Genomic DNA, 111020 nt, shown 5'->3' with positions numbered 1-111020 from the left:
AAAAAAATTTTTTTTAAAAAGAGAGAGATGAGGGGCGCCTGGGTGGCGCAGTCGGTTGAGCGTCCGACTTCAGCCAGGTCACGATCTCGCGGTCCGTGAGTTCGAGCCCCGCATCAGGCTCTGGGCTGATGGCTCGGAGCCTGGAGCCTGTTTCCGATTCTGTGTCTCCCTCTCTCTCTGCCCCTCCCCCGTTCATGCTCTGTCTCTCTCTGTCCCAAAAATAAATAAACGTTGAAAAAAAAATTTTTTTTTAAAAAAACAAAAGCAGGGGCGCCTGGGTGGCTCAGTCAGTTAAGCGGCCGACTTCAGCTCAGGTCATGATCTCACGACTCGTGGGTTCGAGCCCCACATCGGGCTCTGTGCCGACAGCTCGGAGCCCGGAGCCTGCTTCAGATTCTGCGTCTCCCTCTCTCTCTGCCCCTCCCCTGCTTGTGCTCTGTGTCTGCCTCTCAAAATAAATAAACGTTAAAAAAAATTTTTTTAAAAAGAGAGAGATGAAAATAAGAAAGCAGAACAGACAGGCAAAAGGCTTTTCAGTGTTTGCCTCGGTTCTTTGTCGGGGGTGGGGGTGGGTAGGGCACAGACTTATTTTTCACCATGAGCCTTGTGGTGCTTTTCGGCTTTTTAAAATATGTCAAATATTATTCTGGAAAGGCAAGAAATTAAATTTCAAGTTTCAAGAGTGGGAGGAAATGCCTCGAATGTTTGATAGCAAGCGTCTCTTTATCTTTTGAATGCACAGCCCCACATGTCGCCCTCCTAGGACAGAAAGGGAGGAAGGCAGTGAGATGCCATATTGGTGCCGTTGCCCCTCGACCCCGGGTGCTCAGCCCTGGAACAAATCCTGGGTCTGTTTCCATTTTCACAAGCAGCCAATAAGCACCATTTAAGAGCAAAGCAAACTAAAGAACTCAATCACCCCCAAAGGAAGGATAATTTGCAGACTTTTCTGCTTCCAGCAACCATGTCTAATCCGGCGCTAACCCCTTGGAAGCACCACAGCGTTTCTAAGAGACAGGAATCCAGAGAATTCTACAACAACACGCTCCCCTTTTAAAAATGCAAATCAGTGGACACATTTGCCGGCTCAGCCACGGAATGCGCTCCAGAGGTTTGTCAAGAAGCTTCTGCGATGCTTCCAAATTCTTGGGATTGCTTCGTGCCTCCCTGAAATTAATAAGAGATCCCCTATTTTTTTTTTCTACCTGATAGTCATTTTCCAAGCATATGCTCGCTTGAAGAACGTGGGGGGCAGGAGCTGTTTGGAAGGCCAGCATGGCCCTGTCCCCCTGCAGGCTTCTGGAAGGGCAGCCAACCCCCCTGTGACTGAGACTGTTAAACTCTTTTCATTGACTCGCATGGATGTAAATAATGACAAGAGTCGGGCGTCTTCTCACCAGATGCCCCGCATTGTCCTGACTTCCTTCTGTCATCTGTGATGAAGGTGATGGCGGGGGGCAGAATACTCAAGGTAAGGGAATAAAGAATTTGTGATTCCACCCCAAGACAATATCCCACTTCTCAAGGCTAACCTCTTGCTGCCTAATCCTGTTAAGCACGTTGGAAACTTGAGAATTACCTCTGCCCTCCTGCAGGATTCTCCTCTCGGCTCCCTCCTCCCAGCCCAGGCAGATGGAGACCCTGGGCCAACAAGGGAGAAGGTCATGTTCTCAAAGAGGCAAAAACAAAGTCATGAATAATTTCCCAAACGTTGCCCTGCGTCGATGCAGTCGTTTGGATGTTTGCCAAGTGCCGAGGACCGTGGTGAACACTCGTCCCACAGCCAGCCCCTGGGGAATACTGACCCGATCCGTTCTGGGCACACAAGATGGCGGGACCCAGACTGTAGGGCCAATGGCAGAGTTTATCGTGTTGTCACGCCGCCTTCCACACTTTTCATGGCCCTACGGGCGATAAAGAGTCTCCCCTAGGGACACCACCGGAGGGCTGGGCAATCTACTGCTAGAGGCAGAGCCTGGTAGGTAAAGGCTCAACAGGAATCATCGGGACTTTCTCCTTCCTTGGACTAAAATCTCCTTCCTGGCCTTCTTCATGGCCAAGCACCTGCTCTACCAGACTCGGCTCAGGCCCCAGCTGCCCGCACGGTTCCCTGCGGCTCACTCTTGCGCCTCTGTCTGCCCCCACAGGCCCTCCAGTGAGTCCCCAGGACTCCCTCTGGTAGCACGCCGTTCACATCAGGTGAGGGTTGGAGTTCTCTCGTCCGTCTCCTCATTAGAGTGTGAGTCCTTTGAAGGAAGAGTGGCGTCATTTATTTTAAATAATTTAACAAGTGATGGTTGATGAACGAGTGAGTGCAAAAATGAATGAATGAATGAACGAATGAATGCATGAGTTCCGGTGAGGAAATCAGTTTCCTGACCTGCCCCACTCCACATAAGCAGCGATGCCAGAACGGATCTGAATGTTGTGCCTCCTAACTTCCGATCCGGGGTTTTTCCCACCACCGCCTACCAAACCTGGAAGGTTTTCCCTCTTTATGAGCCCCCTCTGCAACTCCGCTAACACTGGGCGAGCACTTCACTTCAGTACTTGTAAGGGAACAGAGCACAGATGAAGGAACTCCGAGGGAAAAGAATTACACATCAGGAGAAGAGAACAGAGAACCCACAGAAACAAGAGCAAGGAAGAGAGATGGTCAGCAAAACCAGCGCCTCCTTCAGGTGATCACGTAGCCGCCATCCGGGGCTGAGGTTTGTCTCGTGGAAGCAATGTACAGGGCCCGGGACTCACGCTTCCTTTCTTCACGTCTCGACACCACAGTTCAAGGAACGTACGGAAGGAGTAAAGTATAGTGACTTTAATTAACGTCAGGAACTCCGAAAGGTCTGAGATGTCGCCCAACCAGGGACGGGCATGGAAGCTGGGAGAAGGTCCACCCTCCTGCGCCGGAGACGAAGGACAGCTTATTCCTGACGGCAGCAGCTGGAATATCCGCATGCCTTGCGTCGGTTACCTGAGCCGAGCCAGATTAGCAGGAGACGAGCCAGATTACGCCTGCTCCTCAAAGATCCCCGCTCCTGGCGACCCCGAATCTTCCCTGGCACACAGTAGGGCTCCCGACCCTTCTCTCCAGAGGAGAACGTTACCTTCATAGCAGAAAGTTGGCACGCCTGTGCTTGGTTTTGAAGGGAGACACTATCTCTACCTTCCAAGGCTGTTCATCGTATAACAATCTTAAGGGGCACCAGGGCGGCTCAGGAGGTAGAGTGTCCAACTCTCGATTTCGGCTCCGGGTCATGATCTCATGGTTCAGTTCGTGAGATCGAGCCCCGCGTCAGGCTCTGCAGTGACAGTGTGCAGTCAGCTTGGGAGTCTCTCTCTCTCTCTCTCTCTCTCTCTCTGTCCCTTCCCCCCCCCCATCAAAACCAAGTAAATAACTAAAACGTGAACAAGAGAGAGAATCATGGAATAGTCAGAAACAAAGGCAGATGTGCAGAAAAACCGATGGATGATCGCCCCCCCCCCCCCCCGCCCCAGGGAGCATCTGACTTCCGCATTCACTCAGCTATTGAACACTATCGAGCAGTCACATGCCAGGCACCGTGCTGCTTCCTGGACGTACACAGGGAACAGACCTGACGTAGCTCCTGACTTCGGGGAGCTTGCACTTCGGCGGGGATAAAAAGCATTCATCCAAGATCCCGTAAGTGCATGCAAAACACAGTGACAAGGAACGTCAGCGGAGGCTCCGGGCACCGCGGAAGTCTATCGTGGGATGCTGCGAAAATGTGTCACCTCTGAGTCGGGCACACAGCTTCCCCAAGACAGTCCTGTCTCGTGCCTGTTGTCCCAGACTGACTGTTCACAGCATCCCTTCCCCTCTGCACGGTGCCCTGTGAGGAACTGGGGGGGGAGGAGGGGGGCCAGGGCTCAGGGAGGGAGAGCGTGTCAGATGAGGCTACAAAGGTGAATAGGACAGGAGCACACGGAGCCTCGCAGTCTCTATTAATACCCCTGGTCATTATCTGCAGAGCATCAAGAAGCTATTTAAGGGTTTTAAATAAGACGGTCACATGATTAGAGGCTCCTGGGTGGCTCAGTCGGTTGAGCGACCGACTTTGGCTCAGGTCGTGATCTCGCGGCCCGTGAGTTCGAGTCCTTCATCAGGCTCTGGGCTGACGGCTCAGAGCCTGGAGCCTGCTTCGGATTCTGTGTCCCCCTCTCTCTCTGCCCCTCCCCTGCTCATGCTCTGTCTCTCTCTGTCTCAAAAATAGATAAAAGATTAAAATCAAGAGACAGAGTGTGTCACATGATCAGATTTTCGTATTGAAGAGGGCACTTGGGCCCAGATGGGGAGTTCAGAGGAAGTGAAGAGTGAACGAGGAGGGTCAGGGTCCATCGCTGCCTCTGGGAGGAGACCAATAGTGGTCGAGGAGAGAATGGTTAGATTTAAGAGACACTCGGGGGTACGCCTACCGGGGTAATGACGTGAGAGGAGAGAGGCCACCAAGGAGGACCCAAGGATTCCCATCTGGCACGGCGGGTGGAAACACTGGACAGTGTAGTCAGAGAGGCAGCGAGGAAGCGAGGCCAGCGGCTGAACGGGCATGGAGGTCAGGGGGCGGATCCGGGCTGGACTTATTCACCAGAAAGTCAACATCACAGGGATAGTAGCTGCAGCTGTGAGCGTGAACGGGAGGCCCCAGAGCGGCACAAAGAGGGAGCCCAGGCCAGAGCCCTCAGAAAGCCAACGTGAATAGACACGTAGGGTAGAATGGGTTCCAAAGGCAACCGGGAAGGTGCCATCAGGGGTACGAGGCAAACCAGGAGACTGTGGCTTCCTGAAAGCGAAGCACAGCAAAGAGGAGAAGGAGACGGGAACTATCAACCGTGTCGAATCTGCTGGGTCATGAGGGAGGAGGAGGATTGAAAAACTCCGCTAGATGTAAAGACATTGGACTCGCTGGTGACCTCAGGAAGGCGTGTTCTGGGCAGGAGTGAGGGCTGAAGCAGCCTTGGGGAGGACTCGGCCATGAGCCGGAGGGACAGAAACGGAGGCCGCGAACACAGGGACCTCTGTGAGAATCCAGACGACGAAAAGGGGGGGACAGAAAGGCCAATGGAGAGACGGAGGGCAGAGGCTTTGCATTTTGTGGCTAGGAAAGGTTAGAGCAGGTGGAAGTCTTCTAGTGGGAACCAGTCGGTGGAGACGGGACGAGGTCAAATAAGGGTGGGGAGAGAGTTCACCCCAGGGTCCTGAGACGCACAGAGCTGAGCGGGTGGCGCCCAGTGCGCAAGAGGAAGAACTGACTTGGAGCAGAGGGGGGCCGGGCCCGGGTGGTGGTGGGGAAGAAGGAGGAAACCCCGGGTCCAGGTGTAGGGCAGTCTCCAAATCTGGAGGAGGGAGGTTGAGTGAGCGCTCATGGGAATGGGGAGGTAGGAGGCCAGGCTATTTGCCAAGGAGATGGGGGAGGCGGGGCCAGAGCTTGGGAGGATGGGGGAGGCCTGGTGTGGCCACCGGAGTTGGGGGGCGGGGGGAAGGGGCAGAGGAAAGCGAGGAGGGTCGGACAGAGTTTATGTGTGCCTGCACGCGTGCCCAAGCACACACACTCGGGACACGATCCAGTCTCCACCGGCCTTAAATTGTCTCTCAAATCCAGCCGGCCGGGCCTCCTTCCTCCCGCCCGGTGTCCGTTCCCGAACCATCCCTCACCAGGATCAGCTCCCGATGAAGCCAAGCAAGAGTGTCTGCCCCTCAGAGGGCTGGGGGAGCCCGCAAGGGGGTGGAAAACTGCTCACACTCACCACTTCACATCCGTCCTTCATCCCCACTTCATCTACAGAAATGAATTCAGAGCAACCCAAATGGCCAAGAGAAAGCCCAGGGAACCTGTGTCACCTACTCACAGAAGGATCTGAAGGGGAGAGCTGACAAAGAAGGGACTTAAATCCAGGATTGGGGAGCCGGAAAGCAAAGTGCCATCAGGAGTGGGAGGAAATTGTTCTCCTGACCTGGAAACGACCCTCACTTGGAACGAGTCTCCTGCTTCCTGACACGCCAAGGACAGGGGGCGCTCAGAGCCTGGGGCTTTGAAGGGCTGGTGGGGTGGTGGGGAGGGAGGTGGGAGGCCTGCAGGGAGCAGACAGCAGCCCCCCAGCGTTCCCAGGGAGGGGGCTGGCAGGGGCACCTGCAGGGGCTGCCGAAGCCCGAGGCAGGAAGCCCGGGGTGTCTTCAGTTCGGGGTCACTGAAGGCCCACGACTCAGAGTGAAGCATCCACACACCGCCTAATCCGCCTGAAGGCAACTGACAGCGGGGCTTGAAAGGAAAGCATTTCTGGAATAATCCCAGAGCGCTGCAGTTTCTGATGAGCAGATTCTAGGAAAAGCAGAAAGCCTGGGGGCCGGGGGGGGGGGGGGGGGGGGCTTCGTGTTGCGGCGGGAGGTTTCTCCAGAAGCCCTCCCCACCAGCCCGGGAGAGCGGATTCTCTCTCATCTGTCACTCATCTCCGAAAGAATTAACCAGATGTCGTCGGGCCATTTGCCAGCGCTGAGATGGAAAAGGACAGAGGAAGCTTCGGGGGCGGGGCAAGGACAGCAGGGGGCGGCAGGAACCGGGAGGCAGTGCCCAGCCCCTCACAGTGGGTCAGGCTGGAGTCGAGAGGGTGCTGGAGAGTCTGGGCTCGCTCGGACACACTGCTTTCTTCCGCATTTACTTCCAAGCAGGACGGCAGAATGGGCCCGTGCAATTTCCCTTTCATCCACGCGAAATTATTGCAAACCCTATTTCCCCCACCTCACAGCTCAAAAAAAAAAAAAAAAAAAGAAAAACAAAAAAAACCAAAAGGCTACTAAAACTCTTAATTTGGGAGCTATGTCTGGCACCTGGGTGGCCCCGTCGGGTAAGTGTCCGACTTCGGCTCAGGTCATGATCTCACAGTTCGTGAGTTCGAGCCCCGTGTCGGGCTCTGTGCTGACCGCTCGGAGCCTGGAGCCTGCTTTGGATTCTGTGTCTCCCTCCCTCTCTCTCTGCCCCTCCCCAGCTCACGCTCTGTCTCTCAAAAATAGAAACAATAAATAAATAAATACAAACAAGTCTCTGCGCTCTGGGAAGAGCCACACGCTGGGGTTGAGGTGGGAAGGAGCCGTCAAAGACGCACATCAATGCCACCATCCGTCCACAAGGGTCCCCTGTGACCCTGCAGGGAGCCCCGTCCTCTCTATTTACACAGGTAGAGTTGCCTGGAGGCGTTTGGTTTGTTTGCAGTTTCTTGGCAAAATCTCTCCCAAGGGTGAATTTCACAGGCTAGCCACAGGGTGACACGTTGTGCCCAGAACACCGAAGTTAAACCAAGTTAATAAGTGACAGGCAGATACAGTAACTAACGTGGTGGGCGGGGCGGGTGGGTGCTGGGTGAAAGATACAATAACTAACTTCTTGGGAAGATACAATAACTAACGTCGTGTGGGTTTGGACTGCCTGCGGGGCACTGGGCTCTGCAAGGTTCAGAACCGGGATTTGAACCCAGGCGAGCTGGTTCAAGTTTGTTCTCTTCACCACTGGCCCGTGTGTCTTTCCCCTACCTCAAACACTCTTCCCTGGTGGAACCCTCTTCGAGAGCCCTCAGCTGGTTCCAGAAAATGCTTCCGTGCTCTCTTCCCCAGAGCTCCGTTGGAAGCCCTTTCTGTATGTTCCCCTGCAGCCCAGTGCTGAAGTGCCCGCCAGAGGGCAAGACTCAGGACTGAAACACTGGTGGATTTGCCTCTTCCTGTAGACGGTGAGGTCTCTGAGGACAGGGTGGGCATGATATCTGGCACTGCAAGGCACCCCATTGACGCGTCTCAGCGCGCGTATTAATGAAACGGTGAGAAAGACCAGGTCTTGGTCCCGCGAGAGCCGCGAATCCGGGGGGGAACAGATCAGTGTACGAGGACCCTGACCCCTCACAGACGGGCTGCAAGGGTTGTGGCCAAGTTGACAAGTCAGGTGCCAAACCCACGGGGGGAAGGGCTGGTGACCTCCGCCCAGGGAAACAAGGAAAGAAGCGATGGTGTTTAATTAGGGCTGAGTAATAGCTTAGCCAGGCGAGAAGGGAGAAGAAACAACGCGAGTGAAGACAGCTCAGGACATGCTGGAGAGCGGCGAAGAGTATTCCACTTCCGTCATATGCACACCTAACCGAGCTCCTGGGAGAGACCAGCATTGTCTAGCTACGGTGACTAAAACAAACCAGTAGGAATGTCTCTTCGCTCGGGAACTCCACGCAGAGGGAGCGGGGAGACCACGGTAGGAGCTGTTAGCCACAACTTCCCCGGCCAGGATTCTGGACCAGGAATGGATTACCGCTGTGCTGAGTGCTGACCGCCGCCCCCCACCCCCACCCCAGTCTGGGCCTCTGGGTAGGGGCCTGGCCAGGGCTTGTGGCCCCCAGAAGCCTTCATCTAGCACGCCGGTGACCCCCAGATATCAGGAAGCTAGGGAGTGGAGGATCCAGGCAGGCTTTCTGGAGGAGGCGATTTTTGAGTTGGGCCCTGACAGTAGAGTAGGAGCTCACCAGGACAACAGGTGGAAGAGACTTTGGACAAAGGAACAGTGGAAAGTGGTGACCATAGAGATGCTGAATCCACGGAGCAGTTACCCAGGCCAGCTGGACCTGAGATTCCCCTAAGCTATCTTGTTTAATCCTCTTAACCCTCCGAGTTAAGGACGAGGGTGGGTTTGAGGTCCTTTTGCAGATGAGCGGATCAGAGCACAGTTTGTGTAACCTCTGCAAAGGCACACAGCCAGCCAGCCAGTAGTGAAGCTGGGATTCACGGCCAGCGCCCTTGTCCCGCAGTTCCGACCTGGGGGCACCACACTGCCACCTGTTCAAGAATCCACTGAGGCATGAAACCAAAGAACGGAGGCAGGCCACGGGGAAGGGAGGGCCAGGTAAGTCATGTGGTTTCCCTGCGCCGTGGAGCACTGGGCAGTAGGAGGTAAGAAACGGGCTGGGAGGAGGACACAGCATTCGGCCCAGGCCTGGAGGGCCACACGGGCAGCGGCCTAGGGTCTGTGTGAGACGGCTGTTTCTGGAGTTTGGGGACTAGACGGAGAGGTCGGACCAAGTGTCCATGGAGGTGGGTAAGGGCCAGGCTGCTGATGGTGCAAAGCTCCATTTTGGGAGCTGGGCAAGAATTAACGGAGAGCCATTGAAGACTCAGGAGCAGGGCCCAATAGGCTCCGGGGTGATGTCAGGAAGACAGTCTCAGAGTCGAGAGGGGAGGTGAGACTTTGGCGGAAACATGCCTTGGAAGGATGCTGCTGTAATCCGGCCTTGCGGGAGGCCACGGGGGCTCACGATCTAGATTACCTGTGATCTGCCACGATCGCTTCGCGGTTTATATGTTCCTTTTCTGAAGATGTGCACCGTCGCAGGGAGGAGGGTCCCAAACACAGCGTCCGGCTCCCCCCAAACGCCCCCCACCGAATGCTCCCTGACGTCTCCCGCCAACCCCACACACCTGGCTCCCGCCTGTGCACAGCAAGCAGTGCCCATCTGTAGCCACTCAGACTTCGCTCTGCACCCCAAGGAGCTCCGCCACGCGTCTGTGCAAACACCAGAGTGGTCTCGTGAGCAGAACTGGGGGGCGGCAGATTTCCTCCATCGATTGCGGAGCAGGTGCTGCTCGGATCCTTCACGGGATCGCTCCCTGCTTAGTGTGCGTCCCACCGCTCCTGCACCCGTCCCCGCACTCGGCAGACTGCGTCGTGGTGTTAGTTCCATTTCGTAAATCCATCCCGTCTCCTCTGGGCGATGGTAAGACGGTGGAGGGCAGGGGCCTCCCATCGCTACGTCTACCCTGAACCGATCTTATTACCCAGGAAGGGCTCACAGCGGACAGTTAATGGAAACGCATTGTACGTGTAAGGGAGTGAAGGCGGCTTCTCCTGGTCAAACAAGACTCCCGTAGCGGGAAGAGACTGATTTTTGCAAACTGATGCGATAAAACGTGCTGATCAGAGCAGAGCGCACGTTTCTGAACGGCTCTTCTGAATTCTGAACACAAGTCTGAACAGGGTCGAGCTGGGAGGGCTTTGGGGCGCTCTGGTCTGATCGATGAATGGGGCAGGCCGCCGAAGGTTGATTTTCCCCTAGAGATTTCCATCTTCAGGAGAATAAAGGCCCAGGTGGGAAGGGAAGGAGGCCGCTGGAGCGTTTGTGTCTGAATCAGCTCCAGCTCAGCCGAGGGCCGGACTTTGGAGCCTTTTATTTTTGAGACAGAGGCTGCGGGCAGAGGCTGTCTCCATGGCAACCAACAGCTCAGTCCCTACTTGACCCAGAAGAAGCTGAGAGGGGTAGGGGGACACACACTCCCTCAATTCTCCCTGGAAAAATGTGCTGGCTTTGGAGCAAGAGGATCCTGCCTTCATCCAGGAAAGCACGTCCCAGGCGGGGCTGAGGCTCCATGATCACGTGGGGTTGTGGACAATGGACATCCCTTTGGCCCCCAAGATAAACCTTCAGAACCTGTTGTGAGCCCACAGGGGATGTCCCTAACCTCAGAACTAACTAGGCATGTCTGAGGGGTGGTGATATATGGGGGACTTCTTAGAGAAGTCGGCTCAGGTAACCCTGGGAACGAAATCCCCGTAGAAACAAATCTGACTAAACTAAGGGATTTGAGGGGCGCCTGGGTGGCTCAGTCGGTTGAGCTGCTGACTTCGGCTCAGGTCATGATCTCACAGTTCGTGGGTTTGAGCCCCACGTCGGGCTCTGTGCTCTCTCAGAGCCTGGATGTCTCTGGGATTCTGTCTCTCCCTCTCTCTCTGCCCCTCCCCTGCTCATGCTCTGTCTGTCTCTCTCTCTCTCTCAAAAATAAACATTAAAAAAATTTTTTAATAATAAAAAAATAAACTAAGGGATTTGAAGCCTTCTCCAATGCAACTGACCTATGTCCAGACCACCCACGTGGCCAGAGATCCAGACACCATCAAGCCCCCAAGATGGACATCCCAGTGACCGAAGGGAAGAAACCACCACCACGGACCCATAATCTCAAACCCTGTGACTTGAATGCGTCACACTCACTGGCATCTAGAGCTCTTTGTACTCCAGAGGCTCTGGATAGAGGGTGTCTCGTGCCAAGCTCCCCTTTTGCCTTGGCTCCGACATGGAAAGGTTGTTCTTTTTTTTTTTTTAAACTTCTTAAACCAAGGCTAGGGCTGGAGACATAATTGGTTTTCGAGAAGCATCAGTACAAAGCTTGTCCTTCGGTGGAAGAAGCCATCTTGTACTGTTTCATTTACAGTTAACCTACATAATCCTAGCAGTGATATATGGGGACCTCATTACCCATTTTTGTCTTATTTACCGTAGGCAAGAACTTCCCCCACTAGGTAAGCGATGTTTGTGTTGTTCCAGAACTGGGGCTTCTCCGTTTCCTTACCTCTATCAACAGGGGCACGGACAAGTCCTGGAGTAGAGGAGTTCACGGACCAGTTTAGACTTCGGCTGACTTGACCAGGATCTTCTGCGTGCTCCAGCCCTGCCGGTTGGGGGACCTGAGATCCGTTTGAGACCTGGGTACAGTCAACAGCCAGACTTGGCAGGGACCCCTCTTCCTGTGCTGAATCTGGAGTGTCCTTGCATTTCGGGAGGCCTAATGGGTCACTTCACCCCACAGCCCCTTCCGACTGGAGCACCTCTTCGGCCACTGCTATCGGAGGGATGTTTCCATTTAGGTGTCACAGAACAGACATTTGTCTTGAATATCCTTTTTTTTGCCCTCTTAAAGCGAGACTAATTTAACTCCAGTTTGGCTGAAAACTTCCTAGGGGAGAAAATTCGGTCTACTGGTTTGGTATAAATGGACATGAAACTTTTTTTTTTTTCAACGTTTATTTATTTTTGGGACAGAGAGAGACAGAGCACGAACGGGGGAGGGGCAGAGAGAGAGGGAGACACAGAATCGGAAACAGGCTCCAGGCTCCGAGCCATCAGCCCAGAGCCCGACGCGGGGCTCGAACTCACGGACCACGAGATCGTGACCTGGCTGAAGTCGGACGCTTAACCGACTGCGCCACCCAGGCGCCCCGACATGAAACTTTTTAAAAGTAAAGATCATTGTCGAATTTCGTGTGAAGCTAGTGTCACCCTATTTTGACTTTGTTGTTCAGGCCAGGCATAAAACTTTTTTTCCCAGGAGGTGGAAGGATTTTAAAATTTTCTATACAAAATCATCCCCCCACATGCAAAGGGCCGTGTGTTTTTATAAATACAGTAAAACCTTGGATGGCGAGCAGCTTGTTCTGTGAGTGTTCCACAAGACGAGCAAACATTTCTAATAAATCTTAACCTGATAAACAAGTGAATTGTCTTCGATGCGAGTAGTATGTGACACCGAACGTCACATGATCATGACTGAGCCAATGGTTCTTGAAATTCGCTTTGATATACAAGCGCTTTGGATGACGAGCATGTTTCCAGCATGAACTATGCTTGCAAACCAAGGTTTTACTGTCTATAACTCAATAAGGAAAGAATTAGAGAAGCCACCGTTTTATTTCTCTTCTCGCCATGTGCATGTTTGGTCATTGTCTTACGCACTGTCTCAAATTCCCCTGGTGTTTTGTTTTGTTTTGCTTTGTTCTGCATAGTGTTGTGTCTACCTAAGGAGCTGAGCTGACCTTTCCACAGAGAGGCCCTGGAGTCTAAAATGATCAGGATCATTCACTTATTTGTGTCTTCTGTTACACTCGTGTCTCTTCTTTGTGTCGACAATAAAAATCCTTACTGCTTTCTCAAAAAAAAAAAAAAAAAAAACACAACTAAGTAATTTCATTTTATTCTCACCGTCGATAAAATGACCAAAGCAACACATGACAGTTCTTCCTTGTTATTTAATTCATTTACACACTCATTTAAGCCAAGTTGCACGTTACCAGCAGTGGGGCACAGGACAGCAGCTCAGATTAGACGCACGTTCCGTACCTGTGCTATTTCCTACACCTTAACGTGTTAGAGCTACACCTAACGTAACGACTTTGAATACGCAAAACTCACGTAGAGTGGCGGTGCAAAACCAGCTAACAGACAAGCCGAGCTGAAAACACTCAGCCAGTCCTTCTCTAACACCGGTGGATTTTGAGTATCTGTCCAGGTTCTCTGTCACGAGCGCCAATCGGAGACGTTCTTGTGCTGCTGATACTGATGGGCATGTAGACGTCTCTCTCAAACTAATAAAAACATGGGCAACGGACATAGGAATCTGTGGGCAAATGCATTTTAGCGGGTCCACTGATAGTTATGCTAAATTTGGTCTTATGAGAGGTTTGCAGTGCGATTTCCTGATTTTATTCAAATTCACTACTCGAATGAGGGTAAGAGGCCAAGACTGTTTCTCCCCGCACAGTGGTATTTATCCAACGTGCCACACACTTTATTTTTTCCCGCCAGCACAGAGAGGACATAAATCTCTTCTTGGTGGCTTCAGAAAAGGCAGATATTCCAGTTGCCATAGTGAAACAAAAGTAACGTTCTCCCACTAACAGAGAAATGTTTGAAAATTCCACTCATTGGCAGTTTTCGCCACTTAAATTTTCCATCTACTTTTAGCATCCAAAACCATGAACCCATCAACCCTTTTGAAGGGGATTCCCCTTTAAGCCATCAATAAAGTTTAAGTAAAAAATAAAAGTATATAATAAATAAAAATAAAAAATAATACAGTCATTCCCATATATTCGTTCCTTGCCAGCATTCTGAATGTTGTGAGTAATCATTTCAACTAACGCCCAGACAAAATGATAAAACACTTTTGGGGGGGTTCGTGCTTTTGTAGTTTTTCTAATTAGATGATCTTTTAATAGCTTCCTTCTACGATTTCCTTCTGCAGCCATTGAGTTTATAGTGTATTCAAAGCGGGGAAAACTAATTCTGGACATTTAAAGTGCCTTATGTCCTTTGAGCACATCTTTTGGGCAAAGACACCACCCCTTGCAGAGAAAGCCGGAATGAGAAGTGTCTGATAAGATCATCTCCCCAATTCTATACTGATAACTCCACTACCTGCGATATTCATAGAAGTATGTGGGTTTCTGCCTAAACTAAGGGTTAAATATAATGTCTTATGTTAAAGAGTTCTAAGTTCATGGATCTTGCAACTTAGACGAAAGTTAATAACTCCTATTTGCTATACAATTATGAAAAAAGCCCCGTAAATGGTTTGATCATAAATACGCACTCCTGGGGATCCAGCCACGGGAAAATTTCCCAAGTGCAGGAAAAGATTCACACGCCAAGATGCCTGTCCCACTGACCAGTTGGAAACAGCCTTCAACGACCGGCGTTACGGAAATCACCGGAGGTTGTATATTATGCCATTATTCACATAATGTTTTAGAAGACCAGGAACGTAACAAAACATCCTTGATAAAATACTCGGTGAAACAGCTTATACAGAATCGTGTATGTAGTATGATGACATCATGTGCAATTTTAAAAGATAGATAAAACATGCATAGAGGAAAACAGATTTGGAAACGCCTCCTAAAATGTTAGCAGCGATTATCTTGAACCACTAACAGGAGTATTTATAGTCTCTCTACTTGTCTGTGTAGTCTGAATTTTCTACAACATCCATGAATTATCTTTACCGGGAAAAGAAGAAAGAGGAGAAAGAGCCTCCACTGAAAACAGAATCAGGGGTACCTCTTAAGGTCCCATTTTTGGGTGATTATTCACACCGTTAAGAATGGGGGGCTCCTGGTGAGGGTAAGAGGGCAAGACGTTGCTACATCACCTCCGCTGAGAGAGAAAAAGCATAATGAGAAGTGAGAACAGTCTTTCCTGAGCAGAGGGGGCCCCTCTTGTCCTGGCAGGTTTTAGAATCTGCCCTGACGGGGGAGACTTTTTAACGACACGCCGACTAATTAGTCACATATTCCCAAAAGGAAAATAGCCGGGGATCAGTTGAGTTAAACAAACCAACCGTCCAGGAGGGAACGCACGACTGGGTTCTTCTTCCCGGGAGAGATATTCTGCAACACGCAGGGGTCAGAAGTAGGGAAAGCGAAGGAAGATGGGGGGGTTCAGGATCATACTCCGATCACACAGCAAGTCCGCGGGACCGAGACTCAGGAAGTAACTGGGCAGCCTTGAGGGGAAGCTCTTCCTTAGTGCCCGTCTTCCTGTGTGAGCCCAACCACACGTCCGTTTCTCAGATTTGAGCACACTGGGGTGATTAAAGCCATCTACTCGGTACCCCGGGCCTGAACAGTTCTTACTGAGTCCTCAGTAACAAAACTGTTCATCAGCACTTGACTTTTTCCCACGTAGATTTCTGAGATCACCTGTGAAACAGAGAAGGAGCACCGTTTTAGGAATGGATTTCTGACTTCTGTTCTCAGGAGACGATGTGCTTCTAAATTCACTGGTAACGTACTGGTCATGGGTCCAAATACACTTCCAAACATGGATTTTCTTTTGGTACTGAATTGGCTACCAGACCACTTTCTTTTTTTTCTCTTAAACGTGTGAGTTCTGACCAGTTTGCCATGAGGACACAATGACCACAGGTGAGTGACAGAGGTTCAGCTCAGCCCAGGTTAAGACCCAGAATGGTTCTGAGTGCTTTATTCGCTGAGTGGTTTTCCACTAATAAAAGGATGAATTGAAGGAGCATCTAGGTGGCTCAAGTCGGTTGAGCGTCTGACTCTTGATTTGGGCTCAGGTCGGGATCCCAGAGTCACGGGATTGAGCCCCGCGTCGAGCTCCACACTGGGCGTGAAGCCTGCTTAAGATTCTCTCACTCTGGGGCCCCGAGTGGCTCGGTTGGTTAAGCGTCCGACTTCAGCTCAGGTCACGGTCTTGCATTAGTAAGTTCGAGCCCCCGCGTCGGGCTCTGTGCTGACAGCATGGAGCCTGCTTCGGATTCTGTGTCTCCTTCTCTCTCTTCCCCTCCCCTGCTCACACTCTGTCTCTCAAAAGTAAACATTTAAAAAAAAATTCTCTCATGTTCTCGCTAATAATAAATAATTTTTAAAAATAAAAGGGTGAGTGGAAAATAAAGTTAAAAACTGCAACAACTTATTGAAATAAAGTTTTGTCGTGATCCCCAAGGGAACGTCACATTCTTTCACTGACCTAGAATTTCGATGTAGCAAGGGCAAGGATCAATGGATTATTGTGTAGGGATCAAACCACTTCCAGTGACTGCCTTTCCCCCACAACCCTCGGGTCCTCAGGTCCACTCTAAGTGTAAAGGTCTGAGAAAACGAATGGCTTTGCGCTGTCCCCAGTTCTCAATTCCTTTCAACCTTAGTGTGTGACAAAGGAAAATAGCTGTACAGCCATCTGTTGATTCTGTTCCAAGTTACTGGATCAACTTGGGGATGGAGAGCCTAGACGGTCCAGTTGGTGAAGACCTGTCCCTACCAAACCCAGTTCACTCCCACCTGCAGCTGCATTCTCTTTCCTTGCCCTTCCCCCCAAAAAGATTACCGCCACCCCCCCCCAGAGAGAGAAGTATAGAGAGACACTACAAGAATAATGCTTTAGGGGTACCTAGGTGGCTCAGTCGATTGAGCGTCTGACTTCGGCTCAGGTCATCATCTCACAGTTCGTGAGTTCAAGCCCCGCGTCGGGCTCTGTGCTGACAGCTCAGAGCCTGGAGCCTGCTCCTGCTTCTGCTTCTGTGTCTCCCTCTCTCTCTGCCCCTAACCCACTCACATTCTGTCTCTGTCTCTATCAAAAATAAATAAACATTAAAAAAAATTTAAAAAAAAAGAATAATGCTTTAGCAGCATGTAGATGGTTGCCTATAAAATTACATTTTCAGTGAACTTCAAAAGGATATGCCAGATAGACAACAGAAAAGAAAAGAAAAAAGAAACGAAAGAAAAGAAAACGGGTCTTATATTGAGAAGAAAAAAATAGGGGCGCCTGGGTGGCGCAGTCGGTTAAGCGTCCGACTTCAGCCAGGTCACGATCTCGCGGTCTGTGAGTTCGAGCCCCGCGTCGGGCTCTGGGCTGATGGCTCAGAGCCTGGAGCCTGTTTCCGATTCTGTGTCTCCCTCTCTCTCTGCCCCTCCCCCGTTCATGCTCTGTCTCTCTCTGTCCCAAAAATAAATAAACGTTGAAAAAAAAAATTAAAAAAAAAAAAAGAAAAAAAAAGAAAAAAAAAAGAAAAGAAAAAAATATACAAAAAAATTGGGCACGCCAAATTCATTGTTTCTAAAGATATCAGTGGTGATGAATTTATAGGATTTCTGTTTTCTCATATATTCCTCTTCTTCTTTCTTCCTTCTTTTAATGTTTATTTATTTTGAGAGAGAGAGAGAGAGAGAGAGAGAATGAGCAGGGGAGGACAGAGAGAGAGGCAGAGAGAGAAGCAGGCTTCATGCTGCTAAGGCTCTATGCCTTTCCGATTGTACGCGACATGCCGTCTTGCTCTAACAAAGTCCTCCATATACGATCCATAATTGTCAGAACCCAAGGGAAAGTATGGAGTGACCAGAATTATTGAAAGGAGCCTAACGCAACACAATTTCCCCTGTAACACAATCCGCAATGGGAAATTTTACAGTGGAAGTGTTTAATGCACAGCCTGTAATCAGTGTCCGAGCCTCAGCACAGATCCTGACACAGGACCTCTCTGAGAAGTTCATGGGCACTCAGTAAACAGTAAGGGAAGGGAGGGAAGGGAAAGGAAGGAAGGAAGGGAGGATGGAAGGAGGAAGAGGGAGAGGGAGTCAGGAAACCTTAACTGCGTTTCCATTCCTCGCAATACACTTTCTCAACAAATTCTAGTCAAATGGAATCCCCACTGCTGTTTTTTCCTATATCTACACGTTAACATTTTAACACTTAGGTTCAGAAGGTGGACAGGTCATGGAAACACAATATTAAAGCAAACGGTAAGATCACGGAGCAAAGCCTTGGGTTCAACTGCCAGTTCCCTGAATTACATGTTTACCGTGCAACTGAGCTATGGCTGAAAAGCCTTGGATGGCTCACTAAAACATTTGTTGGTAGGAAAAACATGACCAGCACACATTTGTCTATCCCACAGCAATACACATGTATAGTGTATAGTGTATCATGAGAATAAGGTACACATTTTAGGCACTGATCCATAAAAATATCCATAAAAGAGAATTAAGTAGCAAGGAAAAATGCCAAGTCTTGAACGGGGGGGCCTTGATTTGATGAATGCCAAAAGAGCTACACGGTTTGTAAGTAACTTTTGGAGATTCAAAAGGACATTTGCACCCTATCGCTGCCAGCGCTAACCTCTGTGGCAGAGCATCACTGATGGAAAAGTAATGTGAATCCAGGCTTCGCTTCTTCCTTCCTATATCCCTACGTTGTTTGAATTTTGGTAACAGTGCATCATTTTCAAATCTGATGACACAGGAAAATAAAAGAACCGAAAAAAAATATCATGATTTTATTTTATTTATTTATTTCTTAAGAATAATTTATTATCAAATTGGCTAACATACAGCGTGTAAAGTGTGTTCTTGGCGCCCGGAGTAGACTCTCATGATTCATCACTTCCATACAACACCCAGGGCTCATCCCAACAAGTGCTCTCCTCAATGCCCATCCCCCGTTTCCCCCTCTGCCCCACCCTCCCCCCCATCCACCCTCAGTTTGCTCTGTGTATTTAAGAATCTCATGGTTTGGGGGCGCCTGGATGGCTCGGTCGGTCAACCGTCCGACTCCGGCTCAGCTCATGATCTCACGGTTCGTGGGATCGAGCCCCACGTCGGGCTCTGTGATGACAGCTCGGAGCCTGGAGCCTGCCTCGGATTCTGTGTCACTCTCTGTCTCTCTCCCCCTCCCCTGCTCACGCTCTGTCTCTGTCTCTCAAAAATAAATTAATGTAAAAAAAAAAAAAAAAAAAGAATCTCATGGTTTGCCTCCTTCTCTGTCTGAAACTATTTTCCCCCTTCCCTTTCCCCATGGTCTTCTGTTAAGTTTCTCAAAACCCACATATGAGCAAAAACATATGATATCTGTCTTTTCTGACTTATTTCACTTAGCATAAAAAAAATCACGATTTTAAATTAGCCTTAAAATATGTAAATTTTCAGAACAAAAATATAACCCATTAAAATGACTTACCTTGCTGTAATTAGATTTTTCTCCATTAGAGTCCATGAAGTTCTATTTGATTTTATTAGCAATCTCTTTCAGAAGACCCTTGAGATCATTAATCTTGAAAGGGGAGGGAAAAAAAAGTAGAACGGTCTTAAGATGAATTTTCCAACTTTCAATTTTAAATTGTGACTTTTCCATGAAACAGATGCATATACCAAATAGAAAGTATGACACATCTTAGCACAGAGTGAGTAGCGTGTGATATGGACCCTGTCCACTGCTTACTTTCCAAAATCGTGTCACTAGCCAATACTCATTAGCACCAATTAGTGGGAGCTTTTCTCAAAGGTAAATCAGAAATGGTTCCCACGTTGAAATGATAGGTTTTAACAACACAGGGAAATAATGTGTAGAGATAATAATGTCATGTGCGATGAACACTAATAAAATTATAAGATACTAACAAAGTTTCACTCTGACAGAAGCATAATACTAATAAAAATAATGTGATATAATACTAACGAATCAAGTTTTTGCAAAAAAAAAGTGTCCACTCCCACCAAAAAAGTATAGATTGTAAAACAATTTAAGTAAAAGGCAAAATAAAATTACTTTCAATACATGCATCTTTCGCAAACTTACCGCACAAGACAAAGGAAGCTTGTTCTTTTTTTTAAAATATTTTTTAAAATATTTATTTTTGAGAGAGAGACAGAGACAGAGCACGAGCAGGGGAGGGGCAGAGAGAAAGGGAGACACAGAATCTGAAACAGGCTCCAGGGGCCGAGCCGTCAGCGCAGAGCCCGACGCGGGGCTCCAACTCCTGAACTGTGAGATCATGACCTGACCCGACTGAGCCACCCGGGCTCCCCGAATGAAGCTTGTTCTAAATTACATGCCACATCAGCGCACTCGATAAAAGCTTGCGTACTGGGGGATAGTAGAAGGGCTTTAATAAGCTGTTCAAAGCGGAGGCCAGATTCCCAGAGCTTGCTCGAGGAATAAGTGATGATCCCTAAAGTTCTCCGTGGTTGGAAAGGAGAAGATTTTTTGGTTGCTCAGAAGAGGAAGGCACAGGATCCAAGAGGGAAGAGAAAGGGGAGGGGAGAGGGGAGCAGGAAGAGAAGGGTGGAGAGAGGTAGTGGAATCCTGTGTAGTTTGAGGGCTCCCTGGGACCCACCCAAATTCTCCCCAAACCTACAAAACTCATGGTGTCGGTGGGCTTCTGGTAGGAGCCGGCAAAGGGGCTGAGCTCCCCGGCCAGGGGCGTGAAGTGGACGGAACCCGCAAGCTCTTCTCTGAGGCCTGCCCGAGGGGGCGGACGGCCTTCAGCTATGCATTCAGTTCCAAGAGACTTCCCCAGCCCCCACCTCGCACAACCCCGCGGCTCAGGCCCACCGTCCCCACCGACAGTGTCACCGCCAGGCCCTCGGTCGTCAGGAGGCCTCGGTCCCCAAGCAGCCTGGGCCGCGGGAGACAGGTCAGCCTGTCCGGTCCCCTGGCTCTCCCGATGACCTCTGACCCAGGCCTGGTGGTGACCAGGAGACCCGAGGCTCTGCCCCTGCCCCTCTCTCCCTCCAAAGCCACCCCAGGGGAAGCCACGAGGGAAACAACACGACAACCAAGAACAGCCTGCCTTCTCCACACACACAACACCCAGACAAGGCCCAGCCGCCTCTATTCCCAAACCAGACCGTCCAAGCTGCTCTCTGTGGCCACCCCGAGGGCTCGGATTGGTCTTTGAAAGCATCCGCCAGGCACGTCCTTCTCACACTGAGGCTTCCGCTGCCCAGGAAGAAAATCCAGCTCGAAAGAGGCAGGTTCCCACACAGGGCGGCCCGGCCACCCCCGCTTCCTCCCACTCAGAGCCGTGCCTCGTTAGCTGCCCGGAACCCTCCGTGCTTCTCTGAACTTGGGACCTTCACAGCTGCTGACCCGGCCCCCTGCTGACGCAGACACGGGCGGCCTGTGGGACGCGTGCCGGATACTGCATGCAAATCATTGTCGCCGTCGCATCCCGCACACCTCGGCTCCTACGACCAGCCCACCCCACAAAGGATCCAGTCGTGACATTTGGGGGCCACATCTGCTTTGATGGCACTTAGCCCCGAGCCTGGCACGTAGCAGGGGCTCCTTCAATATTATGTGCTATGTGACCTAGGCACAGAAGCAGCAGACGACATATTTAAACATAAAAATACATGAGGTAGGAAAGCGAATATATCATTTACGGATACGTATGCTATTTATTACACATTGTATGTCTAATATAAATCCTCAATCTTAGAATACTATCCCCTAGTGCTCCTTTCATGTATTCTCTTAAAATTCCCTAAATTGTCTGTAGTCTTTAAAAAATATCCAGCAGGGCACCTGGGTGGCTCAGTTGGTTAAGCATCCGACTCCCGGTTTCGGCTCAGGTCACGATCTCGTGGTGCGTGAGTCCGAGCCCAGCGTCTGGCTCCACGCTAACAGTGTGGAAGCTGCTGGGGATTCTCTCGCTCCCCTTCTCTCTCTGCCCCTCCCCTGCTGACGATGTCTCTCTCTCTCAAAATAAACTTTAAAAAAATGTCCAGCACTTTTCTCTTCCCTCCCCATTGATTATAATCCTGATACACGTCTTCGCACGATCACCCATGCACAGCCCTCAAGTCCAAGAAAACAGGAATCTTCCCAGCCCCTCAATTAGCAACAAACAACACAACTTCAGAAGGAGAGCAGCTGTAACAAAATACACCATCGTGTGATAGCGTGTCCCCAAAGATGGCGGCCACCACCAGTTCCTTTTGGCCCGCACGCAAGTGCCGCTCTCACCTCAAGAGGTGGGTCACGGAATCCGGGCCAGCCTTGACCGCTTTGATCAATAGACTCTGGTGGAAATGACATCATGCCAGGTGGAGGCCTAACCTTCCGGAGCACTGCCAGTCTTTGCTTCCTCGCTCTTGGAAGCCAGCAACTGTGGACCAAGGGGGACAGCCCCAAGACCACCGTGCGGCGACAAGCCCAAGCCACAGGGATCAGATGTCACACGTGGGAGAGAAGCCACATGGAGGAGCATAGGGGTGCCAAATCCTGGCCTCGCCACCCACTGAATCCAGCCCGATAAATCCAGCCGCGCCCACAGGAAGCGGAACCGCCCGGCTGATGAGCCCCCAGACTCTTGACCCACAAAAAAACACGAGCCAAACAAAATGGCTGCTGGGAGCCACTGAAGGGTGGGGGGGTGTTTGTTACGCAGCAGTAGGTAGCTAAAGCAAATTGTGACGGAAGCATTTGATTGTCCGCACAAAACAGGCCATCATCCGGAGCAGTCGACTCCAATGTTCACAGCTGGCAGTTCCAGAGAAAGGGAAGACGAAGATTCCGGAGGAAGACAAGAGCTACTCTGGGGGACCAGACACAGACACACCGTCCAGTCAGGACCTGTCAGGCAGGTGACCTGCCTCGCATCAGGGGCGCCCCGGTGGCCCAGTCAGTTAAGCACCTGACTCTTGATTTCGGCTCAGGTCATGATCTCACGGTTCGTGAGATTGAGCCCCGTGCTGGGTTCTGCGCTGACAGCATGGAGCCTGCTTGGGATTCTCTCTCTCCCTCTCTCTCTACCCCTCCCCTGCTCAGGTGCTCTCTGTCTCTCTCTTTCTCTCAAATTTAATAAACTTTAAAAAAAAAAAAGAATTCTGGTGGTAAATAACACATAAGTAACCCCCAAAATTTGAATTGGATAACTTCTCATGTAAGAGCTCTATGAGGGGGTAGCTTTTGGTCATTTCTTCACTCAATAAACATTCATTGAGACCCTAGCGGTCCAGGCAGGGTGCTGGAGAGTCTGCCTTACTCGATGGGGTACCGTCTAGCCACCACACGGCATGGCCCTGGGGCAGAATGTGACTGCCGTCATCCAGGATGCCGTTCTCAAAATACCGTGATAAAACACCAGGTGTCATTTCCCCCACAGAGCCTACCAGGGATCCGGTACTTATGAATCAGTGGTAATGTCTGCTAATCCTAAGTCACAATCTCCGGCCACCCAGCTCAGGGCGGATGTGGGCACACTCTCCCCACGCCTAATGCTCACGTGTGTCTTCTTGCATTCGCGATGCCCTTCCAATTAAATAGCTAACAAATTAGAGCAGCATCGAGGACGAGCACAGAGGCTCACAGCCTCCCAAATCACTCTTCTGAGCCTCGCTGGTGTTTCTGTAACTGCCGGCATCTTACACCTGCTTTCGCAGCTGAGAGAAAGTGCAGAGGGGACCCTGGGTCAGACAGACACAGGAGACAGTTCAAAGGTCGGGAAATAGGACTTGAGCACACAGGGGGCTATCTGAGAAGTCACTCCGTTCCAGCCCCCAGACCTTGCACGCTGAACGAACACGGAACAGGGTCACTTCTATCTTTTTCTCTTTTTTTTAATAATTGACTTCTTTTGTTTTCAGACCACAACCACTGGCCTCCCGCTGAAAGATCAAAGACAACACAGATTTTAAAAAAAATAATGTTTCCCAAACTATCATCAGAACTATACCTTTGTATCCAGCTGTCTAAACCGATGCCTCATTCTTCAAAGACGTTAAAAGAGAGAGAGAGAGAGAGAGAGAGAGAGAGAGAGAGAACAAGAGAAGGGTGGGGGGGAGAGAAAAGGCTATTAGACTCCGTTTTACAGTCTTTTAAAGAACAAAACACCAATTGTTTTCATTTTCAGCTAACTCCGTGTCAGTTACGTCCTCTTGCCGACACCCACACGAAGCGGGATCCCACACTCACCCCCGTCAGAGGTACAGCATACACATGCTATCGCCACTGGCGGAGTGGTGGAATCTGACCTGTAAGGTCCCCCCCCACCCCACCCCCGTTCCAGAATCAAGATCTCGGAGACCAGGAGCCGAGAAGACCTTAGGGCATCTGCCTTGTCACTCAGAGAAAGAGCATGCCATCCATCCCACGTAACAGCTGGGTTGAACTCGGCAAAGGGATTGGTTGTGCTTCTATTTACTCTTTCTTCGTTAGAGTGAATTTTGAGCCATGTTTGGAGCTCTCAGGAAGAGTGACATCATCGGACCGTTAGCCACGTTAACCCGCATAATGAGAAGGGCACCGCTCCTAGAGGCCCTGCATGCCCTTTACTTGGGGACCGTCTACGGATTTAGCTGTGACGTATCTCATTCTATGGCATGTTTACAATGACTCCATGCAACTCATAACTGAGCTCCAGGACTTCTCAAGGACAGCCCGTAACGGACCCACCAAACGGTCTCCCGTTCTAGTTCTTCATCACAGAGACAGGTGTGCGTCACCTGTGAGATGATGCCAATTGCCCGCGATGGGTGGGTGGGTCTTCCCAGAATCCACCTCTGCAACCATGGCAGAGCGGCCGGCACTCTTGTCACCTGGTTCCCAGGCCCCGCCCTGCAGCCTCCAAGTACCTCTTCCCTCCCCGGGGCCTCGGAGGGCAATCGGGGTGGCAAGTGGGTGGTCCTGCCCTTCTGGAAAGGCTGATACACACTCGAGTGTTTCTCATCTTCAATTGCCCAGGTAATACCTTTTTGGTGCTTTTTCTTTCTGCCGTAAATTCTCTTCGCAGAGCTTACTCTGCGAAGCTACTTATGTTCTGCAAACTTAATGTGCGCAAGCGGGGGGGGGCATGCAAAGCAGAAGCGAACGACTGACATACTCCTCTGAGGTGTCATTGGCTTTGGTGTTGATCTTGACGAGGTAATTTTCTTTCATGACACCCTCCCAGGCCAGAGTCTCGTTGTCTTCGTTTTTGAAACCTTGAATAATGAGACCAAAAAAAACAAAAAAAAAATCACACTGTTTCTTCTGCCCCTTACCTCCTAAATCAACACCTGCTCGTCATTTGGTGATACCCTGGACCCGGAAGATTTAGATTCGTCCTGCACAGGCTGATGTGAGTAACGTTACTTGCTAGTAACAGCCGCAAAGCGATGGAATGCTAATGAATTTCTTGGTAACAATGAAGAATTGGAGCTGTCTGAGTGAAATAGGAATGCAATCTTTATTCTAAACAGAAATCAATCAAAAGCCTGTCTGGGTGTTTTTGTGACTTAGAAAAATCATTTCACCAATGAATTCTGTCCTCACGTTTTATGTGTGCTCCTCTCTCATTTTGATGACATAAAAAGGCTATGTCAACCACTCGGTTGGATAATTACGGACGGATCGCTACTCTCTCAACCTAAAAGGGGAGTAGGGACTTTGGAAGAGAGGACAATAAAGCCCGGACATCATTCCTACCCTTGTGAAATAATACGCAGTCTGGGTGTGGACCTCAAGGAAAATTCTTCCACTCAGTCCTTTTCCTTTCATCTAAGGCAGGGCCTGCTGTAAAACTGGCCTGGGGCATGTTCCAGCAAGATTGTCAGTTCAATTTCTTACAGTACCTGGGCCTCTCAGAAGGCAAGCAAACAAAATCAAAGATCAACAAGGCGCCTGCGTTTCAGGTAATGGCACAACGGACAGCAATCCTCCGTATGAACTCATGGGGGGAAAAAAGCACCTAGGTTCAGGAAGGCGTCCACTTGCGGAAAAAAAAAATCTAGTTTTATTTTTAAATTGCCTTTAAAGTGTAAGATCTTCCTGGATTTAAAAAGAATTAATCGGGAATCAAAAGCAGAGCCAATAGGCAAGTCACGGATTTCAGCAAATCCTGTATAGCAAATGCCGGTTTATAGAAAATAATTCCTAACTGGATTTTTTTCCATTGGATTTTTCCTAGCAAAGTGGTTGCCAATGTCTTCTGCTCAAACCGCGATGCATGTAGAAACCCAGTGAGAGCACTGAACAACCAACACGGAAAGGAACAACACACACTCCTGGACACAGATGGCCAAAGAGTGACAGTGACAAATGAGCAACGGTCACGAACGACAGCGACCAAGACAAAATGGCAAGTTGTTTAGCAGTCGAAATAATGCCGTTGAGATGATGGCATGGCACTTTCACCACCCAACGTGGAAAATTAGCAAGGTCTACAGTAATAACTATGGCCTGTGTTGGCAAAGATGTGGATGAGCAGGTGTCCCGTACATTGGGGAAAAAGATCTGTAAATTGTTACAGCTGCAGCGCGTGATGGAGAAGGTGGAGGAGGGTGGCAGACAATATCAAAAGATTTAAATCTGTAAGTACCCTTTATCTAGAAATTTCTCTCCTATAAATAACTCCAAGGGGAAAAAAACAGCGGTGCGCTAAAAAATGAAGGCATATAGCTATTTATCGTCATGCCGTAGGACACAGAAAGCACCGAAACCCTCTACGTGTGTAACAGCGAGGGATTGGTGACGTTGAATGTGGCGCATCCGTAGCCCGGGAGAGTCTACAGTTCAAAACTGTCATACAGGTTGATATTTACGTGTATGGAAAATGTGCATGATGTATTATTAACTAAATGAACAAATAAGGTTATGAATGTGTCTGTACAGAACAACCTAATTATCATCCACCCACACGAAACTAATAGAATAGATACCATTATGTTAACGGTATCTGAGTGGTGGCTTACGTGTGTCCTTGGTCTTTCTTATTTACGTTTTTCTGTATTTTTCAAATGTTCCATAATGAATACGGATTGGTTTTTTCTCACGGAAAGCAATATATTTTCTAACAGTGCAATTACTGGGAAGGGGTGGCATACTTTGTCATTGTTACTTTATGATGTCACCAAAAAGGAGCAAAAATGGAAGCCTGGGGGACGCCTGGGGGGCTCAGTCGGCTGAGCGGCCGACTTCGGCTCGGGTCACGATCTCGCGGTCCATGAGTTCGAGCCCCGCGTCGGGCTCTGTGCTGACAGCTCAGAGCCTGGAGCCCACTTCGGATTCTGTGTCTCCCTCTCTCTCTACCCCTCCCCCACTTGTTCTCTCTCTCTCTCTCTCTCTCTCTCTCTCTCTAAAAATAAACATTAAAAAATTTTTTTAACGGAAGGTTGGATTCTACCTTATCTGAAAAGGTGTTTGAAAAATCTTGGCATTTTTCTCCAAAGGACAGATGTGAGCTTAAATCCCATGACGTCCCGGTGACTTGGAGGCAAGTGCAAAGTGAATTTGGGAAACGAATTAACACGAGAGGCTCTGGCAACCACCGAGTGCTGCGGTTTCTGGAATCCGTGATCTCCAAGCAGCGACAAATGATTGAATGGCGAGCAGGGTGTCCAGAAGTCTCCAGCGAGTAAACGGGGCTCTTGGCTCGCCCTCTCCCGCCATCACTGTGCCCGGCATGGAGAAGGACCTGTCCCGCTGTGCCCCCCTATTCCCTCTATTTCTTTATTCCTCCCTGAGACTAAGAACTATATGCGGAGAGAGAATGTCATCTTTTTCTCAAATGGTTGTAAGAGCATCATTCTCCCAAGGAAACCGGTGCGGATTCACATAGCTCATTTCTGACCTGTTTGCCTCCTGAGGCTGAAGTCCTGCCCATTTGATGGCCAAATTGGGGGATTTGCTCCAATTTTTATGTTCTTAGCGTGCTTACTTGTTGACTAAGTTTTGGGGGAATAGAATGCATTGTGTCATCGAACCCATCCAAATTCAGAAGACTGATTTGTCCTTAGTGATACACTGGATTTTCTGGTTCCACTGATCTTGGACAGAGCACAGGGTACGTGTGGAGAGTGGATCTTCATTCCAAATCCACCTACCCAGCCCCAGCCGGAATCCAACCGGTGATGAGGATTCACGACCTCACACAGCTATTCATTTCATTTCCTGATAATGTGATTTGTTGGACACCGTCTTAAACTTTTACCAACTCAAAATCTTCCTCCCTGAAATTTTTATCCACGGTTCTTTCTCTGGAACCATGTAGGTAAAACTATGGGCCAAGCGGCCCAGCCCTCGCATGCCTCTGTTCGCAACTGGTACCCCCAGAACAGAGTTAGTATTTGTGAAGGAAGGCAGGTTTTGAGCAATATGGCTGTTTTTACACTGTTTCTTCTCTGTGCGCCATAGGGTGTATCCCTTTTTATGCTTTGCTTTCCTTGACCTAAAGTTTGTGACCGAAAAGTTCATGCTTTTCCTGATGATTTTTAAAAGAAATTTATGGGATGCCTGGGTGGCCCAGTCGGTTAAGTGTCTGACTCTTGATTTCAGCTCCAGTCGGGATCTCACGGTTTGTGAGTTCGAGTCCCACGTCAGGCTCTGCGTCGACAGCGTGGAGCCTGCTTGGGATTCTCTCTCTCTCCTCGTCTCTCTGCCTTCCCCTGCCTGTGCTCTCTCAAAATAAATAAATAAACTTAAAAACATAAATAAAAGAAATATAAAGCCTCTCACAGCCCCGAAACACACGGGCCCTGGTGCCGTGCGTGATGAAGAGGTCAGCCTGCAGGCCTCCCCCAGAGCCAGATCCCCTGGCTTAAATCTGAGGTCAGAAGGCAAAATGAATGGGCTGGTGGTACCCTTTTATCTTTTTCTCTGAGCCCAAACACCCAAATGAATAAAAATAAGCCTCTCCCTCCTTTCCTGCTTAATTTGGTCGAAACGTGTCTGCAAGCTAGGAAGATCTGTCTGGGTCCGTGGCCCCAGGATCCAGTGTTAAGAAAACCTAGCCTAGTGCAGGGAAGAGAGCTGTACCGGGGGAGGGTGTCCCCCAGGGTGACTGAGAATTCCCTGATGATAGATTCTGGCTCCCACAGCAGTGGGGGAAGGAGAGGGAGCCCAGTGGGGACCCTCCTGCTCCTTACCCCTTATCGGGGCTAAGGAGGTGGGTAGCCATGGGAAAAGGAGAGCTGTGGGCGTCCCTGCCTTCCGGAAGGAAATGGGTCTCCATCAGGGAGAGTCTGCGTGGTGTGGACTAGAGGTTAAGGGGAAGCAGCACTGGAGAAAGTACCGGCAAGCCCTGGGAGTCGAGGGGCCAGCCAGGGAACAGCTGAAGGACCCACCAGGTGCCTACACAATAAAGGATCAGTTGTGCACACACGCCAGGTCAGAGAGCACAGAGCCGGCCTAGAACAGCACCACTGTTTCCAGAAAAGACTTTCTGCTTCTTTCCCCTCCTCCCTCCCGGTGCTCCAACCCACAGAGGGTCCGTGACGGCAGCTGGCGGGTGGGAGAGAAGGGGCGAAGAGAGAGGCAGAAGCCAGCGGCCCACACTTCCTTCCAGCTCTACCCGCTGAGAGGGGCCACAGCAAAAAGGGGAGCCTCCCGCCCGCGTGGCCATCAATGGGCTGGTGAACAGACCAGACCGTACATGCGGTCAAGTAATGATAAGATTTTCGATTTCGCTCAGAGCGACCAGGAAAGTCAGGAGCTCTGCTGGGGCGGGGCTAACGTCTACCAGAGTCGACATCTCACGGAGGCAAAACCGAAGTCGCGTCTTGACACTGTCCTGCGCGTCACACTCGTTCAACCTACTATTTGCACGATTATGATGCTCACCCGAGTGTTATCCCCCCCAGAATGAGACCAGCCCACAGATCTGCGACGCTCCCTTAACCTACTCTCTCCCTCGGGTAATTCCCTGTCTTCACGGACATACGCATGGGGGCGAGGCCGCGACTATGACGAAGCCCCTTCCCTCTGCCCTGCGCGGACATGGCGCGTCCCCCACAACTGATCACTGCTCCTGTTCCCGGGCACGGAATGGACAATGACTCACAGCAAGGAGAAGTCTCCATGTTTCTCCTCTTACAGCAGCACTGGAAACACTTCTTCACCACCATGTAGAAGTAGGCAAAGACCACGAAGGGGAAGGGGATGTTCAGACGGTTGCAGTACTCTTGCACCAGGAAGTATCTCTGGAACTTCCAGACCTGGTCGTTGTTCTCCTGGACGGTGCCCACGGTGTAGCTGGTAGGAGGAGAGACAAGGTCAAGCCTCAGCCTGCCACGCGCCTCCTCGTTGGATTGCCAAACACGCTGGCATTGATAACGAGGCATGACTGTGATATTGCTTAAATGATAGCTTAAGTCCAGGCAGGGGAGGAGAATCCGTGCCGAGACCGGGGCCAGGACAGCTCAGCATCGGGCACTCTTCAGTTGGGGCTGGGCCAGAATTGTGTCTACGGCTTTGGGGTCTGGGGCTTGGGGTTTTAGCGCACAAAAAAATACTGTCCAGGGAACTTTTAAAAAGCTTTTTATTTCAAGACCTTTCAAGGATCCCCTTCTGTCGTTGGTCTGTTATTGTGTTAGTCACAAAGAGGCGAAGGTATCGACTCTCTTAGGAACAATTTGCTCCTCATATGTTGCTAACGGGAGTTTAATTGTAAACAGTCTGGGAAGGAAGTTTGTTCATATTCATCAAGGGCCTTAGAAATGTTCATCCCTTAGGGGATGCTCTATCTCCAAAGGATTTGGTTGGACAACTTAATTAAAGAAAATGATGAAGCATTTTACCAATTGGGAAGTTCAACCATCCCTTAGGGGCACCTAAGTGGCTCAGTCGGTTAAGCTGCCAACTTTGGCTCGGGTCATGATCTCACGGTCCATGAGTTCAAGTCCCACGTTGGGCTTTGTGTTGACAGCTCAGAGCCTGGAGCCCGCTTCGGATTCTGTGTCTCCCTCTCTCTCTGCCCCTCCCCTGCTCACGCTCTGTCTCCCTCTCTCTCAAAAATAAAATAAACATTAAAAAAGAAATGTTCATCCCTTTGATCCAATGACTTGACTTCTGGAAATTTAACCTAAGACTATGGAGGTACTGAGAAAAGAAAATATATCAAAGGATATCCACGCATGGCTGTTTGCCACAACCCTGAAAAAACCACTTCCCCAACCTCCCACCTCAACAGAATGGGACCACAGAAATGCTCAACACTAAGAAAACGAATCACCCATCATGGTTAATCAATAGGACTGCATTACGTGGCCTTTCAAACTAATGATTACTAATAATTTTTATACTTTGGGGAAAGGCTTATAACACATGAAATAATTAGGCTCAAACTCACACTTACCACATCATCTTACTACGTGAATCACAACTCACAGGGAGAAATAAATCCGTCATTCACAGTGGTGATCTCCAGCCCACATCATGAATGTTCTCTATTCTCTTTTGTTCCCTTCCTAAGCATTACGCCATGGGCATGAATTATTCACGTAATTAGAAAAAACATCCACTGGTCAGAAGAATGTCTCATTGTGCCACTGATTTATCAGCTACAGATCAAACCAACCATAACACAGCTAACGCTGTGCACCAGACGCTGCTCAAAGCAGCCTACTTCTACTAACGACGTAATCTGCAAACAACTCTCCATGGGATAAAAGTCCTACTTTCGTCTACGACGGACGGATCAGAGAACTGAGGTATAGCAGGCATAGGAATATTGTCTGAATTTCCCAACTAGGAAATGATAAGGCCAGGCCTTGGGCCCTGCGGTCCTGCCCAGCGTCTGTCTGCCTCATTACCACATAATACCACCTCCCAGAGTAAAGCAGGAAAGGTTCTGAGCTATGCTGTGTCTCCAAAGGATTTGGTTGGACTACTTAATGAAAGAAAAGGATGAGGGGCGCCTGGGTGGCGCAGTCGGTTGGGTGTCCGACTTCAGCCAGGTCACGATCTCGCGGTCCGTGAGTTCGAGCCCCGCGTCAGGCTCTGGGCTGATGGCTCGGAGCCTGGAGCCTGTTTCCGATTCTGTGTCTCCCTCTCTCTCTGCCCCTCCCCCGTTCATGCTCTCTCTCTGTCCCAAAAATAAATAAAAAACATTGAAAAAAAAATAAAGAAAGAAAACGATGAAGCGTTTTACCATTTGGGAAGTTCAACCATCACAGATACTTGTATTGCTGATATCAAATAACCACCACCACCACCCCCCCCCCGCCGCTGCCCCGAGAGCCAAAGAAGAAGCAATCAATCAGTCTTTGAAATCTATAAGCAAATTCTGACTGGGGTTGCGTTCAAGTCTTCCAATTCTGGGTAAACGCTTCGCAGGCCAGACCTGGATGAGGTGACCAGGCAGGGGACCCGGGTCTGTCTGCTGTGAGACCTCATTCTTGCCCCGTGGCACGCTACGATCTAAGGCTTAAATACCTTTAGCCAAGAAACGATCACACACACGGGCAAAACACTAACCTACGCGGCTACGGCTTTGGTTACAAAAGCTTGGCTTTGCTCGTGCTGGAGCCTGCTGATGAACGGGACACCCCGGGTCCTGGATTCCGTGCAGGACCGGTGTCGGCGGCAGGTGCCCCTTCAGCACCTGTAAGCCCAGCCCCAGGGAGCCAGCCGTCTTTGCAGGAAGGGAATTCGTGCTTCTTGAACATCTATAACACACAAACTCCTACACGAGGCACGGAAGATGGCTGTTTGGCTGATTCTCATGTCAATTCTGTCCATTTTACACAGATTTTTTTTTTTTAGGTGGAAAACAGTACTGTGCTGTACGAGAGTGGAGCGGAGTGAACTCGGCAGCTAGCTTGCAGTTTCTTCCAGATGCAGGTCAGGCTGCTCTGAGGCCACCGCCAACATCTTTACCTGTCCTCGCGGGTCCCCGCTGGCTCTTCAAACGGCACCGTAGGCCCCTGCACTGAAAGAGGGGAGGGTGGCGGGCACACCCCGGATTCACGAAGTCCAGGCTGAGAACTTGCCAGAGGTCCGTCTGTTACGTGGTGACAGAACTAATGCCACCATCCAAATCACTGTCACTGGAGGATCTCAAAATGCTGACGTAACTAGTCAAACGGGCAAAAGCCACAGCATCCGTTTCAACGCATCAAATGTTGTTCTCTGAGGTTCCGCCCGGAAGGAATCAACCACTCCTGTTGAAGGGAGGGACATGTCGGATGCTTTCGAGCAGGGGGAGCCGGCCTCTCCGGCAGGTGGACCTCTCTCCCTTCCTCGGGAGCTCAGCACCGCACTCGGGCCAAGAAGAGTCCCAGTGGGAAACAATTTGCATCTTGGCTTCCTCACTAGCCGCTCAGAAGCTGCGAGAACACCCCATGTCTTCCGGGTCATCTAGAGAAGGGATTGGCCAACTGTGCCCGGGGGGCCAAATCCACCCCCCACCCCCACTGTTCTGCAGGGATCGCCACATTAGGATGGTCTTTGCCAAGCAGAAAGGTGGGGGTGGGTGCTTGGCACTGGGCCGAAGCCAAGACCCTAGCTGGCCCTCACAGGAAAAGTCGCCAGGCCCTGGTCTAGAATGCATTTGGGCCCATGCCCAGAAACTAAGGTCTTCATCGGTATCCTCCTGGGCAAACAGTACAAACCCTTATCCGCATTCCAGGGGGCGACAGCGAGCCAGCTGATTACTGGACTTGAATACCCAAAAGCCACTTTGCATAAATAACACATTTCTGGGGTTGGCCATGCTGGGGCTTATTTATACTGAGGCCCACCTTCCCCACACGGCAGGAGCTTCTAAACTTCTCCACCCCTCCCCCCGCAGATGAGTTCCAGACTCAGCCAAAGAGAGAGACAGGAGCGTTCCCCAGGGAAGGCCGATCGATAATTGAGCACGGCTTCCAACTGCTTTGTTAAAATAATTTTTATATTCTTTAGGCACTGCGTTCCATCTCTGTGAAAGGAAGGGCAGGATCCTGGTGCCAATACGTGAGCCCCACCCCCCTCAGCAAATGTCCAGAGCAACTCAGACACCATCTCTCCCACCCAGGTTCTGGGCCTCTCCCTGTCGGCCGCTGACCATCCAGAGCCTTCCTGGAGAGGAAGTCCACGATGTTCCCTTTGACCCTACGACTCCACGGATATCATGTGCCCTCCGCTACCCAGCTGGTGGGAGATCTGCAGTGATGACTGAGTTCGGTCCCCTAAGACCACCCAAGTGCCTTCTGTGGAGCAGGACTGAGGAGGCAGGAGCCTCACAGGGACACAAAGTTCCAGAGGTTTGCCGACACTGAAAATGTTACCAAGAGATAACAAATGTTTAGGATTCAGATAGCCTTGAACGTAAATGAGATCCCGCAGCACGTTAAGAGGATAATATGCCATGACCAAAGAACAGAGGACGACTAAGTATTAAGATCATTTATATAATATATCATTTTCCTAATACATCACAGATCAAAAGGAAACATGCCATTTCCCTAGCTGCTAGAAAGCCTTCTGGCAAACTCAACATCCATTTCCGATTAGAAAAACTAAAAAAGAAGTAGGAAGGAAAGAAAGGAGTTTAATAAATAAGAAACAGGAGGAACCTTCCATGGCACAATTTTAAAAAGGAGAGAGAGAATAAAAGAATTCGGTAAGGAGACTCATTCCAAAATAAATAAGCAAATCTTTAATAGCCTTCCTACATGTCAAAAATTACTTACTGAAAAAAAAAATTATAGGAAACAGTATCTTGTTCGCAATCACAAATGGCTAGGAGAAAAGGTAGCCAAAAATCTTCCAGATCCATAGAATAAAACTGTTAATCGTCACCAGGAAACCACGTGTCTTTGAAAAAGTGGAGAATCACACCATTTTTTCTGGATGGTAGGATACCATTTTTTTTTTCAGCCTCCCCTGAATGATTCTGTCAAGTTCACATCATCACAATAAAATTCACAAGGGTCTTTTTTTTTTTTTGAAGGGGAAAGAATAAAGGGTTTTGGAAGATGAGCCTTAGGCGCCTCCCTGTTATTAAATGTACGAGAAAATCCAGGAAAAGTTCTGAATGAGAATAAGGAAGGGGACTTGCACAACAGATGCTAAAATCATTTTTTTGAGTCAGTAATTAAAGCCATTTGGTAGTAAAAACCAAAATAGACTGATCAACAGACCAGAACAGCAAGTCTGCCAAAAAAAATCACGAAGAAAAAGAAGACGCTAAAACAATGGCAGAATTTTAGAATGAACTGAAAGACGAGAAACTTGCCAGCTAGATCTCAATCAGGAAACACCTCCTCTGAGCTTTTCGCAGATTTCACACGCTTTCCATCTGTTACTTCTTCCCAGACACGCCAGCAATATCCGGCCAGACCTGCCCGGTGGCCTTGGTGACCCCGACTTCTGCTGCCTCCCCCCAGACCCCTCCTGCACATCTCTGTTTCCCTCTCACTCCACAAGATCAAAAAAACAGGTTCAAAGTCAACAGTAAGAGACAGCCAACTATTGCACTACGCTGATTTTTTTTTTTTTCAGAGAGAGAGAGAGAATGAGCAGGGGATATGAGCAGAGGGAGAGAGAGGGAAAGAGAATCCCAAGCAATCTCCACGCTCAGTACAGAGCCCAACACGGGGCTCGATCCCACAACCTTGGGACCAGGACCTGAGCCGACATCAAGAGTCAGACGCTCAACCAACTGAGCCACCCAGGCGCCCCTCACTACACTGATTTTGGAAGTGCGAACTCGGTTTAGTGTTTTGCTCTCAGCATCACACGACTAAGACTGCGCCCTGTGCCCGGCATCAAGACCCAGCAGATGCTCCTTCATCTGCGAGAAAATGTCCTACTTCTTTAACGTGGCATAAAAGACACCCCACAACCTGGCCCCTGCCTCCCTTTCCACCCCCTTCAGTGGCTGATTCTCCCCAGACTAGCTTTATCTCCCCTGCTTCGCCCCCCACCCACCGCCTTGAGTCAGGCTATGGGCTCCCCCCAGTAAGGGGTCCTCTGAGTGAATGTTACCTCTGCTCAGTGCCACTGACCCTGGCCCCACCTCCAATGTTCTGTCACACCTAATAACGCTGCCCTGATCTCCACAGTCTCTGAAAACAGCCTTTTTAGTACTTGTTATATAATATTCTATTATAATATGTTATATTACGTAATATCGTTATACTACGTTATGTTATGTATTGCATTATATCGCACATTGTATCACATCATACTATATGAATATGTCTATGTGCCCCTCAGCTCCTCTAACAGCACAGACTTAACTTCTCTCTGCCTCCAGCTCCTCATCTGCAAAGCGATAAGAAAGCCACACCTCCACCAAAATGGTCAATAATTGAGGTGGCCCATGACAGGCACCTGCATGGCCGCACCAGAAGAGAATCAGTAAACACGAGCTATTCTTACGACCACATTATCTGTTCTTTTCTTCTTCTCTCCCCTTTCAACAGTGCCCCCTAGCCAGTCGAAGTGTCACCCAAACCTCTAGCTGGTCCTGGTGATTATTTTCTTTTTTCTACTTTTCTGCATATTGTAATGGACGCATATTCCTCCTATTTTGGTTACAGAAATTCTCCTAGATGAGGACATGTTTGACGGATCCCCTTTGGGAAAAAAAGGCAAAGGGTGGAATATCTCCAGGACGGTGCCCGTGAGCATCACAGCTGCGTGTCAAGATGACCCAGAGTCATCTACTGACTGTAAGTTCACTTCATGCTCTGATGAGCTGCACAGGGCCCGTGATCGATAATTTTAATGCAGAATAATCACAGAGGTTTACATCCATTACCTCTCCCCGTTGAACGCCATCTAGAGAGCACTCGAATACTGCTTTAAAATTCCCAAGTGCTCCTTTACATTACAGTTCATAAGGTCGCCGTTGTGTATGGTTAAGCTTTCACATGAATGCTTGGATGTGATGCGAGACAGGGGTCACTGCCTGGCGGCCACTGGCCCACAGAGCCCAGAACAACTCCCACAGCCGTCAGAAACAGTGTTCCGAAGATTCCGCCCAAGGGTGGCGAGAGGGTGGCTGCAGTTACTCACAAGTTCCCAGACAGGCATCAACAAAGAAAAGGTCTCTGGTTTAACCCGGGACTATTCTCTTTTCTTTTTTCTTTTTTAATTTTTTACATTTGTTTATTTAATTTGAGAGAGAGAGAGAGAGCGAGTAAGGGGGAAGGGGCAGAGAGAGAGACAGAGAGAGACAGAGAGAGAGAGAGAGAGAGAGACAGAGAGAGAGACAGAGAGAGAGAGAATTCCAAGAAGGCTCCGTGCTGACAGAGGCGGGGCTCAAACTCACGAACCATGAGATCGTGACCCGAGCCTAGGTCAAGAGTCGGACGCTCAACCAACTGAGCCATCCAGGCACCCCTCACCAAGGACTATTCTAGGAGACCCCCCCAAGGGGAGGGATGCCCCTAAGTTGTCACACCTAAGCGCTGAATAGGGCAACAGTAGGGTACCACGCCATGGTTGGGTGTCTTGGGGAGGGGAATTGCATTCAAGACCTGAATGGACACAGGTAAGCTGGACGGCCGTGTGGCCAGACCCATGGCCAGGCACTCACTTCCTCAACCTGAAAATGACACGCTGGGCTCCAGTCCCTCTAGGCTCCAGATTCTATCAGTTCATCATTATAATGCGGATAATGGATTAGAAATGTGGGAAGGTCCTCCCTTCACAGCACACAGACCCAGGACAGATCTAAGTCGTATTCTACTCTGTGCCTCTCTGAGATTTACCGAATTAGTGCAACTCAGATGTCACGGCTTTGGGAGCTATCAGCCCCTTTGGTTAATTTCTGGGGAAACTGCATAGTGGCCAGTTTTCACACGGCCTGTCCCGTGATCGGTGTAAAGGTTGTAAGGGCGTGTCCTCCCTCCCTGGCTTTCATGTGGACACATAATCACCCAGCAGCTGCCACTCTCTCTGCAGCTCAGACTGGGACCTCAGGCAGCATGACCCTGTGTAGCCTCTTGACTCCCGAGTCCTTCCCTGCCTGGCCACCCGTTGGGGTGGTGACAGAGAGGGTTGCACATTCTCTCCTTAGGTCCACGTGGACACAACAACCATATGATCTCCGTGGCCCCCCCAGGCACAGAACAGACATTATACATCTATGTGCTACAGCCCCCGCTGGTCTGTGACCCACCAATGACGCGTCTCAGGAAACGTAAAGACCTGGCGGCCAAGCTCCCAAGGCGTAACTAAATAATGAACTAAACACAGGAAGAGCCCTGTTCTCATTCATCCAACCCACAAGGGTCCAGGTGCTGAGCCTGACCCGTCTCCATCCTCTAGAGCCTACGGTCCAGAAGGACAGAGGGTTGTCGCTGTGTGGGGGGTGCGGGGAGTCTCTACACCAAGTGGGGAGGGCATCGGGGACCACTCGGGCAGAGGATGATGCTCAGCTCCTTAAAAGGCGAGCAGGATCGGGGCAAGAGACAGGCAAAATGGAGTAAGTAATCCCGACAGAAGGAACAGCACTTGCAAAGCGTCAGATGTCATAGGTCACCACCCTGTTTCAGGACAGACACCCAGGTGCTCCCCAGGGACAGACCGTGAGATGTCTGACTGTTGCTCAAAAGCCAGGTCACGGACAGCCTTGGAAAAAGCTGAAGAACCTGAAATTTACCTCGAAAGCCGTGGGGAAATACCGACATCCTCTCAGAATTTTAAGTAGAGCAAGTGACATTTTAGAAACATTACTGCGGCCACAGTGTAGAGGTGGGACCGAGGGAGGACTTCTTTGCCCGCGGGTAGACCAGATGGCCACTCACTGCTCAGCCTGCTAGATGGGTAACAAGTCCAGAGGCGTGTGGCCCCACCCACCCCTGGGCAAAAGGAGGCCACGGACCCTCGTCCACAATCCTTGTGTCTCTTGGGAGCCCAGGGCTCTATGCAACAGCTGTCTTCTTTTTATTTTTTCTCTACATTATAGAAGCTTTATGCGATTACTGTAACAAGTGAAATACATACCTGTATTTTTTTTCCCATGTTTATTTATTTTTGAGAGAGAGAGAGCGTGGGAGCTGGGGAGGGGCAGAGAGAGAGAGAGAGACACAGAATCCGAAGCAGGCTCCAGGCTCCGAGCTGTCCGCACAGAGCCCGACATGGGGCTCGAACTCACAAACTGCGAGATCATGACCCGAGCCGACAAAGTCGGATGCTTTACCAACTGAGCCACCCAGGCACCCCATACGCTTGCTTTTTAAATTAATTGTGCTAATTCTTTTAATTTCTTGGCTTTTACTGTAAGAAAATGAGATTACACCATAAGAACTAGTCTGCAATTTGCTTTCTACGTTTAACAAAACATCATTCTTTCAAGTCCATAAAAAGAGATCTTTTTTAAAACCTGCGCGATACTCTGTCACCTGTAACAAGCTTTCTTCGGCCATCCCCGCAGTCAACAGGCATCAAACGATGATCCAACAAGCATCCTTGTACATACGTCCTTAGGATAGAGTCCCAGATGCGAGAGAGCTGCCTCAAGGATTTGTGTGTGTTTTCTTTTAATAATTCTTTGCATATCACTTTCCAGAGGCTGAGAGGCAATTCACATTGCCAGCAGCGATGCCCATTTCATTTCTCAGCATCACCCCCAACACAAGAGGCTTTTTGAAATTTCTGTAGATCTGATGGGTCCTAAGCCAGCATCTCGTTGGCTTTTCTGGCCTTTCCCATCAACAAGACGCAGGCCCTTTGCGTGTGATTTCCCGCCACATGAAGTTGCCTTCTCTGAATTGCCGTTCCTCTGTCAATTTCCTATTGCATCATCTTTCTGCCATCCACCTGCAGACGCTCTTTCGACATCGGGAATTCAAAAGGCTTCGTTCATCTCATGCCACAGTTTCCCCCAAGCTACCACTTATCACGTGACTTCACCTGAGCTTTCCTTTACCTTCAACACGTGCCGTACGAAACCAACGGTGTCTATCTTGCCTTTCGTCGTTTCTGGGTTTCTGACTCCGACAAGGTGTTTCTCTTCCACCCCGACGTTTAACGATGATACACTATTGCTAAATTTTCTGTCTGTCTGTGCTGGGATCACATACCCAAAATGACTACCTACCTTGGGGCACCCGGGTGGCTCAGTCGGTTAAGTGTCTGACTTTTGATTTCAGCTCAGATCGTGACCTCACAGATTCGCGAGTTTGAGCCCCACATAGGGATCCACAATGATAGTTTGGTGCCTGCTTGGGATTCTCTCTCTCCCTTTCTCTCTCTCTCTCTCTCCTCCTCTTTTTCTCTCTCAGAATAAATAAACTTTAAAAAAATGACTACCTGCCTTAAAACAACAACATACAACTAAGTAGCTCGCACTAAAACGACCACTGAAACCCGGCGAAACCCTCTCAAGAAAGATGAAGGGAAATGAAGATCACGATTTTCTGAAAGTATTAGGGAGAACTGCCAAAGGCAACGAAAACATTTTAGAGTCACCGTCGCATTCTCTCTTCACCTCATGAGACGTGAGCCCCAAAAGAAAGTCACTCTCCTGACTCTGCTCTTACGATTTGTATTTAAACTGAAAATTGTTAAGGCAGCCACTAACTACAGGCTGAGTCCTTTAAACCCTAGAATCCAAGCCACCGAATCCCTAGAAAATAAAGACATTGGAGAGGCACTGAACCCCACTGCATCGGTATCACGTCCACATCATGGCACCCGGGAAGATGGCTACGTGGATGCTAGACGTGCAGAGTCTGGATGTGCTGGAGGGCATTACAGGTACCTGTCTTTGGTGTCATAGAAACTGGCAGCACGGCTCACAGGGACTCACTCGCTGTGTTGTCAATATAGTTCCTCGAAGGCCACACCCCCTCCAGTCCCCTATGCCCTAAGCTCTCACCTAACTTCCTCGCGGGTGGACTTCTAGGATCTTGCCCCCCGGTGCCTCCAGCCCCGCCTGGTACACCGTGAACACCCGGGAAAGTCACGACCGAGCACGTGCTCAGACTGAACGCGAATGAGCCCATACCCGAACATGGCGACGAGCAGGTTGACCAGCAGGATGTTGGTAGAGAGCATGTAGATACACACGAGGGGGATGGTGATCCACTCGGGGAACCGAGGCAGATTGTGCTCGTCCAGCTCCACACACAGCGGCTTCGACTCATTCCCAGTGAAGGTGCAGTGGGCAAAGTCGTACGTGGTGCCTGCGGATGTAGAAACCAAAAGGCAACGTGAGGACCCTCTGGAGGAGGCAGTGCTACGGCACCTGGGGTGAGGGGGTGGGGGACACAAACAACCTAACGAGGATGGCTTGGGGGGGGATGGCGATGATAAAAAGCATTTGGGTTTCGAAGACACTGAGACCTGATCAACAAAACTAGCTGATGGACTGGAGGTGAGGGATGAGATCACAGGAGGGGTCAAGGATAGGATGTGCACAACTGAGTGACAGGGCCCAGATGGGGGGGCCTCGAAAAAAGTCCCAGTCCTCACAAAGGACTAAAACTACTGGGGTGCAGTGGGACTAAAGCCATGAGGATGAAACGTACTCCCTGATGAATAATGGTGAGCACAGTGTGCAGAAGGGAAGTTAACAATAACAAGGTGCCTTTCCATCACGCACAGGAAAAGAGCTAAAGCCTTGGAACAGGCCGTAGCAGAAGAGGCCAGGGCTGCCCGAGGCCACAGGGCTAATCGAGAGAACACCAGGGAGCTGAGAAATGTGACCAACAGGGCAGGGGAACATCGGGATCGCTGTGTCGTGGCAGGACCGAACACGACAAGCCCGGGCCATCGTCGGCATCACAAAGACGCTTTCGACAGCTCGTTCAACACACACGCTGGCCTGCACGTGCCCCACCCCTTCCTTACGTAAGCTGGGTGTGGGCACATCCGTGCCATCCGTGCTGCCACTGACCTGCCTCCAAAAGAGAGCGGACAGTGGGCCACCGCCGGATGTTTAAATTCCAATTGCCGGTGCAAAAATTTCAGTATTGCTCCTTTTGAAATAAATGGGCTCCCAGTTATACAAGAGAGGACAACTCACAACACCTGTTCCTAAACTAGCGAGGCTTGTTGCTGTCAACTGCCGCTCGCTGTTGAAAACACAAGAAACGCTATTTTTTGAGAAGTCGAAACGTCGCAGACTACACGCTGAACACGTCTGCAAGGCGGGCGTAAAGTCCCGCTCCGAGAAAAGGTCATGAGGGTCAGTGTTCACTCCCGGGTGTTGACTCGACGCCAGCTGTGGATCAGAGCAGGGAGCCCCGGAGGCCGGTTCCGGAAGCAACCCCCCTACCCCCGGCTGTCCCCACCCGGGCCGGGTCAGGCTCACCGTCCACGTCGCTGGGCACTTGGCCGAACATGGCCAGGTAGGGCTCGTAGATGACCGAGCGGAATATCCACCTCCAACGATGCTCGTTTTGCCTGAGGATCCCTTGCCTGGCCACGCCAAAGGCCACCATCCACACCGCAAACAGGAACAGGAAGAAGAACACATCAATCAGCTGTCAAGGGAGGACAAGAGAACAGAGTCAGGACCGTGCCCCACGGGTGGCTCGTCTGCTCAGCTGACCACAGGGAAGGGTCGAAGTTCCAGTCACCCTGTGTTCCCCCTAATTTGCCACCTTCGGGTCTTGGGACAACTCTTTTCCGGAATTAAAACCAATGGATGTATTTTGGCTTGTAGGTCTCCCAGCCAGCTCAGCCACAGAAACCTTCTGGACGAGAGAGCCCAGCTCGAGAGCGAAAGAGGGGCCTAATTCTGGAGCACCTGTACCTCTACTCCTCATCAGGCTCTCTTTCTTTAAATCCCTACATCGCGTCCTCGGTATTCTTTTTTTTTTTTTTTTAAGAAAAATTAAAAGCTGTCTTTATTAGACAAGAACGCACGGTTTAATTTCTTGTTTGACTTTTTGCACACACAGCATGACTTCATGGTGACATGGTGCCTCAGATATGCTTTGAGTTAAAACCGCAAACTCAAAAGGACCTCAGCGTTGGAAAGCAACCTCCAGATGAGCTCATCCAAACGCCCATCTGACTTACAGACAGAAGCACAGGAGGTTTGGGTCATCTGGAAAACAAGCTTAGGAAACCCACATCGTCAGTGGATAATTCTCTTTCTGTTGGACGCCCCTGTGAAAGGGGGCTGGTAGGGCTCGTCCTACATCTATACTGCGTGGCCACAGAATCGAAGCTCTGATCATCGCTGTGCTTCTAGCCCCCTGCACGCTTCCAGACGAACATTAACCTCCGCGGTCCGCATCTATAAGATGGGTGTAAACGTTGCACTCCCGCCTCTTCTCTGAGTTGTCCAGACTCAAATGAAAACAGCTGGTAAAGAGTGACATCTGGACGGATGGCTTCACTGGCAACACATTTAATTAGCCACTTGCTCCTACCAGCCACCTGTTAAATTTCAAACCGGGGGAGGCCCCTGATGAGAGCACGTCAGGGACAGCAAACCTGGCCAATTGTGACCTGCCGGGGGACCGAGCCCCTCTACCGACAACCGGAGGGGTCTGGCAAGCAGAATGCGAACCACAAACCCCCTCCACTCTTACCATTCTCTGCAACATGATAATCTTGGGTCCTAAATTTCTGCTTACGGTGAAAATGTGGATCAACCTTAGAGTGAATATGATATAATCCAGGCAAAAGATCACCCGTCCGGAATACAAAGAGGTTTTATTCGAAGAGTGGAGCCTACGGAAGGAAGAGAAGCAGGGCCCGTGAGACTTTGACAAAAGAGTTCAAACTTTTGTTTTTAAAACTAACCGAACACGAAGAAACAGGGTCAGGGTGCCGAGAGTGAGTGGGAGCAGACCAAGGACAACGCGTGTCAGTCACTGAGGACCAAAGGCCCTGGTCTTCTGCCCTCGTGGCCCCCGGTGGAGAAACGACAGGGCACACAACAAGGCTTGCAGAGGTTTTTGCCACGTCCTCCTCAAACTCTACCCACCGCAAGAACGCCGTCGCATCATCGCTAACTTCCTGGCTCCCTCGGCCACCATGATGATCCCGGTCTCCAGCCCAGACCAGCCACTTGGGACTAGGTTCTGCCAGGTTTCCCCTAATGAGACCTCACCTCATTTGCACCAGATCATTTGACTCGCTGACCACCTGCGAATGTGTTAATTGGAAGCCATGTGTTTTCGCCCCCTGGAATGCTCTAGAAATCACGTCCAACCCACCGTGATTCAAACGCTGAGCCCCAGCAGAAAGGAAAGGTATCGGAGGGGGAAACGGAGCTCTCACTCACTTCAGACTGCGGAGTGAGCAACGGGTAGGCGTTCGTCCAAAGAGTCAGGCTTCTCTGCAAGGGACGCCATGTGCACAGCTCGAATACGACCACGAGCTTTGCCTTGAGGCTACTCGGGGAAGGCAGGCCCGGAGGGGTGCGGGCACGGGCGATGTGCGCCATGGTCTGGGTGTACCTCAACTTCCCTTTCACGTGGCGTGCACATTGCTTTCTGCCTGCAACGGTGATTCTAGATGGGTTTTTCTAATCATCCGCTCTGACTCTGGGAGGGCGGGCTGCATAGCCAGCATTCACGAGGCAGTTAGGTACATTTTAGAAGATTACGTGGTCCAAAAGGAACACGTTACGCAACATTTCACGTGCTCATCATCCTCTGCTTCCTCCGTCTCTAATCATCCCCCTCCCCCAAATTCTGCGAGCACAGAGAGAAAAACTGTGAAGAACTTTTCGATTACAGACCACCAGGAGGGAGAAGAGAGGAGACGTAACTCCGTGCCGACCATGCTGGGTCTCTAAGAGGCTCAGACGGTGGCGTTTGCAGTAATCTCGAGATGGGGGGGAAGGGGAGACAGGTTGATCTTGGGCTTGAAGTAGAAGAGATCTTTTCTTCACCTCTTCACTCAAGAAAATCCAAAAACCGCCTGAAACTGGGAAAGGTGGTGAGGCCAACTTACCGAAACACAATTCCTGCTATGAAGTAAAAAAGCCCGAGCGTATCCATGACATTCCACAGGTCAGTGAAATAATTCACCCCATTCATGTACCACTGCAGCACAGAAAGGGACAGAGAGAGAGAGAGAGAGAGAGAGCATCAGCGGCTGGGAAACATCAACTGCTTCCAGATTTTTTTTTTAACGTTCACACATTTTTCCCCACATCCTTTTTGAGCCACATGTCCCATGTGCCCTGCCACATGCCCCGTGATATTCTGGGGGGATTGGAAAGTAGGTTGCACACTTGCTGTTCCGTTACTCATGTGTTGCTGACAAAGTCAGAAAAAGGACTCGTGCACCATCGCCGTTCTTTAAAGATGAACCGGAAGACAGTGAGCACAACCTGCGTGGACAAATGTGGAACACCCAAGCCGCCCAGTACGGTGGTATAAGTTGGGCACTGCGCAACTGACAACTGTCGTCGTCATAGATTTGCGTATTTGTTGTAAATACTTTTTGGCACGTGGCGATGACCTGAGCCAACGTCAGATGCCTAACCGACCGAGCCACCCAGGCGCCCCAGGAATTTTCTTTTTTACTTTGCACACAGGCGTTCTATGCGGCACCTATGAGGACAGGTGTAGTCGCAGGAATGACTGACAGGAACAGTGTGCCTCAGGGACCCTTTCACCATGACTTGTGGGTATTGGGCATGATTTCTCAGAAGAAAAGCCGTCAGGAGATAAAGAGGGAGAAGACGATCCAATAGAAAGACAGCCCCTTGGTGATCTGTCTGCTGGGTTTTGGGGGACTCCAGGGTAGTCACCTGACCCTCCCGTCCGTCCCTCTATTTCAAACCTGTTTACCGAGAGCCCACAGGATTCCCAATACCCGTGCCGGGCTCCTGGCATACACGATGTCCGATTAGGTGCGACGCTGATTCTCGAAGAATCCACTGGCCCCGGGGAAAGGCGGTCATTGGACATGTTTAAAATGAAACGCAGCAAGGGCTGGAGGGCTGGTGACACCAAGCCCAAGTGGGCTCAGCTAAGGAAACCACCAGACTTACTTGAGCGACGCAGGAAAACATCGGCAAGGACGTGTCCTCAAAGGTACGTGGCGCTTTTCAATTTCACTACGAAATCAAGCACCAGGGAAGTAAAATCGCCCAGCCCCGGTTCGACCACGTTCCTCTGTGGGATGGCTGAACGCGGGGGCCCAGAAACCGCACCAGCATCCCTCACCGTCCATGTGGGCGGCCCCCGTCTCGCCGATTACCCGCCAAGAACCGTCTGGAAGGTGAGAGCGGTGGGGACAGGCCCCAGCCACCTGCTCCCCCTTTAAAACCCTGATCCGGGAGGCAGATAGGAACACGGCAACCCGGTCGATCCAGTCCAGTTCGGCCTCTCAGAATCCTGGCCTGAGCTGGGGGAGAAACCCTGAACAGATCGAGCCCGGGGGTTGGAGGCACTGTTGTAGTAAGAAAGCGGGTTTTTTTTTGGGGGGGGGGCGGTGTTTAATGAACAGAGGCCTCTTTTCTGAGTGGAATGACAGACAGGGGCTCTACTCACCAAATACCAGAACCATATTCCAGCATATCTTTCAGGATTTGGGGATTCCAAGGGCCTTAACACTGAAGGGGTGATGGAACTTATCTCGTGTTGCATAAAGATCCACAATTTGATCGATGGACGCTTGTACATACAGACTGCCTTGGTTGAAAATGTCAGTTTAGCCTATTACAGCCGCCCCCGGGGAAGGAGACATAAGGAGAGTGCACTTTGGGATACCCAGACACAACCTGAAACAGGTAACATCCTGTCTGGTTCCGGGTTTTTCCTAACGCGTGTGAATTCGGTTCATTAAGACAGGCCAGGATAGCAAAGCAGATTCCTGGAGGAAACCAAACTGAGGATTCCAGCCACACGAGTCTGCAGGCAGAAGAGAAACAGCGACCCCCAGCGTCGGATTCCTTGAACAACGAGAAACCCGGAGGCCATGCTCCGCAGTCTGGCTCACAGACCTCAGGGTCAGCTGTCTGGGGGCAGAGACGGACTTGAATCCTTTCATCCCCCACCCCCACCCCCGCCGCTCTCAACCCTCAGCCCAAGGCACTCCCATACATCGTCTTAACACAGGATCGATGAATAAAACCGGTCTGTTCCAAAGTGATGTTTAAGACGAAAAAGAAGAAGGGCTCAGTCGGTTAAGCATCCGACTTCGGCTCAGGTCACGATCTCAGTCTGTGAGTTCGAGCCCCGCGTCGGGCTCTGTGCTGACAGCTCAGAGCCTGGAGCCTGCTTCAGATTCTGTGTCTCCCTCTCTCTGCCCCTCCCCTGCTCATGCTCTGTCTCTCTCTGTCTCAAAAATAAATAAAAACATTAAAAAAAAAAAAAAGAGGAAAAAGAGGAAATATTTGCCCAAAGCCGGACGCCTGCATCATCACCCTCCGTATCAAACATCACCCATTATAAACGTACACAGGATAGTGGGACTGGGTCAGAGCTGTGGGCATCACCTCCTCCCGGCAGGCCCCCGGGATGACTGGGAAGTGCTTCTCCGCAGCCCACTTCGCTTCCCGAGGCTCCTGCCCCCCACTCTGTCTACTCTGGGTCTCTCCCGGGGAACACGTCACACTACACCTGCCCAGGGTCCTTCTCCAAGCAAAATGCACTTGTCCTGAGCCTCCTTCGAATAAATGACTTCATAGTTAAACGTCCATACAACTTTGGATGGAGATATTTGTGACCTAAGGACTTCTCATTTCACAGCTGCAACCCTCTAGGCCAACCTTCCAGTAAATGTAAGACTCTGGGCAGTGCTGTTCTCTCCTCGGAAACTCCCAGAAACGACCCCCGCCGATCCTCTCTAACCAGTAAAAAGCCCCGTAAGAACAGAGAGATTTGCGTGCTTGGTCCGTTGCTGTATCTCCAGTGTCTAGAACAGTGCCTGGCATCTGGTAGGTGCTCAGTAAACACTTACTGAAAGGCAGGAGGCACGAATGAAGTGTTCGGCTTACGCCAAGACGTGTCTCCTTGTGTCTTCCAGCCGCCGGGCCAAGCCCCGCCCTCTCACGCAACCCAAAGTCCTGTCTCCGGGCCCACGACTTCTCTAGATGCCTGGAGGAACCAGACAATGGCTGCAGCTTCTGTGCCTTCACACCATGTGGGAGTCAGGGTCAGCCCCGAGACTAGTGAAGAAATGCCTGGGAGCATGAATGAGCGAGAAAAGAACATTCCGAGAAGCAGCCACCGGCAGCACCCTCTGCTCCAAAGGACACCCTCGAGCCCCTTGATCCCGGGCTTCCCAAGTCTCCCTCGCTCTGGCCTCATGAGCCACTGTCGCGGCCCCCGCTTGCTCCCAGCCAGAGCACCGCCGTGGGACTGAATGAGGAAGACCCTGCCTCGCCAACTCACCTCTTAAAAAACATACACTCTTGGGGCGCCTGGGTGGCGCAGTCGGTTAAGCGTCCGACTTCAGCCAGGTCACGATCTCGCAGTCCATGGGTTCGAGCCCCGCGTCGGGCTCTGGGCTGATGGCTCAGAGCCTGGAGCCTGTTTCCAATTCTGTGTCTCCCTCTCTCTCTGCCCCTCCCCCGTTCATGCTCTGTCTCTCTCTGTCCCAAAAATAAATAAAAAACGTTGGAAAAAATTATTTTTAAAAACATACACTCTCGGGGCGCCTGGGTGGCTCAGTCGTTTAAGCGTCCGACTCTTGATCTCAGCTCAGGTCACGATCTCACAGTTCATGAGTTCAAGCCCCGCATCGGGTGTGGAGCCTGCTTGGGATTCTGTCTCTCCTTCTCTCTCTGCCCCTCCCCTGCTTGTGCGCACACGGTGTGCAGGCACTCTCTCTCTCTCTCTTTCTCCCTCTCTTTCAAAATAAATATATAAACTTAAAAAAATTTTTTTAATTAAAAAAAAAAAAACAGAGGTGTCTGGGTGGCTCAGTCGGTTTGGCATCCGACTTCGGCTCAGGTCATGATCTCACGGTCCATGAGCTCGAGCCCCACATTGGGCTCCGTGATGAGCACAGAGCCTGCTTGGGATTCTCTCCCTCTCTTCTCTCTCTCTCTCTCTATCTCATGCTCTCTCTCTCTCAAAAACTTTAAAATTTTTTTAAAAATTTAAAGAGTTTTGGGGCGCCTGGGTGGCGCAGTCGGTTAAGCGTCCGACTTCAGCCAGGTCACGATCTCACGGTCCGGGAGTTCGAGCCCCGCGTCGGGCTCTGGGCTGACGGCTCGGAGCCTGGAGCCTGTTTCCGATTCTGTGTCTCCCTCTCTCTCTGCCCCTCCCCTGCTCACGCTCTGTCCCTCTCTGTCTCAAAAATAAATAAACGTTAGAAGCTTTTTTAAAAAAAATATACATTCACTTGCCAGATACACATCAATGTCATCCCTTGAGCTAAGCCCCTCTGGGTCACACATGAATACGAAGCAAATCTCTGCATTGGGTCATTTTCATGCCCGTGGCTTCTGGACAACGGCAGCACATGTATGAGGAGCTGAGAAACCACACCCGGGAGCGGAGGAACAGGAGGAAGGCACGACCCCAGAGCCCAGCCACAGCAGGCTAGGAGAAGGGAACACGCGTGACCCCACGTGGAGAGCCAGCTCAGCGCCTACAACGGCGTCAGGAGGTTCCCAGTAAAAACGGTGCTGTTCCCTTATTTCCTCACATCGGCCTGGGCCCATTCCTGCCTTAAATGTGGAACCTCCTTCCGTCTTTGCTTCTCCCGAGCAGGACATTTTCACCCCCTGGCTGCAGACACATAGTAAGTCAAAGCCAGCAAGTAAAAGACAGCTGGGAGAAAGAGCCTTTACAGAGGGGTTATGGGGTGAATCGCACCCCCCAAAATTCGTACTTTGACGTCCCAACCCCCATGTACCTCGATGGGGCTGTGACCTCATGAGCCAGTAGGTGGGGCCCTCAAGAGGCCGACGTGAAGTGAGAATCCTCTGCACGTCAGCAGGACCCTGACCTGGGGAACAGTTGCCGGTAGACAGAAAGCCTGATATCTTCCATGCGCGACACCCACGTGGGTCGTTCATGTTGCTCTAACCCCCACCTGTCCCCTATCTCCATCCCCCACCTGCACCTACGGGGCCGGGGAGGGCAGACGCAGGGCCCTGGCTCAAAGACTCCCTCCCTCCCCCCGGCCCACAGCAGACATTGAGAACTGGTCAAGACACTCGCCGGCTGAGAACAGAAACAGACTCAAATCCTCCTCAGTCGAGGGCTCCTAGAAGCCACAAAAAAAGTCTATCAGACTTGGCATGATGGGTGAAACCACTTTGGGATTGCCGGACCAGGCAGCGACACTGTGAGGTCGAGGACGGCGCTCTATGGCCCTCCAAATCTCTTGTGGCACCTGCCGTAGCATCGCGTAAACATAAGCACTGAGGCCATGCTTCCTGAATGGGTATGATGTTGGGTCTGGGCTCAGAAAGGGGGCGACAGAAGTGACAGCCACAGCACTGCTCTCAGATCATCACTAAGTCTGAAAGGGTTTCCTGGGACTTTTCATAACGGTTTAGGGACAGCATCACCCTTGCCATCAACGCTTATCTGTCCGACAATTACCAAGGGAGCACCTGCTATGTGCCAGGCACGGGCTAAAGCTTTGGACTGAGTGGTGGGGAGAGGATGCCCGGGACGCAGATCCCAAAGAAACTGCAGAAAAGCACCATGAATAATTCACACGCACTCCCTGAACTCCACAGGGACTTCTATGACTTTCTAACACTGTCACTCCGACACGCTGGGCATTAAGATGCTCTTAGCTTGAAAGTCCCCCCATCTCCCCTGCCTCCCTTGATGACGGTAATGGCAGGCGTGGGTTTGCAGTCCAAGGTCAATCTTCTCTTTGAACACATTCCCAATCCTGAGTAATTCATTTCCATCAATTAACATTAATCAGCAAGGAGCGAGCTTGGTGCTAAGAAGTCTCACCGGAGGGCTGAGATATTGAAAAGGCCCCATTTACTTTAGGAAAACCATGACTTTGGAACCTCGGAAGCAACTTCTGCTCCTCGCTGGCTTTGGGAAGACAGCACCTACTGAGCAAAGGAGGAGGTGCCCCACGTGGGGACGGTCCTACCTGTCTTACTTCATCGCAGAACAGGACAAAGACCAGGGCGTAGAGGACCAGCTCGGGGGAGTGTGGCACCGAGTGAAAATCCATGAGCAGCACGTAGGCAAACAGCAGGAGGAAGGCGATGTAGAAGACCACGTTCCAGGCAAAGACCACAAAGGGGGAGGTGAAGAACGCCACGTAGTACCACAGAATCTTCTTGTGCTTGTCAATGGGCTTCTTCCTGGACCAAGAGGTAAGAGCACCGCCATCACCGTCCGAAGCATCGCGGCCTCCGGGGGCCTCGGACCCACGGCCAGGGGAAGGGGAGCCAGATCGACCCCGCCAACACCCAGCCCTTGGCATTTCAGCATTAACAAATCCGAGTTCTGCCTTGGATACTGAAGACGTAACTCTATCTCCAACTGTTTGGAATCAAACCCGGGAAAAGCCAGAGAAGATTCCCAGCCCTACTGTGTAGGGCATGCTGCCTACAGTCCCATCATACATTCCAGGCTTTATAATCCTTTACCTAAGGATTTACCTAGGGATACGTGCACACACACACACACACACACACACACTCCCTCTCTCTCTCTCTCTCTCTCTCTCTCTCTCACCTGTCATCATATGTCTCAGTTTCATACCTAAATGATACAAAGCCACAGCCAACCAAGGGTATAATAAACAAACACAGGATAATCTTCCAATTCTTGGTGTCTCGGGAGATCTCTCCATACCACTGCTTGGAAAGAAAATTCTACAAGGAGACAGAGACAGAGGACACGAGTCCTTATTAATGCAGCGAAATGCAGGATGGTTTGTAACCCTTTTTCCCAACCCTCACACCCCCTCAAAAGAAATAACTCTCCAAATCAAGGTCCTTTCCTTTTATATTAGTTACCTGGACTCTGAGGGGCTTCGATAAAATGATTCACGAGTGTGTTTGATTGTCAACCCTTTCCTGACTTGGGTTCTGTGAACTTTAATGTTTATTTATTTTTGAGAGAGATAGAGAGACACAGAGCGTGAGCGGGGGAGGAGCAGACAGAGAGGGAGACAGAATCTGAAGCAGGTTCCAGGCTCTGAGCGGTCAGCACAGAGCCCGACACGGGGCTGAAACCCACGAACTGGGAGATCATGATCTGAGCCGAAGCCGAAAACTTAACTGACTGAGCCACCCAGGCGCCCCAAGGTTCTGGGAACTTTAAAATAGAAGTTGTGTGAGTCCAAATTCCCTAAAGCCATGATTTTTAACTACTTCTAATTCTTCTTAAGTTTAAACAAGTGTCCTTCTAGAGCCTTCCTTCCCCCTGATTGCAAATTCACACACCCGTCCAGCGCCACCTGCAGGACCCCCGGGGTTATTTCCGGAGGCAGACAGGTGACAGGAAGGGGGAGACAGTGGGCATCACAGCATCACTCGGAGTCGTAATGCATGGATAAGCTTCTCCCAGACTGTGCCAACCCCTGAGAGGTGGGACGGGGGCCCCCCGAGAACGTGGCAATGAGAAACCTCAGGTCGCCTCTGGGAGCCACACCTCACATCAACACAAAAGGGCGAGTGTAGACCGGTCCTCATCAAAGGAACACACAGCTTCAAAAAAGGCCTTTGTTAGTCAGGAGGGGATTGGCGCTGGCTGGGAGGCTCAGGGACTGTGTGCCCCGCCAGACCTTCCATCTCGGAGAAGCCGCTTCCCCCGGGGAGCCCGCCATGCTCTGCCGGGCGGCTGCAGCCAGGAGTGTGCCCGGCCCAGGAGGGGCAGCCGCAGCAGAGGACGGCCTGCAGCTGCTGGGCAAACACCAGCTGGCTTGTGCCCACACGGGCCACACCAGGGTAGGCTCCCTGCGGCCCCCACAAGTCCCCGCAGGGTTGAGCCCTGTTGATCAAGGCGACAGCGTGCTCCTTAGCGTACCTGTGTCTGCCTCCTTCCCTCGCCCCTCTCACCGTCCCCACCACCCCGTGCACTTCCTGGGTTCACCGCCAGAACGAACTACTTGCATTTAAATCCTTGCTTTGGGGCCTCTCCCTCAGGGAGCCGGACAAAGACAGGTCATACCTGTCCAGCCCTCCGCACTCTCATATTCCTGCCGAGGGGATGAGCACATCCAGCGGCACCGCTAGGTCCCCAGTCACAGGAGGCTCTTCCCTAGCTCAGCCTCCACGGCCACCAGCAAATTCGGACCCCAGGCAGCGAAGCCAGCTCCCTGGGCCCACGTGTCTGGCAGCGAGATTTCTCGCGAACATTAATGGATCGGCCTCTGGTTGAAACCCCTGGGACTGGAAAACTTGGAACAAGAGCAAGAGGCAGCCTCCCCCAGGCCCAAAGCTCTGGGGGCACCAGCAAGGTGAGGCCTGAGGTCAAAGGCGCGGTGAGCTGAGCGTGGCCCCACCTCCGCATCCAGCCCCGCCTCCAGGCCATCCTGCCCCCAGGGCTGGCCTCACTCTCCCCCCCCCCCCCCCCCGTTATGGTGCAGACCCTCAAACAGCAATAAATAGCAAGACTCTTTCTTTGTGCCTTCCTGGTCACCGATGACTGTCGCCGTTTACTCTGGCTTAGCTGTAGCCGCAAACGGGTTTTGGGTTGTTTTTCCCACAAACGCTTTGCTAACTTTGCTAATCATCGGTTGCACGGCGTAATGGAAAGTCCACCTGACGGACAATCAACACGGATTCAAGCCTCAGCTCTGCCACTTCCTGGCCGTGCAACCGGGAGAATGTTCCAGAACCTTTTCTGAGCTGTTGCGTCCCTATCAGCAGAATGGGATGACCTCCACCTCCGCACGTGCGGTGAAGGCAAAACGTGGTCACGTGCATCATGTGTATGACACGTAAGGGTGAGCCCACCCACGTCTCCCCTGCCCCCCCCACCCCCGCTTCACACCCGGGCCCCTCCAACTGGGATTGTGGGTGGGGGGAAAACCTCCCCTCGGAGACCGGAGACGCCAAGTGCAAACGGCCGGTGGAAGTCGGTGCGGAAAACCTCCAGTTAGGCCTCACCCAGTTCGAGCTGCTTCCTCTAAGTGCCGCTCCTACCAAGAATAACTGTAACAGCCTCCGCCGAAATAAAGGGCCGGCACCTGTCACATCCCGCCTCCCCAACCCTCACGGCAACCTTCCTTTACAGAGGAGGAAACTGAGGCTCAGAGGGCTCGCGTGCTTTGACCCATCACCACGCACATAATTAGGGATCCGGTGGGTGGAGACCCAGGCGTGGGATCTGGGGACCCAGCCCTCCGTTACGGTGCAGCGCCCCTGCGCGCTTGGCGGAAAGTCAAAGAACGTTCTCTCTCCTGCACTGTCTCTGGAAGCAGGGGTCTCTACCCACGTCTATGTGCTGCCACCTCCTGGAGCGTCACTCAACTTCCCCTGCTCCGGCTTCTCCATGGGAGGCGACGGTTTTGTTTTAACGCCCCGCGGACAGCACCGGGCGGAAAAGGCCCACCTCCGGCGGCGGCGACGTTGGGCGACGGCGCGCCGTTTACCTGGACGCCAGGCTGGGCGATGAAGTGCTGGTCCGTCGCCTCCACCGCCAGCTCCAGGCAGTTGCTGCCGCCCCAGGCTTCACAGGAGTACACCAGCAGCTGCTCGGCCAGGTCCTCGTCGCTGCTGTAGCACTCCGTGAACAGCTCTGCGGGGACAGTGTCGCCAGAGGGAGGGAGGCTGCGCGCGGGGCCGGGGGAGGCACACACAGCTCCCGCCCCGCCCCCCACACCCCAGCCTTGACTTTGCGCGGAGCCTGGTTCCCAGCAGGTTTCCGGAACTCCAGTGCAAGGCACCACGTCGTCTCCCACCCAACAGAGGGGCTCTGGAGGCACACCAGGCCCAGCGCCACCCTTGACACGGCAGGTGTCCGCACGCGCCCCCTGAACCCAGCGGCGCTGAGCAGGCAGCCCCCGGCCTTGGGTGGGGCTCAGCAGAGGGGCTGCGGACCCTCTGCTTCCTCTTCACCTACGCCCCCATCCCGTTTACCTCCTGGGCCTCCTTGGTGACGGCTCTTCGCAGACAGGGCCCCGTGCGAAACCACGACGACCACGACAAAAACCATGAGAAAGTGGAAGAAACACTGACCTACCGCATCAAAGCCGTGCTTACACGTTGAGACCCAACCAGAGAACCCGGGGAATAAATCCGCGCGGGGAATTTTTCAAAAGTCAAAACCCTAGGATCCCTCCTCTGAAGTCTATCGGAAATACACAGACTCTCCTCGCAATTTTAATGTATTAAAAGAAAGCATCGGACACCCTTGGCCAACACAGAGAAGCCAAAGTCACGAGCGTCTCTTCGTTACCTAAGACAACGGACAAACGTGTGCGTTTTGCGACGGGCCACATGGCCAACTGAAAACCCTCAAGTGAAACGGGAAGAAAAACCAAGCAGGTCCAAACTGTCTGTCGGTGGGAGGCAATTGTTCTGGGTCGCTCACGTTCCTGCATGGTCTGGACCTTCTTTTTTTTTTTTTTAACGTTTATTTATTTTTGAGAGAGAGAGACAGACGTGAGCTGGGAAGGGGCAGGGAGAGAGGGAGACACAGAATCTGAAACAGGCTCCAGGCTCTACGCTGTCAGCACAGAGCCCAACGCGGGGCTTGAACTCATGGACTGTGAGATTCTGACCTGAGCCGAAGTCGGACGCTTAACCGACTGAGCCCCCAGGTGCCCTAGTCTGGATCTTCTCAGCAAAAAACACTGCTTTGTTCAAGAATGACCGAACAGCAGACAGAAGACAGGCATTCCAGAAGGGCAATGCTTAGCAATGCCTCTCTGTTCCAGGTAATGAACAGTCGCGCCCTGGAGGGGAGCATGGGAAGGTCACCCGCAGCCCCAGTAGAAGCCCCAACTCTCCTAAACTTTGGGGAGCTGCACCGTAGGCGACAGCAGCCCGTAATCATGTCACTCCAGGGGAATGAAGGCACGAGGAGCCGACCCAAGATTCTGGTCTGGCTGCTGCCTTGGCCATTAGCAATAAACCATCTGTGTCCCTGACCCAGGGGTTTGGGGTCTTATCTGTAGGTTGCAGGCAGGCTAACTTGATAACCTGCAAGTCGAATAAAAATCTCAGATCTGTCACAGTGTCTCGACAGCATCCAAAAAGACTCCTCCCCTGCCCCCCAATTCCCTGCGGTGCTGAGTTTCTTAGACTTGGCCTGGGCGCGGCCCCGGCGGTTGTGGGATGAGACAGCCCACATTTCCTGCATCCATCCTTGGACAAGTCAGTAAGTGCCAGGGCCAAAAGGACCATGGCTTCGGCCACAGCACGCGCACCCCTGACCGTGTGGTCTGCAGCCCCTAAATCAGGCCAGATAAGGGAGCCTGGACATGCCGTTGACCTCTGCCACCCGTGGGTGCTACAGGCACGTGCGTGCCTCCTGCCACACGGACGCCCGCCATGGTGCCCCGCTCCCGGAGACTCACCAACTGCGCGGGTCTCGTACTCATTGGCCAGCTCCTCGGACTCCCCTGCCGCATTGATGTCATTCTTCACCTTGGCCAGAGTCCTCAGAAGCTTGCTGGCTCCCAGGGCTGCCAGAGTGCAGCCCCTGGTCTTTCAGAGGGGCGGGTAATGTTAGTTAGTTCCTTATCCCTTCAAGCGGTCAAGTCAACATTAACGTCAGACAAGGACAGACTCATGGCAAGAGCAGGAAATGGCAAGATCTGAACGGTTCATGATGATTCAAAGTCAAATTTGCAATATACACAAAACACTGTCGACCCTGAAGGCACTCCCAGTCTTGAATGTGGAATTGGCATCTAAAAAGAAAATATCAAGCTAAATGCCAAGAGAAACTGACGGCCTGAGGCCCAACGGCCCGGCCGCCACACTGCGCGTAGCCGCTGAAAGGGAAGAGGGGACTGAGAATGCGGGAGAGCTGACGATGGGGTTAGTAAGACTTGCAGAGTTAACACCCATCTTCGTGCTCCAATAACGGAGAACGTCTCTTCTCCGCAACTGAACACAAGCCGTTACGTGCTAAACCACAAGGACAAATCTCAGCAAGCTTCCCAAAGCAGAATTTACACAAGCCCTCCTTCCTATCCCTGATGCCACAAAGGCAGAAATTAATTTTTCAAACTAAACTTAAAAACTGCATCCAGTTGGAAAACAATCCCGCACCTGCGCACACGGGAGAAGCGAGAGCCTCCTGGGTTGCCCACCCAGCACAGCTACCTTCCAGGAAGGTACCTCCCCTCCCAAACACCCCTCCGTCGCCACGGAAACAGAGGCACAACCATGTTCACCCGATGTAAGACATTCCGTCGTGTTGATGACGTTTCAGATTAGGCGTGTGAGTTTCGAGGTCAGAACGACCACAGCAAAGCATGCATTTGGAGTAAATTTGGCAGGGGGCCCAGACATTTACCTGCTCCCAAATGACCTTGGAAAGTTCCTTCTTGTTCTGAAGAATGGCCCAGATGAAGAGTGCTTGCAGGGGGTGTCGAGTTATAGGAGACACGTCCTGGGAGGAGGTAGAACATGTGGTCAGCACACAAATGGGAGATCCCTTTAGTAGATACGCCGGCGTAAGAATGGAAGCAGGTGCCAGGATGCCCCAGGGGAGCACCCCACGTTTGGAGGGCTCTGTATGTTAGTATATGAATCCAGTGTAACAGCACAGAGGTGCAACTTTCATCACGGCGACTCACCGGGTAGGACGATCTGACAGTCTCTTACCTATCATCAAAGACGGAGTATGACTAGACAGAAAAGCACAAAGGGCAGGAGTATGTCTGACAGCAATGCACAAACTGAACAGCTCCTGACAGCCTGAAGCATTCCTTCTCGTCACAGAAATCCGTTTCTCATCTACAAGATTCGCTCAAACTAAAGTCTAACTTTCCCACAGTTTAAGTTCCATTATTATGACGTAAAACCACGCTTCTGTCTTTGGAGTGTTATTCAAACTTCCAATTCCTAACACATTCACCAGCTCCTCTCCAGAATTCCGGATCTCTCCGTGGAAACTTTTCAGATGGAAAATAACTAACCATCTATAACTTCCCTTCGGGTTTAACCAAGATCCAAAATGCTTCAGGCAGGATTACGGATATCACAGAGGGTTTTAACATAAATAGTGTCAAAAAGAAGCTTTCTTTCTTTTTTTTAAATGTTTTTAAGTGTATTTATTTATTTTGAGAGTGTGAGTGGGGCAGGGGAGGAGAGAGGGAGAGAGAGAGAGAGAGAGAGAGAGAATCCCAAGCAGGTTCCAGGCTGCCAGCACAAAACCCGGCTTGGGGCTTGAACTCATGAAACCGTGAGATCGCGACCTGAGCAAAACCAAGAGTCAGACATTTAACCGACTGAGCCGCCCAGGCCCCCCAAACAAGCTTTCTGAACACTTCTGATTCCTTCAAACACCTAGCTCATTTAGATTTTTGCAATGCACATGTATATACATACAAAATTCATAGAATTATAGGAGATAATGACTTCGTTTGAGTTTTCCCAGAAGCAATCAAGAATTTGAGACGAGTAGTCGATCTGAGAAGTGATCCCAGGGAAACCCATAGGAGAGTGAGGCATAAGATTGGAAAAGAAAGAACGAATGAGAAGGGTGTGTTATCAACAAGTTGTCACTGTAGGTAACTAGAGATTACTACCACTAGGGAGTCCTGGGAGCCAGTGTAGAACACATGCCTCAGAATTAGCTCCTCCGGGGGTGCCTGGCGGCTCAGTCGCTTAAGCATCCGACTCTTGATTTCAGCTCGGGTCATGATCTCACAGTACATGAGATTGAGCCCCACACGAGTCTCTGCGCTGACAGCTTGAAGCTTGCTTGGGACTCTCTCTCCCTCTTTCTCTGTCTCTTTGCCCCTCCTGTGCTCTCTCTGTCCCTCTCAAAATAAAAATCAATAAACATTAAAAAAAAAAAAAAGAATTAGCTCCTCCAAATGGGGAGGGAGCTGGGATATTTATACACCAACCACTGGCAGTCACGGGGCCCCAAGCAAACCTATGGCAAAGAGTAGCAGGTGCTGACAGTTGGAAACAGAGCCTGCCTGTGGTCAAGAAGAGAGAGGCCTGAGAGAATTCGGGTGCATCGACAACAGCCTCCCAGATGAAAACCTGGATTATCCCTTTGGAAATAATCACTGCCTCTTCTGTCTACACACGAAAACCTGGCAGTCCCTCACATGGGCAACCCATCATGCCCAAGAGGCTGAGACATGAACAGGGGCCATTCACTTTTCCCTCTTCCTTGTTAGACGCCTTCAGACAGTGTGTGCGCCACACCAAGCTTTGCAATCAAGAAAATCCGCGACGGTAATTTGAAACATAGCACAGAGCTTAAAGCAAGATATCAGACGACCCAGCAGGTAGACTCATGATCTTAAGGAAAGGCAGTAGCAAAAATTAACCACGCCAACGTGTTAGCTACTTTATGGCGGCAAGGGGAGAGGTGGGAGAGGGGGAGGTCGAGAGATTTTTCGAAGGAAGACGCAAAAGCGGACAACCGCCCTGGTACGTACGTGAAGCTCTACGTCTATCTCGTCCCTGCTATTTCTGTCTTCCTTCCGGAAGCCTCTTCGGAAGTTAGCTACCAGTTTCCAGACAAACGTGAGGAGGGCGTCATTATAGGAATTCTTGGCAATCTGTAGGTTCCGATACACAAGGGTGCTGAAGTGGTTGGAGAAGAGCTCGGTGAGGACGTCGTTGGTGAGAAACTTCCGCAGGTTCAAACCATTCTCCAGGAAGAGGCGGACGAACTTGGGTCTGTCCTTTATGAGAGCCGTAAACATGACCTCTTGAAGGTCAGCAGACTACGGAGAAAGCAGAGCAAGGACTCAGACCCCGAGGCCACTGAGGGAAACACGAAGCGTTTTCTTTCTCAACCACATCACATTTCCAGCCACCAAGTAATAGTACCTTCAACTTCTGTTTTTAATCCTGTTTGGGGGAATACGTTTTATCTTTTCAGCTCTAATGCAACATTGGATTATAGCCCAAACAGACGGGGAAGCGACGAGGTGGAATCTTGGGCTTGGGTGTGGGTGTGCAGGTGGTTTGGCCTCTTGCTATGGCGGAGTAGAGATGACCGTGTCGGTCAGGAATTTATCGGGGTGCCTGGCACGGCAGAAGTCCTCCGAGGCAGTGTGGTTCACACCGTTTCTCTGAAGTCTACACTAGACATTGATTGTGAGCCAACCACCGGCACCTTGGAACCCTCCCGTTGCCCAGCAAACCACACATGACCAGGCCAATGGCTGTGGGACACTTGACAAGTATACCTGGTCATTATTTACCTTTACCCCCACTCCCTGGGCCCGGTGATAAACCTATCCCATGGGAGCTTAGGGAGAATCTTATTAAAGATAATTCATGTTTACGTCAGACCCAAACCAGTGGATGACAGGCCACTGTAGCTTCCGGATATGTTCCGCCTGTCCTCCAGAATAGATCCTACAATGTGATTCTGTTGCCAACGTTACAGTTTGGAAGGCTCTTAAAAACCCATACACGTCCGGGGTGCTTGGGTGGCTGAGTCAGCTGAGCATCTGACTTTGGCTCGGGTCATGATCTCACGGTTTCTGGGCTCAAGCCCCACATCGGGTGCTGCACTGATAGTGTGGATAGTGTGGAGCCTGCTTGGGATTCTCTCTCTCTCTCTCTCTCTCTCTCTCTCTCCCTCTCTCACTGCCCCTCCTCCACTCCTGCTGTCTCTCTCTCTCTCTCTCTCAAAATAAATAAGTAAATATTAAAAAAAAAAAAATACCCACACATTTCCAGCACTAAAATCCAGATTTAGAAGTGAAAACCAGAAAGTCTGACAACACGGAGAACCATCAGCCAGAGCCAAGTGACAGCTGCTCCCGGGGACCTGGAGACTCCAGTCCCCAACATTCTGGCCACTCCTCATTACTGTCCGCCCAGCCCACTTCCCTCATGATGCTTTTCTGACCCCAGTTTGGGGGAATATCCTCTGCCAAAGGCGGCATTAACCGTTTGTTTCTGTCTCATGTTGGGTCTCTGGGGATCACACGTTGCCTGGAGACAGACCTGCCAAGTGGCCCCTGAGTCCCCACACTGTGGCTCCAGGTGGGATAAGAAGGGGAAGGGAGGCCTGCCCCGGGCCAGCACGAGACAGCTACACCTTCTCCTCTGCCCTCAAGGCACGTGTTCCTTTGCCCAGCACTTCCCATATCCTTCTAATCATTGCCTTTCCCTCGGTCACACGCTTGATAGGACAGGGTCCCCAGACTTCAGTCAGAGTCACCTTCTGAAAACACAGGTGGCTAGAGACCATCTTAGAATTTCTGCTTTAAAGGGGCGCCTGGGTGGCGCAGTCGGTTAAGCGTCCGACTTCAGCTCAGGTCACGATCTCGCGGTCCATGAGTTCGAGCCCCGCGTCAGGGTCTGGGCTGATGGCTCAGAGCCTGGAGCCTGTTTCCGATTCTGTGTCTCCCTCTCTCTCTGCCCCTCCCCCGTTCATGCTCTGTCTCTCTCTGTCCCAAAAATAAATAAACGTTGGAAAAAAAAATTTAAAAAAAAAAAAAAAAAAAAAGAATTTCTGCTTTAGCAAGTCGACATGGAGCCTGACAAGCTGTGTCGCTAACTACCAAGTCCCCAGGTTATGCCCACGCTGCCACTGGTCCGGGGACCACACTTTGAGAACCGCCGGAATACGAGGAAAGAGAAAAAAAGCTTTGCAGTCAGACACGTCTTTGTTTCCAAATCCTGTCTCTACCATCACCTAGATGGGTCACCTAGAACAAGGCCGTGTCTCCGAGCCTCGGTTCCCTCTTCTGTACAATAGGTGTTTGCAGGGATGAAACCAGCTAACACAGGTCAAGATCTTTACAGGGGCGTGTGGGTGGCTCAGTCGGTTAAACGTCCAACTTCAGCTCAGGTCATGATCTCTTGGTTTGTGGGTTCGAGCCCTGCGTCAGGCTCTGTGCTGACAGCTCAGAACGTGGGGCCTGTTTCGGATTCTATGTCCTCCTCTCTCTGCCCCTCCCTGGCTCATTCTCTCTCTCTCTCTCTCTCTCTCTCTCTTTCTCGGCCTCTCAAAAATAAATAAGCATTGAAAAATTTTTAAAAATATATATATGTCTTTTCAGAGACTTGAGGGCAGAGCAGGCCCTCCAAAACCCATCAGTAACTCTTGATCCTGCGGTACCCACGGAGGCCTGGATTATTAACCAGCAAAATGAGATCGTCCCTGCGATGGGTTGGTGTGAGGGACAAATAAACAAACACCACGAGACTGCTTTGTGCGCTGTAAAAGGTTACACCAACATTACCATTATGCCAAAGGCTTGTGCTTATTTTTAAACAGATTCTTAGGTAGTGTTTAATATGTGCCACTGTTCTAAGTGCTTCAGAAACATCATCCGATTTAATTGCCGTAAGAATCCAATGAGGTAGACGCTATCATTATCACCTCCGTTGACGGATGAGCGGTGGGTGCTGTGCTGGTAAATGTCTGCCAATCGCATCTCTGTGGGGGAAGTAGGCGCTCATTTGTGGTCGTTTTCAATTCCTGTGGTGTCAATGCTCCCACTGTGCCTGATTTCCAGGCACCAGTGTGATCTCGCTGAACGCAGAATTGGGAGTAGAGCAGAAGAGGCACATCACTGTCTCGAATTTCCAGCATGAAGAGACGGCAGACGTGATCAACCTCCAGAGCACAGATGATAGAAATGCAGTCAAATAATGCTCAAGTGATGAGTCTTGATTATTTATTGCCTTTGGGTTTTTTTTTAAGTTTTTTTTTAACATTTATTCATTTTTGAGAGACAGAGAGAGGCAGAGCATGAGCGGGGGAGGGGCGGAGAGAGAGGGAGACACGGAATCCGAAGCGGGTTCCGGGCTATGAGCCATCAGCTCAGAGCCCGACGTGGGGCTCGAACCCACGAACCCACGAGATCACGACCTGAGCCGAAGTTGGACGCCCAACCGACGGAGCCACCCAGGCGCCCCTTACTGCCTGTGTTTAATTAAAAAAAATTTAATTCTGAGTTTATGCAATTTTTAATAATGACTGTACTGAACAAGTGACGCAAATGACACAAAATGTCTAAAACTTTAGCGGTCAGTTCTTCCAAGTCAGCATCAGCTGACGCCAATGCACCACCTGTGGGGAAACTGAGGCACAGAGAGGTCAAGCGATTTGCAGAGTTAAGTCACACAGCTGGGCTGCCTCTAGGGTCCATTCTCATAGCCACTATGCCCTTCACCCTTAACTATCTTTAGTGAGTCCATAAAATTGAACGTACCGTCCGCTATATGCCTAAGTTTATGTTTATTTGCACCGTCTGACCTTACACCAATAGAACATTTCACACACAGGGATTAGTTTACAAATCACCTAACTAGATCTGCTTATAATTCTATCTTCTCTCAACTTATTAAAGCCTTGCATCATGCAATAGGGCTCATTATGCTGCAAAGACCAAACACAAGTGAATGTGTGCCGAAGGAATGAATAATTTAAAAACCCATAAGCCATTACTTCATTTGCATCACATTATGAAAACTGATAACGTGCTCATATAATACAGATCAAGTCTTTGTCTTCAATTATACAACAACGCCTTAAAAACGTTTTCTGAGCCTGACTGCGCACGATGAACGTTAAGAAATACACGAACCTTCCCCGCCATGCGTACGCGTATACGATTCAGTGAATTCTCACTGCCCACCAACTGATGACTTAGATTCTTCCAGAGGAGCCAAAAGCAAAGTAGCACACGGCCTTGCAGACCCAAGGGGGACCTGGGTCTACCAAACAGAGCTCCTAAGGCTGATTTAACTTGAGTAGGCCACCAGAGGACACTGCTAAAAAAAAAAAAAAACACAGTCCTACCACTCTGATCAAATTACCAGTGAGAAGAATCAGTCCACCGGGGGGAAAAAAAAATACTGTTTTTAACAGACATACCACTTCCATATTGGAGGTGCTTGTCTGGCTGGGAGTCCGGAGTCCCTCACTCCTAAGACATTCACTGCGGGTCTTCAAACAAGCTGTTCTATTTTTCCCATACGCATCTCACCGCTGACAAGTCTCTTACCAGAGACTGGCTGGGCAGTTGGGACACGGTGCAAAATGAGTCCTGTTTTCTCGATTTTTACTCGAGCTCCTTCTGATAAACCCCTTCCAATCATCTTGCACATAGTGTCCCCGTACGTCTCCCGGTCTGCGCCTAGGGCGGTGTCTGTCCCGCCGCACCCAACTGGAGAAGCACATCTCACATCGTGACCACAGGCTGGAAACTCTGAATGGCGGTAGTGGTTTGATACTTTCCTACAGTAAGTGCTTCTATTTTTAGTATCTCTCGACAACCATCCTACTAAGTCACCGGGGTTGTCCAAAACCACGAATGAGGGAAGTAAAGGTTGGCACCGAAGCGGAACAGTGCTTTATGAGATTTGGTATCGAAGACCTTGTCTGAATTGGCCCGACCTGACACTGGGATAACCCGGAAGGGCTTCTGTTACCTCCCATCGGCGGTCATTGGTGAAAATCTCATCACTGGCTAGGTCCAGCTGGTTCCATTCCAGAAGAAGCTTCAGCTGCCCGTTCCAGTTATCCTTATCTTGTTCATTGGTGCTAAAGGCTGTAGGAGGACAGGGAAGGAAATCGACGCCCCAGAAAAAAGAGAGTCAGAATTGGCCACGCAGCCAATTATCAGAGCCATTTATAAAGGAGATTCTAAAGCATGTTCTCTTAGAATCTGACACTCAGAATTGTCATTTCTTAGCCACGTTCTCTATGGTATTCACTCTTGTCCATATTCTGCGTGTCCTAAAGTATATAATGAAGATCAGTTCAAACGTTAATATGTTTCCATTTCATATCCTAACAGTGTAACTATGCTGATGTTTTCCACAGATTCAGACTCCATAAATGTTACATTTCAAGGACCCTGTCTGACTTAAGTTATATCTAAATCTATGAAATAATGAGCCATAGTATAACAACGTTCTCATGCTCTCTTCTAGAGCTAATATATTCTGTATCTATGTATCTCTACAAATATAATCCCATGTTAATAAATACACTGAAACAGCCAATTTCCTGGCAAACACAGCAAGAATAATGCTAATAAATGGCTAATGCTTAAATCACACTTCCTAGTGCCTTACCCTACTCTGCATACCTCACATCTCTTGCTCAGCTGGCTCAACTCTACATGGTCTTGGCCAACGATTGCTTTACTGTGGGTAATACCACCTTGATGGAATTCTAAGATGGCAAAGATCACGGATGAGAATTTTAAAACAGGTTCATCCATGAGCTTTAGGAGGCGCGTAAATTCCTGAAACTGGATGCAAATTTTCTCATGTGTGTGAAGTGTGTGTGCATCTGAGTACACGGGGAGCCCTGGGACAAAGCCCCACAGCTATTATCAACTCCTGAGACCCAGATGAAAATTTTAACCCACGGTCGCAGACAGCTCTTTGGAGAGTGCTGGGATCATATTCGACCGGTATTTTAACGACATAAAAATTCTTGTTCTATTAAATACATTCAGCCAAGGAGATTTAACGCAGCAGGCCAATAACAGTTATTCTAGCTTCCGATCTATGATAACCAAACTTAAGTGCAAGATTATATTTCAATAAAGCTGTTTGAAGAAATAAGCACAGGCCATTAGAAGCCGCAGAAAGCAACACAAAGCTGAAACTGGAGACGCTACTTTTACTCACCTTTGTACAAAGCATAGGAAATAGCGTTGCTCACAATTTCATCCCCAGCTTCTTCCATTTTAATAACTGTTAACAGGTGAGAACTTTCGAGAATTTCTTTGAGCTGGCAAGATTTAAAGAGCACTGTCATCAGGCAACTGCTTTCAGACATAAGGAGCACATAAGCTTCTCTCTTTTGGTGAAGACCCTTTTATTCCATTTTTTTTTTTAAACACCACATAGAGGGCGTTCCCAATCTCCTTCCCTCCCTTTAGGGCGTCTCTACCTGTAGCGTCTAACCTCTGAACTAGAATAATGAGCCCTTAACCACGACGAGAACAGAGCGCTGGTTGTACAAGGGCACACGTGTGAAAGAGCCCCCAGCAAAGAGCTGAGACTCAAGGGACTAGGGGTGAGTGTGTGTGTGTGTGTGTGTGTGCGTGCACGCATGAGCGTGTGCATGCCACAAAGCCTGGCACGCGGTAGACACTCAATTGTTGAATGAGCAAATAAATGAGGAAAGAGCGACAGAAGCCACAGAAACCAAGGCGCCTGGGCGGCTCAGTCACTTCAGCGTCCAACTCTTGATTTCTGCTCGGGTCATCATCATCTCACGGTCCGTGAGTTGGAGCCCAATGTCGGGCTCTGAGCTGACAGCGTGGAACCTGCTTGGGATTCTCTCTCTCTCTGCCCCTCCCCTGCTCGCTCCCTCTCTCTCTCTCTCTCTCTCTCAAAATAAATAAATAAACCTTAAAAAAAATTTTTTTAAGCCGCAGAAACCAAGTGCGGTCATGAGGCCTTCACCCACGGGAAGCTAAAGTCCAATGTGCACAACAGCCAAGAAGACTTGGTGACCGGAGAAAGAGATAAGGAATTTGCTGTTATCCTTTGTGATTTTTCTGTAATGTTTTATGTTAAAACCCGATCCCAGGGCTTCAGGCACTGGGGAGCTTGGCCGGAGCTTGATGAGGCAGAGCTCCCCCAGCGGAGGAAGCCGGTTGGGTTTACTGAGCTCCGGGCTGGGGATGGGGGCCCAGCAACGTCTGGAAATGACGATGTGGAGCACCAGAGTGTCACGTGGACCGGGGGAGGGGGGTCTCGGGCCAGGTCGGGAGGATGAAAGCTGTGTGGCAGGCAGGGCCTTGGATTTGGACGTTAGGGGGTGACCGTTCAGCCTGCGGTCTCCTGGGAAGGCCGTGCTGGGGGTTCAGAGGCTCAGATCAAGGGGTGACCAGGAAATAAAGGAAAACTGCCTGACACATCCAGGGTGGGCAGCCCGACGGACAGGCTGGGAGGGGGTGGGGTGAAGGGAAGGGCCCTCTCGCCACACAGGCAGTCCTTGCTCAGAAGGAAAGGGTCCAGCTAGAAATCACAGGTGGAAGGGGTCCAGGTCCCACGATTCGGGGGGCACAAGTGGGGGGGGAGACATCTTTTCTTTCAAAAAGAAAAGGAAGAAGGAATACGTGAATATGGATACGGAGCAAACTGACGGGGCCCAGGGACAGCTGCAGGGAATCTTAACTGGGCCCCTCCCCGACACCTCCCTCTTACCTCCTCCAGTCCTGTCCCCCCACTGCAGCCAGTGTGCACTTTCCTGAACACAACCCATCACAATTCGACCTTTCAGGGGCTTCCCATTGCACTTGAACAAGGCCCAAAGTTTGAAACGGTGTTCAAGAAAGAAGCTGCCTGGGGCGCCTGGGTGGCGCAGTCGGTTAAGCGTCCGACTTCAGCCAGGTCACGATCTCGCGGTCCGTGAGTTCGAGCCCCGCGTCGGGCTCTGGGCTGATGGCTCGGAGCCTGGAGCCTGTTTCCGATTCTGTGTCTCCCTCTCTCTCTGCCCCTCCCCCGTTCATGCTCTGTCTCTCTCTGTCCCAAAAATAAATAAAAGTTGAAAAAAAAAAAATTTAAAAAAAAAAAAAAAAAAAAAAAGAAAGAAGCTGCCTGGCTTGGTCCCTGGTAAGCTTTCCAGCTTCCACCCTCACTGCCATATTATAGGTCCTTGGGGTAGGCCGTGCTTGCCCTGCACCTCAGGACCTTTGCACATGCTGTTCTAGCCATTCCAATCCCAGTCCTCACCCCGCTAACTACCTAGCCTTCAGATCACAGCTTCCATATCACCTCCTCTGAGAAGCCTTCCCCTTTCATACCAGGCCAGGCTCCCTTGGCTCGTGCCCTTACAAATCCACGTAACCTTTCTTAAGAACACCCATTTCAGTTCAACCTTATACATTGTAACCACTCAACCTAAACTTTTTTCCAATTTCTGTTCTCTCCATGCGGACAAGGGCTCTTCCTGCTGGGTATCCTGTTCTTCCTGAAGTGCCTATTCCAGAACCTGGCATCTGATATACATTCAATAAATATCAACTGCACAAATGAGTAGATGAGTTTGAAATAAATGAATGAATGGTATCTAGACTGCTTGATAGATTGGGATACTATGGAGAGTCAACTTCTCAAGAAGGTGAGAAGTGGGCACAGGGGGATAACTCTGGTTGAACTGGTAGAAGGAGGAAGCATGATCATAGGGAAGAGGTGCCCTGGGTCTCCAGGAAAGGTCAGGAAACCATGAGTGCAGATTTGGGGGTTGGCTGTCCACAAGATCAGTGAGGTCACCCCCAACTAGCCTGGGGGGTTGCTCAACTAATATCTGACTGGATGTATGCATTCATTAATCGATAATTCCACTCTTGACCGTGGTCTTTTGGGAAACCTGTACCAATTGCAAAACTTTATATAAGTGCATAATTAAAATGCCAGACTAATTTTGTATTATTGACGGATGTCTTCTGACATGATTATAACTATGATAGATCATTAGCATATCAGATATGAATACGAATGAGGTATGAACCCCAGACAGGATAAGTGAAATGTGTCTGATTTTTAGCCTGTTTCAGAATTCCTGTGACAGATTTTCTTAAAGCAGAAATGAAAATCCTTTGTCAAGAGTGGGGGACCTGCTAGATGGCCTCTGTTCTTTGGCCATGATGTGGCTCGGACTCCAGAAGAAAAGTTGCATGAGGAATAGAAGGCAAGTCACTGGAGAGGACCCAGGGCCATCACTGGTGGGAAGCTAAGAGTTGTCGATTCCTTCCTCTGTGGGTATCCTTGACCCAACCACTGAATTTCTTCCTTCCACCCAGGGAAAGCACCTTGAGTACAGCGCTCAACATACAATGTCGCCATTGATATGCATACTCTGGGATTGCTCTGCTGATATGTTTGGAATCGACTCAGACCATTTAGGTTTCAACACGTGGACAATCAAAAATGTACAACCACTCGGGGAGGGAGGCCTCCTTTTCCTTACCCGTGTATTTGTATGCAGAGCAAGCTCTATCCAAATTAGGCCCTGTGATACTCTCTACCCCTTCACTTACTCCTACTCAGGTTGAGAGAGTGACATATCTGATTGGTGACTTTCGCCTTGCCTGGCCAGCCCTTTCCTGCGTCTCCACTAGGATCTGCTCCTGGCAGAGTGCCCGTGCTCTTGTCTGCCCTCAGCCACACACCTAGCCTGGGAGAAGAGAAGCTATCCAGGGCCACCTCCGTCTAGGTGGGCTCATCTGTCTCTTTCCGGGGCTCAGCACAAGAAAGCCCGTTATGACTGCACCCAAGCCACATCTGTCAACCTTGCCTTCATCATCAATGAAGCTGATAAAACTTAACGTCTATCCACCCGATTCTTGTGTCTGTCTCTCAACTGGACTTGGGCCAAGATACAAGAAAATCCCAGCACAAACTTTTATGGAAAACCACCAGCTTTACCTTGTTAATAAAATCGGGGAAAAGCAATAATTCAAGTAGGAATATCATACAAGAATTTGTGGGTCAGGATGCCATTCCACACCAACACCGACTCTGGAAGAAGATGCATCTGTGTTTTTCAGTTCTGGATTTCAGGTAACAAGACCAAAAACAGAAAGGACTTGCTTCCTGATTATTTCAGCTAAGTGCCCACTCATATGAAATTACAGAAGACCAGTAGGGTCCCACTGTGTGTTAATTTACCACAGAGTACCAAGCAGCCTAGAAGCCCGGGTTTTTTCTCATTATTTACAAGGCTTTGGTTTGTCTACGCTTACCTTAAATACTGGCAGAGGCTACCATGAACAAGATTATCTGCACTATTCTAGGATTTCAGCTTGCCGTGTTCGGTATTTTGAGATGCTTTCACAACTAACTACTGTTGAAATACCAATCTAGTTAAGGAATATTTTTTATACTAAATCCAACCTTGAACTCTCATGACAAAATGGGCTCTATGACTAAAATCACCCACTCACTGCCTATAGCCTGTTTTTTTATCCCTTTATGGATAAATTCCCAAGTGGTAGCCTGTGCTCCTAAAACTATCTAAACATCGAAGGTCATTCTGGAATGAGTTGAGGTGAATTCACCCACTAATATTAACGTGAGCTTTCTCATGAACTGAGCGATCAAGAAAATGGAAGCCAGTTCCGGTCAACAGCAGTCATGAAACAGACGGAAAAGTGAGGAGGCATGGCATTAGGTTAAAATACTTTTATAGGCTTAGCGATAAGAAGTAGAATAGATATTCCGGTAAGTACGTTTCTTACACGATCTGATAAGAAGGGCGAGAGATTCTGAATGGAATCACAGGCCAATTAATTTAGAAAGGCAATCATTCCATAGTAACAACTCCTCCAGTGAATTTCTAAAACATCATTGCCTGGGATTTCTTGCCTCCCCTCCACTGATACACACAAAATTCGGAAGGTAAACATGCGTCGAAGTCAGGGCGTAAAAGGATTACCAGCTTTGCAAACAGACTTGACTTTGAACCCCATATGCTACCCTTACCAGGTACAGAGACTTGGAAGTCATCTAACCTACGCGAGCTTCAATTTCTAGCGAGAAACCTGGTTTGGGCCAGAGTATCACTTCAGTGTCACTGAGAATAGATAAAATAATGCAGCTCTAGTGGAGTCGGGCACGTAAGGCTTCCTCCCTCCCCAAGAACTTAGCTGCCTTCTTCTCGGTACCCGGAAGTCCCCCTAAAGCTCACCCATTTGATCCAACTCTCGGTCTCTTCCTCAGGCAGCCGGGACACCGTGCGGGGTAAGAAGCGCACCAACTTCTCCTTGACCACGGATGACGTCAGCACATCCTCCACCTCCACCAGGCTCGCGATCACGTCCGCAATCTGCCCTGAGCCTTCCACCACCACGCAGGGGATTTTACTCTTGATGGAGGTGTTTATGGCCTGGGAGAGGGGAGACAGAGTCGGCCAGAAGGAAAACACACTGATGACCAACACAACGCACTCGGGACCAAGGTGGTCGACCAGACACCTTGACACATCTCTGCACATTTTCCTCTGTTTTTTTCTGTTTTGTTTGTTTTTTTTTTTTTTTTGAGAGACAGAGACAGAGCGCAAGGTATGGATGGGTAGAGAGAGAAGGAGACACAGAATCCAAAGCAGGCTCCAGGCTCTGAGCTGTCAGCCCAGAGCCCGACGTGGAGCTACAACCCACAAACTGTGAGATCATGACCTGAGCCAAAGTCGGACGCTTAACTGGCCAAGCCACCCAGGCGCCCCTCCTTTGGGGTTTTATTTCAATCAGAAGCAAACCAAATGTTTGCAACTGTTTATGAATGAGAAATATGGGCCAGGTGTATTACACCCTGTGCTAATACCAAATCTCATAATAAGGACACGCGTGACGAGCTTAAGTTCTCCATAATAAGTGCTTTAAAATATCTCTACCTACAAAATTGATCATTTCAACTCCTGACATCATAGATTTGCATGACAACTTCTAAAATGGTATTCAATATTATCACTGACAGCTTATGTGGCATAGGTTAAAAATATTCATACTCACAAAGTATGAAAATACCTTCAAGCAGCCACATATTTTCTATTATGTTGACACCTATTTCCTTTAGAATTCCCAAATCATTTTCCTTGCCCTTTTTACAAAAAGAGAATAAAATTAAATTTGTTTCTTATATAAATATGCACCACACTTTTATTTCCACAGAGGCTGGCAGAGGGGAATCGTTCTTCAGAGTCTTAATTCACTTAATAACAAGATAAAGTGATATATATGCCCAGAAGAAACTTTGGGTCCCCAACCTTTAGGAGACACTGAATGCCTTCATGGAGAACATGTCACCCATGGAGCGTGTGGTGCCTCATTGGGGCAGACACCAGGGTGTTCCCAGCTCTGCACCCCACTACCTGCCCTGCGGGCAGGTATCCGCATGCTGGGGCCGGAGTGGGGTGACCAGACAGGGAGCTGTCCCTCCTCTCTCTTGTCCCCTGTTCTGGGCACGGTTACTGGCTGCACAGGTGCTTGGGGAAAATGCCATGGAACTGTAGTGGCCCTCTGGAAATCAGAATTTCAAATCTAAAATTTGAGAGAGAGATAACAAACATAACCATCTTTCAATTACTTTCTCTTCCTCTCTTCCTCTTCTGCTCTTAAAGCGAGTGTATGTCACCTACTGAGAGTTTCATATTGAAAAAAAAATCGTTTATGTTTCCCTGAAAAGGCTTTCCCTGAAAAATTTTCATTTACCAATGGTCTCAGTAGCAGATCTTACAGCAGGTGCTCAATAAATACACATGAATGAATGAGAAGGCCATTGTTATATAAACAAAGAGAAGTGCTAGGTTATGATTCCAAACAACTTGGCCAGGAATTACTTGTAACTCCGGGAGGAGGCTCTGGGAGGGAAGTAGAAGATAAAGAATCGTAGTATCTACACAGAATAGTTTGGAAAATGAGGGGGCAGGCAAATCAATGTGAAATTAATTAAAAGGAGGAGTTGAAAATCACTTTCTTGTGAAGTCCTATTCCTAAAACTAGGCATCTTCAGCACGATGTGCATGCCTTGAGACACCGACAAAAATGCGGTAACACTGATGCATTCTAAAGTCAAACAGATACCTGGCTGCCGGCAAGGTGCTCTCAGTAAGACCAAAGTCTGCACGGATGGGGTGGGAAGCAGAATTCCTGCTTGACTGCTCAACTTGGAAGTGTAGAATTGTTCAGGAAGTTTCTGTGATCTCAGAGTCACTTAGGGTTTGGGGTTCCTTCTTGTGGGTGGAGTCTTTGCAGGCCCAGGAAGCATGTGGATGGGCTTTTGGTGGGTCTGGGAATCCTGATCTGGGGGCAACCTGTGTGTTTATGATCACAGCCCATCTCCACGCACATGGGGTAACCATGGTTTTCCAACATACATGCTGCTTATGATCTGTCTTAGGAGTTAATGTCAACCCTTCTCCTTGGTAGGCTGACGGCCAAAGCCAACATTAGGTATACAGGCTATTCATGTTCTTCCAAAGCCTCTTCTGGAATATTAGAGAACATTGTGTGGCTAAGAGAATACTACCTACTTGCTGTAGTAAAAGAAATTGACCACATAAGCCCCAAAGCCCTGAAAATGCAAATTTTCTGGGTTCGCTTGTTGATCAATCTTCTAGAAAACCAAACCAAGACTCACTTTCAAAGTCTCTTTGCCACCTCCTTGGGCAAAACACACAATGGGGATCTTGCCACCGTAGTTGGAATCTGTAAGGCATAAAATGTAAAACGTACTCATTAGAAGCACTCATCTACTTCAAGAAGAGGTAGACCAGGAGCTTCTGCTCCATGAGCCCAGGATGTGAGGTGATGGCCTCAGACCTCAGACTGACTACAGGGTATGAGGTGATGGCCTCAGACCTCAGACTGACTACAGGGTGTGAGGTGATGGCCTCAGACCTCAGACTGACTACAGGGTATGAGGTGATGGCTCAGACCTTGGACTGACTACAGGGTGTGAGGTGATGGCCGCAGACCTCAGACTGACTACAGGGTGTGAGGTGATGGCCTCAGACCTCGGACTGACTACAGGGTGTGAGGTGATGGCCTCAGACCTCAGACTGACTACAGGGTGTGAGGTGATGGCCGCAGACCTCGGACTGACTACAGGGTGTGAGGTGATGGCTCAGACCTCGGACTGACTACACGGTGTGAGGTGATGGCCGCAGACCTCAGACTGACTACAGGGTGTGAGGTGATGGCCTCAGACCTCAGACTGACTACAGGGTGTGAGGTGATGGCCTCAGACCTCAGACTGACTACAGGGTATGAGGTGATGGCTCAGACCTCGGACTGACTACAGGGTGTGAGGTGATGGCCGCAGACCTCGGACTGACTACAGGGTGTGAGGTGATGGCCTCAGACCTCGGACTGACTACAGGGTGTGAGGTGATGGCCTCAGACCTCAGACTGACTACAGGGTGTGAGGTGATGGCTGCAGATCTCAGACTGACTACCTACCCACTGACCATGACGGATGTGTCTCTGTGCCCAAGCCAGCAACAGCATGACATGGGTCGTATTGCAATTCCTTACTGATATTTAAAAGGCTAACGTCTGTGAATGATTTAGTTTTGCCAGGTTCAAGTGTATCCTTAAAATAATTACACTCTCGCTAATCTGCATAATCCTGTGCTTTCTTGAAGGGGTGAAAACTTTACATGACTATGTGTTCTCTCCAGAAAGAGTATTACCAATACAAATGCCTTCCTTCATGTGTGCCCCACTGAGAAAGGAAACAGGTTGAGAACACCTCCAATGCGTCCCTGTTACCGAGTCTATTACTACATCATGACGTACTCCAGTTCCATAACAGGACACATCTCAACACCAGCATCTCAGCAGTGGGAAGACACAGAGAATTTGCCACTCTACGTGGCAAATAAAGGCTTTCGCTCCATTGTTTCATTGTTCCCTTAAAGTCCACTTTCTGAATCCTGACCTTGAATAGTGCGCTCAGAGATGTACTTCTCCAGCTGATTCCGCAGTTTTGCCTCAACCGTAGGATGTCCGTGGCAGCCATTGTCCACGAGTAACAGATGGGTGTGATTGTTGTCCAGGATATACAGAGGGTCTCTCTTGAAGTCATCCATTATGTACTGAGCTGAAAAATATCCCTGAAAAGTACAGAGAAACTTCTCTTTGAGATTTGTGGCCCAAGATGCAGGATAGCATTTGTATATGTCAATATTAAGGCTAACCCTTCAGGTCCAACTATACTGATGTCTCCTCCCAGAGTCCTAAATGCAGAAGGGTCTTGGAGATCTTATGGAACAGGGCTTCGTTTTATTTATTTTTTTTTTAATTTTTTTTTCCACGTTTATTTATTTTTGGGACAGAGAGAGACAGAGCATGAACGGGGGAGGGGCAGAGAGAGAGGGAGACACAGAATCAGAAACAGGCTCCAGGCTCTGAGCCATCAGCCCAGAGCCCGACGGGGGGCTCGAACTCACCGACCGCGAGATCGTGACCTGGCTGAAGTCGGACGCTTAACCGACTACGCCACCCAGGCGCCCCAGGGCTTTGTTTTAAACATGAAGAAATGAGGGTTCAAAATGGCGGGGTCACTTACTCGCTGTCACATAAATGGCCAGTGACCATGTAAGGATCACATTTCCAATCTAGTTCTTGTTCTATTGACCTGTGCTCATTTGTGTAAACTCATTGAAACTGATAGCATTCCAGGAAGTGTGTGTGTGCTTCTGTGTGTGTGTGTTGGTATCCAGACACACACACAGAAATCTGTGAGTGCGTGTATGTATCTACACATGCACACATACATACACTACTTATATTTGTGTGTGGGGGGGGGATACAGGTAGACATTGATAAACACACATACATATTTGTCTGGAATCTATCACATGCCAAGACCTTTGCCAGGGTCTATGGAGTAGAAATTGAACAAGATGGAGTCTTTGCTCTTTAGAAGCCCATAGTTACAAGGCCAAAAAACCGAGGCAATTAAAGAGATATTTTGCGGGGCGCCTGGGTGGCGCAGTCGGTTAAGCGTCCGACTTCAGCCAGGTCACGATCTCGCGGTCTGTGAGTTCGAGCCCCGCGTCAGGCTCTGGGCTGATGGCTCAGAGCCTGGAGCCTGTTTCCGATTCTGTCTGCCCCTCCCCCGTTCATGCTCTGTCTCTCTCTGTCCCAAAAATAAATAAACGTTGAAAAAAAAATTTTTTTTAAATAAATAAATAAAGAGATATTTTGTCCTAACACTTAATTCCATACAATAAACAAGTTCTGGGGTAGCATGAAGAAAGGAATTTCTGACCTTCATGTTCCATTCGAAGGTGTTTGGTTCTTAGAGTATTAGGGTTGCATTAAAAGATGTTCATTCTTGGGGCGCCCGGGTGGCTCAGTCAGTTAAGCGTCCAACTCTTGATTTCAGCTCAGGTCATTGATCTCATGGTTGTGAGATGGAAACCCACATCAAGCTCTGAGCTGGCGTGGAGCCTGCTTAGGATTCTCTCTCCCTCTCCCTCTGCCCCTCCTCTACTCCCACACATGCACTCTCGCGCTCTCTCTCTCTCTCTCTCTCTCGCTCTCCATCACTTTGTCTCTTAAAAACAAAAAAAAGTTCAATCTGAACTCCAAGAATATAAGCAAAGTTTATAAGGGATGATTCAATAGGGAGAGGAAGGTTACTGCCTGGTAACGCCATATGTATTCAATCAGAACAAAAGAAGAATGAAAACAAAATCCAAATATTACAGTTCTCCTCTGAAAGTGGTCCTGGCCCAGTCAGGAGCTCCAATCAGGAGAGTCCTGGAAATGACAAATGGGATAATATTTGCAAGACAGGGCTCTGGGCACTTGACAGGGGAGCCCTGTAAACTTTCCTGGAACAAATCATTCCTATTCCATTTATATTCTTCCAGAACATAACACTAATTCCAAAAACTCAACAAGGGAAGAATCACACAAGGAAAAGCCAAAGACCACACTGTCTAATGAATAAGGATACCAAACTCCTAACAAAGCATTGGATGATTAAACCCAGTTAAGGTTATTAAGGAACAATTAGCATTGTTTCTAAGATTAAGTCCATTAGATTATGGCTTCAAGGGGAAAATTCCAACCCAATAGATGCAAAAAGACACTTTGTACCCAACATTCACTCTGGATTTAAAAAATTATAAACTGGAGGGGCACCTGGGTGGCTCAGTTGGTCGGGTGGCTGACTTTGGCTCAGGTCGTGATCTCACGGTCCGTGGGTTCAAGCCCCGCGTTGGGCTCTGGGCTGACAGCTCGGAGCCTGGAGCCTGCTTCGGATTCTGTCTCCCTCTCTCTCTGCCCCTTCCCCACTCATGCCCTGTCTCGCTCTGTCTCTCAAAAATAAATGTTAAAAAAAGTTATAAACTGGAAATAAAAGGATGATGCCTTACGATACTTTCTGAAAATACATGTATATTGAAGCTTTCACCAAATCCTATTTACTGGTGAAAATACTAGCCTTGTTCCTACCACCATGACACCAGGTATTTTGAATGCCCATTGGGATACTTGCCATGATCATTGGTATTTAACATCACACTGGACATTTTAGCCCAGGCATCAATACAAGCAAAAAATGCAAGATATAATTAAATGGAAGAGTTGCATTTAGAAGTAACACTTTTATCAGTAATATAGTCGCAAACATAGAACACTCAGAGAATCTACTGAAAAAAAAAGAATTCATAAAACATTTGATTCAAAACAACAAATAAATCCTTTTTTATATAAAAAACGGCCTCCAAAATTACATTGAATGAAGACCTCATTCACAATAATAACAAAAATACATAATCACTAGAAATAACATTAAGAAGAAATATCTAGGTCTTAATGAGGAAAAGTGTAAAACTTTCCTCAAAGACACAGACTTGCAGAAACTGAGAGATATCCTATCATTGGAAGGAGACTCAATATTACAACAATTTCAATTTTCCTGCATCAGATTATAGGTTTTAACATGATTCCCACTCAGTGAGTATGAAATTGTATTGTGTTGTTTTGCCTCATGGTTTGTCTTTGTGGTTGTGCTTTGACAAAGGGATTTTATTTATTCTTTTTTTTTTAATTTTTTAATGTTTATTTATTTTAGAGAGAGACGGAGACAGAATGCGAGTGGGTTAGGGGCAGATTGAGAGAGAGAGACAGACTCCAAAGCAGGATCCAGGCTCTGAGCTATCAGCACAGAGCCCGAAGCAGGGCTCGAACTCACAAGAGCCGTGAGATCACGACCTGAGCCAAAGTCAGAAACTCAACGGACTGAGCCACCCAGGCACGCCTGACAAAGGGATTTTAAAGTTTAAATACCAAGAATAAGGAGAGGCGTGAGCTCTTTTTTCATGCATGTGTATTGCAACACTACTTTGGAAAGTGTAGCACTGACTCCAGAAAAAAGAAAAAACAGCTGATGGAAAATGAGAAAAAGCCCAAAAGAGATCCTCAAAATATATAAAACTTCAGTGTTTGTGAAATGTGGTATTGTTTCAGACCAGCTAAGTCCGGGTCCTGGTATAGCCCGTCTACTAGGAAGGGGGGGTTGTAAGCCACGAATAGAGACCACAAAGGAAGATCCGGTCAACAAAGTAAACAACTTCCACAAAAGACCAAACACTCTTTTTCAGGGAAGACAGAAAAGAAACAAAGAAGTCCTATGTGTTGGCTGTGAAACCACTGTAAATCACCAGAGATTATCATTAACAGACACATAAAGGAATACAAACTAGTGCTATGATTTGAGTATTTAAAAATAACACACACTCACTGTAGGAACCATGGAAAATGCAGGCAAGTACAAGAAAAATTAAAATCATGCTTAATTCCACAACTCAGTGGTCAGCACCATCAAGACTTTAGGGAACTTCTGTCTTTCCTAGGCACACAGATTAATTAACGTAGCTTTCATAATTTTTTATTTAAAACTGCAAATATTTTCCATACCATCAGAAAACCTTTGGAAGTATTATTTTCCACAATTTTCCTTCATGTTTATAAAGTAATCTACCAGAAGATCCCTCTGATATTGAGATTCCCAGCTCTTTAGGTTTCTGTCAATTCTTGATATCGTCAGAAATATTTTAATCATCTGTTTGTCTAAATATTAAATTCCTAGTGAGATATTTGTAAGTACAGTATGAACAGTTTTCACGTGCTTGATATATACTTTGCAATGGTTTTCCAGAAAGGGCACCTATCTGTTCTTTCTCCAGCAATGTATAAGGATCTCACACTTCTGTATGTGTTGGAGACTATAAACATCTTTGAAATTAACCAATAATAGAGTTTCAAAATTTTTTTCTGGGTGAAACCATCTGGCCCAGAGCAATTTTGGAGCCTTTTACTTCCCTTTAAGCTCGTTCATTGATAATTCGTCTAGTCAGATTTTCTAGTTCTTCTTGTTGAAACGGGTTTTGAAAATTATAGTTTTACAGAAAAATATAAATTCCCATGAGCTTTTCAAATTTTTTGGCATACAATTATATGTTACATCCACACAATTTTCCTCAATATTTGTTATCATGTTTGAATTCTCGGTTTTATTTATTCCTTACATTGTTAAAATGATTTCGGGGAATAAAGAATATTTCTATTCTTCCTCTTTTTTCTTTTCTAATTTAGTTCCGATCAAATATTTTTTTTTTCTTCCTGCTCCTCTTAAGTTTTGTTAGAGTGTCATTTTTCAAACCCGTTAGTTTGAACACGATGGTGATTAAAAGGCCGTGAACCATGTTTCTGCCACTTACTAGCCATGTAAAAAAAAGAAAATTTCTTACTTTCTCTATGCCTTAATCTTCTCATCTATAATGAGAAGGTAACAGTAGCACTTAACTCCTTGTTGAGTTAGTTTCATTGTTGTGAAGATTATTATTGATATCATTGAATTATTTTCTTTATTTTTGCTAATAAAGGTATAGGACTATGCATTTCACTCTGAGGGCAGCTTTGGCCATATATTGTTAGTCCTTGCATATAATATTTTCATTTCCACTGCTTTCTAAGTGACTTGCAATTATATTTTTTGAAAGCTCATTTTTGACCCAATAGTTATTTAGCAAGGTGTTGCTAGTTTGTTTCTTGCTTCCCAAGTGATTGGAACTCTCTGTTTAATCTTTAGCTACTCACATCACATTTTACTTGTTGATAGAGGATGGGCCTCATAAACTGCCATGAGGGAAATACTGAAGTCTTTTGTGGTCGTTGTTCCAATCCAGGGGGATTGGTAGTTGGTACATAGAGTACCTACTTTCTGGGGTTGTTCTTGTGATTTTATGAATTCATATATAGAATATATCCACCACGACAGTGGTGATTCTCCAACACGAAGCTGATGCCCAGGACAAACATGGCTGAGAGACAAACAATGCGATCTTTCCCACACAGCCTGCCCACTGTCCTCAGAATTCTACCAGGCGACACTCATCCTGAAGTTGGCATTTGATGTGAGATGATCTTGCCTTCCCTGGCTGCGTGTCCAGCAATAACAAATAAAAGCTACCATTGACTTTGCACAGTTATTCCGTCCCATACAAGGTTATTATCATAAAATAATACAAGGTTATTATTATAAAAATTCAAAGAGAACTCGCTCAAGACTATGTAGCTAGAAAAAGTCTACTCTGTGAGCAAAGCCCATCCTCCAGCCACCCCACCAGGCTGCCTTCTGGAAGATTCTCCGGAATGGCTCCTCGCTTTCCTCGGTCCCTTCCACGCCTCAAAAATACAGATGTAATATCATTTAAAGAAAAATAAAAAGAACCAGAGTAATTCTAAAACTCCGCCTAAACTTCTAAGGAGCCCCAAGTGGGAGAAGGTAGAGATTAAATTGGGATTTCTGAACATCTGGCCCAAAGCTTCTAGACAGACATCACCTATTATTGCTTGAGGAGGTTTTCAACTCACTAGAAATGCTGTTTTCAAAATTCCATGCTTGATACAAAACCTCATAGGTCTACCTTGTATTTAGAACGTGAAATGTGTATTGATTACTCTCTAAATATGCTCTCAGGAAACTCTGAGGGGAGAACTATTCACAGCCCTCTTAATCCCAAATTAACCAGGGTTCACAGCATGGATTTCAATTCCTGTGAATGTAGCCGAGCAACAAGGGTATGGTGGCCAGAGCTTAAGCCCTCCTGGGACAGACTCAGGTCACAGCTATAAAGAATAAAGAGCCTGACTTTAACACGATATTGCCAGGCAGAAATTTTAATGAACAGAACGCATCCATTGGTAACTCCTTCTCAGGAATTCCTTGATCGTGTCCTCTTTGTTTTTAATTGTCGGTCCCAAGGGTGCTCCTTATAAGGCCGACCTCCCCATAAGCTAGCTCCATCACAGAGCCCCAGTGGGCAGGCCAGAGCCCCAGGTCACGGTCTTTCTCCTGTGTGACCTCACAGACCTCCTCCTGTTCCATACCTCAGCGTCGCAATTCCTGAGGAGGGTGTCCCTGTTGGAGACCATGCCCCAAGCCGCTATGCCAATGGCTACGATGTTCTCCTCTGAATTCCTGCTGATGGTATTGTCTCTCACCACTTCCCCGATGTACTTCATCAGGCCATAATGGGTGCCTCCAGTGAGAATCCAAGCACCTGTCAATGAGGGAAGAGAGCAGATAAATGCTCAGCTGGCTCTAAGTATCGTTCATGTCCTGTGGCCACACCCCCCCCCCAAAGAAGCCTCCACCCTGCGAGCACCAGGGCCCAGCACTGCCAGCCACACCTTATAATGGGCCTTGCCAAGGGCCGACCGTATGGAGAAGAAGGAAAAGAGGGTCTCAGGAGGCGTTTCTAGAAGATGCTGCTTTTAAAAAGACACAGATTCTGGGAACCGCTCTAGATCTTAAGCATCAGCGTCTCCGGGGGGAATGCAAGGGGCCGAGGGAATCTGCATCCTTAACCAGCTTCTCAGGTAAATCTTATTATGGATAATAAATGCCGGGCCTGAGCCTGCGAGCAGGTGAGGCACTGCCGCCATGGGAAGCAGAGTTCTCTTCTCTCGGACTCCTACCCCAGTGCTATGAGCCTAGGGCCGACAATCGAGCTTTACTTCATAATTATACAACTTTGCACACTGGTATTTTACGGTTTATATTTGGTGATCTTCACAGTGTCAAGGGCTTTGCACATTCGTCCTGCTTTGGTTTTTTAAGAAATGCAGAAAATACTTATAAAATATTATTTGGCACAATGATCGAACCTCAAGTCGGAAGTGACCCCGGCCTAACGTGCTAGCCATGAAGGAATCCAGCCTGAGGATGGGCACTGGCATCTCTTGATTAGCTCTGGCGATGGAAGGCTCACTCTACCCCGAGTTGTTAGAAGGTCCCTTTGTTCACTATTTGTCTCCATTCTCTCTCTTTTTTAATGTTTATTTTTATTTTTGAGAGAGAGAGCGACAGAGACAGAACATGAGCGGGGGAGGGGCAGAGAGAGAGGGAGACAGAATCTGAAGCAGGCTCCATCCAGGCTCTGAGCTGTCCACGCAGAGCCTGACACGGGGTTCGAACTCACGAACCGGGAGATCATGAACTGAGCCAGATTCGGACGATTAACCCACTGAGCCACCCAGGTGCCCCCTGTCTCCGTTCTCTAATTGTACTACTGTCTTTAGCGATAAGGAACGAGTTTCGTCACCTTCCACATAAAAGTCCTTCCCATATTTTTAGGTAAATGCAGCATGGTCCTTAGGACTGTCATACCCGATTCCTGCAGCCACTTCTCAGAGGACGTGAACTCCAGACCCTCGGCACCCAATCTCCTTCCTCGAGACAGATTTTCATCATCAACCTCCCCTTTTCAACCCAGGCAACGGCAAGTGAAGCAGCCTCCATGCGGCCAACGCAGAGGACGAGACTGTCCATGTGCAGCCCGGGCCCCCCACCCCTTCACCTCCCTGGATGTCCTCAGGCCAGAGACTTTTGTCCATTTCGGTGCTGTAGTCCCAGCACCTACGACAATTCCTGACACACAGTAGGCGCTCAATAAGTATTCTGAATGAAGGACGTGTGTTCAGGACTTAGTAGTAAGGAAAGTGACCTGCTCCGTTTCATACCAGAGTAAGCACCTACTGTAGGTCCCCCTGGTGGGTCAGGAAATTGAGAACAAATGAGGACAGCGGCCCAGTTTCTTCTTGATGTTGAAAGAAAAACTCTTACCTAAAATAAGACGTGTGGGGGCGCCTGGGTGGCTCAGTGGGTTAAGCATCCCACTCTTGGCTTTGGCTCATGTCATGATCTCCTGGTTTGTGTGTTTGAGCCCCTCATTGGGCTCTGCACGGACACATGGAGCCTGCTTGGGATTCTCTCTCTCTCTCTCTCTCTCTCTGCCCCTCCCCTGCTCTTTCTCTCTCTCTGCCCCTCCCCTGGTCATTCTCTCTCTCTCTCTCTCTCTCTCTCTCTCAAAATAAATAAATAAACTTTTAAAAATAAAATAAAAGAAGGTATGTGTCCTTAGCTCTCCCAGTTAACTAATTTTTTTAAATATAGTTTATTGTCAAGTTGGCTAACATACAGCATATACAGTGTGCTCCTGGTTTGGGGGGTAGATTCCCATGATTCATGGCTTACCTGCAACACCCAGTGCTCATCCCAGCAAGTGCCCCCCTCAATGCCCATCCCCCATTTTCCCCTCTGCCCCGCCCCCCCTATCAACCCTCAGTTTTAATAAAGAAGTTCCTAAAATATTAGGCTTTGATAAACTGAACCTAATCATGAGGAAGCATCAAATCGAATGACGGAACAGTCTGTAAAAACAATGTGTGTTCTTCAAAACGTCCTGAGAGACCAAGAAACTCTAGATAACAATTCCAGATGAACAAAAGCCTTTCAGTTTGCTTTGACATGAAAAGCGAAATTCAATGGAGTCCACTGAGGGGGAAAAAAAGGTGTTTTCGGTTTTTTTCTCAAAAGGATAATATTGGAATAATTAATTAAAATCAGGACTGTTTTTTAGATAACAGTATTGGGCAGCTAGCTTCCTCAGGTTTGAAAATTGTACTGGGTTATGGGAGAGAACACCCTTGTTCTTGAGAGATTCATGCTGACATACTTAGGGGCTAAAGGTCGTGATGCCTGCAATGTACTCGCAAATGATTCTTTAAAAATAATATGTGACTGTTTTTTGGGGTTTTTTTAATGCTTATTCTTGAGAGAAAGAGTGAGACAGAGCACTAGCAGGGGAGGAGCAGAGAGGGAGACGCAGAATCCAAAGCAGGCTTCGGACTCTAAGCTGTCAGCACAGAGCCCGACTCGGGGCTCGAACCCACGAACCGTGAGATCATGACCTGAGCCGAAGTCGGAAGCTTAACCGACCGAGCCACCCAGGTGCCCCTTGTGTGACTGTTTTTGAAAAACCATATGAAAAATGTGAGAAAATGTTACCAAGTGGTCATTCTAAGGGAAGGATGTACACACATTCATTATGTTATTCTTACAACTCTTCCGTAGGTTTGAAATTTTTCATAATAAAAAGTGAAAAAGAAAGGAGGTACTAAAGCCGCGTATTTCACGTAACAGAGCCACAGCTATTTGTCCTGGTCTCAATTAAACACTTACCTGGCGCCAACCACCTGCCAGGCCTTAACCACTAGTCCCAAAAGCGCGTCACTGGTCTCAAAATTAAAGAGCAAAGAAATCAAACTTTCCTGTTTGACGCGCCAGAGTGTTCTGGGTCAAATTTTCCAGCAGAAACAACACAGAGAAAACCTTAACTGACTCAAGGAAACAAAAGCACCCACAGGGCAGCCCCTCGGCGCTGTTTGCTTCGGGACCCCCGCCCCCCACCACCTGCCAGAGCCCCCTGTCTGCCCACTCATTTGAGGACCTTGCTTTTAAATCGATCGCGATTAACCGTGTGCTTCTAGAGCCTCTAGGTTCTGCGCACGAGCTGCATTGGGGGATTTCGTTCGGTCGCCCAGCCCAGGGCGGAACCCCAGGACGCGCTGTCCCCGACCCCGCGCGGGGTCCCCCCGCACCTTTCGACTGCGCGATGTAGATGAGGCGGCTGAAGATCTTGCGCATGCGCGGCTTCAAGGCGAAGTTCTTGGCGCCTCCGGTCACGGAAATGACAAGGTTGGGCGTTTTCAGGTGCCAGTGCTGGGTCAGCAGCTCATAGAGGGTCTCCGCGTCCGTGTCACAGGACAACCGGATATACTGCGGGGAAGGGGGAAGGCGGCAGGGTCAGCGCACCTGTCGCCACAGCCACCTGCTCCTGTGGGGAGGGGCGAGGCAGCTAAGGGGGCCCCGCGGGGAAGTGGAAGAAAAGCACTAGGCTGGGGGGGGGGGGGTGGCTAGGGGATGGGGGCGCCACCGAGGGCCCCCCCGGGGCCGGCTGGAGAACTTGGGAATTTATCCCACAAGCTGTGGGGCGCCTGTGAAGCTCTAAAGCAGAGCACGTGGGGTTTACATGTTAGGGAATCTTCCAGCACTAGGGCTGACTGCAGACCACGGGACAAGACTGACACAGGGGAGCCAGCCGTGCGCACACGAGAGCTGGCAGTGACCCATCCTGGAGCAGGGGCCCTGGGGAGAGACAGCAGGGTGGGTCACCTTCCGGGGCTGCAACCACGGGGCTGGGGTGGGGAGGGGGGTTGAGGCATCCAGACCCAGGCTCCAGGCTGCCTACGGAGGGTACTGCCATGGACACAGAAGACCCAGGGTACCACTTTCCGGCCTCAAACCTTGCTGTGACACCCCTGTAAGAGCCTGACATGTGGGCATGTAGAGGGACAGGGCACCCTATTCGGGGCCATATGTCTTCTCAAGAATGCCACGCGCCACACGAAATGAGACGACTCCCAAAAATGGTCACCGGCCTGCAGCAGCAGCGGGGGGTCCACGTGGATGTTCCGAGGTCGCCTGCCGCGTGCCCCGGGGAAGGGCCTCTGAGGGACAGCCGGTCACCAGCTGAGTTTTGCAGTCGCACGTAAGGTGATCACGGCTTTTTGACTTTCACAAGGTTTATCTTTTCCTGCAATCGTTTCGGGATTGACTGCCCGTCCCCTCCTGCCTCCACACTGTTGGACAATTCAAGGTGCCTCCAAGGATTGTGTTACAAGGTTACCAGGTGCCTCCCTGGCTGCGTTAGTATATGAACCAGTTAAAGCAGAGAACCATCTCTTACCTTCCCCTTCTTCCCCAGAGTCTCAAACTGAATATCCCCAAAGGCGTCCGTTGGAAATTCCTTGGTGTGTTTCTTGTAATTCCATTTCTCATTTGGGTTGATCTGGGTGCCTTCCACGTGCTGGCTCTGGGCGTAGCCACACTTACACACGTTTTCCCTGAGCGGGATGATACCGAGAAGGAAGGAACAGGTCTCGTTAAGCCTACTGGACGGGGTTCATCGTGTTTTTAGAGGAAACCGCACAAGATTAGCTTGAAGAAACGCACAAAGAGATCTGACCATCGAGTCTTATTTCCAGACTATAGTCATCATCTCGGCTGATTGTTTACAAACCACCTTGGTGCCTTAGTCCTGTCGTCTGCTATCCATCCACCAAAAAGCGGGCTCCAGATCGCGAGCTAGGATAGAGGAGTGCCCTCAGGGAGTTGTCTCTGCATAAACAGCCATGAGGTTATTACAGGATTAAGCCTCGGAAGTCTGAAGACCACGACTGACCTTCCTGCGTGGTTCACAACGCGCGGGAGCTCTGAGGCGGGCCTCTGAGGCAGCACCAGACTTTCCAAGGTGAGGTGAGCCCTTCTCCCGGGAGGCAGGGGGCCCCTGGCCGGGGCTCAAAGCGATCCACAGTTTAGAAAGACCATCCCGTCTATACTGGACGTCACCTGCTTGGGAGACTTTCCCCACTTGGGCTGGACAAGGACAAGCTGAGCAACACATGAACACTATTGCTTCCCATGAAAAGTGCAAGGGAACTAACATGTACGTGTTTGCTAAGTGACACGTGTGACCATATGAAGTTGGAGGAGGATGAAAAAAATAGGCAGTAAGAGGTAAAGGATTGAAAGTCCGCCCTGAGTCAGGCCTGGGTGGAGCTCACTGCACCCAGGGAATCACGGGATGGGAAGCCTGCTCTCCGGTTTGGGGGACCTCTCGGGAACAGCCGGCCTGGCTGTGAGGGGCGGCGCAGAATAAGCGGACCCCTCCCCTCCCCCAGCACAGTCCTTCTCCCCCCCCCCCTTGCTCGAGAGGGTCAGAAACAGTGGCGCACACTCTGTCGAGGGACTTTCAGGCTGTGGCGGGGCCATACGAGCAAATCAAGGAATAGCAGACGTGGTGACACCAGAAAAAGAAGAAAAAAGCAGTTAAAAAAAAAAATCTATAAACAAATGCGATGACTGCTTGGCTCCTGTAGCCGGGGCTATGAGGCGTCCTGACCACCACGACAAAAATGTCAACGCGGCCAAAGCAACGCTTCCTAGCGAGGCACTGCTCACCCTTCTCCTGCCCCACCCACTGGGCTGCCCCTATTCTTTCTCCCATCAGTCTTTGGACAAGATTCGGGAGGGCACTCGGAATTCAAAGGAGCCACGACCAGTGGAGAAGCAGGACGGAGTTCTGTCCCAAGAGGCTGGAGAGTGGCAAAGGGAGACCCATGTCTGGCCACTGAAATAAGCCAGAGGGGCAGAGCTCTCCTTTTCCAGAGAGGGGAGGAAAGGGATAATGGGGCAAGACAGAGCCACCACCAGTGAGAGGCCAAACGTCCCGATCTGCCCAGGAAAATTCCACTTTATATCTGCTGTTCAAGCCCTGGGAGGGTCAGAGCCTCCATGGTGCTATCAGTGTTCCAAGTCTCAAAGTATGCAGTCACCCTAATCACCAACCTGCTAGAAAAGATGCCCCTCTGGTAGACACGAGCCTGCGACGCCTAGCACATTTGTGCAGTGCACAACCTGGGCAACCATACATAGTGACTCTGAAGCAAGGATTCCCTGGGCGGGCTGGGTCAGATAAAGGTATACAAGCCTGAGAAAGCCTGTTAGGGTTTATTTTATATTCTCTTTCTTGGCACATAAGGGCATCCAGCAAATATCCTCCAAACGATGAAGGAATAAATGAGTAAATGGATACATTGGTTAGTCTCCTGTAAATCATTTGTATCTTAATCATTCTTCAGTGATTTTTGTAAACTAGGTATTTTTTGCCTTCTGGAAGATGGGCTTAAGCATATATAACTCTCACATGGCTGTCACAGGAGGAAGGGCAATGTTACCAAGGTCTTCCTCACTGATGACTTTATTTAACAGATGGCAAAATGTAGAAATAATTCTAAAAACACTCTGTGGCAGTAGATCCCATTTCAATCGTACAAAATGACAACAGTGGTCTTGTTTTCCTGTGAGACCTTCTAAAAGTTCGATGGAACAGAAACCAGTTTGGGGAGGAGGTTTTATGATCGCTCCAGAAGCAGACAGATTCTAACAGGGACCAAGATTCTACTACCTGGAAGCAACTGGCCTCAACCGTGTGACCCGAAATGAGTCACTCTGCTAATGGAGACCTTCCTGAACTACGGGGAGCCCAGGGTAACTGCCAAAGCCACACGACAAAGACCGTCCCTAATGAGGAACAGACACATCCCAGCAGGAATCTTCCCACGCTGCTCAAACTCCTCATGGTGATACTTCAGTGCGGTCCCTGCTGGAGAGTGCGCATGTGATGTGGACCCCAGCGAAGCTGTCCCTGTTCCTCAACCCTATCCACGCGGGTTAGATTGAGACAAGCCTTTCCTTGGGTTCGGGGTGACACGACTGTTTCCAACTGTAAACCAACCCTTTTAGGTTAAGCTGGCGTGAGTTCCTTGTAACCAAAAGTCTTCCTTACTGTAGAGGATGGAAATTTTCTGTGCTCAATAATATGTCAGACTTTCAGTCTTTTCTTGGGCTGTAAAAATCTAAGGAAAGCCTGGATCCAAAGTCACGCAGCAATGGTGCCTTGGAACGGTTTGGAACAGTTCTCTGGGCATCACGCAGTCAGGCCCCAGTTTGACCCCAGTTTCCTCGGTGCTCTTCTTACTAAGTCCCAGGGCACTTCCTGAGTCAAGGCTGCCCCCCAGTGGTCTCAGAGTCCTCCCCACTAGGATCCAAGTTGACTTCCTCTCCCTTCCCTTTAGCTGTTACCATCTTGCTATCTGCTGGGGTCTGTCCACACCCACCGAAGGTCAGTGCAGGATCGGGGGGGAGAAGTCCCTGCCTCACCTGTCCTGGCTACAGATGAAGACAGACTCTTAAGCCCTCTTCCCTTCTATGGGGAGGTGTGTGCCTCAGGTGGCCTTGGCTGAGAGAGTCGTCTGGCTCCATTTTGATGGTCTGCAGGCTGGTAGTGCTCTACGCAGGAATTTGCATGAATTGGTTTACAAATGGAGAGGAGGCCAGAAAGGCATTAGGAGCACAGATACCTGCAGGAGGAATAGGGGTGACGGAGAGGGGGCGTGGGGCAGATGGGAGAACATCAGGACCCTAGTTCTACCTCTAGGACCAAGTCTGAAACCTATAGAGCGACTCGGTCAATAAGGCAGCCATTAGCCATGCGCGGCGATGTAATTTTATGTTTAAATTAATTAAGATCAAAACTAAAGAAATTCAATTCTTTGATCGTACTAGCCACATTTCAAATGCTCAATAGCCACCTGTGGCTAGTGACTACCGCAATGGGCAGTGCAGATATAGGGCATTTCTATCGTGGTGGAAAGTTCCATTGCACAGAGCAGCTACAGAGAAGGTAGAGTTCTCCTTACTTCTACCTAGAATGCAGCATGGCCAAGGCAATGCGAACTGAAGAGAAGAAACCCAGATCGGGGTCTCACAGTCTCGGAAGTGCCAGGAGGCAACCCGGAAGCGGGGCAGCAACATTTCGGAGGGTCCTCAGCAGTGGGTGCAATGGTTGGGGCTCACTCTCCAGTGACTAGTCAAGAAAGTGGAGAGACTTGACTCGTCTGGGCATAGCACATACAAGCAACCCCAGGAATTCTCTGGGGAGACTTGGACAGCCTGTGTTAGTTTGAGGGGGAAGCAAGGAAACTCAGGGTATCAATACCAACAGTCACTTCATTTGATTTCCCTGTCCGATGGGTAATTTGGATGACACAGAGTATTCCCACCATCTATGGAGAGATGGGGAAGTTCAAAGAGTAGAGGGTCTTGACCTCGGTCTACAACCTTGTGCCCTTAGGAGAAGGGAATCAGAATACCCTGAGGCGTTCTGGTCTTCAGCTTGTGTTGCTGAAAGTGGGGACTGCTCCCCTTCGTTTCCTGCAAGATTCAAGCTGTCATCAAGCACTCTAACGTAGGCAACTACAGGTTTCTCCATGTGACATCCATTTCCAGGTCTGCTGGTAGGAACACCCTGATTTTCCTTTGAAGAACCATCCCTCTCCACCCTGGGTCCATGTGGACACGATACCCAAGCCTGGCCCAAGCCTGGCTGTGTCTGCGCCAGTGTCGGTCTTAGAAAGGTGGGGGCAGGGGATAAAAAGAACACACAAGCTAGGAATCAGAAAACCTGGGTTCAGTCCTTCATCCATCTCCCACTGGCCATAGGACCTTGGGCAAAATACTGAACTCTCGGGGTTCATGTGCCTTGTCTGTCAAATGATAGCAAGCCACCTTGAAGGGGCGGGGCAGGGGGGGTTGTAGAATTAGCGATCAAGTATGTTAAGTCCTTGTGATATAGCAGGTTCCCAATAAATATTTGTTGAGTGAATGAATGAATCCAAATTGTATTTTCTACCCATCAAACAAATATATTAACAGCAAAATCTTTCATTGAAACATTCAGGGAATAAAGAGCTGACTCACGAGGTTTACACCCCATCAAAATGACTCACGAGGAATACGTTTACACCAGTGGCAAAACAGAGATTCTTAGTTTTTCTGATGTTCCTTTTCTCATTCACACGAAGCAAGAAAACACATTTATGAAGAACCTTTTAGGCCCTGAGGCATCACAGCATTGAATCCTTTATGCGTCACAGCATTGAGTCCTTACCACAACCCACGAGGAATTCTTTGCTAGCGTTTTAGCATCAGAGAATTCGGTGCAGAAAAAAGGATAATTGGCTCAAGGTCACGCGGTGAGCAGGCAGCCGAGCCAAGGTGGGATGCGGGGCTGGTTCCAACGAACCTACTTTTACTTGTTCTTACATCCTTCCTCTGTTCGCTGTCTCTGTTCCGCAGAAGGTCAGTGCTTTAATTATAAACGACAGCAGCAACTATCTAACCAATGAAGAGTTAGATTCTTTCTTCTCTCAGCAGCGGGCAACAGAGGAAAGGCAGAGGGACAGGACAAGAGGTGGGCGGCACGAAAAATGTCTCTTTGGGTCCGGGCGCATCTTCTATGGGAAAGATCAGGGGTCCGCTCATTCACTCCCTCCCTCGTTAACTAACATTCATCGAGGACCTCCTCCTGCATTCAGAGCCGCTGGGGGCTGCTCCCCGTGTTTGGAAACCCAGCCTTGATGGTACAAAACACTCGAGACTCGGAGCGGATGAACCCCCGATTGGATGGGAAGGCCCTACATCAACAGCCTCACGGAGGAGTCGATCGGATGGCCACGTGTGCTCGTGCCCGGGGTCACCTGCCAACAGCTACAACACAACAGCCTTCATGGTTGCGGCCACTCAGGTGGGCTCCCAGGCTCATGGGAACACCAAAGGGGGCGACAGCCTCTCTTACAGCCTCTACCAACTATTGCCAAAGCTAAAAATACAAAACGAAATGCTACCGCCCTTGGGGACCCGCTCGAGGGACCAAGTCCGAGCTACTTGCCAAATTCTTCCTGCTCGCACACCATTTCTGAGAATCGCAAGATGAAAACAACTTTAATAATGAACTAGTGAGCATTTGTTTGTTTGTTGTAATGATGGTTAATAATTTATTTTCCAACCCGGAAGCAAAAACGGAGGGGAAATAGATACTTACGTGGCTTTGGAATCTTTGGTAAAGAAGACACATTCCCGTTTCTTAAAATTTGCTTGAATAAAATTCACCAAGTCCTTTGGAGAAAGAACATTGGACAGCATATCACTCATTTATTCGAACACACTGCTGTTATTAACAAATACAAAAGATGATCTAAACCTACTTCAAAGGCTTTAAGAATTTACCACGTATTCATAGCACCCAGCGTCCATCCATGTTCTTAGAGTACACGACGGTTTTTAAAAGAGGCATACATTTAAATTTTATAACTAAATGCGAATTTTTCTAAAAGTCAACTTGGAGTTATCTTGTAATAAATGTCATGATACACATACAAATTATGTTTTCCTGTCTCTAGGACTACCAAGGGAATGTATGCATTTGTCGATAGTTTACCATAAATAATGTATCAAAGCAAATTCTCTGTCCTCTTACACTTGCTTTTCTAAAGAAGACATATTTCAGAGATTCCTTCTGGGCTTGTATTTTCTCCCCCATGGGCAAGGTGGTAAGGCATATCCGGAACCTCATTCTGAGAAACAACCACAATTTTTTATACACCCAAAGCTTCCCTTTAGATGGGAAAGCAAACTATATGGAAAGAGATGAAAAATACATTGGAAAACACTGTACTCCTGGGGCACCTGGGTGGCTCAGTCGGTGAAGCGTCCGACTTCGGCTCAGGTCATGATCTCATGGTTCCTGAGCCCGAGCCCTGCGTCGGGCTCTGTGCTGATGGCTCAGCACTTTGGATTCACTGTCTGCCTCTTTCTGCCCCTTCCCCGTTCACACTCTGTCTCTCTCTCTCTCTCTCAAGAATAAACATTAAAAAAAATTTTTTTTATGGGAATGCAAGCTGGTGCAGCCACTCTGGAAAACAGAATGGAGGTTCCTCAAAAAAAAAAAAACAAACTAAAAATAGAACTACCCTACGACCCAGCAATTGCACTACTAGGCATTTATCCTCGGGATACAGGTGTGCTGTTTCGAAGGGACACATGCACCCCATGTTTATAGCAGCACTATCAACAATAGCCAAAGTATGGAAGGAACCCAAATGTCCATCGATGGATGAATGGATAAAGCAGGTGTGGAATATAGATACAATGGAGTATTACTCGGCAATCAAAAAGAATGAAATCTTGCCATTGGCGACTACGTGGATGGAACTGGAGGGTATTATGCTAAGTGAAATTAGTCAGAGAAAGATAAATATCAGATGACTTCACTCCTATGAGGACTTTAAGAGACAAAACAGATGAACCTAAGGGAAGGGAAGCAAAAATAATATAAAAACAGGGAGGGGGACAAAGCAGAAGAGACTCATAAATATGCAGAACAAACTGAGGGTTACTAGAGGGGTTGTGGGAGGGGGGGATGGGCTAAATGGGGAAGGGGCACTAAGGAATCCACTCCTGGAATCATTGTTGCACCTAATTTGGATGTAAATTTTAAAAAATAAAAAATAAAATTAAAAACAAAGTTTTTTAATAAACATTAAATAAATAAATAATTTTAAAAATTTTAAAAAGAAGAAACCACTACACTCTTCAAGTGGAAGGACAGAATTGCAACATACGCAATTGATAGAGAGACTATATAAAGGACTTTAAATCACGAACAACAGGACAGACAACCTACGGGGAAAATGGCAAAAGATGTGAGCACAGAGCGAATAAAAAAGGACGCACGGATAACCCGTGCACGTGTGAAGAGAGGCTCACCGGCATCGGTCATGAGGCGAACGTGAAGCGAAACCACCGTGACTTCTCACTTCCCCGGGAAACCAGGTTGGAAAAATCAAAAAGGCAACTGACGCGCGGAGAGTGATGAAGGGGAAGGCAGTGGGGCCTCGCGCCCCCTAGGGGTGGGTGAGCACATTGGCGCGAACCCTCTGGAAAATGGTCTACCGTGGCCAGCAAATCACGCGCCTAGAAAGCGCCCCCGGTTGGAGAGAGAGGTAGGTCTGTCCCACGAAACGTGAGCCCACAGGCTGAGAATGCCTGGCCACGGTGGTCAGCCTTCGGGGGGGGGGGGGGGCTGTCTTGCCCTGGGGAGGTGGCGCCGGCAGTCCAAACCCTCAGGTTTGGGTGCAGGGGGCAGGGTGCTGGCCGGTGCAGTTCTCAGACAATGTGGTGCAAGTCTGGCTTCCCAAGTCAGGCTGCTGGCACCAAAGCCACCCGTGACTCCTCATCCCCGACAGCAGCTGCTCACGCATACAGGGGGGACAGGCAGCCTCTTGGCATGAAGTCCACGGTGCGCCCGTGACTCCTCATCCCCGACAGCAGCTGCTCACGCATGCGGGGGGGACAGGCAGTGTCTTGGCATGAAGTCCACGGTGCGCCCAGCAGTCGGCCCCTTGCTCCCTTCTGAGACATCGGAGAAACAGGGACCACACGCCTCCTCTTCCCGGCCCTTCGAACGAAAGTTATCCCACAAACCCCGGGTCTTAAACCAGACCTCATGATGGGGAGGTGTCTACCCTTCACCGACCCAGCTTCACCCTAAGAACGTTTCCCAGGGAGCCCCAGCTCACACACCCCAAAATGTTCACGTGGCATTGCTCCTAATAGCAAAATGCAGAAACCCAAACGTTCCCCGTAGGCCGCATGAACACAATGGATCGTTGGACGGTAGTGAAAGGAATCGACACAGATGAATCTCGAAAATATAATGAGGAAGAAAAAAACAAGTTTCCCCCAAGAATACTTGTAGAATTTCATATATGTCAGCAACAGATAAAAGTAAATAATACATTGTTTAGGGATATATATATATATATATATAGGAAGGAAGGAATGGATCATAGAAAATTCAGGATTGCAGTCACCTCTGGCAGGAGAGAGGGGACAACATGGGGGGCAGGTGGGGGCCCTCCAAAGTCCTGGTGATACTCTGTTCCCTAAGCTGGTGGCCGGCACAAGAGTGTTCATTTTATTACTCTTCCTTAAGCTGGAAATTTACACTTACGCATTCTTGTCCACAGACACTAAAAATACGGAAAGCAACGATGATTCCTACCCTCATCTGAATGCATAATTTTTGAAAGCCTTTGATGCCCTTCCTCCCTGATAATATTTTCTAACCTCTTAACTAATTCTGAATCTGCTTAACCACAAATGAAGAAGATTCAACAGATGTAGAAGCCAGCGAAATCAGTGGTCGTGGAGGGGCAGTGGTGTGAGCACGGCTCTGTTGCTAAAAATTCCCTCTGTTGCTAAAAATGCACTTTGCAGAAGGGTGCATTCCTTTATTTTAATGTTTGTTTATTTTTGAGAGAGAGAGAGAGAGCACAAGTGGGGGAGGGACAGAGAGAGAGAGAGAGAGAGGGAGACACAGAATCCGAAGCAGGCTCCAGGCTCTGAGCTGTCAGCACAAGGGGCTCAAACCGAGCGAAGTTGGCTGCTTAACCAACTGAGCCACCCGAGTGCCCCCAAAAGTGTGTGCTCTTGAGGGGCGCAAACAGGGCTTTCTAGAACTGAGGCATCCTTGGGTGGTCTCAGAAGTCCTACCCAGGGGGCTACCAGCACTGCTGAAGGTGTGACCAGAAAAGCCGTCCAGAAATCCCTTGGGAGCCATGGAGTGACCTTGTCCCACCGTCAGCCTTGGTCCGTCGCCCAGAGGCATCAAAGCCCCATCCAAACCCAGCGTGAGATGGGTAACGGCCTTCCCCGCCTTCCCCGGAGGTCTCTCATTGCCTGAGGCTGGGGGACAGGCCCCCTCGTCTTTGCCCACCGTTTGTTTCTGCAGGGCCAGGGCTAAGGTGAGGCCAGGGCTAAATGTAGGGGGCGCGGGGGGGCTCTGGGTCGGGGATGGACAAGTGCAGGAGGAGTGCCTGAGAGCCAGCACTGCCTTAAATACGCGGGGGCCGGGGGGTGGGTGTTTTTGCCCCCTTGTTTGTTTGTTCAGAGCTCCCTGGTAGCTCACAAAGCCAGCCCCGTGTCACCACTGGTCAGACCCGCACACTGATGGGCCCGGCAGCAGAGCACCCTTCCCCATCCCTCTTCCGTCCTCTTTCCCACGGCAAGCCACCATCCTGACTTCCAACATCCCAGTCCAGGGGGACCGTTGGTACCAGACTGCAGTGTCGTCTTTATTTCCGGACCAGCGAGCACATTCGATCTGCCCGGAGGGTGGCCACGAAGCCAGTGGAACCTGCCCCAGCAGGAGCACCAGGGACAGCGCAGAAGGGCCCCTGCTGGTCCCAGGAAGCAAGGACTGGTGAGTCCCTAGGACCTCAGGACAGCGTGGACGCGGGGTTAGAACGGGAGACGCGGGTGCCCCGGACACCAGCTAGAAGCTGTTGCAAGAACAAATGAGAACCGAACAGAGATGCAGCCGTGGGCTTGAAAGGAAGGACTTAGATTCGAGAGTCGTTTCTGGCGAACCCACAGGATTGGAAGCAGAAACACCGAGGATGAAACGAGGGTTAACAGGGCAGCATCGTAAATGTCAGGAGCGTCCATTAACAAAGGCATCTTTTCCCAACTTATTAAAGTTACCACCTTTCAAATAAGGACGCTGGAGGGGCATCTGGGTGGCTCAGTCGGTTGAGCGTCCGACTTCGGCTCAGGTCACGATCTCGCGGTTCATGAGTTCGAGCCCCGCGTCGGGCTCTGCGCTGACAGCTCAGAGCCTGGAGCCTGCTTCGGATCCTGTGTCTCCCTCTCTCTCTGCCCTTCCCCTGCTTATGCTCTGTCTCTCTCTGTCTCTCAAAAATAAATAAATGTTGAAAAAAACTTTTTTTAATACAATAAAATAAGATGATGCAAAAACAGCACAAAAGAGAAAATGCTTCCATGTTTGACAAAACATAACCCACAGAACAACGTACTATACGTTGAGGTAGGGTCTTTTCAAAGAAGGAGTATGGGTCCCCAAATAACATAATGACCAAAGCGACGCCTTCAGACGGCCCAGCACCGCCTGGACTCACACTTTCGCTGTAGGACACGTCCGTGCTGCGGGACGTGCTGGAGTACAGGGTCCGGGTACTGTCCAGCAGGCCGTTCCTTCTGTTCCTCATGCTGAGCCTGGCACCCTCGAAGGACATCTTTTCTGTGGAGAACAGGGCGGGGAGGAGGGGTTAGCTTGAGTCGCAAACAGCAAAAGGACTTCACGGAAAGCCTTGTCACAGGCCCTTTTGCAGAGGGCCCCTTGCTCTGCCCCAGGTCCCCCACCGGTCACTGCACCCCCCGCCCTGCTCTTCTGGCCTCATCCCCCCTCACCCCTCCGGGACCTGCTTGATTTCCTGTCCTCACGGCCCCTCCGGCCTGGGGCAGGGCCCCCCTGGATGCTGCTCTCTGAGGCGGGGCCCCGCATCACAGACCACCACACTTGGGAGGTTCGCAGTGGCTGCTTCCAAGTTAGGGGCTTTGTAGTAAAACCGTAAAGAACAAACCGTAACAATGGCTTGTGTCAGCCGGAGGAGGGGGCCAGACTTTGAGAAGGATCCTGGCCTTGATCCTCCCCGTGGTAGCAGGGGCCAAGGGCCTGTGTGTCTAAGGTGGCTCTGGGACTTGGGGCCGGCACTTGGGCCCCAGGGATACCTGGCAGTTCCCTCTCGGGCCTGGGAGCAGGCCGTCAGCCCAGGGGACCGAGAGGCCTCAGCCGCCTTGCGGAGGATTCCGGGGCCGCCCCTGCTCTCCTGATGCCCAGACGCCCCCATCCCCACCTGCGGGGACTGCCTCGGACCCATGGGGAGGATTCCGGGGCCGCCCCTGCTCTCCTTACTCCCAAACCCCCTCATCAGACCTTCAGGGCCTCCCTCAGACCCGGAGCCCAGGTTGCAGACAAAAACACCCACGGCTACTCCCTCCACTTCCCTGCGTTCTCTGGCAGACACAGTAAACACATTTCTAGAACGAAAGCATCATCCTTCCCCGTCTCCCTGAGTGTCCTCCTCCGGCACGAAGCTGCCACCTGTGATGGCCACACCACATCCAGGGGCAAGTCCCACCTCCTCCCCGGTCGCTGGCCTCTCCAGGAGCCCACAGCTGCCCCCGGGGCCCCACCCTCTGTCTGGAGCCTTCTTCTGCAGACCCTCTCTGTCTGTCTGTCTGTCTGCTCAACCTCGGGGCCTCACGTCTGCACCACTTCTGTGGGGAGGTGCCGTGTGACCCCCAGGCAGAGGCACGCCCCGGTGACTCCTGTAGCACCCCTACTCCCCACCCAGCTGCCGGAACCCCTGACTCGTTTAACGATCTGTTTGGCTCCTGGACCAGATCTGTCTTGTTCAACATTATATGCCCAGGACCCAGCAAGGCACACAGAGGTGATCTGTACAAATATGTATTGAGCGAAAAATTTAAACGAATAAATAATACCCCCTGCTGACCCCTAAATCCTCCTCCTGCTTTCGCACAGCCTTCCCTGGGCGTGGAAAGGTCTGGACCCACCACCGCCCAGCCGGTGTTCCTGCTGTCTCCGGCCCGACGGCCCCTCCCAGGCAGCCTCAAAAGGCTCCCACCCCGCAGAGACTGGAAGCTTCTTTGAAACCCACTCAGAACAGCTGGTACAGGCTGTTTAAAACAATGAGTGCTTCTTTTACTTCTCTCCCCAGACATTTGAAAGAGAGGCTCGGAGTATTAATTGGTACTTTCAATACATTATCGTAAAACCACAGATCAATCCTGCAAGGTATTTACTGTGATCCCCATACAGCAAATTGCTTCTAAGTAGGGCACCAATGGTCAAGAAATGATTTCATTTGCCCCACAATGAAAAACTGCTTTTTTTTTTTTTTTTCTGCAATGGGAAAAGGTGTTTTTTTGCTTTTTAATCACATTTCGGTCAAACAAGACACAGGCAAGTCACGTAAGATGTGCAGGGGGCGGCCCTGTCCTGGCACGTCCAATGCCTACATGAGATATTTGTTTCCACCTGCTTTTCTGGGGCGAGCTGATGCTCAAGTCGATTGATTATGAGTTTTAGGCCTTCTTCACGACATCTTATGTCACAGGTGCTCTGGGTGATCGTCCTGAACGGGGTCAGGGGTTAGGGCGTGGGGGAGAGGGGAGCCAGGCATTAGCAGAAGGGGCTATAGGGCACAGGGCCACAGGGAAAGGGCAGAAGAGACACCCGGGGGGAGAGCCTGGAGAGTGAGAGGAGGGTATCCAAGGCCCCCACGCCCAGGACCCCCGGGAAAGGGCGCGTGAACTGGATAGGCTGACAGCCAGGAGGGGAGGAAGGAAGAAAAGTCACACCAGGGAGAAACCAGCCGATGCGATGCACGGGTGCTGTGGAAAACAGGCTCGTATCACCAGGCCGGACAATAGAAAACCCGGTAGAAAAAAATGGGCTAAGGGCTGAAATCCAAATCCATCAAAGAGGGAGCACAAATTGCTAAAAAACGTGAAAACAGACTAATCTTCCTTTCTCATAAAAGCCATAAAAGGCCCATAACAATGAAACTCCACAAGGAGGTGTTTTCAGATGATAATATTTGATGGTGGGAGGATGGTGATGAGACAGACAATGCCAGACGACTGGGTGGGGTGAAAACCCTTTTATGGCCTTCAAAGCAACTTGGCAGTAAAGCAGCAAGGCATTTAAATACTGTCACCCCAGGGAACCAGCTTTGGAGACCCTAGATAAAAGGAAGAGTCAGCAACACAAAAAGTTGTACTGAAAGCTGTTGATCGCGGAGTTCTTTCTAATAGGGGCAATCAGAGACAACCTAAATTTCCATTCATAGAACATTCCACCCAAAAACAGTAACAGGGTGGTGCCATTAAGGGGGTATAATTTAATGACATGGAGAAATTATTATGATTTGTTCCAAATAGGGGGAGAAAGAAAGAAGAAAGAAAGAAAGAAAAAGAAAGAAAGAAAGAAAGAAAGAAAGAAAGAAAGAAAGAAAGAAAGAAAGAAAGAAAGAAAAGAAAGAAAGAAAGAAGGAAAGAAGGAAGGAAGGAAGGAAGGAAGGAAGGAAGGAAGGAAGGAAGGAAGGATGGAAGGAAAGAAAGAAAGAAAGAAAGAAAGAAAGAAAGAAAGAAAGAAAAGAAAGCAGGCGGCAAGGAATCCTGGTGGTTAAGAGACACAGCTTCACGGACCGGCTCTCGGATGAACCACCAGGCCGCAGACCTTGAGTGGGCCCTTCACCCTCCTGGCCTCCTTATGAAGGCGGCTCAGCGCCTGCAGGAAAGGCATCTGCCTCCGTAGGGAATGTAAATGCCTTACAGATGATGTGCAGAAGGTACCCGGGAGTAAATACACCGAAATGCTAATCACTATATGCTAACGTGGGGGGAGGGTAGGATAGTCATTCGTTTTATTTTTTTTACTTTTTGTATTTACCAAAAGTAAATACATTGCTTGTGCCGTCTTCAAAATACACTTAATAAACAGGATAAGCCACGAGAGGCTGGGCAAGGGGAAGATAAGCAGTGGCTATAACAATGGCAGTTTCAGCGATGGGGGTTGAGAGAGCATGTAGACACCGGTGGAGACAACCGGTGTGGACCTCCCCTCCAGAGGCGCAAATGGGGGGGGGGGCGGTGATGGCTGACTTGGGGCCTGTTTCAATCTCTCAGAAGAAAACTAGCAGACAGGGGGCAGGTATGACAACTGCGGGAATAAGGGCGTGAAGAAGAAGGGCTTTGTGGGGCAGGCAGGACTGCTGAAGCGGTCCCCACTAACATCACCAGTCGGAGATAAATAACCAATCAAAGATCAAAGGAAAGGAAAGCCAACAATCGCATAATGAATACGGATGAGAAACTTTGGCTGCTTCTTCCCCCTCGCGTCACAGTTTCTGAAACCCTTCCTGGATAAGGAAGTGATTGGTGTTCCTCTCCCGGCACCCTGGTCCTACGTGGCCTGCCTGACTCTTACTGCGGAGATGAAATAGGGACAGTGTCCGGGTGTTCAGGGCTTCACTCAACAGCCGAGTCTAGAGTGTGTTTTCAAAGGGCGTCCTGGGGGCCTCCCTCCCAGCTAAGAGGGGCTGAGGGACGCCACACGCACACACACACATCGGTGGGAGCAGCACTGCCTTCGCCCCATTCATGCCTCCAAGGTCCTAGAAGGTCCTAGAAGGTCCTAGAAGGTGGCCTCTGTGGAAAGGTTTCTGCTGTTGAAGAGCAGCTAGAATCCAGCTCCTGAGCTCTGGACTGTTCTGCACACCTGCTCCCCATCACCCAATGGCACTGGCAAACAGGGGCCATCTGAAGCCTCAGTCTCTTGGAATCGATAAGAGAGCCACTACTGAACTTGAGGAAAAGTAAGTCTGTCGATGGCTTACCATGCCCCGAAAGTTGCAAGTGATGGATTTATCCATGACAACCCCCAACGAATGGGAGTTGGAGTTTCACATACAACTTGGGAAATATGATCGCGTCACTCCGAAACTAGAATGCAACGGAAAACGTTATACAACCATGGCATCCAAGTGTATGGTGTTGAAGCCTCACCAGAACTGCCTCTCGGATACTGCTTCTTTCCAGGGATCCGATCTGCAGTATTTGGGGTTCACATGACAGAGACACGGGCTCCCCACCCATTTGGAGGGCACTGGAGGATGAGGCTTAAAAGTGTGAGTTTCAAGTCTAGGACCATCTCTTTATTTTCTCTTTAACTCAGTGTATTTCTTTAAATTCATGGAACTCTGGGCTAGGAGTCGGAAAGCAAAGTCAAGAAAATGACGGCCCGTGATGTGGATAGAACTTCTCTGATAGAATCCACCAGTAAAATGGCAGCAAGGGCAGCCCACGGTGCGTAATAACCATATTTGAAGGGGGTGATTTCGTGTCACGCAGACCCTCCATTCACTGTGCTATTCGTCTCAAAAATCGTGGGGTTGGCAAACACATCAGGAAAGCTCAGACATCATACCACAGGCCAGGGAGTCAAAAGTTCGGGCACAACCAAGAGAAATACTTGTCTTTAACAACGAAAAGTTCAACATCAAGAGGAATTCAAGCCAACGCACCGAGAAACGCCTGTTTATACAATCAAACTTCTAGGGAAGGGCACCTGGTGGCTCAGTCGGCTAAGCGTCCGACTCTTGATTTCGGCTCCGGTCATGATCTCCTGGTTTGTGAGTTGGAGCCCGGCGTCAGGCTCTGCACTGACAGTGTGGTGCCTGCTTGGGATTCTCCGTCTCGTTCTCTCTCTCTGCCCCTCCCTGGCTCATGTGCACTCTCTCTCTCTCTCTCTCTCTTTCTCTCTCAATCAATAGATGAACTTAAAAAGAAATAATAATCAAACCTCCAGGGAGATGAAGACTGTGTGGTAGAAAAACAAAACAAAACAACAAAAGCAAAGGCTTGGAGTCAGGAAAAACCAAGCTTGACACAAGGCTCAAGCAGCATCGGCCTGTGGATGGTCAGCATTACATGGGACGAGCCCACAGCAGCTCAGCACAGTGCTTGGGTGACATTAGCTTCGGTGCTTCTGTCCTTACTGCCACCATGAGTGTAGGGACTTCAAAAGAAGAGTGAATAAGGTGTCACAGGAAAAGCAAAATGGCAGGAAACACCACCGATTCTTAAGCATCGTGACCTCCTCCCCTGCCTCGCCCACGAGGGAAACGCGTTTCATCTGCTCAGCTCCTGGGGCTCATGGGGAGTGAAAAAAGGAGAGAAGCTTAGAAAAGCTGAATAGACTTATATTGCAAAGGACCCAGAGCCAGTCCCAGGAGAACAAATGTGGAAAATGGGAGGGGGAGGCTCCGGAGAGACGGTAGGGGTGTATGAGGGGAGCCGGGTGCACAGGGATGCCGCCCTGAGTAAGGCCGTCGTGAGACAGGTAGACAGCATCTTTTGGACTTTTTTCTGAGTTCAACCATTCCTCTCAGTCATCTATTGCCGTGTCGGAAATTATGTCAGAACGTAACTACTAAAAACAGCACGTACTTTGATCTCACGGTTCCTGCAGGTCGGGAACCTAGGCACAATTGAGGTGGGTTCTCTGTTGTCGAGGTACAAGCAGAGGCTGGGGTCTCATCTGAAGGCTGGATGGGGGAAGGCCCTGCTTCCAAGCGCACGTGGTTGTCAGCGGGGTTGAGTTCCTAGGGTCCTCAGGACCTCACTGGCCGGTGGCTGGGAGCCACCCTCAGTTTTGGCTCTGTGGGCCCTCCTATGCGGCAACTTGCTTGGTCAAAGCATGCCAGCCCATAAGGTAATAGAATCTGCCACAAGGCAAAGTCACTGGCTTTTGTAATGTCATCATGCGAGTGACATCCCAAATCACCTTTGCCATATTCTATCATGAGAAGCAAGTCACTGGGTCCTGCCACATTCCAGGGGAGGGGACCACACACGGACACAAACACCGAAAGGCAGGGGTCCTTCGGGGCCATCTCAGAAGCCTGCCTGCCACCGTGTCCTTTCATTCACATTTATTTCCAATGCTCTTGCTATGTGGGACCTACATATCTTTTGAATAAAATATTGTGCGAGACCAGTCCTAAGACTCTTCAATTTTATTTGGGTCCCGTACATGGAAAAATCAAAGCGGGACCCCCTAAGGTATCTGATTGAGCAGCAATGCTAAGGAGGAAATCCGAGCAGCTTCCGGAAAGAATGACAGAGCCCCCGCAAACCTGACCCTCACTGCACTAAGTCAGTGTTGGGTCAAGTTTGTTCATCCGCCCGCTGCCTTCTGGATGACTGTCACCCAACTTCCCCCAGCCCCATGGCAGTCCATGTAATCCGGGAATTAGACCCAGCTTGCTATTGTCAAGCTATTCTTTTTAGATTGTATATTTGTATGTATGAGAATACTTTTTACGTCTATGTTTTCGACCCTCTTTCAGACTCAACCCTCCATGTATCCCTGGCGTCCCGGTGGGAGTCCATTCGTTCTGGACTTCTCCACCCTGGATTCATCTGTCTGCATCGGCAGGACGTCCCTGGGGATGATTTGAGAGGAGCGACTCACAGGAGGTGTACACGGGGTACTTTTCATTCATGTGAATGTCTTTTCGCACGTGAAGAATTTGACAACATTCTCCCCCCACCGTAGAACCTGTTCCGTTCTTATTAGACTTTTGATCTTGTAAAAGAAAACCCTGAGGGCAGCCTCATTTTTATTCTTTCTTCCCAGCATTTATTTGCTTCTCCCTCTTCTTCTATTTTTTTTATATTTATTTATTTTTGAGAGGCGGGGGGTGGGAAGAGGCAGAGAGAGAGAGAGGGAGACACAGAACCTGAAGCAGGCTCCAGGCTCTGAGCTGTCAGCACAGCAGGGCTCGAACTCCCCAAGTTGAGATCATGACCTGAGCCTAAGTTGGAGGCTTAAGGGATTGAGCCACCCAGGCGCCCCTCCCCCTTATTCTTAAATGCTAATATTTTATTGACTCCTGCTAGCTAGTGGCCTAAAATGTTTACTTTGTGAACTCTTTTTACACGCAAACTCAGGTTTGGTTGTTTTGGGTTTTGTGCAGCTCTGCGAAGTCTGTTGTTGGTGTTTTATTATTGTGTTCTGATTACAGCCAGCCCGCCCTGGGCGTGAATGGCTCCAGGGAGCACGTCGCCTCCCCAGTCAGTCCCCGTAATGTGTAACGAAGGCAGTTGTGACCAAGACAGAAGGAGAGGGTTTGCTCAGAAAAGAAGTCTCACGACCCGGCGGCGAAGAGCCTTCCCGAACTGACTCCAGTGTTCTTTGTGCACGAAACTGGCACCCTCCTCAGGGGTGGCAAACACGGGCACCATCGTGGCACCCAACATCAAACCAGAGACCGTGCTCAGCTGTCTGGTGGACACGAGCTCAGGGTCCTACAAAGCGACCCCTGGCAGAGTGGGAACAGCACAGGCTGAGGCTGAGGACATCGCGAGGCTCTGCCCCATCAACTCTCCAACCCGGACAGGAGCCCCTCGGGGCAACCGCGTCACCCCTTGCTGTGGCCGTCCTGTGTGGAGCCACGGGGAACACGGATAGATATGCCACGAAAGTAACACGCCTTCCAGAAGAAGAAAATGATCCCTGTAGAGGAGGCACCAGAGTCAAAAGGTCAACAGGATAAATCTTCCTCCCTGGGCTAATGAAAGAATTGGGTCTCTAGTACAAAAAAGTCCCACCAAGGGGTGCCTGGGCGGTTCAGTCAATTAAGCATCCGACCCTTTTTTTTTTAACGTTTATTTATTTTTGAGAGACGAAGACACAGCATGAGCAGGGGAAGGGCAGAGAGAGAGGGAGATGCAGAGTCTGAAGCAGGCTCCAGGCGCCAGGCTCGAAGCTATCAGCACAGAGCCCGACACGGGGCTGGAACTCACGAACTGTGAGATATCATGCCCTGAGCCCAAGTTGGACCCTTAACCAACTGAGCCACCCAGGTGCCCAAAGTGTCTGACTCTCGATTTCGGCTCCGGTCGCCATCTCATGGTTCGTGAGTTCGAGCCAGGCTAAAACAGTGTGGAGACTGCTTGGGATTCTCTCTCTCCCTCTCTCTCTCTGCCCCTCCCCTGCTGGCTCGCTCTGTTTCTCTCAACATAAATAAACTTTAAAAAAAAGAAGTTCCACCGAGTCTCATGCCAGGCAAAATTAATTGGCTTAGAGGTGTCTTGGTGAAATCATTCAAGGATAAGAATAAACACAAAACTGTACGAGCAGAAAAAAATAAGGTACGAGAGGGAGGGAAGTAAGCCTGGCATCAAACTTCTCCTCGGTGGCACCACAAGCCGGAAGATGAAGCATATGTGTATTTTTTAGAGAGAAAAGACGGTGATCTAGGAATTACATGCTCAGCCAATTCAGCTGTGAGCGCCCCAGAGAGGTGCCCTCGGGACCCAGAGAGCAGGGGACAGGGAGCCACCCACAGGGCTTGAACCAGTTCTGGAAGGGGGCGGGGTGGGGGGAAGAATCTAAATAATAAATGGAAAGGCGCCTGGCTGGCTCAGTCCATTGAGCATCCGACTTGGGCTCAGGTCATGATCTCTCGGTCTGAGGGTTCGAGCCCCGCGTCAGGCTCTGTGCTGACGGCTCGGAGCCTGGAGCCTGCTTCAGGATCTGTGTCTCCCTCTCTCTGTGTCCCTCTCCCACTCTCTCTCTCTCTCTCTCTCTCTCAAAAATAAATAAACATTAAAAAAATAATAAATAGATAATAAATGGAGGAGACATGGGAACAGCCTGTGTGCCTCACCGTCTAAATGTTTATTTTGTCCTAGGTGCGAAAAGTTTGGAAGAGACTTACTGAAAGATTGCTGGGTACAAAAGAAGCAAAGAGCAATTCGCGAGCAGAGGGTGAAAGGAGAGAGACTCCAGACGTGCGGGGCTGACCCAGCACATGGAAAGCCAGCCTGCTGGGGCTGCTAGAAACTTCCTGCAGCCTGATCTCGCTGGGGGCCTAAGCAAAGGGGTGAGCGCGGTCAGGTGCAAGCAAGATCAACCCCCCTCCCGCCCCCCATGCCCTGAGCCAGCAGCCTTCAGGGTACAAAGCGCTCCTGGGTCGCGGGGGAGGGGGTGGGGCCGGATGGGTGGGACGATAAAGGGGGCTCCTTCTAGCGACGGTGAAACAGTTCCAGAACCTGACTGGTGGTGGTGGTTACCCAAATGTGCTCCTGCTAAAATTGAATAAAATGACACACGCAAAGAGGCGTGCATCTCAGTGAGAAATCTGAGTGCAGTCTGTGCGTGATACCGATGTCCGTTTCCTGGATTGGATGCTAGAGCATAGCGCCCCGCTCCCCCCCCCCCATCGGGGAAAAGGGGCGAAGGCTACTTGGGGCCCCTCGGCACTATTTTTCCGACTCCCTGTGAATCCACCATTATTTTTCCAAATAATGATTTGAAAGGGAAATGACTCCCGTGTAAAAGGAACACCGGGCCGCACAGGGGGAGCCACCCCAGACGGAACCCGGCACCCCCAACGCACCAGCCTGGGGGCCTGTTGCCTCTAAGGCCTTGAACGCTGGGGCAAGTTGCGCAGGGAAAGCGGTTCCCGGAGCGATGGGCCCCAGGGTACAGGCACCTGAGAGGCTGGCCAGATGGAGGACTTACCCGTTTAACTGTGCGTGATCTCAGCTTTCAGAGTCTTAGCAATCTCTCGATTATTTTTATCGATGGCCCTGACCCTCAAAGATTGCGGACGGACGTTGCCTGAGTAAAGAATTAAGACCCAAAAGGACTCTGAAATGCCATTGGCGGTTTCACAGTTTCACGGTGGGATCGCGAAGGCATAGATGCCCGCCCACATCAGGCCCCACAGCAGTTCCCAACTCAAAGACCCACGGTGTCTCCAGCTGCCCACGCAGAGAAGCACATGTTCTCTGCACAGACTGAATGGCTGGGGGCCTCATTAAAACTCAGCTTGCGGGCCCCCAAAACTGCGTCAGCTCTGAGGTGGCCCACAGGCTCTGCATCTCTAACAAGTTCCCAGGTGCCGCTGGGGCCCCTGGTCAGGGGACCCCATTTACAGCACCAGCGACTTCACCCAGGACACTGCAAATAGTCTCCAGGACCCTCTCGTCTCTGCCTTCAATCCCAGCTCTTCAGCACTTATCATTGGATCTTTTTATTTATTTATTTTTAGTGTTTATTTACTTTTTAGAGAGAGAGAGAGAGACAGAGCACAAGGTGGGGGGGGGGGCGGGCAGAGAGAGAGGGAGACACAGAATCCGAAACGGGCTCCAGGCTCCGAGCTGTCAGCACAGGGCCCGACGCGGGGCTCGAACTCACAAGCCATGAGATCATGACCTGAGCCGAAATCGGACGCTCAACAGACTGAGCCACCCGGGCGCCCCGGGATCTTTATAAAACACAAGCATGTAACTGGGGTGCTTCAGAGACCGTATCGTGTCAATTTGGGCTCGGGGTTCTTCTGTGGGTCATAACCTGAATTTATGGACAATGCAGTTTGTCCATCAGCCCCATCAGCCGTGAACGGCCCCCTCGTGCTAGGAGAAGACAGTGGCCGCGTCTCACGCAAGGTCTGTGATGTGCCAGGCGCTATGCTGAGCTCTTAACCCTCAGTCCTCCTGTGAGTTAGATGATTCTTATTCCCCCGCTTAAACGGATGAGGAAACCAAGGCACAGAACGTGATGGATGCCACATTACCACCTCTTGGGGAAGAGACAGACTGTCATTTGCACTCCATTCATACACCGTTAAAATTTAAATCCAGGAGTAGAAACCTCGAGGGGGAGAGGTTGGCCTAATGCTCTCTTCACTACTGGCGTTCACGGCTCATTCCGATTCATCTAGAAATCACCCAGTCCTAACAGAAGACTCCTGCATCCTGCGAGCCCTTTGCAAAACCAAAACCAAAACCAAAACTCAATCTGCTACGCGATCGTCCGGGTCCAAGAAGAGCATTGGGCATGTGTTTAAAATTATGGTTTCCCTGCCTCTCGCCACCAGGGAGACAGGTGCTCTTCAAGCAGGATGTGTTACCTAAGTCTCCGTGTGGTAAAGGAGACCAGAGAGCAAGTTTTCCTTATGTCACCCGAAATGAGAAGGACTGTCTCGTTCGTGCTCCGAAAGAATGTTCCAAAGGGCCGGTGCCGAAGCCCGACCATCTCCACTGCCTCCACTCCCTCAATGAATCAATTATTCATAACGGTGAGTGATACTTGCAGAAGCTTCAAACAGAAATGACACCATGCGGAGACATCTTCTCCCTTCCCGTTCTCGCCCCAGCCCTGGAGGTTTACCCAAGAGTTACAGTGACCCCACAAGGGTTAACGTGCGCCTCGCCTCCCCCGTCTGGTTCACCCTGGAGGACGGAGATCGGTGTCGTCGTGGGAATTATCCCGCTTTCCCGAGGGGCCGTAGTTTTGTCAGTCACATTTTTGAAGTTTGCATCGATGGGTAAAAACTGGGGAATGGTGAAAACCCAGGGGAGCTCCTAAAATCATTGATCCCAGGGTCTCCGGCCCCAGAGAGGAGAGAGGTGGGAGACAGGAGGTGAGTCCCGGCAGCAAATGAATTTGAAGGTGCTAGTTGCTGAGAGCCCCCTAGAATAAGGGGGAGAGAGCAGGGGTCCCTCTATGCCTGGAGCCCTGTCACCTTCACGGGTACCAGGAATAACATCAATTGTTAGGCAAGACAAAGAATGAATACCGCGTGATACCAACTTTGTTCCAAATTTTAAAGAACCATAAATCAAAAGTCACAACCCTGAAAGAAAGTGCTTTACACTCTCGAGACACCGAGGAGCCAAAACCCCCTACCATGAGGGGGTCTGTATTCTGCTGAAGAATCTTAACTCCGAGAAAGTCAGCGCCGGCAGTCATGGGCTCAAAACCGAATAGAAATGAAATCTTTAATTATTCATCCAAGCCCTCAGTGTTTCACTTTTGCTTCTAAAGAACACAAGCCATGAGCGTGTTCCGGAAGCTGACGAAAGGTAAGGGAGCACAGTGTGTAAAAATCAGTCACATATCCTTTTCTCCTTCCATCAAAGACTGTTGACGCTTTGGACACGTTCTTTCTTGATGCTAATTTAGGCTCCCTCATCGTCTTGTAAGAAACTGTTTGGTGACGTCCTCGATCATCCCATGTTTGGAGAACATAGGGTCGCTTTAGACCATCCGCTGCACAGTTAAGATGCCAGTGCATTTCTTAATAAAGCTCATTTGAGGAAATTTCTGACTCTGTCAATCGGGGGGGGGGGGGCGCTGTAATTATATTTTAAATCATTCAGAAACCTGCTGCAGACGTCTACACTTCTAAATACATCCAAACGAGTACTCTATTTATCTGTGGACTACTATCTCGCTTATCCCCACAGCTCCCTGAGAAATTTCCCGTCTTGCCTTCTGTTCCTTCCAAATCTTCACAGATTTCACATCTTCCCAGAAAATCTAAACGATGCCCTTCCCAAACACGCCCTATTCGTGCCAATTCTACGAGTCACAACAATCGCGACATTTACGGAGAGACAAAAAAAGCAAAGGTTGGCAACATACCAGCTGAGGTAGGATTTTTGTCCGGCAGGATTTGCTTGCACTGGAAGGATCCTGCTGGCCTCCCCTTTCTTGCAGAGGAAGGAGGCTTTTATAATCTGAGCTTTCTCAGCCCCGCCCTCCTCCCCGAGGCTCTTGGAACGAAAGGAACAAAAAAATTTAATCAGCTAAGAGAACACTCGAAAAGCCACGACGGTAGCAATTTAGTGATCGCGTCTGAGTGACCAGAGCATAACTAGAGAACACAGTACTTTAAGTGCTAACAGAGTCAACACAAACATTCTCTCTCTTGGCTTGCCAATGTCAGTGTTAAGTCACACTAGCATTTAATTTCTACAATTTATGGCACATCTTAAAAACCACAAATGAAATCGGAAATGCTCATTATGGAAGGTGATGACAAGATTAATTAATAGGTGAAAAGCTTTTAATTGATTAGAAGAAAATCATAAAGGACATTTAATAAACTTTTTTTTTTTTTTTTGCAGTTTCTGTTCAATTTGTCTACACCAACTCAGCATTGGGCTAGCTGGGGTGTCGAGGGGTATCAGGCTGTCTCAGCAAGGCTAGCTTCATTCACTTGTAGTAACACCTACGCCTTCTTAACACTTGGCCTTGGTAGTCACTCCACCAGCAAGGCTGAAAAGTAATCGTCGTCAGGGGGCGGCCATCAGCCGTCTTATTGAAATGATGCACCACAAACACCATTTCAATAGTTTTGTCATAGGTAATGCTCCTGGATGTTGGCTGTTCTTCCTTTCTTTTTTTTTTTTTTTTAAGATTCTTTTAAATGTTTATTTACTTATTTTGAGAGAGTGAGCCCGTGCCACCTGAGCAGGGGAGGGGCAGAGAGAGAGAAGGAGAGAGAATCCCTTCAGAGCAGAGCCCGACTCAGAGCTCGATCCCATGAACTGTGAGATCATGACCTGAGCCAAAAATCAAGATTTGGACACTCAACCCACTGAGCCACCCAGGCGCCCCTAAGATTTTATTTTTAAGTAATCTCCGCACCCAATGCGGGGCTCGAACTCACAACCCTGAGGTCAAGAGTCACACACTCTCCCTACCGAGCCAGCCAGGCGCCTTGCCTGTTCTTGCTATGACGTATTTATATATGAAGTATGTGCTATAGGCAAGAAGTGAGAGGATAGTATAATTTTAAAGTTGATTACATAGTACAAGCAAATGCAGAAGTGTTAGAGATTGAACATAAGGAATGTCAGGGGCGATTTCATCAAGGCAGAGGGATCCAAGTACGATCTAAAAGGAGGGATAAGATGCCATCAACAAAAGCAGTAGCTCCTATAAAGAGCGTATTTGATTCAGAGGGAGAAAACCCCTATGACAAAGAGAAACACAAAAACTTAACATAGGACCACAAACTAATACTCTGAGGGTCAGGCAGGTCATGAAAATGAATGGAGATGAAAATGAATGCAAGGCAATAGGGAAGAGTGGGGACTATGGAAAACTGGGTATGACCCATACTGCATTTGAATGAGGACCCGCATGAGAAGAGGTCTAGCAAGAGACAGAGAGAGAATCAGAGAACTGTCAAAATCACCCTTAATGTGGATCCCAGGGCTAAAACTCCCACCCTCCTACAATCTCCTTCCCTGACCCCCACACACCTATGCATACAGACAGAGCCCCTGGATCCAGTCCTCTGTTTCCTGAGGCTGCAGTCTACACAGCATTCTTCTAGGTATTTTCAGACATAAAGGAATCAGAAGGCAGAATCTACAATCTAGTGTGAAACTCAGACAATGAACCGGAAAGGACTAGAAAGCTAGAAAATTATAGAGACTGAAGTCCAAAGTGCAGATAGATGTGCTATGCGGGAATACTGGCGGAAGGTGATGCGGCACCCGTCACAGGCTGGCAGAGAACAAGCTGATAACAGAGGGGAAGGGCGTGATGTGGGCAAACGGGGTGGAGCATGGCCCGTTCAGCAGGTGAAACATTATAGAGCCCATGAGTGTCTTGATTGGAGCGTATCTACGGGGAAAGACTCAAAATCCATGTTGCCAAGTGATTGGCATAGGTTGCAAAACTGGGGCGAACAGTTTCATCTTGGGTTTAAAATATACTTTGAGGGGCGCCTCGGTGGCTCAGTCGGTTGAGCGTCCGACTTCGGCTCAGGTCATGATCTCGCGGTCGGTGGGTTCGAGCCCCGCGTCGGGCTCTGTGCTGACAGCTCGGAGCCTGGAACCTGCTTCGGATTCTGTGTCTCCCTCTCTCTCTGCCCCTCCCCCACTCATGCTCTGCCTCTCTCTCTCTCTCTCTCTGTCAAAAATAAATAAAACATTAAAAAAATTTTTTTCCATAAAA

General features: G+C 49.7%; 1 protein-coding gene and 1 long non-coding RNA gene across 2 annotated transcripts; one reads left to right on the top strand and one right to left on the bottom strand.

Annotated features, from left to right (window-relative positions):
* Nucleotides 1-12771: 12771 nt before the first annotated feature.
* On the bottom strand, nt 12772-108756 carry TRPM8 (transient receptor potential cation channel subfamily M member 8). The gene is made up of 26 exons (XM_006935704.5): nt 108693-108756; nt 95779-95900; nt 90843-90916; nt 85086-85242; nt 83938-84115; nt 80383-80555; nt 73913-74087; nt 72611-72678; nt 70164-70361; nt 65150-65252; nt 63938-64056; nt 58969-59259; nt 56862-56957; nt 55915-56044; nt 53986-54131; nt 51147-51259; nt 50527-50743; nt 44449-44540; nt 43077-43218; nt 41846-42017; nt 40538-40715; nt 29654-29844; nt 24719-24818; nt 23573-23606; nt 19072-19164; nt 12772-15293 (listed from the first exon to the last, which is right to left on the bottom strand). The coding sequence occupies exons 2-25, from the start codon at nt 95893-95895 to the stop codon at nt 19114-19116; spliced, it is 3315 nt and encodes a 1104-aa protein (XP_006935766.1). The 5' UTR covers nt 95896-95900; nt 108693-108756; the 3' UTR covers nt 12772-15293; nt 19072-19113.
* Nucleotides 80547-105219, top strand: LOC123379314. The gene is made up of 4 exons (XR_006583642.1): nt 80547-80874; nt 102601-102741; nt 103279-103796; nt 104951-105219. It is a non-coding gene; the product is annotated as an uncharacterized LOC123379314 (long non-coding RNA).
* Nucleotides 108757-111020: the final 2264 nt, after the last annotated feature.

The sequence above is a fragment of the Felis catus genome, chromosome C1 (assembly GCF_018350175.1).
Source record: "Felis catus isolate Fca126 chromosome C1, F.catus_Fca126_mat1.0, whole genome shotgun sequence".
Classification (NCBI taxonomy): domain Eukaryota; kingdom Metazoa; phylum Chordata; class Mammalia; order Carnivora; family Felidae; genus Felis; species Felis catus.
The sequence above is the reverse complement of the archived record's forward strand: the minus strand, read 5'-3'. Positions and strand labels throughout refer to the sequence as shown.

Coding starts and splice junctions, on each gene's coding strand:
- TRPM8 (XM_006935704.5), bottom strand. CDS start 95,895: ATGTCCTTCGAGGGTGCCAGGCTCAGCATGAGGAACAGAAGGAACGGC. Junction 65,253..70,163: donor CCGAGAGTTGGATCAAATGG/GTGAGCTTTAGG, acceptor AAATCTTGCCAG/CTCAAAGAAATTCTCGAAAG. Junction 64,057..65,149: donor TTCCTATGCTTTGTACAAAG/GTGAGTAAAAGT, acceptor GTCCTCCTACAG/CCTTTAGCACCAATGAACAA.